Source organism: Macrosteles quadrilineatus, unplaced genomic scaffold, assembly GCF_028750875.1.
Source record: "Macrosteles quadrilineatus isolate MER2022 unplaced genomic scaffold, UCM_ALF_1.0 Scaffold_4__1_contigs__length_99947679, whole genome shotgun sequence".
NCBI classification, from domain to species: Eukaryota; Metazoa; Arthropoda; class Insecta; order Hemiptera; family Cicadellidae; genus Macrosteles; species Macrosteles quadrilineatus.
Genome location: NW_026542597.1, coordinates 43292389 through 43436567, shown reverse-complemented (window position 1 = coordinate 43436567; position 144179 = coordinate 43292389). Strand labels below are relative to the sequence as shown.

Sequence of the window (144179 nt, the reverse complement as noted above, 5' to 3'; positions counted from 1 at the left end):
TTGAATAGCATTAAAAAGTTACAAGGTTTACCAACAGGGTGCAGTACTATTATTTTTTTACATTTATGACAACAGCTATCCTATTAAGGCCATAAAGGTAAAATTTTGTTTTTTAAAGGTTTATGTGTAACTATTTTATCATCAGATGTAAAGATCAAAATGTTTCTATTTCGTGTTCTCTTCCCGTTGCAAAGCACGGGTACAACAGCTAGTTGTTCTATATAACTATTAGGTTTTTGGCGAATTTCCCATATAGGGAATAAGCTATTACCGTAGTACTTATGGTAACACCTGGACCCGGGACCGATTTAATTTTTCGTTTTGAGGCCCCTAGAGGCCAAAAACACCATCCGTTCAAATTCATATATACAGGGTGATCAACTCAAGGAGGCCACCATTGTGAAATCGGAAACGGTAAGAATTAGAGAAAATTTTAAATGGGGAACATTCCTTTATTTTTTGTGGCAGTTAAAAATATGATTTTAGTTTTTTTATCATGTTTTCGGATAGAATATGCAATTTAAAAACTTTTTAGCCTTGACATTTTTTCGATAAACCCACTCGTTTAGGAGTACAGCCTATGGAAAAATGACTTCCGGTGTACATTTTACATAATGTAGCTCCTAAACGAGTAAGTTTAGAGCAAAATTGGAAAAAGTAAATTAGTCTTAGAATTGCATCTACATTCCTTAAAGACTATAAAATAAAATGTTTTCCACTTTTCAAGTTTGCCGCCATTTTTTAAATAATATAATTCATATTTTTAACGAATTTTATGGTCTTTTTGGAATGTGGATGCAATTGTAAGACTTTTTTACTCTTCGCATTTTTGCTATAAACTTACTTGTTTAGGAGCTACATGATGTAAAATGTACACCGGAAGTCATTTTTCCATAGGCTGTAACTCCTAAACGAGTGGGTTTATCGAATAAATGTCAAGGCTAAAAAAGTTTTTAAATTGCCTATTCTATCCGAAAACATGATAAAATATAGGGTGTTCTATAAGAAATTTCAAATTTGGCCGCCATTTTGGAAAATGGTGGCTGAATTTCAAAAAACTAAAATCATATTTTTAACTGCCACAAACAATAAAGGAATGTCCCCCTTTTAAGTTTTCTCTAATTCTTACCGTTTCCGATACCCCAATGGTGGCCTCCTTGAGTTGATCACCCTGTATAGCCTATATTTATTTATTTATATATTTTTCCCGGGGGGAACCCCAAGATCCCCCTCCTTTTCGGGGGGTATTCCATACCCCCCAGGCCCCCGGTGACCCCCCAACAAAATATATGTCTAGGACCGCCCTTGTCTTGGGATATAGCCTTTCTTCACTGATCACGTAATGCGTGATTTTCTATAAAGTCTTGGAAAAATAAAAGGTAAAATAGATAGAATACAGGTGTAATGTGTGTGGTTTACACACAAATATTCATCAAACTGTGTGATATTTTGTTATTGCAATGAACAATTTGAGAGTATCGTATTGTTTAAGTCGATGGAAAATCCCTGTTGATCCTGTTTTACAAGCAAACCAAAAAGATACAGTAGTCACCACTCTATGCGACATATTCTAACCAGAAAATTGTAATCGTATGATTCTATAAGCATTGGTAGGATTGCAAAGTACTACACAAGCATTATTTCAAGGGTAATAACAGTCACAATTTCCGCTGACTTTAACAGAGTCAACTAAAATATTCTACTAATGGACACACAACTAAATGGAACAACTAATGGAAATTCTCACGATGTACATTCGTTCGATATAGGCATTGAGTATACACGTCAGTACATACGTGTATACCCAATGATATAAGCAACGGTTCTTGCAATTTATTGCTTATTGTTTTTAGAGTTGTTTTCGGACTTACTCTGTTTTCGGACTTACTCACACTCGTATAAGGTTTTCCACGTTTGTCATTGATAATGTAGCCATGTTGCTTTGAAATGGCGACCATACAAATGTATGCATTTTAAGCCAAGTATGAATGGAGATGAGTGTGGGATGAGTGGAGCGATCTTGTTGTCCTGTTTGTGACTAAGGCCGACATAATCCTTAGACACAGCTGTTAATTAATAGTGCATACAGTCAATTAATAGCAGCAGAGGTCAAGTTTTGTATAAAATTAAAGGTTTTATTCATAAAAATACATTGCCGCAAACCCAAACTCAAACTATGATGATGATAATAACGTTAATGATGTCGCTAAAACGTATCGTTTGAAATTTAACAGCTGAAAATAAGTGAAATAGAAAAGGTTTTGGTTAAATCCATCAAATTGTAATTGGACACTAGTAAATACTAGTGCACTTGTTGCTACCTCCCCCCTTCGGTTTCATCCTCTCAATCAGTTCAAACCTAGGAGGATTAAACATTAATGTTACCTAATTAATGTTAAATCCTCCTAGATTCAAACCTGAAACACCCAGATCGAAACTCGCCTGTCGTTATTTTACCATCGCCTTTTTTTAAATATATCTTTCAAAAAAGAAAGATTATATTGATTTACTTTGGATTTTAAAAATGTTAACGTTTTATTTTGTTAAAGATTTATGATGATACGTAAATATTGTGATGTAGTAAAGTATATTATATTGTAGTTAAGTGTTAAATTTAAAATTTTAGGGTAAATCGAGATGAATCTTTTTTTATAACATGGGTCTCTCATACCTTAACATACATACCAAGTTCCATAAACATCGGTTGGAAAAGTGCAAAGATAAATATATGTATGTAAAAAATGCAAAATGGTGGATATCTGGTTAACGAAACGATTTCGGAAAAAATTTTATCCTTGATTTTCTGTTTATTTTGACCCAAGGAATTACTAGGTAAAGTATCTCCCCGCTTATTTTCAACACCCTGTTTATGATGTATTCTTATAAGTGAAAAATGTAAGCTGGTAATACAGAAAGATGTTTTATAAATAATATGAATGTACTGGTGATCTGTATATTCATCTTTTTCTTGTTCTTAGAACTGTAAATTGAAAGTCCAATCAGCAGTCGCATCGTACGATGTAGTTCTTTCCATGCGTTGCAAAATGCTAAATTTGCCGTCCTCTTCAACCCAAGTTATCTATTGAACCACTGATTGTAAAAAATTCAAAAAAATATATTTTACGCATCACACTTTTGGCTACAACTTTGCCACAGACAAAACCTCTCTAACCCAAAAACAAACAAAAATCTCGCATGCTAACTTTTTCATGTTAGAAATCACGATTTAAAACTATTTCACCATACATATCAATTTTTATTAATTAGATCGGTAAATAGTTTAAAGTTCCAACAAAATAGTCATCGAGAAGGACTAACCAAGAAGCTCTGTGCCAATTTTCAAAATTTTAGCACAACTTTAAGTACACCAAAACACGAAATTATTGAAGTCATGCGTCGAGAGGACTATCGTTGTTTTTAACAGATTATACTTTTGACCTTCCGGCACTGTTGACTCAGCGAAACTGAACTTATATTTTATCTTATTTCGTTATATTAAAACTGCTGTTGCATTAGATCAAATTCCCAATAAGTCAATTGCTTTAACATAGACCACGTTTTTAGCTCAGACTGTACTATTTGACTTACTGGGATTTTTGATCTACAGACACTGCAAACATTGTAGTTTTTGACCTAGCGGCACAGGTATAAATTATTTGACCTTCCGGGACTGTTGACTTTCTGCAACGCGTCCCCGGAGAAGAGAGCAAATCAATCATTGGAACATTAGACTAATCAATTCATCCCAGAGTGTTCACAAGACTTGGGTAAAGGCAGCTTTGAAACACATAGTAAAGGTAGGTTGATTGAATCTCCTTTCTGAATATAACACAGTAATTCAAAACCAAACGCAAGCAAGGGTCATTGAACAAGTAATAGGCTAGTGTGTATTTAGAGCAACACAAAAACTGATCTGGGATTTTTATTTTTTACATAGATTTTGAATTGTTAACTAGACAATGAAAAAAGGTAATGCACAAACTTACTCAAACCTCATTTAACTTATTAACTTATTAACTCAATTAACTTATTAAAGTGAAGCAGACCAATCATATATGTCTACAACTTAACAAAGACCTATTCACTTCAAGTGTATGCAAACATGCCGTACCTACAGATATTCAACCCAGTTAGCAAACCTCCATACTAAATCTTTTGACCCCAAAGCACTTAGCAAAACATCAAAATACACTCCCATATTCAAGGAAAATATGAATAATTGCAAGTCAAGAGCAGGTAACAAACAATTCAGTTATTCCTCCATATCAAGCAGTCAAACTTATACTGTCAATAAAATATTAAAACTTATATTTACTTACCGGACGAAGTCCAAAATCATCATGAAGGATGAAATCTAGAAAGTGTAGACGTTAGAAAAATGTAAAAGTTTGGACAAAATGCAATACGATGTGACTTTAAGGACCACAGAAATAGCACTGAAAATATCGTTGCTATGGATTTGATAAAATCGATAAAATGTACTTTTATTGTTAAAATCTTATACAATGGCATTACGACTACCTTTGTTCGTTATAGATATAAAAATCTATTAATGTATTAAAATGTGTACTACAGTTAGATATGTATTTCATTTAAATAACATTTTGTTTGTTTTATTTTCTTTACAAATGCAGGTGCTATTTACCAATCAGAAATAATTAATTTAGTAAATATAGTTAATTCTTTTTAAGAATTGATAATACTGTACCATTCCCAATACATCCTAACAGGAATATTAAAGCTTTTTATATTGAACATCTAAAAAATCATGCCGCCCATTTAAAAATAAGTATATGTTTAATTTATATAATCTATTAATAACAAAGGCAGATTATAACAAATTTTTCTTAGTATATTTTTATGTGTTTGATAAGGATTTGTTAAAGACGTTTATATTTTGTACGTTCAAAGGGAAAACTCTGGTAAATCATTGAAGTTTGATAAAATTATGCTTAAAAACGACCATAGTTTATAAACCATATTTGGAAAACCTAATCAGCTATGGTATCTATATAGTTGACGAATGCAGTTTAAATTGCAGTTTTTTGTATTGCTTGGTAGTAAGTTTTCTGTTTGGTATGGCAGTCCCTCGATAATTCAGCTAAAATGGGTACCGGTAGCTAATCGGCAAGACCACCGAGAGACCATTGAAATAATTAAATTAATTAGATTGACCAAATGTGATACAGCTAAAGACACTGGTATTAATTTAGTGTGAGTGGGTGGCAGCAAATATCTTGAAGTTATTATCATAAAAATCTAGAAGGTTGGCAAGCCTTTTAATTCATAGATATTTTTGTGATGATAGGCCTAATATTTTAAATATTTTTTTTATTTTACCAAAGTACAAATTAGGAACGTGCATATTATGACTAACCAACAATAAGGGAGAATGTTTTATCTATGATATTACCTGTATATATATATATATATGAAAGGAGAGTGTATGTGGGTGGTTACAACCTTTTCTCCGTGAAAACTCACTTCCAGCCACTCATAGCTGCAGTGCTAGAAGGCTCTTGGGGTGCAGACAACTTGATTTTCTTTTTCGATGTTTGCCTAGGGCTCTGTTCCATTGATATGATAACATATGCTGCTCTCAAGTTTGCAAAGCTAATTTTACAGTTAAGTTAGTGTTCTTGGAGGTTAGCGGCCGTCTGGATTTATTTTCAAATGGCTGTTTACGAGTTATTTACCATCTCAAAATATCTTTTAAAATACCAAAATGATTGTAATTTAAATATCTGCACCATGAGATTAGAAATTTTCTACGTAGTTGTCTAATTGTTTTATAAGTTAGCAAAGCTATGCTCTAAGGGCACAAAGATATGTGACCCATGTGCAGATAATCATTGATTCCTTGTTTGATGACGCAATATGTATATGAAACACACACAACGCTGCAGGCTGTATACACAAGTATAGCCTCTAGGTGAGATAGATCAACAAACATGTGTTATGTAAAGAATACGTCATTTTTTATGTAAGGGTTCAAGTTTGAGTGTGGCCAAATTCGAATGCTAATTCATCGGGGAAAGCTGATCAAGCGGAAGATTAATGAATTTACTCAGTTGTTCATTCAATTACGAAATAACTTGAGATAAACAAATTCCATGCAGAAAACAAGCCGTCGAACACGGTTAGTTGGGCCTAGAGTTGATAAGGTTAACTACAGATAGGAGCGCATTTTCTTTGGCCCTCACAATCTACAGCTCCACAACTGGGTTCGCCATACACAGTGCATGTTCATGTTGAAATAGAAGTCTTAATTATCATTAATATGTTTTTGAAGTATAGTACCTTAAATCTGCTACAACCTTTTTTATTGCATTACAAAGTATGGTGTAATGCATGAATATGTAACCTTTGATGACGTGTTACTCATCTTAGGGACGAGGGATGGAAGATTAAATAATTGAATCGACGGGAAGTTTAATATATAAAACGTGATCGTAGAAACTATGAATATCTTTACAACAAAGCATATAAAGGGGTTGATCTCGCGTAGTAAATTCAAATTCAAAACAACCGTTACTATTTCAGTTTGATATAACATGAAACGATAATTTAGTACTTTAAGTGAAACTGTCTCTCATTTCTACGACTGATAACTGATAAGTGATGTAACCTCTTATCAAACTGTTGTTATAAAGTAATTTCGTAATAGCTAGTAAGGCTATAATTGAAAAGATATTGTATTGTATAACAATATTAATAATATAGTATAACATTGCTATACCAAAGCAATAATTGGTAACAGCTTAACCTCAACCTAAGTGTAGACTATAGTTCTATACTTATATTTTATTGTTTTTTAATGGAACTTTGCTTGTTGTGAATTTTTTGTTTAACACTTGGACGCCTCATCTACGTTTCTTATATTTAAAAAAATGTTTTTTCATATACAAATAACCTGGATCTTTTATAAAAGATATTTATTTTTTCGTAGTGTAAAACTGAAGTGTGAGTCTTGCACTTTAATGAGGTTCAAATAAAACAGGCCAGCATACGTAAAACTATTATTTAATCATATATACATCATATATATAGTATATATCATATATACAGTAAATAGCAACCATGCACAGTAGGTATTTTAAGCAAGTACGAATGGTGATGAGTGTAGGGTGAGTGGCGTGATCTTGTAGTCTTGTTAGTGACCAAGGCCGACATTCCTTAGACACAGCTGATAATTAATAGCCCATACAGCTGATGGCGGGTTTTTCGAAATATCCTTTTTTTATTTGTTCGTGTGTTTTTATGGGAAAATAACATAAGTTACAATAACTTTTGAACTACAGTAATTTTTACAGGAATAGGAGTTCTATCATTTTGTTCAGAGCTTACAAATATACTACTTGTTCAGGAGGGCTACAATATACTAAATCTTGATCAAAATCTTTGGGGTCATTTAAAAAAAAAGATTTTTTCCCATATTTTATGGGTTTTATGAAAAATCACCATCAAAAATAAGAATTAAAATTAAAAAAAAAAAAAAACCTGGAGATTCCTAGGAACTTGGAAAGTTTTGACGAAAACAATACTTTCTCTCATGATTACTTGTCTATATACTATGTATAGGCGGAGAAAATAACATTTATAAAAATATTATTTGTAAATATTTAAATGAGTTGTCACTATGGTGAACTCTATCTCTCTCTTTACAAAGGAACTAATTAAAACTTTCCAAAGCAGTTAAATAATGAGATAATAGAAGTTTAATTTGTTTCTCGTTCTCAAAGGGTATATCCTGTTTTGCTAGGACAAATTTATTCTTGGTAGTCTTGGTACTAATTTTATGTTTTAGTAATATAAATTACTCTAGGTAGTATTCAAGTTATATTTCAAATATTTTAATACGATATACAAGATACACGGATTAGTTTTACTGTATATTTAACTCGTTTACCGTTTTCGAGATCACAATTAACTAATTGTGGAAGTGTTAAGTGCATTTTTTTATTATTTCAAACTAATATATGAATGGCTTTCATGTTTTATGATTGAATCTTTATCAATCATTTACATTTAATTTTTTACCATAAAAAGAAATAAACAGCCATGTGACCCTAAATTGACTTAGAATAAAAAAGTGTAAACAACAAACTATTTTAATTAAATCAAAGTGAAGTATTCCTTGGATACTAGAGGAACATACTAGAGGTAGTCCAATGGTCAAATACCCTCGCTGCAGCAAACCTGCCGACTTAGGGAATTTCCATTTGGCTGGATTGATTTTTAATTATGAATCTATTAAATTAACATTCATGTTTAACGAGTACCTAGGTTAGCTGATACAGGGAAACTAATGAAATGTGTTTTTTTTTTATTAAAATATCAATAGCTTAGTATGAAATAAATGAAAACGCCAAGTTTGATCAAAATTTACCCATAAACAAGCCAACTACAACATATTATAATATTCTCCATGAGAATAACATGAAAATTGTAAATTAACATTTTTTTGAATTTTCTCCGTAACCCTACTATCATACAAAACACTTTGATATACTAAATTATTTGCTTTTTTAAGTTCGTTAAAAAGGTCTAGAGAAAATTTTAAAAATTGTGTGTTTTAAGGGTAACAAAAAACCCATTTTTACATCATAAAACCCCCCGTTAAACCCCGTTCCCATGGTCCGATCATGCTAATTCGCGAACTCATTCAAGTTCTCCCCGGCTTACACCTTCAAACCAAATTTTATCAAAATCGGACGAAAATTACTCAAGTTATCGTGTGGATAAAATTAAATTGAATATACAAATTTGGACGAATAGTATTTTTGGCCTCTGGGGACATCAAAATGAAAAAGTAAATCGGTCCCAGGTCTAGGTCTTACCATGAGACCTACGGTAATAGTTACTTCCCTACAGGGAAATTCGCTATAACTTAACTAAACTAAAACCAAAAATGTACATAATTAATCTATTTCCACCCCTCACTGTAAATAAAACATGTGATTGGAATTTCTTCCATTTGTTTAGATTTTCTGTTTATATTTCGTTATCATTTCGTCACCAGCATGGCAAACCAAGGCCGCACTAGAAGAGCTGGCCATGCTGCAGCGCGGGCAGCGCAACACTACGTCACAGTGGTGGATACTTGTACTAAAATCTTACCATTAAAATCTGAAAAAACAGCCAGCTTATTTACATAAAAACATATGGGATATGGCAGTGAATCTATCAATGAATCTATCCACTAATGTGACGTCATGGATCCTGGCCTGTTTTTCTAGTGGGCCTTGGTGGCAAACAATAAGATCCATGTAAATTTTGTTTTATTTTAAATCCATTTTTGTGATTTTTTGTCTTTTTTCATTTATAAAGGGATTCTGCACATTTACAGAAATATATTTTCTTCATTACTCATTGAATTTTATAGGTTATGCCATCAATTTAAAGTTAATTGTTGAAAATTAAAACAGTTGATAAAACAAAAACAAATATTTGAAGTTGTTGATCCATCTCATGGGAATACATCTTGTCCATCTCATGGGAACATCTTATATCCATCTCATGGGAATATCTAATTTCCATCTCATGGGAATATCTCACAACCATCTCATAGGAATACCTCACATACATCTCATGAGAATACCTCAAATCCATCTCATAGGAATACCTCACATCCATCTCATAGGAATACCTCACATACATCTCATGAGAATACCTCAAATCCATCTCATGGGAATACCTCACATCCATCTCATGCGAATATCTCATATCCATCTTATGAAAATATCTCATGGGAATATCTCACATCCATCTCATGAAAATATCTCATGGGAATATCTCACATCCATCTCATGGGAATATCTCACATTCGTCTCATGGGAATGCCTCACATCCATCTCAGGGGAATATCTCATATAACACATTATGGGAATATCTAATTTCCATCTCATGGGAATATCTAATTTTCATCTCATGGGAATATCTAATTTCCATCTCATGGGAATATCTCATATCCATTTCATAGGAATATATCTTATCCATCTCATGGGAATACCTCACATCCATTTCATAGGAATATATCATATTCATCTCATAGAAATACCTAATATCCATCTCAGAGGAATACATCATATACATCTCATTGGAATATTTTACTTTCATCTCATGCAAATATCTCACATGCATCTGATTTGAATAAATTATATTCATCTCATGGGAATACCTCACATCCATCTCATGGGAAAATATCCATCTTATGGGAATTTCTCATATCCATCTCATGGGAATACCTCACATTCATCTCATGGGATTATTTCACATTCATCTCATGAGAATATTTCACATTCATCTCATGGGAATATCTCACGCCATCTCATGGGAATATCTCAAATCCATCTCATGGTATATCTCATATCCATCTCATGGGAATATCTCACATCCATCTCATGGGAATATCTCATGAACCACTCATGATATGGAATATCTCACATCCATCTCATGGGAATATATAATATTCATCTCATGGGAATACCTCACATTCATCTCATGGGATTATTTCACATGTATCTCATGAGAATATTTCACATTCATCTCATGGGAATATTTCACATTTATCTCATGGGAATTTTTTACATTTATCTCATGCAAATAGTTTACATTCATCTCATGCGAATATCTCATATGCATCTCTTGGGAATATCTCATATTCATCTCATGGGAATATATCATATTCATCTCATGGGAATATCTCACATCCATCTCATGGGAATACCTTACATTCATTTCATGGGAATACATCACATCCATTTCATGGGAATATCTAATTTTCCTGTTAGGATCTAACCTTATTTTACAGGTGTTACACATATTATAATCACTTTCCAATCATCTTTCAAAGTGTAAAGTTACCTCGACTTGTCACTTAAAACTAACTTCTAACAAGTTCTCTCAACTCTGATAAAAGGCTACCCGAAAATCATTTCTTTAACTTAGAAACAAGTTCGTCGGCTTATCAAAACTACTTCTCTCTTTTGATTTGTCCGTTTTACCTTTGAATTGTGTGACTCGCCCTTGGTCAATGACACCCTCTTACAATTTGTTGTCATTACCTTTTAAATTTGCGAGACTGATCGATGATTGGTGTTACTCACCTTTCATTTGTTTAATTTGTGTTCTATATGAATGTGGAATTCTATATTAATTTCTAGTATTAACGCTGGATTGTATGAAGTCTACCTCATTTAACAATGCAGTACCAGGGAACCGAGCCATGGCTCGGTATAGTTTATTTTGATTGTAAAAGCAATATATAGGAAACTTAGTATTATTTACAACTAACTTTGCTTTTAGTATTCAAGTTTTAGTGAAATTTATATTAATTATTATGGAAATTTTAACCTGGCAATCCACAACGCAATAACTTATTTTACAGTGGATGGTAAAAATCACTAATTTAATAGCCTATACTTGCATAAAACATTGTTTTGGCAGTTTGTTTAAATTAAAACAGCTGATTAAAGTTTTTGTTTCAATTCTAATACATAAAATAAATACATTGTTCAATATTTATTTCACTGTTAAACCAAAGTTTGCTAAACATTGCCTTAGTACTTCGGGATTAAGTTATGGTAGCAGGGAGCCAAGTGAAATAATGAAATTTCAGTATTAAATAATCAGTATTTGATCGGAAATACCAAATTTTCCTTATATTGAGTAGTATTACTTTATTATTATTTATTATTTATTATTTAGTAGTATCCCTTTGTACTGTATATTGTAATTTGCTAGTATAAGGGAGCAAGGTTTGCTTGCCATAAACACATGTTACAAGTGTTTTGTTTACTTTATCCTTTTCATTTTGTTGTTTGTTTTTCATTTTGTTCAACAACTTGGCAACCTATAATGTCAATGTTAAATTTTGAAATTTTCACGAGTTGTTTAGCGAAATACGAATTTTCTTGTCGTCCATCACATTTTTAGGCCAGTAATAGATTATTTATTTACAATTTAAAGGAAATAGTGGAAGCCGTTTATGAGACCTTTGTAGAAGCATGCAAGCATACATATAAGCAAACATTGCTCATATAAGAGTATAGGATTTATTAACATTTTACTAGGACTCATTCTATAAATGAACAGTTTAAAAACAAAAATTGTCAGTATGGCCTATAACTGTTGGTCTATTTTTGCAGTAAGGTCAACCTTTAGGTACTAAAGGATTTAACTGTGGCACATTGAGCAGACTTATATGACTGTTTGACTGCCCCTTAACAGCATGAATCCACCCTTTATCTATAATAGTTTCTATTTTGAGTACCATCCTGTATCGGCTGTTGTGAATAATTAGAAAAGCTATTAAGTTTTATTTTGAGTTGTTGATGTTTGTGATCGAAAAAACTTAGAATCTCCCGTGCGTTAAATTTTGTTTAGGAGTTTAATTAAAACGTGATGACAACCTGCACCAATATTAACACCTAGCGGTAACTGCAACACACAACCGTAAATTATTTCAAACACCCTCTGACCTCTTATTACATAGAAATAAACTTAATTAAATTAAAACCATTTTAAAATGTCCGGAACATTTTCATTATAAAACTGTAGTAACAGTTTTTAGATAATGCTAACAAAAATATTCTTAAATTTTAGCACTGAGGTTGTAGAGGAAGGGATTATTATTCAAGAACTCTACAGCTTAGTGGCCCAAGAATTTCTTCTTCTGGTCACTTTAGTAATTAATTAAATATTATAATGTTCCAAGGGCATATATTATGACAATTAACCATCGGAGTAAATAATATTATTTACTTCGATGGAATTAACCAGTGGTAGTTAATATGTTTGTCTTTTCGTTCATATTCCTTATGGCTCATACTCCATCTACACCAGTCTGTGTAAATGGAAATACAATTATTTTGATTAATCGAAAGTGTATTGTTGGTTATAAAACATTGCTCAGAAAAGCATAGCATCTGCATTAGAAATTTTTTAAACAGGAATCATGAGATTAAGACTAAAACTATCGCGAAACTTGAAAACCATATACCTAACACTAAAATTGCTTGTAAAATATTTTAAGAGTAGCTAAAGAAACTTGTCACGGATATTTGTAACACATATGGGAGTCTGTCGCCTGATGTAACACATTCGTGAGACATGTAATAAAACTGTCACACCGATCAAATACAGTAGAGGAACAGTCACTGTGGTGTAATTGTGTGAATGCCTTTGAACCCGGAGAAAAAAAAATGTGTAAAAATCCAAGCCTATCACAGCTACTTCGGATTATGTGTGCTGGGACCTTACATAATGTTGTTAACACAGCACATGCCAACAAGGTTTAAACGTACGTACGGGTTGTTTCCTTCTGGATTCATAAGTTAAGAAAGTTTAAAAACTGTCAGATAATGACATATTATTAAGTTTGATGGAAAATGTTGGAACAATTTTATGCCTATGTGTGTGTGTGTAGCTCGTGAGCAAAAAATTTTAAAAGTTTATGTGGAATACACTTTGCGCACAAGCTACGCAAAAACAGGAAATCAAGTTGCTTGTGGCTTGTCCCATTTAATGGCTAATTATTATCATAAAATTGTTTCTAATATATTTTTAAGATTGTAATTGATTGTTAATAGAACACGATAAACGCATGCTGGTCCCCTAGTGTTTTAAGGTATTGTTTAAAAGGTCACTAAACATTATTAAGGAAAAACACTATGCTAAATGTTACTATACATCAAGTAATAACACATTGTACAACATGTTGTATACAACATTGTAGTTTGAAATCTCTAAATATAGATATAATGCAATGGAGCTGGAACTTTCAATTAACTAAACAAATCTAGTTTACTACTAATATACAGGTGAGTAAGCTGGTCTAGTGATACGTTTGTTCCATGGACTATATACACTTAATATTCAATGCTTTTATTTATTTTATATATTAAATAATACTAGGTGAAACCCGTCGAAATCGACGGTTACTTTCAAGGCTTACGTTAATTCATCTAACTGCGATAAATTGGGTGAAATATACATATTTTGAACTTTTAGCATTGTTTAAAGAGTAATAAGTATAAAAACAATAATGACATTAATTGCGTTAGTTGCCAAATTTGGTTGATCATTCAATGAATAAAATATTCCCCATATCGTACACAACCCTTTTGAGTATAGTATGAAGTTATGTGTGTAAACCATATATCTCTATGTAATACAATTCTGGTTGTATTATACGAAGGTTGTATTATATAGAGATCTATGGTGCAAACTGTTCCAGGATAAGAAACCTAGCAAAAAATAAGAAACTAAGATACTATAAATAATTAAAAAATATCACCTTATCTTTTACATCATCATAAAACAGGAGTGTTCAAATAATACATGGTAAATTATCGAAGGTGTAATCCTTGTACAAACAGTTTTTGATAATGGAAAAAGATATGCGATATGTAGGTAGGATAATATGAATGGTAATGGTTGGATGGTAAACCAGCTGAGCTTGTACAATAATGTTACTAGAGTGGTAGAGGTAGAAATGTGTTTGACTACCATTTACATATTCAATATGTTGTAAGTTTCAAAACTTCTTAAATGAAACTTTGTACTTTGGTTTCCTATTTGGCAACGCAGTTAAGTGGTACACTCCAAAGGTGCACACTTTAAATGTTTGTGTTCTGTAAAGCGATTTGTACCTTACAAATATTGAAGGCATTTCATTGTAATCTATCACATTGATATTGCAATGGCTTGTTAGTGCAACAAACAACCAGCCAATTAAGGAAAAGTCTACAAATGATACAACGGAAGCGTATTACAGTTTACAGTACCGATTTTGAATGTAATTTTTCCATAACGATACCGTTGTATGACTCAATCCATTACAATATCGCAACAGTTGCATACAATTTTATGATAACTTAACATTTCATGTCTTTTTTTTCTCAAAAGATTAATGTAGACATAATATTGTGTGTGGCAAAATAATATTTGTTATAGTTGTTCATTTCCAAAATTATTATTTAGCTAACTTTATTTTAAGTTAAATAAAGTATGTTTTAGTTTTTAAAATATAAAAAATATACATACCTAAGGTTTAATCAATTGTTATTTAAATTATCCCACTTTTTAGCGAATTTCCCATATAGGGAATAAGCTATTACCGTAGTACTCATGGTAAGACCTGGACGTGGGACCGATTTTTTTTTCGTTTTGAGGTCCCTAGAGGCCAAAAAACCATCCGTTCAAATTCATATATATATATATATATATATATATATATATATATGTGTGTGTGTGTGTCCGTCAGTACGATAACTCGAGCAAAAATGATCCGATTTTGATGAAATTTGGTACAAACGTGTAAACCTACGTTTATTCAAACGAGTTCGCGATCCAGCATGATCGGACCATGGGAACAGGTGTTTACGGGGGGTTTTATGGGGTAAAAATAGGTTATTCCCATTTTTTACCCAAAAAACGTAAAATTTAGCAATTTATTTCCAAACCATTTTGTAGAGCTCAAAAAACAAATAATTTAGTATATTGAAGCGTTATTATGCGCCTAATGGTTACGGAGAAAATTCAAAAAAATTGTAAATTTAAAATTCCCATGTTATTCTTATGGAGAATAAGTAAACTGTTGTAGTTTGCTTGTTTATGAACATATTTTGATCAAATTTGGAAAATGTTTTAATTTCTTACTAACTATTACCATTTTACAAAAAAAAACAGCTTTACCCTCCCTGATGCAGCAAACCTAAGTACTTGTTAAACTAATTCTATTTAATCAGGAATAAATGTTATATTTTTAAGTAGACATTTCAGTGTAAATCCAATCAGTCAAATGGAAATTCGCTTAGTCTGCAGGTTTGCTGTGGCGGGGGTATTTTATTTATACTTCATGTTTTTGAGTTTTATTTGTTAGATTAAAGCAGTGTACCTACACTAAATTTTTCTAACAATTTATGTCGTATTTTAAACTACGATAACTAGGATTTTTTACCATGGTTAATGCCTAGATTCTAGGCTTTACACTCAAGTCTAAAATATTAACTATTTAAATAGCATTCCAGTGACATAAGTATGATGATTGCTATATCAATGTTATTGAAAACAATATTAATAATGACACTAAATTACAAATATCTGCTGGGTTTAGGCACAATATTTTTCAGGAACGAACTACCAGCCTTAGGATGTGAAGGCGAGCGCCACTAACACTCCAGTACGTTTTATATATTTTTACCATATTTTTTCTGCAACTTTTTCCATATAAATTAATTAGTTTCATAGCATTATTTAGAACACAGCTGAGATATCTCATATTATGCATTAATTTTGTCCGCCGAATAATCCTGGAGTTAAAATTATGTAGCAATTAATATTTCTGGACCAAGTTGAATTAAGTAGAAAACATACCAAGTTTGATAGGATTTTTTATTGTCTCGAATATAAAGTAATATTTAAAACTCGTGTTTAGGCCTACTTTCTAAACGTTAAGTTTCATATCATATCTAATTAGTTGTGACTTTGTCAACATTCCCACCACGATTAACTCCAGTAACCAGGTTCTCAAGTGACCTTAAGATAACAATCTTTACGACTACTTGGTAACATGAATCCGTGTAGAGAGGATAAACTTAGCTTAAGAGAGTACACTCATTCTATCACCATCTCATACTTACTTCGCTTACTTATCAGTAACACGTAAATTAAAAAACAATTAATTCACCCTGACAGTAAAATATAAAATTTAACCCCAACTAAAACCACGGTAATTTAAGAACCAATTACGAAGCAATTACTCAATCAATAGCCATAAACAGTAAATTTAATGGTTTCCATCTAGAAGTTAGATTATTTATTTATTTAATTACACGGTATATAAATATAGTGTATATATATATATATATATATATATACCATTTTTACAACTAGTACATAATTACATGATCATGACATATGAATTATGAAGGATGAATTGAATATATGAATTCATTAAAACTAATTTATATTAACTATTTTAACTATAATCTCTACGATCCTTGAAAATAATTCAAGCTATTCCAGCCTATAAGGTACAGCAGTAGAAGTTTGTATGTTTAATGTCAATAAACTACAACATTAAATAACTAAAACGCCAAGTTCATGATATAAAACAAAAATAAGGAATCGCGTCAGTTACAACAAAAGAAAACAACTAGTTTATGCAAACATGTTGATTAAGTGTGCTTCACCAAATTGTAAATTTAATGTATTTGTTTATTGTATAGGATCATACAAACTGTATGGCAGTAAAAGCAGGAACTGTAGTGATATTACAGGGTTAAAGTTGAGATTGGTGCCAACTGCTATGTAGATCTGTTACATACATTGCAATCTAAACATTCTAAACATGATGTAAGTAAATTTCATTGAATTCAAAATGTGTAACTGTCCAACTAGAAAAAAATCGAGATACCTATGTGTACCGTTACTTAATAGGAAGATTAGTTTTCTTTGGTTGATGTTCATTTTTGGTAATCGTGAGTTAACTTCATTTTTATAGATAATTACACTATTGAAAATGTCTGCAATTATCTCTTATCCTAGGTTTACTGCAGTTTAATAACAAAAATTTTCATTTTGAAAGTACTGTTTTTTTACAAAATGTTTGTACAATATCCCAGAGTACAATAATAAAATATAACATAACCCTAAGAGTGTTTTTATCAATTATCCATCATTGGGATGGATTAAGAACTATTTATTGAGTATATCTCTAGATTACTTATGTTTTTTTTGTTCAGTAATTATAGCGATGCACACCATATTACCGTCTTAAAACTCACACAAACACCAAATCCTTTCACCTGTGGTGATGACGTACTTGTTTACAAAATAAATAGCTGATTTTATTGTTGCCTGAGAATGTTATTGTTTATTCGATGTATTCACTCATAGTAAAAGTTAGAGGAACTGACTACATTAAATTTATAACATTTTCAGGCAATAATAAAATCCGCAAGTGAGTCTGCAAACTTTACAAATTTAAGAAGTTGTAAATTATAATTAAAAATATTCATGTAACCCCATGAAATAATTGGTAGAATAGAAGAATTTGTTTTTTTGTTGTTGTACTTTCCAACAACAAAACAAGTATGTGAGCTCTAAGTCAAGATTCTAGACACGAACAAGTCAACTAACCAAGTCTCAAGTGACGAAACTTACAACAAAGTACAGGGAACATGGAACATAGGTAATACAAGATGCTAAAATACATTGAACTAAGTATTTTTTTTTTCAATTCTATTCTATCGGATCTTTTAGCATTAAAAACTTACATTTCACGATACAAATTTGTAGCATAACAATATTATTGCACAGTTATATGTTAAGGTCCTTGGATTTTTCACAAAAAGGACTTAAAAACCTAATACTCCAATATCATAGTTAGATTTAATTACATGAATCTTGTTTTTAGCTACCCAAAAGCAACTGCAGTACTTCATTTTATTGATATTGTTCTAATGATCAGTTAAAGATTAGTTCAGTCTGGCCAGTTGTAAAGCTACTTGTATTACGTCTGATAACAATAGAAATCAAATCAAACATCTGCAACAGTTTAAAATCTTCTTATTTAGAGCTTTGGCACCCAAGGATACTTTTAATTTCTTGTTATGAAATGGCGACCATACCATTGTCATAGATAGATTGACACAGTTAGATTGTCACAGATAGATTGTCACAGTTGATGTCGTTCCGATCAGTTTCACAACTGCTTCTTTGCTGATCCAGTAGATTTCCTTCTGACTTGAGTAGATTGAATACAAACTTCGGAACTTATAGGATACGCTTGGTCTCTCTCCGTTCAGTAAGTAAGGGCATTTTTATTCATATGAATGGTCATAGCTAAATATCTGTTATATAAACTCTAGTTAGGCAATCACATCAATACAGTATGGTTTTGAGACTAAAAAATTGTCAATACAACCCTATTGTTGTTATATGCACAGGATCCACGGTGTATTTTTATTTTGGAAGAAACTGTCAAAATAACATAATCTAAATTGGTTTGTATCCCATTCCTAGGGTACAGCTATTGACATTGTGAATTCTCATAGTATTAAAAAATCGTGTCATTTATGTATCAACGCATAATTGGACCTTGAATGTGCCAACAAAATAAAATTATTGAGTTAGCAAACTGAACATATGAAATGTGCTTAAAGAAACATGAAGTAAATAACAGTCAACATAGTATTAATATGCTATTTATTGAGACTATAAATAGTTGCAACCTTTATTGTTTCCTTAACATGTGAAAGCAAAATTATATTTTTAATTTATAACAGTAAACATTGTACAACAGAGAGTGTAAAATAACTTGAAATAATTGAAAGGGGTGTCAAACACAATGTGTTATGAAATCACATTAGATGTTGATGCCTGAAAGATGAATATTTTAGGCCACCAGCGTCAACATCGTATTTAGGGGTGGGAAAGGGATCACTCCGGAATACATTGTCATCTGTTGTTACACCTCTATTGTGTTCATACATGAGAGGACAACGATTCTCTGACATTCGACTGTGTAATTTATACACCTCACTGTAACACATGTGAGCAGACAAAAATGTGCTCCCACATTTTACCTTACAATTAATTGTATTTATCGTTTCTAACTGTCATAATGGGAAAGTTTTTTTTATAAAATAATATTTATAGAAAGCCTTAGTCTACGTGACGGGTATTTGTATTTTATTACTACATTAAATTTTTTCGTACCAATAAGAAACAAATAGCCATGTAGCTATTTGATGTTAGTGTGAGCAAACATTACACAGGTGAAAGCGGCTGTGACGCACAGGTTACAGCGGCTGTGTACACACAGAAGAGTGTTTAGCTAAGCATGAATAGGCGCTCGTTAATGAATGCGAACCTTAATTACTGCACATAATTTGTGAACTCTGAACAGTAGTTATCTAAAGTTCATCTAACTGTAACCGTGAAGGAATAATGAGAACATGTGCTCAGTCCGTGTGTCTGTGTGATTGGCACAAGTTGTTTGCTAATTAACGGATAGGCGGATGGTATATAACCTCCAAATCTTTGTCTTTTGTCAGTCATGGCATCAACAACAGCCCTAACCACCCCGAGCACCTGGCACGTTAGTCTAGTTGAAGACGGCGGGTTGGAGACAATTGATCTTCACATCGTTTTGAAGAGTGTCTTCCCCCAAAGAAATATTGAGGTAAAACAATTTGCTTAATATTTGCGAAAGTATTTGTGTTTAATAATGTTGTAATAAATTTCTTAATATGTTAATTTATTTTCCATATGTTTGGCTTAAAAGAACTTTTATTTGATATTATAATTGTGAAAACTGTTTATTATAATAAGCTCAAAAATTTGTACTCTTGTTACCTAAAAGTTTATAAGGATTTTTAAATTGGTATCTTAATATTTTAATATGAATAATCTCATTTTTATATAGTCTCTTAATTCTAATAAATTCATAAATCCAAGTTTTGCTTTTACAATGACTTACTATAACTACAATAACTACTTTGCAAATAACCTAAAAAAGTTATAATTATAATTGAAGATTGGTAGTAAATGATTTTTTTTAGAAAGTGCTTTTAAAACTAGTGACTGTTTTTATTAATATACATACATGTTTTAATTCTTGTTTTGATATGTATCCTTTGGAAGATGACACAAAGATTTATTTAATAGTTTCCACTGTATGAACAAAGATACTAAACGGATTGCATATGATAAAATAAATGTCATATAACATAACACAATAAAAATCACATAACAAAACACTCCTCAACATAAAGATAGTTCATCTAATTGAATTAACACTATACAAATTGTTTTACAAATATTTTTGTTGTCCTTATTTATTTATTTTTACAGATAAAGAAGAAAGATGACATCACTTTTCGAGTACGGCTGCCATACTGCTCAAAGCTCGCAACCATCAAGAGCAAGTTCGGCGACTAAGAGTCGGCGATTAATATCGTGAGCGCTGAGGCGGACCTGAGCATCGACGAGACGAAGCGGCTTGCCGAATTGAAACGAAAAATAACTCAGAAGAACAATGATCTGTGAATTATAGTTATACCAATGTTAGTCAGGTAGTTAGGAATTTATTTAATATATTTTTATCCACCTATCAACATGGAAAAATTCCTATCTACAATAAAGTTAAAAAAGTGTAAAGTATGCAACATATGGTATAGAGAAAGTGACAATCATTTAAAAGATTTTGAACATTTAAAAAACATTTACGGTTATGAACCTATAGTTCTGATTGAGTCTGCTGCAAAATGTCGTCTTCAAACATATTATATGAAAAATGGGTTAAGGTTTTTTGGACTATCAGGATTTTTTTGACTTTTTCAAACCTTTCATGATTGAAAATTTTCAAGACAAAGTAGCTGGATGCAAGTCGATTAAATCTAACATTTTGTTCAAGCAATTTATGTTAAGAAAAACTTAGAAGAAAATGAGTACAAAGAATTGGTGTTTAAGACCATGGTTATACATTTAAAAACTGAGTTTTAAGACAAACATATGTACAATAAATTACATATAAAGAAATGTATTACAACATTATTGAACACAAATACTTTAGCCAATACTAAATGAATTGTTTTACCTCAATATTTCCTTGGGGGAAGACACTCTTCAAAACGATGTGAAGATCTTCAATCGTCTCCAACCCGCCGCCTTCAACTAGACTAACGTCCCAGGTGCTCGGGGTGGTTGGGGCTGATGTTGATGCCATGACTGACAAGATACAAAGATTTGGAGGTTATATACCATCCGCCTATCCGTTAATTAGCAAACAACTCGTGCCAATCACACAGTCACACGGACTGAGCACATGTTCTCATTATTCCTTCAAGGTTACAGTTAATGTGAACTTTAGATAGCTTCTGTTCAGAGTTCACAAATTATGTGCAGTAATTAAGGTTCGCATTCATTAACGAGCGCCTATTCATGCTTAGCTAAACACTCTTCTGTGTGTACACAGCCGCTGTAACCTGTGCGTCACAGCCGCTTTCACCTGTATTAAATATATATAAAACCAACACAATATAAGCATACAACTATAGACTAAGCAACGTATGATTTATCTATGATACAACCTTTACACTCGATTTATTGAACAGGTAAAACTAGATCAAATAAAGTAAGATCCCATCAAGTAAGGCTGGATCAGCAAGTTTGCGAAATATCCAACCATACCAGCCACACAACAAACAACCCAAACACACCACCGATCGATGGGAAAATTCAACTGGACGTTCTGAAACACCATTCGATGGGAAAATTCGACTGGACGTTCTGACAAACTTTATTTTCAAGCTGTGCTAGCTTGAACAAAATATACCTACTGACTCTATTGATCATAGGCGATTACTAGATAAATTCATGTCCTATGGTAGCTGTAGAAGATATCAATTGGTTACAGGGTCCAGTCTTAAATTGGCAGATGATCCTACATAATTCAAAATATTTTAAGGATTTTCTTGCAAATCCGTTATAATTTCTCTTTATGCACCAAATTTCCCATCCACCGTTATCATCTCTGTCGACAAAGGAACTAATTAAAACTTTTCTCTCAAGTCAAATCTGTAAGATACTGCAACTTCAATTTGTTTTAGTTACTTCAAAGGAAATAATCCCTTTAACAAACTGCCAACTGGAAAAGCAAAGCGATCTCTTAAAACATAATGAGATTTAAATTCCCCCATCAATCTTTTAAGTCATTTGAATTCTTGAAAAGTCGGTACAATTCTCAAAGTATTAGTTTGTGTATAGAATGCAATTTTAATTTTAAAAAGTTCGCGGATGTATTCTACGTTGTTATAAAATAAAACTATGCGTACATTATTATTTGATCAAAAGACTGTGAATTATCAACTTTGAAAATTTGATGCAACATTAAAATGATGAGCTCAATATTCTTTGTTTGGAAATGCACACTGAACAGCAATTAAATATTTTAGGTATTTTACGTTGTCATCAAATAAAATTGTTGTTGATTCATGTTGTTTGCTTAAGAGGGTTCCACCAAGGTACCACTAAAAAACTAGAAAGGTTTTTCTAGAGTTCCACCCGCAGGCTGGTTACTACTGTACTTACTACATTAACATGGTCCTACAAAAAAGAACCTCGTGGCATTTAAGTGGCTATAGAGTTGAAATAGACTGTAAAATATTCACAAAGATCCAAACTATGCCCTGGATGAACTGAATCTTCGTAATTTACAAAATCATTTTGAAAATCTATAAATTAGACTTTTTCACATGTGATTTTAGCTTCCAAATAGTATTTAAACATTAATTTATCCTCATCCATTGCAAGCTCTGTACGTTAAGGGCGCAAAAAGCACATAATCATTGGAAACAAATTAGTTTTAGAGTGTTCAGAGCTTGTACTGTAGAGGCATGTATAGCCGCCATCTTGAATGGACCTGGTAGAACCATTGACTATATAGCAATTGGATGGATCAGGAAGTTCACGAAATATCCAACCATACCAGCCACACAACTAACTTAAACAACCCAAAAACACAACCGATCGATGGGAAAATTCAACTGGGCGTTCTCAATATAGTTAATTATATAGTCAATGGTAGAACCCTCTTAAGAGTTGCAAATTATTTACATAACTGAAAATACTGTTAAGAAAATTATTGGAAGAAGAGGAAGTTTGACACTTTAAACAGTTTACCGCTGTTAATTTTGGGTGGCTAAGTTGTTGGAGAGAAAGTAAACTTTGCTTTTATCTCTTCAACACAAGCTACATCATTGGTTAAAACAAACATTTAAACGTGTTCCCTAGTTTTGTAAGTTAAAGAGTTTAAAAGTTCAAGTTAGTCAAAATTCAGTTAATAACTCTGGTTATAGCTTATTACCCGGATATTTAGTGATATAAGTTACAATCGATTACGGATTATGGATTCATCCAAATCACGATGTGTTTGTTTTGATCATGAACAAATGTATAATTACTTATAATTACTAAATGTATAATTACTAAATGTATAATTAATTGACTATGGATATAGCTAGTAGACTTATCCTGTAAATCTATAATTTATGTCCAGTAACGTTTGAATGTTTTAATGTCGATAAAAAAACTCTAAAAATAATTATCTGATTATTTACTTCACAATATGCGAATTCATTATACTATTCGTGTATAATGAAAGAGGGTGAGCATTAATTACTGTAACTAATACATTAGCCATAGTAATTACAAATATAATAACCGATGAATGGTGTAGAATAGATTAACGTTAAGTGTTACCGAAAATTAACCTTCTTTAAAAGTGTCTTCCACTGCTTTGAAGGACAATAAGATCACAAGGGAGTGTGTTTATCCATGATAAAACTTTCTACGGTAATCTATAACTAAGATCAGAAGAACGACAGAAATAGTTTTAGTAAAAGTGTTAATTTGACTAAATCTTTATTGTCCCTTTCGCTTCAATTAACTGTAGATCACGTGATTAGTTTCCTCATTATCATTCATTTAGCGTATTCCATCTTATTATCATATTTATTAGGCCCACCGTCAAATATACATAGTATAAATAAAACTTATCTCATCGGTATAAAGATAATAAACAAAAAAGTATTTAAGTAAAGTATAAAGTAGGTATATAACACAATCCATCGTAGATTAACCTTATCCGACCTTTTACATTACTCAGGATATGTGAGTACTACGAAAATCCGCAGTACTATTCTGATAATTAGACCAATTCATTAATTACAAGGTATTATAAGTTAATTATAATTATTTATTAATTACTAGCAGAGTACCCGTCCTTCGTACGGGGTTGGAATATAAGTATAAAATGCTTGTTGCAGTTATACTCAATATCACATCATATATATCATTATCATATATGTCACAAATTATTCATGAAATGAAAAACATAAACATAACTGTAAACAATCCTACTTTGACAGTTCTCATTGCAAATCACAGTTTTTTGTTGCTGCTTACTTCAAATAAGCAGCAAATAAGACAAATTTTATTGAAATGTTGTTTGCAGGTTTGCTTCTATGGGGATATTATTCTTATTTGTCTATCAGTAATTTTTTTGTGGGTTATTTCGATTGTATTTCAGCACAATATGCCCACATTTAACCGATCGTTCAATGGCGTTGTTTACAAAAAAGTTGTATATTTTATAAAAATACTAGCAGAGTACCCGTCCTTCGTACGGGGTTGGCATATAAGTTTAAATTGCTTATTGCAGTTATACTCAAGCTTTGCGTTTGCAAAGGGGGAGGACAAAGTTTGATAAAATTTGCTTCTTTAAATTGACGGTATACTATGGTATTACACATCTAACATAGCTATAATGTTCTACCTCTTCACCTAAACAATAAAGAAAAATAAAGTATTACAAATTTAAACAATCACAAACTATTCATGACATTAAAAACATAAACATAACTGTAAACAATCCTACTTTGACAGTTCTCATTGCAAATCACAGTTTTTTGTTGCTGCTTACTTCAAATTAGCTGTTTTTCGTAAATGCAAAAAAAAATAGTGCTGCACCCTGTTGGTAAATCTTATAACTTTTTAATGCTTTTCCATATCATAGAATCAACTTTTTTCGTTGAAACAGCTGACTAAATTCTTTAATTCCCTTTAAATATGAATACTCATAAGGTTAACATGGGGAATTACAGAGCCAATGGGGCGGAGCCCGAAAGGACTTTTGAGATAAGAATATGCCTATATGTTAATCGGGAATGTAAGCTATCATCATGCCAAATTTCAGCCCAATCCGTCCAGTGGTTTATGCGTGATTGAACTTCAAACTCATAAACAAACAAACAAACAAACAAACACACAAACTTTCACATTTATAATATTAGTAAGAAGTAAGATTATTAGGTATTGTTAAGGTAATTATAAAGTAGTCGGCCCTAAGTCACTAACAAGATCGCACCACTCATCCTACAATCATCCCTCACTCATATTTGGGTTAAAATACGCACATAGTGGCGTCCCCATCATAAAAATAATTGATTGATTTGATTGTTATACTTATTTTTAATAACCGTGTTACCTAAATAGGCGAACATACAATTTAAAACTGTCCTCACAGCGTACAATAATGAACAGACAAATGTAGAGTAGAGATGAGTGTTTTGTTAAGTGAAGAGTTTTCCAGGGACACCACTAATCACAAGCCCAAAGGGTTTCTTTAGTGTTTGCGTTTGAGGATCTCTGTTGGAATGGGGGGGGTTGGTTCTTAGATAGAGGAAGGCGTGAGATTTTATCTTACTTTCACAGTATAAATAATCGCATATGGTTTATAAGGTTTGTAAGAGGTTTTGTACAGATGTTAATATAAATATTAATGTAAACCCTTTCCCTTGTGGATTGATTGTCCTCGATAATTTGCTGAGGACAACTTTAAGGTTTTCCTGTGCAGTATTAAAGAGTGCATTTTGACGTTTACTATCTTAACCAAATAAAGTGATATTTTTTACTGTTGTGGTTGTATATCTTCAGGATGCTTCGTCAAATAGTAAAGTGCCCACTGCAAAATAAGGTCAAAACATTTAAGTCATCACCACATTCGAACGTATATGGCACGAAATGAAAAATATTTTCAGTATTTTGATTTATTTTTATACCAAAAGAATGTTTGTAAGTTATAATAACTCTCTACAAACTGTTAAATTATGCAAGTATTTTCCCAATGTACATTATTCTTATTTGACTAAATCTAACCTTCATTAATGGCAACAAAGTGTATCGCAATAATAAAATCTCTGATTACTATGCCAACATAATGTCGTGGCACTCGACTACCCCAGTGGAGTTGTTGGGGCAGTCCTATAATTTGAGTTTACGATCCCATAAAGTGCCTGGCTTATCTGATTGTTTGCTGGCAATAAACCGTTTATTGAGGCGTGCTTGTTTGCGTCATTCTCGGCGACATTCTTCTTTTAACAGCACTTTAACGTTTTAAATTATCAATGTAGTCCCAAGACTTGTTATTTTTATCAGAATAAGGAAAAAATACGCTATCGTTTATAGACTTACCATTGGTAGAAGCACGTAGAAATCGCAGCTTTAATACAAAATCTCAAAATTTCCTTTTCACTTGCATAACAAAATGAGGAAAATCGTTATGTCCAAGATTGTTGAACAAAGTTTTGTTTAGAATATAACAAGGTATGATAGGATACGACTGAAGTAAATAGCATAATCTTCACCTATTCGTCTCCATACAAAACTTAGTTTGAGCATGTGCCATTTTCTTTAAAAATTCATATACAACTAATGAACGATAATGAGCGTTCGACTATACGACTGAATAAAGAATTATAGAGGGATTTGAAATTTGTAAGTTATGATTGATTTCCAGATTTAAAAAATTATGAAATGTTACATTTGTAAAGGTGAGTAGATGAATTTTTTAGGTGTGTAGGTACAATATCGGCGTTAGCCATGCTAAAGTAGCCTGTTTCAGTAAACACCAATTATAGGCACATATATCTTGTTTTGATTTTAAATTTGGCTCGGAAAAGGTAATTAAACTATTAAGATCCGAAAATTCAATAAATTGATAATGTATTGTTAGTGTTTAAAGTCCTTTTCATTTCACATGGAACATAGGAAATTTGTGTTAGTTTTTGTAAACAAATTTAAAATACAAATGTATTTATAAAAAAAAACGAACTTAAACATCCTTTCTCCTAAAAGATCCTGTGACAAACGTGTTTTAAAAAGAACAGTCTTGTAAATGTAATATTAACGCAAGCGTTGCAAACAAAGCTACAAGATTGACACGGCAAACTTAAATTTACAAACTATCTACAAACTCTGGTCCAAGTTTGGATTACTCGTGCATGACTATGTCTACTTAAGTTGAACTTGGAGCAAATCCAAGCAACTTCGACAGTCTTCCTAATTAACACCTTGAGCTATAATTATGAGCTACAGCAAGCAAATCATTTATATCACCCGCTAGTAACTAATGGTAGCAGTTTAGTAGGTAAAATGTATACAATAGAGAATAAGCTAACTTTTTAGCTATATTTAAATTAATTACTTACATTACCCTTCTTCATGTGGAGATTAAAAGTTCAAAAATATTAATTATATATTTTTTTTATTAACACTAGTAAAAATGTATTACCTACTAAATAACGTGCTTTCTTCTAAAATGCCACACGATTGTTATTTAGAGTAATCTATCGAAGTGTATTGCCTATCATCTTCCATTTGTGTACTGTATACGCGATGTGAAATATTCAATGTTATAAAACTGATGCGTGTGTATGTCTTCCATTCCGAAAATTCTGTTCAGCCAAAGTTGCTGGAGTGCTGCTGCACGAGGATAAAGTTACTCATTTACGGGTTCAGCATAACTAAAACCTATTTTCAGGATCTCGAAGTTCTGAGGTGGGATTGATCTCCTTAGGGGCAAAATAAAAATTTTAACTGTACTTTCTATCTTTGTGTTTTGAAAATGCTATTCTGTACATTTTGCACTGATTCGTAATAGAACAATTATTAGGTTTTTTTTTAATCTAAGAGCGCTTATTGGTTCTCCGGATATGTCATTGTGCATGAAACTACGTTGTATTCTACTAGATTTAATTCACTCGCATACGTTTACGGTCCTTATGGATTAGATGGAGGAAATTGATAAGGATATTCAGGTTAACAGTAATCCATCTATCTATACTATTATAAAATTGAGGTGGTGTCTGTCTGGGCAGATGTCACGACTAAAATACTAAACCGATACAGCCAAAATTAAGGACAAAGATGGTCCACATATCTAGGAATGACATAGGCTTATTCACTTACCTGAGTTCCTCTCGGGTTTTACCCTCGGATGTTTAAAGTTTTGAGGAGAGGATTTCAAAAGTAAATATTAATCGGTCTCCATGTAAGCATGAGAAAATGTACAATGTTTACCTTTGCTTTGACGTTTAAATGTAAACAATCAGAACTGTCAAATAAATGCTCATTTCACAATTTCAGATAGCTGATCCAAAGAAATTAAATATATTTACACAACTATGTGGTAGGATTATTTAATCTAAAACTTTATGATGAATTATTTATTCTAAATCTACTTTAATGATTATGAAACTGATTTTTCTTCCCGCTGTGAAGCACGGTTACAGCAGTTAGTCAACTATAAAAGTATTACATTTAATAATACAATATATTTTGAAACTATTGCTTGTTTTCTGGTATTACTAAAGATGTGAATATGCACTAATCGTAAATTTTATTCTAAAGTAAAGTAATGGGCTTGTTTTTATTAGCTCACTTTCCTACAAATTTTGATATCAATTTTAAACGAAGTTCCCGATGAGCTAGAGACTTTAAAATTGAAACATAGCTCACAAGTGGGTGACAATGCAATATTGTAGCATTTAATTTTCACATTTCCCTTGGGCTACGCCCCACTGGCTTCCAATTTTTTTATGTTTACATTTTGAAAGAATGTAAATATATCAATTAATTAAAATCAGCTGTAAATACTTAAATTTGACAGTTCAAAAAGCAGAGGTTAAGAGGTACAGGTTCTGCTCCCAAGAGATTCTTTATAAAAACAAACATTTCAAAATAAAGATAAACAATCTGATTGCATATATAAAGGTGTTTGTTAATAATTTCATTTGTTATTTGTTAAGTATTCTATAAAGTTAACAATAAATTAAATAGGTTGATATATTTATAGTTAGTAGGTAGGCCATACATTCAATCTAATACATCCTACTAATATTATAAATGAGAAAGTTTGGATGTATGGATGTATGGATGGATGTATGGATTTATGGATGTATGTTTGTGACAAGTGAACGCGAAAAATACTGGTCGGATTGGGCTGAAATTGGGCATGATGATAGCTCACATTCCCGATTAACATATAGGCATATTCTTATTTCAAAAATCCTTTCGGGCTCCGCCCCAGTGGCTCTGGAGTTTCCCATGTTAACCTTATGAGAAATGAAATTATTGAATCTTAACAGCTGTTTCAATTAAACAAGTTGGTTCTGTTCTGTGATGTTCAATAGCATTAAAGTTACAAAAATTACCAACAGGGTGCAGCACTATTATTTCTTTTACATTTATGACAACAGCTAATTTGCAACCAAAAGGTGAGTGAGCGTAGCGAACGAACTTCAACCTGGAGGCGAGTTAGCGTAGCGAACGAGCTAACCTGAAGGCAAGTGAGCGCAGCGAACGAGCTCCAACCTAAAGGTGAGTGAGCGTAGCGAACAAACTTCAACCAGGACGTGATTGAGCCATGCGAACGAGATAATCTTGAAAATTAAGAAGTTAAACGGGGCAAAGCCCGCGGGTTACAGCTAGTAATTATATAAAAAAAGAAACTCAAATAAACCTTAGATTTCCAACATGCCTCTGTCCTAATCTGATATAGATGCATGAAATAGATTTAACATCCACACACATTAAATACTAAAAAGTAGAAAATAATTTATAAATAAAAAACTTTTTTAAAACAAAACGTTTTTAAATGCACTAAAAAGTAGAAAATAATTTATAAAAAATATGTGGAGAGGATAAATACTTATAAGATTTAAAACGAAAAACGTGGGGTGCATGCAATTGATAATAATACATTAGTTCAATAGGTGAAGGTAATTGTAAATCATCTATTGCATGCACCCCACGTTTTTTGTTTTAAATCTTACAACTATTTATCCTTTCCACATATTTATAAATTATTTTCTACTTTTTAGTGCATTTAAAAACGTTTTGTTTTAAAAAAGTTTTTTATTTATAAATTATTTTTTTCATTGTACGAGCGAAAACATGCGTGTTATTAAATATACTGGTAATACAGAAATAAAATCTGTATGATAATTCCGAGAGGGTGCAAAGTTGCATACAAGTCCTCCCGTTTCGTAAACATAAATCATCAGATGATGAATAATGCATCAGAGTTGCTTCATCAGACTGCTTGGACCCTCTCGTGTTTACCGTTTGGAAGTTTACACTAAATAAAGTTTACTGTTGAAACATATTGTACTTAGTTTCAAATCACACGACTATCTCTGAGTCCAAAAAAGTAAATACGGTCCGTGAGATCATATTGAAGTTAGTCAGATTTGTTTAGGTTTATTGTTAAATATTTTTATAAAATATACTACTTTTTGTAAGCAATGCCCTAGAACCATCGTTTAAATGTGGCCAAATTGTGTTGAAATACAATCGAAATAACCTACAAAAAACTGACAGTAATAGATAAATAAAAATATCCCCACCGTAGCAAACCTGGAAACAACATTTCAATAAAATTTGTCTGACAAATAATATCCTTAAGATGATCCTTAAGCGGGTGGGATTTATTCCCTATAATAACATTAGGTTTGACGAGTACTTTAGGTTTGCTGCTACAGGGAGAGTAGTAAATTGTATTTTTGTAAACTGTTCATAGCTTAGTGTATAGTAAAAAAAATTACATCTTCTTTTTTTTAATAAATCGATAAACAAGCAAACTATAACAGTATCCTTATTCTCCATAAGAGTAACATTAATTTTGAACCCACAATACACTTTAATTTCTCCGTCCAATAACCGTAAGCCCCACAAACATTTCAGGGTACTAATTATTTCATAGTTTAATACAGTATCTTTAAAATGGTTTAGAGAGAAATTGGGAAATTCTATGTTTTGAGGGTCAAAAGTAGGTTTGTACCGAATTTCATCGAAATCAGATCAATTTTGCTCGAGTTATCGTGCTAACGGACACATACACACACAAAATAACTTATACTGTACATGAATTTGAACGGATTGGGTTTTTGGCCTCTATGGGACACACAACAAAAAAGTAAATCGGTCCCGGATCCAGGCTTACCATGAGACCTACGGTACTGTATTCCCTATAAGGAAAATTCCCTAAAACCAATCAATTATATTTTTCTGTCACATGGTACTGTAGAACCTCTATAACAAGATTTATTTTGTAAAATGCTTTAGAGTTGTTTATAGTATGGACTAAAGGTCTAAGAACTCTACTCTCAAGGGCAATATTCTGTATAGGTCTATTTCAATAGTCGGCATTAATTGACACTGGGAACACCACTTAGTTAAATATTAGAAAATATTACTTAAAATATGTCACCACCCTCTGGGAGTAACTATAGTAAAATAGCCTAAATAGGTTATTTTAAACAACTGTTAAAACTGTGTTTGCAAATATTAAAAACACTTCAACATGACAAAAGCTATTACTCTAAGTATGATGTTTCTTTATTAATTATTCATTTCCATTCTTCATTTTGATTGTGAATGCACTGATTGTATACAGTGGCGTAGCCAGGATTCGTTTTTTGGGGGGGCCGATCCGGGGGGTCTGGGGGGTATACCCCCCAGTAGTACCTTTAGTGTATATATCAATTCATCAATTAATTGTTCGTAAACATTGACTTAAACTGACAGACATACGTCCGTGTGTTTTATAGAATATATTTCAAACTCAGTTTATGATTGAACTGCCAATACTGATCCTTCTGTAAACAAAAGTGACAGTTTTTATGTAAATGTATGTGTGCAGTCTGTATCAGACACTGGCCATATTTTCTCGCCCAGGTTCAAAAGGAATATACTGTATTTATTTCTTAACTGAACACTTACACATTGACAGAAATAACTCTAAACCCATCTTTCGATAAAGAGGCACAATATTGCCTCAAGGTCAAATTAGTCAACAAAACCAGACTTTGTTAGTCTACATGTAGAAGAAATGGTAAAATGGTGTATGCCATACCTAGAACTGAAAATTATAAAGAGGAGAACAGTTTTTAAAACTAAAATTATAAGATTATCTTATTACAATTCAACATTAGGAGCACCATTGTATGGATAAGGTGTCTTTTTCCATTTTTTTACATCTATAAAAAATGAACCCAACACGTTTTTTTCTGTATTTTGTTACAACAAACAGGACAGAACCGTTTGATTACTTTTGAAGTTTTCATCGATTTCCTATTGAAAAAGGTATTACATTTGGAACTACTAGTGTAAGGTAAGCAAGCCCAAGTGCTCAGTATAGGCCTAATAACAGCACCTGAAGTAGTTCCACAATAATGATCTCTTCCTATTTATTACCCTCCGTATTGCTGTTTCAAGAGGTAAAAGAGTGGTGAGCTAACTGCACCATTTAAATAGTCTTGATTTACTTCAAATTCGCTAAATTTATAATATTGTAGATACAGGATTGTTACATTATTGTGTAGTTAATTACCGTAAATTCGAGAAAGATTGTTATTTTATGGTTTTCATCATAATGAGTGAAAAAAATAACCCCTTAAGTACAGTGTAAATATATCAGCGTCAAAAATATCATTATATATTAATTTTTTGATGTAAACAGTGTTATTAGAGCAAAATCCAAGATAAGGCTCTATTAGAAAATACCCCCGCCGCAGCAAACCTGCAGACTAAGCGAATTTCCATTTGCCTGAGCAGGTTTAAGCATTAGGTTTAACAAGTAAAGTACCTAATAGGTTGCTGCCACAGGGAGGGTTATAAAGTGTGTTTTTAGCGAATTTCCCATATAGGGAATAAGCTACAGTATTACCGTAGTACTCATGGTAAGACCTGTACCCGGGACCGATTTAATTTTTCATTCATTCGCATGGCTCAATCACGTCTTGGTTGAAGTTCGTTCGCTACGCTCACTCACCTTTAGGTTGGAGCTCGTTCGGTGCGCTCACTTGCCTTGAGGTTAGCTCGTTCGCTACGCTCACTCACCTTTTGGTTGCAAATTAGCTGTTGTCATAAATTAAAAAAATAATAGTGCTGCACCCTGTTGGTAAACCTATTAAATTTTTAATGCTATTGAACATCACAGAATCAAATTCTTTAGTTGAACCAGTTGTTAAGATTCTTTAATTCCATTTAAATATGAATACTCATACGGTTAACATGGGAAACTCCATAGCCACTGGGGCGGAGCCCTTTTGACGGATCTGCACCAAACTTCGCACAAACCATCCTTGAATAATGCTTAATAATACCTGAAAGTTTCATTACAATCTGTAGAGCGGTTTCGGAGTCCATAAAGGACAAACAAACATATATTGGATTTTATATGTATACTAGCTGACCCGACAGACGTCGTCCTGTCCTATGCTTTTATGTCAAATGCTTGTTCATTTTCAAGATCCTGATTGAAGTTCGTTCGCTACGCTCACTCACCTTTAGGTTGGAGCTCGTTCGCTGTGCTCACTTGCCTTCAGGTTGAAGTTCGTTTGCTACGCTCGCTCACCTTTTGGTTGCAAATTAACTGTTGTCATAAATTTAAAAAATATAATTGTGCTGCACCCTGTTGGTAAACTTATTAACTTTTAATGCTATTGAACATTACAGAATCAAATTGCTTAGTTAAACCAGCTGTTAATTTTCTTTAATTCCATTTAAATATGAGTACTCATAAGGTTAACATGGGAAACTCCAGAGCCACTGGGGCGGAGCCCTTTTGACGGATCTGCACCAAACTTTACACAAACCATCATTGAATAATTATAATTGCTTAATAATGCCTGAAAGTTTCATTACAATCTGTCGAGCGGTTTCGGAGTCCATAAAGGACAAACATACAAACAAACATACATTGGATTTTATGTATATAGATAGATATGTAGATTGTTTGAAGCTTTTTACAATATTCTATAGAGATAAATTGAAAAATGTTGTATTTTGAGGGTCAAAAATTATAAAAATTAATTTTTACGTACGTATTAAAACACATATTAAACGTATCAAAACGGCTGTTTTTCTGCAGTGTGACATTAACACCATTTGTGATTGGTGGCACCACAGAAAATAAACCATGGTTTAAACTCTGTAGTGGGATTGAACCTGAACCTGGAACCTCGAGGAATGAACTGAACGAAGGTCGTTTAATACGTGCCTTCCTACTTCACCATTACGATACCACTGTAAGTCAAACTCTATTTTGTTTGGGTCACCTAGTTCAGAGAGTATTTAGTTAAGTTAGTTATTGGTCGTTTAAAATATAATTACAGCACTATAGAAAATTTTCATTTAAAGCACGTTGAATATTTTTTACTGTACATAGAAATCATTCAATTCAGAATGAAATAATGCCAGAAGAGACATAAAAAATAGTATAAAAATCACTGAGCTAAAATTATAACTGGAGGTAGCACTGCCATGGCAGAAGTCTGTCAAAAGCGAGTCGCTGATTTTGTTAGGTTGGTATAGCAGTAAGTTTTCTTACCATAGCAATAACATGGCTTCTTATAACTAGGTTGTATAGCAGTGAGTTTTTTTGTCATAGCAATAACATGGCTTCTTATGGACACCCACCTCACGCAAACATGGCGGCTGGCGACACGCATCTTTGACATTCAGTGCTACCTCCAGTTAGACTTATAGCTCAGTGATAAAAATTCAGTTTCAGTTTCAGTTTTCAGTTTTTAAAATACTGCAATCTACTTTACTCTAGCGTCAATTGTACCATTCATACGTGATAGGATGGAAAATCCTACGTGAATCAGAAGATGTTATACTATAATGGTAGTTAGAAAGAGGGAGCGTGTCAAGGTGCCATCACCACGACAACCTGCCATCAAGAAGAGGTTTTAGGTGGTGGGTTGACGTGATGGATCCTTGGGGTGGAACCTAGACGCGACCGAGCACCCGCCACCCTCGAATAAATGTGTGGCTAGACACTGTCTAGGTGGCACCCAGACGGGCACGGACACGTCCATGGGACAAGTAAACCCGCCACCTCGGTATTTTTCTGGTGGTGGGTTTTCGCCACTGACCGAAATACTTATATCAATATATATCAATATTAACTGAGATGGGGACGCCACCTACGTGCGTATTTTAACCCAAATATGAGTGAAGGATGAGTGTAGAATGGTGTGAGATGATCTTTGTAGCTTTGTTACGGTACTGGCTAAGATCAGTTGTTTCATTAGCCAGGATCATTTATTTAAAGGCCAATGATCAGGTAGTGGGCACGGCCACCTTTAACTCCAGGCCACGGCCTGGTAGAATTGGCAACGTCGCAAGTAGTGTTGATCAGTGCCAGATGTCCCATAAGATAACATGGCAGACAGGTGAAACCAGCTCATTAATTCACGTATTATTGATTTAAATTTAAATTTATGAACATAAATTTATTAAAAGATTAAAAATGAAACATATTAGAAATTGAAAACCGAAACAAAATAAATTGAAAATCTAAATATGTACATTTAAAATTAAGTCAATATTTTCATAGCCCAGAAACAAAGTTGTCTTATTCTTAAAAACTACATAAATACCATTAGCTGTCTCCAAAAAACAGCTATAACAACACTACTTGCAACGTTGCCACTTCGAAGGCCGCGGCCTGGAGTTAAAGGTGGCAGTGTAGTGGGTTGTCGCCACGGCCGCCTTTAACTCCAGGCCGCGGCCTTTGAAGTGCCAACGTCACAAGTGGTGTTGCAACAGCTGTTTTGTTTTGAAGCAGCGAATGGTATTTACGAAAGATTGGTTACTGGACTATGACAATATTGACTCCGCTTAAAAATGTACAGATGTAGATTTTTAATTCATATTGTTTCAGTTTTCAATGCTGTATGTGTTTTTTCTCAATATTTTAATAAATTGATGTTCAAAAATTAAAATTTAAATCAATAAAGTGCGAATTAATGAGCTGTTGTCACCTGTCTGCCATGTTATCTTATGCGACGTCTGTCACTAAACAACACCCCTTGCGGCTGTGCCAATTCTACCAGGCCGCGGCCTTAGTTAAAGGTGGCTGTGGTTGTCGCACGACACACGGACACCTCATTACCAGGGGCCCATTTCATAATAAACTACAAGTTACAAGTTACAACTTGTAACTTGTAATTTCCATTAGATTTGCATTGGGCGATCAGCTGATTTACTAATAATATTAGTTTGTATTATGAAATGGGCCCCAGGCCGGGGTTGTTGTGGTGGGTGGTGGCACCTTGATGGTGACTCGTTGCACGGCCGGAGTTAAAGGCGGCCGTGCTTGCTGGTAGCATAAACTACTAAGGAGTTTATTTAATCTATGGGTAGCATTGACATCTGTAGACGTCGTAAAATTGTATGTGTCAATAATTAATTGTTGTATAAATCTAAGGTTTCGCCATCGTGTCACACTATAATATTCATCTCGTATTCAAGATCTTCCTTTTAAAATACTGTACATGTTTTATTAGATAGTACTAAGAAATTCCTCCTTGCACTCAAACTCAAATTTGAAATATTATTTCATCCTCTCTGTACTTCTAAGCAGGAAGAATTTTGGTTTTGGTAGTCTTTGACATCAGCCAAGGAATTATGGTTTTCCTATGTTTGTGTGTAATACAATTCGCGAAGATGGACTAAATTTTAAAAAGAATGAATCATATTTACATTGGCTTCACGTTAAGTTTTATTTGTTTGTTCCTAGCGTATTTTATTTTACCCAAGCTTGTTATTGTAGCAGTGCTGTGCGTAATTTTGGCGGGTTTGTACTTCAAGGATGACTTCACTCTTTTCCGTTATATAGCAACTCATGTGGCCTCGTTTTATTCGTGGATTAGTGACATTTCTTTGAGTATTCAAACTATGTATCATCAAAGTAACAACACTAATTTTCCCATTCGAAAACCTACTGAAAACAATGGTGCTGTGTCAAAGAAGTTGGACAGAATACATCATGGCTCTTCGTATAACCTTAGCACATCATATGTCGTAGATAATAAGTCATTAAACGCTAGCTCTGGTATCTGGAATTCTGGTGCAACATTTCCATCGCCAATAACTAGTTTCAGTAGTAGGACACAACAATCATTACAAGAAATGTCGAAGCTGAGTATTGGTCATCATGTTAGAGGGGAAACTTCTACTCCAATCCACTATTCAAAATCCAACAACTCGTCTAAATCACCCATAACAATAACTCATCCGGGATATTTGAGGACTACTGCAGATTTATTGCGAAGTGGAAGCTCACCTCTACCTGCCTTCAGAGATCACTCTCCAAACGTTGAAAATAAGCCACCTTTAAATGAAAAATACCGGTAAGTTTAAGTCAATAGGCTAACTTAAAAGCTACTGTAGGCTACGGTACCTATCATACGGGTAAATGAGGTAGGCTATTTTCCAAAGTAACTAACCTATGCCTTTAAGCTTGTTTGAGTCAGTTTATATAGCATAAAATGTCACGGTAAACTTTTAGAACCCAGACCTCAGCTTAACTTAAGTTAGCCTAAGCTTAACTTAACTTATACGTTCTAAAATTACTTTTAAACTAGGCTAACTTATCATACTAGCCTACAACATCAATACTACAACTTTCTTGAATAGGCTTACCATAACTTTTTTGGTGCCAAGGCCTGCTTTTAATACTTAAACTTAACTTACGAGGCCTTCTTTTATTACTAAATTAAATAGGCCTTCCGTAGGCCTAGGCCATAACCCAACTCACTACCGTACAGGACCAGTGGTAATTCGGGGGACATCAAACGTGTTATCATCGGAAGAAATGGGTTTTAGACGGGTAAAAGGGTTCATTTATGGGTAATTATCCAGGAAGAATGGTTAATTAGCTGGTTGAAAATGGTAGCCTACTTTCGTTTCCCTACGAAGAGCAAAGATTTAAAATCAAAACTTAAAATGCTCAAGACTATAAGTTATGGCAAATCCAATGTAAATCATGACAAATAACTTAATGTTTGAATAGATTTATGGTGGTTTTAACTAACTTAAACCTATTCTTCTATGATCATTTATCTTACTGAATGTACACCAGGTTGTATGCTGATGTAAGCAGCCCAGGTTTCTGTGGAAGAATTGCTGATCGTCTAAATGAAGAAAATACAATCCACCAAACAAAATATGATACCGTTGGTGCATTCCCTGTTGTAAATCTCAAGAGCCAATCTCCAAGAATAAAAATAAAAACACCTGTGCGTGTTCGTCTAGCACCACCATCCAATGAGCTGTAAGTAAGCTTACTTAAATCCACTACGGTACTCTGTAGGCCTACTTCTGAGTCCATAGTTTTAAGTTGCCCAAAAGAGTTTAAAGAGTTAAACAAGCCTATAATAGGGCTTACCTACCTACTTAGAACAAAATTGAATTAAGTAGGTAGGGCCTACGCAACTACACTGCCTAGCAGTGGCGGCTAGTCCATAAGGACTCTAGGGCGAAGTCATCCCATTTTCAACACAAAAGTAAAAAAATAACCTACAGTAGACTACTTTAAAAGAATCTGTAATCCTACATTCAATGTACATAGCCTAAATGTCAGTGGGGTCAATGTTCTTAGGACGGACAATGGACGCTAGATGTTTTTGCCCCAGTTAGTACGCCGGGACTCAGTAGGTAGAGTTCAAACTCGCATATAAACTGCATAGAAATATTCGACCAATCACATCGGTGCATCAGGCTCTAATGCAACAGATATAGGGCGTTTAGGCCTCCCAAACAGTATTTTAAGCTACCGGTATTGCTACAACAAGCACTGGGTGCAGCAAATGATCTCGATCTGTCAACCCAATTATTTATAGATCAGTCAAATAGTGAATACTGTGGTTTTTTGTGAGGTTATGTTTATTGTGCCGCACCGCCGGTATTCAAGTTGATAATTAATTAATATACCTCTGTTTCAGTGTAGTTCAGTGCTAATAATGAACTATGAATTCGGTGAAAAACATTTCTACGAAGTATGCGAGTGGTAAGGTGGTAAGTTTTGAAAAGAGAGTTGAGTTAAAGCTGCTACTGCTAGGCCCGCCAAACCCCGATTTTGTTATCTCAAACTAAAATCACGAGAGAGCCAGTTTCTCTTGTTTATACATGCCAATTGATTTAACTCTTCACCATTGAATGCATATACGACAGTTATAAATAAAACAGTTTGTATCCTAAACCAACATTTAACTTTTAAAATAACTTGTTTTTTAACTTTTAACTAAACTCCCCGGTGTCAGTAGGGCCTAACCACCCATAAAAAATAGTACGCGCCCTCCCACTACCTTAACCCACCAGTCGCCACTGCTGTACAGTTTTTAATTTATTTCTGGTGAGTTTAGTAGGCTAGTAGCTACCCAGCCACAAATGTTTGGTGTTTTTTTTTTCTTTTTTTCAATAGCCTACTGTACAAAATCTTGTTTTAATCTGATTAGGCCTGAAATCATTATCATACCGTAATCTAGTAGTGAGCCTACAATATTATTCATTCATAATAGTGTTTTCAAACCCTTAATTATTTCAGAGTGCAATACAACTATGGGGCCAATTCACAGCCAAAACCTTCTGCTATGGGACCAGATGATTCAATGAAATCTGTGCTACAAGTGCTCAAGGAGATCTCTCGCAAAAGGATTCATTCTCATGTAAGTTAACTGATCAATATAGATTAATAGATCAGTCTTCTATGGACTATGACTACTACACACCAGCATAGTTTATATTATTACAAAGATGTGTCTCAAATATATTGAGTGGTATCTTTATGGTAGACTGAATTACCTGGTACATTAGTCAGCATCTGTATATTTAATATGTGAATGCGATATCTACAAAACACTACTCCTACGTTAAAACTAAACTGATTTGTTTGCCTAGGTACCTATTTACTGTAACCAATCGATTAGGTACTTATTTTACTAAAAGACTTAGTACACTCAATAGGTTCCCCTCTGTAATAGAAATCACTAATTTGTACTATATCTAGGCCTAGGCTATAGGCCAAATTCTAAGTAATAGAGTAATTCCCATATTTTGTTTGGAATCAATTTAAAACACTATATTTTTACAATAAAATTAACATTAAATACAAGAACATATTTTTTTTAAATATATTCTTCACGTGTTTATCCAAGCGATCAACGATTAAAATGATTGATAATCATGTGAGTTTTGTTCTACAGTAGACTCCCTCTTATCCGAATGCCTTTTAATCGAACATCAGTTTAACCAGACTACACTCGGCGGTAATGACAACTCTTTAACTGGACAATTGTTATCAGCACATCGGTTTAAAACCGGACTAGATCGGCAGGAAGTAGGCAGTAATGAAACAACTGTTCTCGTGGGAAAGATTTGAGACCAGTGATCACGTGTCTAAATACACTACTGTATATACAGTACAACTACTGTAATATACAGTATGTATTTAAAACGGTCTGTTTTAACGAGTCTTTGGGGACGTCGGTTTAACCGGAGAACCCGTTGTCCGTTGGACTGGCCTCGGTCCCGAGGAGTCCGGATAAGAGGGAGTCTACTGTACATTTATTCATCATTAACCTTATAGCACAGCCTACTGAATCTATATGTTTCAATATTGATACACCATTTTAGTAAAACAAATGTCATTGGCCTTATTTAATATTATTTTTTAATGCTGCCAAACCTGCTTTTGAAACTAGTTGATTTGATTTTTAGGTTGTGTTTATTGGAAAGGACATACAGTAGAGAGTCAAAAATCCGAACTAATTGGGACCGTAGGTAGTTCAGATTAGGTAGTCTACCGATTTGTTCAGATTTTCAAACATAGCCTAGAAATGCCTAATATAGACACGTAATTAGGCCTACAGTATTAAAAATACAGTTCTAGGATACAGTGAATGAAATAAAAACAATGATTTTTGTACTTAGGTATTTTCGTTACATTAGCCTACCGTAGTTCGTTTCTTGAAAAATTAGTAGGCCTAGAGTACAGAGGGGCTTGGCCCGTTCACTCATTTCCCTGCCGGGCGCCGACTGTTTGGCCCGCGGAATTGTATAACATCTGTTGTCTCTATACTAATTCAATATTTTAAAACTCTCAGGAGGGGTTTGGATTTTTGACGTGCTGGATTTTTGACTCTCTACTGTTAACTATGAAGCAGAGGTCACAAATCTTCATTATTTGTATTTATTGTTCATAAATTGAACTTATGATCTGTGCAGGTTGATGAGGATGATGAGGAGATCTCAAAGCGTTCTCGAGTCGCAGATTCCCAATTTGGAAATGACGGACTACTTCACACGTCTCTGTTACAGCAGACTATACAGTAAGTTTTTGGTGTCAGCCACTGAAGTTCAAAAATCAAGTTTTCAGTTTGAAATCAAAAAATTAAAATTTAGACACTAAAGAAGTTTTCTTTTGTACTTTCATAGTTATCTTACATAGTAGAGTCCTGATTGCCTGTTTCCATCTTTGTGAGAAGGGAGATAATAATTTAATACAATGTAGAATAAAGAATACTGAAGTTAAAGTTGTTTTTGTAAGTCAAACCAAAATAAATAGGAAATCCTATGTGTAGGCCTTATGAGGTGGTAGAGCAATTTCTGTAGCCAATAGGTTAAAATGAAGACTAGGCCTACCAAGTATTGTTAGGGCCTATATCTGATAACTTACAGAATATGCTGTAGTTAACAAGATCTTGAATTTGTTTCAATAATTATTTTTCTTCACAAGTCTTCAGCACATGCAATATTTATACTTAACCCTCCGAGTGTCATGCGTCGCTGCAGCGACTCACGAACACTGTTTACGGCGAAGGCTCTATGACTGACAAAATCGGATTGAACTGGATCGAGTTTGGTATCGTTCTTTTCATTATATTCTAAGCTTTCTCCAGAGGTCTGTCTCTAAGCGCTTTATGTTCTCCGAGCCGATCGTAATTGTAGCAGACAGCTGACGTGCGTATTTGTAAACGTGTTAGTTAACCTCGGACCGATGACTGATGTGTTTTATTATGTTTATCATTGTTTTAGTGTTAAAAATCAAAAGTAGTGATATACGTGGTGCATTATAAGAAGATTTAAGTGATTTTGAAGGGCTGGTTGATGATCCTGAAGAAGTAGGTAGTGATATTGATGTAAATTATCAGCCAGATTCCTAGCTATGGTTAGGCTATGCATTCTTAGCTAAACGCTATGTACTGAAATCTGTTTTTTGCCCTTAACTTATTTATTTGCAAATCTACTTCCTTATATTATTATATATTTGTAATCCTCATAATATTAGAACAAAGTGGCTATTTTCAAATATTTATAGGCCTATAATTTATACAATTTCATTGAGCGCGAACTTATTTTTTTTTTTCAATTTTTCCAAAATAATTTTTATTTTTACCTAAAAAAATTTTTTTGAAACAAATATTCCTTAGGTTTTATGTATGATATTGAAGCCCATAATTTTCCAAACAAAATGGTATATAGAACAGTAGAATTAACATTGTTTTAAGCTTTTCAGATCCGTTTTAATAAAACCTTGCAAATGCGCCAAAAATAGGCGGTCATTAAGGCCCAAACTATGGACACTCGGAGGGTTAATAATTTTGTTTTATCCAGGCTTTTTATTTTTACTGATAAGGGACCCAGCATTTTCGTCATGAGCATCACCCATACCTCTCCATGAAGCAGTGTGTTTTTGCTAAAATTATGTTACTTATTTTAGGGGGAAACGTGTGAGAGAGGAATCGTCCCCAAATGAGGATGATAAGAAGAGACACAAAGCCTCCCTGAAAAACAATGAAATATTATCATCATTGAGTTCCAGTGTTTCAGTACGGCCACCACATTTAAAAACTGCAAAGCGCAAAGCTCAGTGTAAGTTTTTTCTTATGTTAACTGTTTATATATTTTGCTGTGTGAAAAATATGTTATAACGGTCATTGTTAACAATTTTGTTCAAATGCTTTGCTCCTCTCAGAGTTTTGCTCTTCTATAATGTCAAAACTGTAACAATAAAATCTTTCTCTTCAAATATAACCCAACCTATTAAATTGGAAGTGAAACTCAGTATTCTTATTTTCACTTTAAAACAGGATTTACTTGAACAATCCGTAAATTATTTGTGTTATTTTAACTTACTTGTTTTCCCCAGTTTTTTAATGGTTATTTTAACAAATTTGTTGTTTTTAGCCATAGACGATTCTCTCACTTCTACCCCTGTTCTTGGCAAACTTCTGAAGGTCCAAACCGAAGTTACACCTCCTACACTGACCAATCGTATAACTGCTCCTGATTCTGGTGGAGCTACTACTGCTGCTGCCAAAATTGTAAAGGTGGGTCTTGTACAGTTAATCAGAGTGTATAACATTATGTTCAATTAGATGAATGAGATTTCCATGTAGCACAGCAATTTGTAGGAAGTTACTTTGTAAAATTTGAATGCTATATTATATTTTGGAAAAGGAAAACACAAAACAAGGAAATGGGCCAAAATGTGAGGGAAATAGATGTTGGATTATTTTTTTTACAAAACAATTTTTCAATGAAAGTATGGTTCCCTGGTTAAATTTGTATGAACCGCATAAACATAATTTGTTTGAAAAAATATTTAATACTAATTTTGTGCAATACAATTTACAATTTTTACTATATTATTGTTTCATTTTAGGAGACTAAGAGGTCGTCACCTGTCATCTCATCACCCGTTCCACCTCCTGCCGTTGTAGAGACCGTTGCTACACATAAAGAGCCACCTAGAGGGGAGGAGAAAGAAGAAGAAGGAGCTGTGTCCCGTCTACTGGGCCGTATGTCCAACCAGCCGAGCCACTCTGTGCCAATCAATATACCTGTCAAGAAGAACGTGTTCATGTCCACCAACGATCTCAGCCTGTCTCCGCCTAAGGAGAACCGACTGGCGGCAATGATAGCAGTTCTGGGAGGACCAAGTGAGTTAATGGTTCAAACATATTCTTTGTTATGACATCATGCTCTGTCAGTGCAGTTTACTGATTAGTGCTAAGCGTTGGAGAAACAACTGATCAGCTGTGGTATTTGAAATGTTAATAGTTTGTGCCATTTTGAATAGGCCTAGTACAGTTGATATTTGAAGCTGGTACAAAGCTAGCATGATCGGACTTTGGGAATGGAGTACCAATAGGTTTTTCCCTATTTTTGAACCCCGAGCCATAACATTTTACAATTTATTCCCAAACTATTTTGTAGAGCTTATAACAGATAAATTGCTTTTTGAAGCATTGTTAAACAATTAGAAGTTATCAAGAAAGAATTTTAAATTTTTGAATGAAAGAGACGCAAGGGATACCCGCTCTGGCTCGTCCACGCTTCGCATTCCTCATCACAGAACAACTCTGTTTATAACAAATCATTTTTAGTAACAGCATGCCGCCTATGGAACTCCATACCTTTTCACATTAAATCCATGAAAACCGATCCCGACTGATGGTGACGCTGAAAGGATATTACCTTGACCGGATGGCCGTGGCTTGGCGGGGTGGCGTGCGTTAGGCCTAGATGCAACAGAGGGTGTACGTGTGTGTGTGTGTGAATGTATGTTAGGGAATATTAAATAAATTATGATATTTTATAACTTGTTTTGTTACAAACTGTGTTGTAATTTTTGTTAATATTTTGTTGTTATCATTAGTTTTTTAGAGGTTAACTGTAAGAAAGGGCCATGAGGTCCTAAGTTCGCCTCAATAAAGAAGGATTATCTTTTCATCATTCATTTTCCTAGTTATTGAGAAAACAGCCTCTTTTTTGTGAAACTACACATCGATGGTTTTGTCAATATTTGAGACATCTTGATTAGCCTATAATTAATCAGATGAATGGCAAATGCAGAATTGGGTTTGTGGATGGATGGTTTTGGTAAGTGTTCCTTATATCTCGTTTTAAATGAGCGGGTGGTTTGTCCAATATAAAAACCAGGGCAGCTGTAACAATTAAATTTATAAACACCAGATCCTCACGCCTTTAGCACTTAAAAATCTAATTACATCGCACACTTCACAGTCGGCAGCAGTCTACTACTTGGTACAGTCCAGCCTCAGTATAACGAATCTGAAGGGACCGAACTGAATATTCGTTATATCAAGGATTTTGTTAAAATGAGGTTCGTTATATAGAGGTTAGGTTTGCAGGAATTTTGCTAAGTCGAGGTTCAGAACCAGCGTTGGTCAATATAGGCCGGGATTTGACCTCATTAAAACACAATTAAAGTAGCATAGGCTACAATACTTTACAGTACAGTGTTCATTGTACAGTAGAACCTTCTGTATCCAATAGTCAATGGTAGAATCTAAATTATCCGGCATAATAAAGGTGAGGGATCTTGAATATTGCACAATCATGACAATGGCATTGATCTTGGTACAGGTTAAAAACTGTAAGTTTAAAATCACAGCTTGTTCTAACCCTCCTAAAACCTAGCCAAACACTACATTGTGTAGTAATAAACCATGTAAAAAACTAAACAAACCAGTAGAAAGTTTTGTAAGCTACTGACTGCTCCGTGATAGGCCGGTAGGCTACTTACAGTACAGTACTGATTTATCACAACAGAGGAATGTCAATAATAATCATTAACTATGGCATTGGTGTTGCTAGTTGAAACAAATCGTATTGAAAACAATAAATTATTAGCCTTAAATAAGTCATTATAAAAGTGCATATTCATAGCCAAGTTAAAGATAATAAAAACACTCGTAAATTAAGGAATGTTAAAATAACTGAACAGTTTTAAATATAAAATGAAACTAACATTATGTTACATAGATTTTACTTCCATTTCAAAATCATGAACAACACAAAAACAAAAACAAACAAACAATTAAGTCAGCTGAAAACTATTTAAATTAATATATCTGTTTTAAGACAGTACAAACTCTTCCCCCATGAAATAATTCAAAGGATACTGTCGATTCTATATCTTCCGAAGTTGATTTATGTGCCGTCTCCATAGCATGTCATCAACAGCAACGGAGTACATAACTCTTCCAATTCTTTTCTTTATTTCGCCTTTTCTCCAAACAATTTTGCCATTTTTCACCATTTCTCTTACCAAAACATGTTCACCTTCTTTGAATTCTCTTATGGTTCCTTTGAAAGATGTACATCCTTGTTGGGCTCTGCGAAAGGTAGGTTTCAACGTTGACTCTAATGAAGGTCTCAACACATCTAACGAATTCCGCAGTTTTCTTCCAAACATCAACTCTGCCGGACTTTTTGTTGTTGTTGATGTCGGTGTTCGTCTGTGAGATGAAAGAACTTTAAGAAGTTTTTCTTTTAGGTTTCCATTTGTGTCCACTTCTTTTCTTAAGTACCTTTTCACTTCTTGAACATAGCGTTCTGCTTGACCATTGCTCTGCGGATTATATGGTGCAATGGTTCTGTGAATAATACCATTATGTTTTAAGTAATTACTAAACTCTTCTGATTTAAATATTGAAGCATTGTCACTCACCAATGTATAAGGTAGGCCGAATCTTGCAAAAATATCTTCCAAAAACTCTATGGTTTTCTTTGATGTTGCTTGTGTCATGGGACAGGCTTCTAACCATTTAGAGAATGAATCTACAACCAGTAAAACGTATTGATTTGATACAGGTCCTAAGAAATCAACATGTATTCTTTTCCACGGTGCATTTTCTGGTTCCCATGGATGCCACGCTTTAGCAGGATTCTTCTGATTTCTTTGGCAGGGTGTACACTGTTTCACAAATTGTTCTATATCGAGATCCATGTCTGGCCACCAGACATAACTTCTTGCAAGGGCCTTCATCCTAACAATTCCTGTATGAGACGAATGTAGATCATTCAAAACACGTTTTCTCAGAGTGCGTGGTATAATAACTCGATCGCCTCTCATTATACAACCGTCCACTATACTCAATTCATCCAAGTGTTTTTTATACTCCTTATGACCCAATGGTTTACCTCGTAGTAAGCAATCGTAAATATCTTTCATTACAATTTCCTTCTGAGTTTCCTCTTGAATTTCGTCCAGCTTCACAGGCAATACATCATTGAATTGCCTAATTTGGTATAAACACGCTCTGTTTATGTCATCCATGAAATTTTCATCCTCTTTTCCTATTATCGGTGCTCTCGAAAGGGCATCAGACGAGACATTCTCCTCAGAAGTTATATGTTGAACGTCGTAGTCAAAACCTTGCAGGAATATGGCATACCTTAGAAGTCTTTGCGCAGTCATTCGTGGTAATTCCTTTGCGGGGTTGAAGATAGAAACAAGTGGTTTATTATCTGTTCTTAAAATAAACCTTTTGGAAAACACATATTGAAAAACTTATTTACACCCCAAAAGATTGCTGTAGCTTCTTTATCGATTTGAGAATACGACCGTTCCGTGAGCGTAAGAGTGCGAGAAGCGAAACATATTGGTCTTTCCGATCCATCCGGGAGAGCGTGTGAAAGAGTAGCTCCAAGCCCTACTGGACTGGCATCAACTGACAGAATAATTGGTAATTTAGGGTCATATGGAACTAAAACTCTATCTGAAGCAATTTCCTTTTTTGTTTGAAGCCAAGATTTCTCACATTCTGAGGTCCAGGTAAACTTTCTACCACCTCTGGTCAGTTCATACAAAGGGTGTAACAAGCTTGAGAGATGATTGACAAACCTTCCATAATAGTTAATGAGACCCAACCAGCTTTTAAGCTCATCTTTATTGGTCGGTCGGGGAGCATTTACTACCGCCTCCACTTTGTCTTTACATTTGTGAATACCCTTTTCTGATATTTCATGTCCTAAATACACAATCTTAGCTTTAAATAAATTACATTTCTTACTATTGACTCGCAAGTTATTATTGGATAACCTTCTGAAAACTTCTTTTAGCTGATCTTTGTGCTCCTCTAACGTTTTACTCACTACTCTAATGTCATCGTAAAACACCGTAACACCTGGAATGTTGTCTAGAGCTTGAGATATGAATCTTTGCCACTCAGCTGGAGCATTTTTGATTCCGAACATGAGTCTATTGACAGCATATACACCCTTATATGTGCTAATGGCCTGTACTCTGGCACTCTCGTTGTCCATGGGAATGTTTAAATACGCTTGAGAAATATCAATAGTCGAAAAATACTTACAGCCACTCATGCTCGCAAATATGTCATCCAATGTTGGAATTGGATAATGATCAGGTTCCAAGGTCTTATTAACTGATACTTTGTAATCAGCACAAAGCCGAATATCCCCGTTTGGTTTAACTATCGGTACTATAGGTGTACCCCATTGACTGTAGGTCAACTTTGAGAGAATTCCCTCCTTTTCTAACCTGTCAATTTCATCATTGACTTTATCCCTTAAAGCAAAAGGAACAGGGCGGGGTGGCAGGTAAACCGGCTTAGAGTTTGGTTTCAAACTCAAATGAGCTTCATAGTTCGGTACTTTACCCACTCCTGGTAAGAAAACATTAGGAAATTCGCTCTTAAGATTCTCTATAAACTGGTCTTTTTTATGATCTGTTTGATCTTCTGATACCTGGTTTAATGAAGGAAGCTCAATTTTGAACAACTTTAACCACTCCCTTCCAAAAATACTGTCTACGTTCCCCCGAATAACATACAGGTTGCCCACAGATATTTGAGTTTCATAGAAAAGTTAGACAGTCGCAAACCCTACCGGGCGAATTATTTCTCCTGTATAGGTTCTTAACGGCATTCTTGTTCTATTTAGAATCTTACCTGGAAATAATTTCTTAAACAGATGCAGCGGTATAGTACTGACCGCAGCACCAGTATCTAACTCAAAAGAGTTACGCTTATCGTCAATGGTGCAGTCTAACATAATCTTTCCCGGCCTGTTTACCATTTCGGGTTGATATGCATCATCCGAGAGCTTAGACAATTTAGTACATTTCTTCTTTCTATCCACAACGGATAAAATTGACATAAAAGGTGGATTTTGACACTCACCTTCCTCTTCATACTCATTTCCTGTCGAAGCGTCATCAGCTTGTCGCATGTTTTGTTTCTTTCTCCGACAAACTTTGCTGAGATGTCCTTTCCTCTCACAATTCCAACATTTAATGTCTGCTGGAATTTCGCACGCACTTATGTGATGGTGTCCCCCACACCTGAAACATGATATTTTACTACCCTTTCCTTGCAAATATCCAGCGCTTTTCTTCCCTCGAATCTGAAATTGTTCTCCAACTTTTGATTGCAAATTTGATTCTTGGATTTTCGTTGTTTCACTTTTGATTTGCTCAAAGTTACTTGCTATTTCAAGACATTGGTTAAACGTTTTATCTTCGTGAATTTCAATTAATCTAGACAGCAATTTTCCATCATGAATGCCCGAAATAAACTGTTGCCGCAGATGAACGTCAGATGTTGATGCATTACATTTTGGACATTTAAAATCACATTTACTGGCTAAGGTTTTCAGATCTTTGGCGAAGCTGCCTACAGATTCACTCGGATTCTGGATTCGTTTAGTGAACTTATGTTGTTCTGCAATAATACTTCCCTTAGGTTCCAGTAATAATTGTAAAGCTTCACATATTTCGTCATAACTTTTATCCTCAATGTCACATGGGCTTAGATTAATTCTCAGGTCGTGAAATACTTTAGGTGTCAATAAATTGATCAAATATTGCTTTTTCTTTAATTCTGACGTAATTCCATTTAGGTCAAAAAAGTTGTCTAGCCTTACCATGTATGAACTCCATGTCTCATTGTCTTCATCAAATTTATCAAAATTAGAACAGAAAAAAACAAACAAACAATTAAGTCAGCTGAAAACTATTTAAATTAATATATCTGTTTTAAGACAGTACAATAACGATGTTGCTATTGTTGTTTGTTTGTTGGTTGTTTGTGTTGCTATTGTATTGTTGCTCTTTGCTTTTGTTTTTATATTCTTTCTTAGATTTCTCTTTATCCAAAAATTGTACAATTCACCATATTTACTTATCACCCAATCACAGCTTACTACAGATTACGTCGTCATCAGTCCTCAGTGAATGAAATCAGTTCTCAGTTGCAACATTGCGTGCGCAGCGACAGCAGACAGAGAGATGTGTAAAACGGAGCAGACGAATGTCAGTGCAAGCGATGACGTCACCTTTCCATTTCATTTGATAAAGAAACAGATTTTCCAAAAACAATACTGGGGTGGGGGATTTGTTATATCAAGGGAAACACGTAGACAATTCGTTATGCAGAAGTTAAATTCGCAATGTAGAGGTTCTGACAATGATAAATTCGTTATATTGAGGTGTTTTATTGAGTCGGAATCACCAAAAATTTGTTAAATCAAGGTCGTTGTTATGGTTTGTTCGTTATGTAGAGGTAAAATATACATAGTCTCTTATGGAGAGTCATAGGGGATTAAAAAAATTTGTTATATCAAGGAATTCGTTATATTGAGGTTCGTTATATCAAGGTTAGACTGTACTTTGGTTTAGTAGAGTTTGGTTAACCTTCCAAATGTAAGGACTACCTCTTTGTATTCAACTTTTCCTCAACTCAAAACATGAAATTTAAAAAAAAATATATTTTTAATTACTTCTTAAAACTTACCCAACTAACAATAGATTCATTATTTCAGGTGAACAATCAGAACTAGAGGGCCCTCAATCAGAACCACAAAAACAACCAGAAAGATTAATAAAAGGGAAAGCTTTATTCACAACTCCTGAATCACCTGCTACACCAGAATCTGCCAAACTGAAGAAGAGTGTTACTTTCAGTGAAGCTCTGACTTCTACAAAGATTTTTGAAAAGGATGAACCTGATGGTGGAAGTTTGAACAAAGTCAACTCTGTTGCGGTTCCATCAACTCCCCTCTCTTCATTCAACGCTTCTGGCAGTCTGAAAATGGGATCGGAAAGTCCTAATGCTGCCAAACCATTGACTTTAAATTTCAGTTCCCCTTCATCAGCTCCCCGCAAAGAAGCATCAAAACCCAATGAAAGTACAAATTTAACAACAAACAGCCTCACAAGTATTGTTTCATTTAACCTTTCATCTCCAGGGAAGGTTCAAACTCTACCCTATAAGTCACCATCTTCATTTCCAATTCTACCTCGAGTGTCGAGTAACGGTTCCACAAATGTATCATCACCTGGAGGATTTAAATTTCCAGCAAACAGTTCTCTGTCCGACACAAGCAAAGGAGATTCACCCAAACCAAACTCACCTGCAGTTAAGCCGTTTGCCTCATTTGGTGGTGAAACAAAGACTTCTCAACCGGATTCAGGGTTTCCTTCGTTGTTTTCGCCAGCAACATCCACAACAGCACAGTCAGTTAGTACAGCTGAACAAAATAAATCCATGTTCAACATGTTTGGAAACAAAGACAATTCAACTCCGCCTGCCACGGTTGAAAATGGTAATAAACCTCTAGTGAATGGTTTTGCACCAACTTCAAGCAGTTCTTCGCCCTTTGCTCTGCAAGCAAGTGCAAACAAACCTCCAAGTAACACACCAAATTCTTCTGTTTCACAAGTAGCTTCCCCTTATAGTTTTGGGTCAACAAGTGGATTTTCTGCAAGTTCCGCTTCTTCTTTATCAACAAAACCATTAGCCAGTTCAGCTCAACAATCTACTGCAGCAAATGTTTCAGCGCCTCAACCAAATGCTTTAACCAGTAATGCTGCCTCTCCATCTGTAAATATGTTCAGTTCTGTTATCAGTAAATCGAGTCCCTTCGCTGCTGGAGGTATACAGGCCCCGGCTGCCTTTGGAAATGGGTCTCTAAGACCGCTTTCATCAAACAGCCAGACTTCTCAAGCAAACACAATATTTGGAAGTGCTCCATCACAAGGAGGATTTGGAAGTTCAACATCATTGCAAAATGGCACGGTTTCATCAAGTGGAACAACTGCAAACAATAACATGTTTGGAAATGCATCAACAACTATCAAGCCCATTGCATTTGGCAATGAATCTAATTCTGTAACCCAACAATCAACTGTGTTTGGATTTTCAGGTACAGCGGCTACAACTCAAGCAAGCAGTCCTTTTGGAATCTCATTAAACAGTTCTACAACGACTGCTTCCACTATGTTTGCCAATAATACCCCTACATCAAAAACTCCAACCATGTTTGGCAGCACTACTACATCGAATACTCCAGCCATGTTTGGAAGTACTACGTCATCAAATAATCCAACCATGTTTGGCAGTACTACGACATCCAATACTTCGACAATGTTTGGCAATGCAACAACCACCAATACCCCTACCATGTTTGGAAGTACTACGACATCTAATACTCCAACTATGTTTGGCAGTACTACAACAGCCAATACTCCAACCATGTTTGGCAACACAACAACATCTAATACACCAACCATGTTTGGCAATGCTACCACAGCAAAATCTGCATCTGTATTTGGTAATCCAACAAGTATTGGGTCGCAGAGCAGTCCTTTCTCAGCACCTTCAACCACTGCTCAGCCTTCGCTATTTGGCACTGCAACAAGCAGTGATGCTTCAAAGAATGTATTCGCAGGTGCCAATAACCCTACACCCAACTTTGGAGGTTTGGGCACCACGCCGAGTTCCTCTTTTGGTAATCAAAATAATCCTACTTCAACCTTTGGAAGCCAGAAGACTACTGCAGCTTCTACCTTTGGAAACCAAAGCAATCCTACTTTTGCTTTTGGAAGTCAAAACAGCACAAACACGGCTGGTGGATTTGGTTCATCTGGAACATTCGGTGCCAATTCCACTAGTTCAAACACGGGTGAAGCAAAACCGCCAGCTTTCGGTGCAAGCTCTCCATTTATGTTTGGCAACTCCACAGCGGGCAAGCCAACAGAATCTGTGAAACCGCTCGGGACGGCAACACAATTTGCATTTAGTGCAACCGCTCAGACAAGTTCTCCAGCGCAACCTTCAGTGCCAAGCTTTGGCGCTGCGCCTCCTTCATTTGGACAAAGTGCCCCTCCACCGACATTTGGAGCTGCCACAACGCAACCTGCAGCCTCTTCTACCTTCCAGTTTGGACAGGCATCTTCATCTGCTGCCCCGGCATTTCAGTTTAATGCTGCACCTCCAACTGGTAAGATTTGAACAATTTTATATCAGCATTAGCCTAGGTATTTTCCTAAGTGGTTTTCATCTCAAGGAACATGGGACTTGTTTTGCTGTGATATAAGATTTACTATTTGGTAATCTTAGCTAATTTTGCAGTTTTTTCTGCAGTTTCAGTTTAAACACAGTTTCATAAAGATATTATAGATTAAGCCTAAAGAAAAAAATATTTTATACAAATCCAAAAAAATGGCACATATATGCTCAACTCATGGTTTTTAAATGTGTTCATACATTTTATTCTTCTTGAAATATATATTATAGGGTTCTTTGAATGCTTTTTTATGTGTAGGTAGGTACAAATAAGTAATTTTCTTTTCTTTTTTTTGGAGCAACAACTTTTGACCTTGAACATTTTAATGGAAACCCTCTAATTATAATTTAGCTTTGTTTAAGTTACAAAATTCTAAAAAAATTATCGTGTTCAAATATTGTTACAGTCGGTGGAGGAATGTTCAGTATTGGTTCTGGTGGGTCCACGACCTCTCGTCCCAAAACTACAGCACTCCGGAGGAGCCACAAGCGGACATAAGTCTACGGTTAGTTTGTTGTTTTTCAATATATGTTATTTATAAAACTAAAAAAAACCTAGCTGCAAAACAAGACATTTCTCCAATGAACAAGGCTTTGTAACTAAAAATATTTTATAAACATGCAAGCATTGTTACGAACGCAATTAAAAACTGAAAAACTAGTTGCAAAGCAAGACATTTCTCCAACAGACAACTGTTTGTAACTATAGTTATTTGTGCAACTAGTGAGCAATTGCCTCACTCGAGAGAAATCCGTACTCACGAGCTGGGCCCTGTTTCATAAAAATACTAGTGTAGTAAATACTAGTCCCGTATTTACCTGTCCTACTAATTTGTGTTTCATAAACGTTTTTATACCGCTAGTAAATACTAGTGTATTTTACGAGTTACGTGACCAAAACTACTAGTCACGTGACCAACTTTACAAGGTAAACTTTCAAAACAAATTTCTAACCTCAATCACGAGATTACAAATCCTTTATAAAGGGTTTTAATTTTGTTTTCATTTGATACAAAAAGTAAATAGTTGTAGAAACGCAGTGTTTTCTTTTAATTAACAACTATATAGACACATAGGTAAAACAATCACACATTATTTATCAAAACGCTCTTATTTATGTTCATCAATGAGCTCGCCGGCGCGGCGTCGCGTCGCTGCATGCTGCAATCAACACGGTGATTGTAGTAGCCGGTTGTAGGCCTATATCTATACCGATAGCCTATATCGGTTGTAGGGTCGTATATCTGCATATGATGGCAGAATATTTCAGTTCTGGCAGAGAGTCAGTTCAGCGTAAAAGTCTTGTTTGAAACGGTGGGTCACAACCCTACCTTTACATTTGAAAAAATAACTTTTTATCCAAAATGGCGGATCCAAGATGGCGGCCAAAAACTTAAACCCAGTCAAAATGAAGTACTTGCTACACTAGAATGATCTGACATGGTTTTAAGTTGATATCTTAAGAAATGTATAAAAAAGTAGGGGGGGGAACTCATTTAAAACTCACCCTGTATAAAACAATTCACAATTATTTTCCTCATAACTTTTTTTTAGTTTTGAACAGCCACCATTTTGAAATGACTTGATGAAAGTTGACCATTTTCAACCCAGGCCGAGATAATGTATTCAAGCACTTGTGTGCCAAATTTCATGAAAATCGGTTCAGGCATTCGGGTCGTTATAGCCAATTCATGGGGACCCAGCATCCTCTTACGGCCGCCATTTTGATGACGTTATTACGGACGACCGAGGTCCTTAAAAATTGGGGTCTGGGTGGTTTTAGGTTCAGAAACTTGTATACTATAACCACCTAAAATTGCAGCCTCTCTGCCAGAACTGAAATATTTTCCTGCTACCCAACTTGACTATAGTTGCGGCGCTCAACAGTTGGGTGGAATTTGATCTGTTGCTGCCGCATTCGCTGTGATTTGTATAGTTTTTGTTTTATTCTGACATATAAAATTAAGCTTGCTATGAGTAAAGAAAAGAAGGCTCAAATTTTGAATGTAATTAAATTGTCTAAGGACATTTTGTTTATTGGAACGGTTTCAAGTACACTTACCAATGTTTCCAAATATTCGAATGCATAATATAGGATATTTTGGTTGAAAACCATTTAGAGATATTCAAATTTTGAGTCTACAAACCATGAATAATAAGCCTAAACGTTTATTGATGTAACAAATAATTGCAACGCCGTTACAAGCAATGGAGAAGTAGGTTTTCAAGTATAGTAAAAAATGGCATTGTCGCTACGGCAGGGCGTAGCTCAGAGAGTTCTCGCTAGTCATGTGGTGGGTCCCTGGTTGAAATCCGCGCCACTCACTTTACTTTTTATTCTATTAATTAAACTGTTACATGTTTTACATTAAAATAACAGCTCTAATCAACATCTATTTTTTTATTACTTTGAATAACAAATTCAGAATACCAAAATGTTAAAAGTAATGTTTTTATGATAGCAGAAGTACCTATATTAACGGTACCTATTAAAATGTCTTTAAATAAAACCGAGAGCCTTGGGTGTAAAATAATCTGATTAATGTTGTAATGTTGGATACATTTGTTACATCTTTGTATGCAATACAGTATGCAGTTTTAATTTGGTTCTTAAAGCTTAAAAATCTTTTCTCTGTGATAGCTAAATAGTTTATATAACCATGAAATTTAACTCAAGTACAATTAGACTAAAATTTCACAGAAATTGATAACTTATAATAATAATTATTCTAATAGGTTGATTTTACACACATTATAAAATTCAATTTTACTCATTTTGTACTACGCCACATTTATTGATTGTAATTTACATCTAATAATTATCATTTTAGCACTCACAGATCTATTTTCATCTTAAATTGCAAACTTTTGAGCCAATTCACACTTGAAAAAGAATTTAATAATTTTTTTTTTTTATGATTTGAGTAATTAAATAACTCTCTTTCCAAAAATACTAGTCTACTTCAAATAATACAGGTGAAGAGAGGTTCTTAGAAAATGGCAAGTATTTACCAGTGTAATTTACAAGAGTAAAACTTTATGAAAGACATTGCTGTCTACACTAGTAAAAACCACTAGTAATACTAGTCCCTACACTAGTAACTAGTATTTATACTAGACTAGTAGTTTTATGAAACAGGGCCCTGTAGGCGAGTGAGGCAATTGCACTTTTTACTCTAGTTGCACATTATATTTTTCCTACAGTTACCATAAAACAAATAAATAAGAAATGTAACATATTTTTACACAGAAGTGAACTTTTAATATGACATTCAATGTGAAAGTAGCCTTAATAAATCAGAAACAAAATTATAAAACAAAAAATAATCTCCTTAAAAAATGAACACAAACACCCTTCTGGAGTACAAGACTCTTCTGGTGAACTATTATTACTAAAATCGTCATTAAGGTCCATTTTGCGACAGCAAAACCACCTTCAATGTTTACAAATGGCAAATCAATGAAATAGTGGCTTCTGTCGTGACCGGTCAACAGTACAACAGCTGACCAGCTGATTTACAGCCAGTTCTGACAACGTATTTCGCGCGCATACGACCTTGTCTGCATGTTACGCGCTCACTATTTTATGCCTTCACGTTGCAAATCTGGAGTGTGACAAAGTAATTAGAGTGAGACAATGTTAACATTGTCTCACTGATGAGCGAATTGGCCATTTTGCTTTCTCAAATCAGTAAAAGAACGTTGTACATTGTTAGGTAACTGTAGGAAAAAAATATTTGATACACATGCAAGCATTGTTACAAACACAACTAGAAACTGAAAACCTAGTTGCAAAGCAAGACATTTCTTCAACGAACAAGTGTTTGTAACAAAAAATAATTAATACACATCTGCAAGCATTATGACAAACACAATTAGTGACACATTATACAGTTCTCTATGAATCTGTTTATTTGGTCTATACTAAACCAAGTCAATTGTGATGGTCAAATCCAGGAATTTTGAATCTTGGATCCGAATTTTGAGTCCCAAAAATAATTCCTTATAGTCACAATAAAAACCAACTGCATGATTTGCTATTGCTACCCTTGTTGCCATTGAAAAATATGCAGCTGCCAAGTTATGTGATCAAAGAAAAAACTCCTATGGCGAGTGCTGGTAAAAAAGTTGCATCAATATCTATCTTTATCAAATCAACTTTAGACTGATGTGCTATAATCTCCAAAGCAATTAACTTAATTCCAACTTTAAGTCTCTTCCTTAATTATTAATCTTAACAAATAAAGCAAGTTTTTTATTTAGTCATGTTCACTAGAATCTTACCCAATCAAATTAAATTGCACATAGTAGAAGTTAATCGAAATGTATAGATTTGTTCATATTCTAAGTCAACGTTTCTCTTTCTTTTTCCAGGTCTTTAGTACCCCGTGGAACTTCTTCATCACTCTGTTCTGAACTCTTGAATTGATCTGTCAATCAAATTATAAATATAATGTTGCCCAGGTGGGAACAAATTCATTTGACACGATTTGCCTTTCATCCTGCAAATGTTAAAATACTGTAAGTCATGTTTATGTAGTGAATTAATGAGTATTGCTCGCGTTTGAGCAAATTACGACAATTAGCTGTATATTTATTTTCAATGTGTTTTCAAAAAACCAAATGAAAAGTTTTTGAAAAGTACTGTTGATTATTGGAAATACATTTTATAAATGTGAAATAGTGGGAATATTTCCCTTGTTACCAATTTTGTTTGATATGATGTGAGTTAGAAATTTGAACGAGAGAAATTATGAATCTTAAAATGTCTGAGTGTGATTAAATGACTAAGCTACCTCCTCATTGTACTGTATTTGTAAACATGTATTTCAGCAAAAGTTCTAACCCCTCACACATTTAATGTAGGCATATCAATTTAAATAAGCTATCGGTTAAGTTAATAGTTCTCTGTAATTTCCCTCATTTTTAAATTTCCTCCCGTTTATTAATTTTGTTAACTATGTATATATTACTGGTTGATCAATCTGAATTTTAATACGTTTTATTCCTCCATGTATTTAAATGTTTTGATTTATTTTGATTTAATTTTAATTGTTCCTTAATATTGTGTTCTTAAACACTTCTAATTTTCTGATTTTTTATGATTACAGAAAAATTAAGTCTTCAATCCAAAGACGCTAAATTTTAACAAGGATAATTTTAGGAATCAGATTTGTATTATTAACCACCTTACTCCTTTATGTCACTTGCTGTTTTAAGTCATAGGCACTTTTGCTGAACTACAATAGTACTTAAAATGTGATAAGAGATATTTTTATACGAGAAATTGTTACATACTCATCATTGTCAGCACATAAACATACTTAAATAAATTCTTTTGTTTATATGCCTGTATAAAAAATTATTGTTTCACTCTGTGTATTATGTTACGAATTTTATATCTTATTTAGTTCAGTTTGTTTAGTAATAAATGAACATTTATTGGTTCTGAGAAATTGGTTCTTCTTTCCACCCAATTGCTCTAGTTGTTATCCTGTGTAAACCAGCAATCTCACCAGTCATCTAGACTGACTTTTGTTTTTTTTTTTTTTTTTTTTTTTTTGTAGGAATTGATGAATTTAACGTATTTTGAGTTTTGAGTCAAACTATAAACATAGAAGGTAGCCTTGGCCTATATTTTTTTTTAATAGGTGCTGCATAGTCTTGTCAAATAAAGCCAATATTTTTCATGATTTTCTGTAGAATGGTCCAAAATGTTAGAACTTTAGCCACAGGTAGCAAGTTACATGCTATTGAAATGGCAAAGTTTTGATGAGATCCTCAATTTGACAGTTCAAAGGCTGCACTCCACTGGCCGTAGTTAGTCGTGCGACAAAACTGTGGTTGGTTTTGGCACTGAAATGGGAAGGTAGCGATCAAACAAAGGTGGCTCCACTAGCGACAGCAGTGTAATTCATTTTATGGCGAACCGCAGAATGTAGCATCTTGCGGAAATGGAACCTTTCCTATTTTTGCACTACATTATAGACACCGCTGCGGATTTGTATTTCATGTGTAATTGTACCCAACTGTAATTGCAATGCGATAAACTACGGCCAGTGGAGCCGCAGCTTTATGGCTTGCAGTCAGATACATTTTTATATTGAAAAGTTTTCAATAACTATACTGATATGTTCTTCAACCTCATTGGCTTCCTTTATATCAGTAATCCTAATGTAGTGGATAAATAAATAGATAACTAATCGAGAGCGAGGGAAAAATCAGCTGATCATTTTTTTTCTCGCTCTAATCAAAAATAGTTCCTTTCGGTAGAAAAATGTTAACTTTGAAAAAATATTGCACAAAGTAAAATGTTACCCTCAGAATATGACATATTTTTGTGCGCTAAATTATCCGCTGTATTCCAAAGTGAAATTTTAATTACATTTTGATGCAGTAGAGTCCCGCAAACTCGGCGTAATGTGGACTGGAAGGGTGCCGAGTTTGTGAAATGCCAGATTATCAGGAACTAGGGTTAAAAGTAAGGACAATAAAATTTTTAAGCTTTTTAACCACTTTTTTTTATGTTACAAGTCAGTACTAACTCATCAGATATAGTACAAAAAATCCTTGGTACAAGTTGTGAATGATTTTACTTGAGCTGGCTTGAGTCCATGTTTAACTCGGACTCAAAATATCACTAATTTTCTGAGCCAGGTGATAGCCGAGTTATCCAGACTGCCGGGTTATCGAGTGCCGAGTTTGCGGGACTCAACTGTAATAACTGTATTGTCTAATCCACCTAACAACCATTCATAAAAATTTCTAAATTTATACCTAAAATTTGGAAAATTAATTTTTTATGAAACACACAAATGTTTTCTGTTATATGTTTCAAAATAGTATATTCTGTTATGTTACTCGATGCAGAATGAGATCACTGCAGATTGCCAAGGAGCGGGACTTATTTTTTAAATCTTAAAATAGCTTTTGGTAGCGTATGCTACGCTAATAGGAAACATCCTCCTTCATACTCAATGACAGACTGAAATCAATAGGTGGTTGGTTATGGAAATAAATTTGTATTGTAAATACTTAATAATGATTCATGAGACATTTGGCGTATGAAATTTCAACACTGATATTTGACGAGTGAAAATTTAAAAACGTACGTTTTCAGGAAAAGCACTTTGCAAAATTTTTTCCCCTTTTTTCAAAACTTTTATTAGTTTTTTTATTTCATTAACATTTGAAGTTTCATAAAATGTCCATGGTAACGCAAATTTTTTGGTAGTTTTTTTTTTTTAAGAGCATCTTTAGTGGAAAAACACAAAATCCTGTCACGACCATAACGGACGTTTAAATGAATATTAAAAATAGTTAATATTATTTTTATAACTATGTTTTGCTATAAACTAATTTACTTTTATGACCATTATACAATAAAAAGGTCACTGAGCTTTTGGTATATTTGGTCTTTCTAGAAAAAAATAAAAAAAACTCAAAAAATTGAAACAAAGCCAATAAAATCTTTTTAAGTTTGTATAACTCTGGAAAAACTTACCTGAGACCCGAAAAATCGTTATGTTTGTATATAGGTGTGCTTCTTTTGTGTATAAAACATTGAAATATGACAATATTTTAATTTTTGAAATTTTTATGATAGAAATCATAAACGTGATGGTCAGGGACAAGCGGTACGGTCGTGAATTGTCTGAAATAATCTAAATCTTTCTAAACAATCCTTCAATTATACTGTTAGTTATAATAAAAATATGTGTTTCAATTGAACTAAACTGTTCAATTTACAATTATATTAAAGTTATTGTCACGACCAAACACACTATAATCCATAAGGCTGGATTGGTCGTGAAAAAACCTGCGATGGTCGTGAAATTACCTGTTATTTGGCTCTGTTCTGGCGGTAGCCCTGCACCTCATGTTCGAGGATACAAAGTGGACTTCTAGGTTAATCTAGCAATTGAAATATCTTATAAACAAAAATTAACACCATGTCTACTTCATCGGATGACTACGTACGGTCATGGACACTCCAAAATTACAAAAAACACAATCTTTCCTTTATTAATCTTGTAATTCCTCCTTTCAACTCGAAACGACCGGCACTACAATCCTGACGTACACCCCGAACTAGTCTCTAAAACCAACTGACTCCATCGACGCCAGGCTTGCCACTGTCGTGCTCCAAAGTTGAAAATTTTTCCCAAATGGTCGTGACGCCAAATCGAGGGACAGACTTATTTTGTCATGGTAGTCAGTTTACAATGACAATAAAATTATAATATGCTCCTTTTTTGTAAGTTTAATAACCATTGATGACATAAAAATATGGCTTTATATATTTCGGCATGAATAATTAGTCTAAAAACAGCGTGAAAGTTGGAAAATGTACCCTAGGGACACGTCATGGTCGTGAATTTAGAGACTTTAAAAATACGAAAAAAATACCTAGAACCTATTTAAAACTAAATAAATGTGTGTAACATGTTGCCCCCATCCCAAAAAATATAAAAACACATAATAATTATCAATTATCAATTATCAATCATTAAGATGGGGACGCCACCTAGGTGCGTATTTTAACCCAAGTATGAGTGAAGGATGAGTGTAGAATGGTGTGTGATGATCTGTGTAATAATAATAAACTACAAATCCAGTATCTACGAAGTAAAAGGCCAGGGACATGAAAACGTACGTTTTTAAATTTTCACTCAGCGTATGCTACGCTAATAGGAAACATCCTCCTTCATACTCAATGACAGACTGAAATCAATAGGTGGTTGGTTATGGAAATAAATTTGTATTGTAAATACTTAATAATGATTCATGAGACATTTGGCGTATGAAATTTCAACACTGATATTTGAGATAAAATTGTAAAATACAGGGTTACACACGGGAGACGTACGGTTTTCATCTGCCTAATACTGAGAGTGCTGTAGTCATGGTGGGCATAGTTCTGCTCTACACAAAAGACAACTGACAACTAAGTCCCACTGTTCCATAGTGACTGAGTTAATGAAATGGCATCTTGTGTAGAGCAGAACTATGCCCACCACGACCACCTCCCACCACCGCACTTTTAGTACTACGCAGATGAAAACCGTGTGTCACCCTGTACATCTAAAACAATGCTGGATGGATGCATGGCTCAAGGTATATAAACAGAAAAACAACACCATTAAAAAATCACACTCTGTACATTTATTGTTTCTTAACATATCAAAATAAATAGTAAAATAAATGTCATGAACACCTATCATACAATACAATTTCTTGAATATGACAATACCGTGTACTGATTCACATGTTTCATCATAAACAAATGATCAAAAACTAGCATTAATGCAATAAAATACTAATCTAATGTATACAAACTAATTTAAAACATCTACAGCATCAAACTCGTATACGGGAGTAAACATGAAAATGGAAAGGCTCAATTGATAAAACAGTTGTAATACTATAACTTAACATGAATCTTATCTTGCATTTGTTACTAAAAACAATATGATTGGTTTTCGAACAATGATTACAACCAGTCCATTTTCTTGTAAACTTCTGTACAGCTTAGATTATACTTAAACATTTGAAAGTCAGCCTTTATTTCTACCTAAACAGCAGATTAAACATCATTACTACAAAATATTTCATGACAAACCTCTATACAAAAATATCTTCAAACCACAAAAATCTATATTGTACATTGGAACTATAAGAATAAATATTTGAGTAGCATTAACATTTTCTAAAACAATAACCTTTAATTACATTTGACAGTCTATGCTCTAGCGCAGTTCAGTTATTAAATTTAGCAAACGTTTTTGTTTTTAGACCAATACTTTTTATTTCTTAAAACTTAAACAAAAATAATTGTAAACTTAAATAATAATATTGAAAACACCCTTTACGTTGGACAATCAATCATTAAGGTAAAAAAAAATTATAGGGTACAATTTTACGAGTTTAATATAAGTGTGTAGGTTTGTTTTTAATATTTGAGTATTTTATTGTCAATCAATGAGTTTCATTTGCTTCTAATAAAATCACCTTCCAATAACTATGTGTTTGGGTACATACAATCTTCCTAAGCTTAATATCATTTGTTTAACATTTATTATATTAAAATTGTAACATTAATTAATATTCAGTAGACAAATCTAACATTTAAGGCTAGCCATTTATTCACAAATTAATCAAGGAGAAAATTAGTTGAAAATTGTTAGTCTTAACATCATTTTGATAGTTGTGATAAAAACCAAAATAGGTAAATGTACAATAAAATATCAAATGATGAAATATTGGACTTATATAAACATAGTATGGATTGTGATTCATGAATGGTAAAGTAAACACAAAAAGGCAATGGTAACTATTAAATAATACAAGTTTAGTCTATAGACAAATGCACACATTATAATGAGTATAAAGTTCATTGTACACAACAAATATGCATAGGAAATCGGGGTTTATAACACTAAATGGATATGTCTAGACAGCAAATTGTGTTGGTATTCATCAAGTTGTTAAAAATATTAAGTGTAAGAAAGGCAAAATTTTACATTTCAAAAACAAAAACATTTTCCTGAAAACTACCTAATGTGATGCATGAACAAATTGAGGCTTATTGAACTGAAAATAAATACCAAAGACATTAATAGGTACTATTGTCTGAGTTCTAACTCATATTCTAAGAATAGAGCCTAAATAATTTCATACGAGTTTAAAACTATACATATTAAGTTGTATAGTATACCTGAGATAAGTATAAAGAATCAGTGTATTCATTTTTAATTAATTAAAAAAACAAACCCTACTTTCAAATTATCCTTTTAAACAGTTTCTTACATTTTGCAAATTTTTAATTATTCATTATCTTAATCTCAATTCAAGCCCGTAGGTAATATTCTATACTTTCATGATACAAATTTATTATAATTTTATTACTTACAAATATCTATTTAAATTGCCACTAATTACAAACTGAACCAAAATCTGGTAACAATGTTGGTAAAATGACACCCTACATTCTGATCTGAAACATTGCCTCGAAATGGCTATAAATAACTTATAAAACACTACATACAAACTTAATTTCTAGGAATGTTTATTAACTTTTTGTATTTCAAAGAAAACTACATTAGTTAATCTGAACCTGCATTTAAATAAAATATTTACACCATCGCACTGCTCAAAACTTAAGTTCTTTGAGATTCCACTTCTTGTAGTTACTCTTTTACTGATAAGATATCTGTCTGAACATAGAAGATATTTCTTCTATCGTCTTGTTCTTGGTTTCTGGAACCTTCTTCCAAACAAAGAATGTGAAAAGACCTTGCAGAACTACGAAGATGAGAAATACATAACCACCCATCAATACCTGAAACAGTAAAAATGTATTGTGTTACGTAACATGATTATAATTACCAAGTTCTGGTCAAATTCATTGTAGACCACTAGCCTTCAACCCTTACCAGTAGAGGAATATACTCGCCAGAATTCCCTTTACTAAAAACGCTATGGACGACTATACTCGCCTTTTAATACAGAGTATTGGCTGGTCTTGATACTTCCCAGTTTTGCCGATAGAGTGCAGCAGCTATTGGGGAATATCTCTCGAGATGGAAAATCACAATAACAACGTTTCCCGCCCTCCGATTGTTCAATATGGCAGCACACTACACTTGCCAGTCTCTGCTATGAAAGACGCCAGCGGTGTGGACGGACTAACTCACAAGAGTGTTTAGTTCATTTGCAGACTCCGCGGGAAACTTGGTTCTCCGTTGCGTTCATCATTATATTGATATTATCAGTCAAGTTGGATACTGAATGCAAACTACTCGAACATCAAGTTGAGAATTAAATTCATTTTCCTTTAGTCAATCAAGTTTATGTAGAAAATAATTATGGCGAAATCTTGCTACATTTTATGCTATTACACAATATAGGCCTACTTGTAAAATAAACTGACCTGTAAAGGTAGGAATCCGAGACCAACAAAGAAGTTGGCCGTCCAGTTGGTAGTGACAGCGATACTTGCGGCGGTCGGACGAGCGGATTGGTTAAACAACTCCGTGACGAGGAACCAAGGGATTGAACCAGGTCCAACGGCAAACATGATCACAAAGATCAGGACGAAGAGAATGCAGAAATAGGACACCCAAGTGTATTGGTCCTGAAAAAAATCCGAGATATATTGGAGAAAATGTGGACAAACATAACTTGAGTTTTGTTCAATGGAAGACACTGGGCCAAGATTTTGAAAATTTGTACATTATTAGTGTTCACTAAACATTTAAGTTCTGTGTTAGAAAGATATACAGTTGAACATCGATAGTTTGACACTTTGTGGACTTAAGGGATGTCAAACTATCGAAATGTTGAACTATAGGGAGTAAACGGAGTTTAATATGCAGGAAAGTAAAAACACAACTCTTTTATAGAAATCACCCAAATTTATTAAATAGTAAAAAGCTTAACGATTTCACTGTTCATTAGTTGTCTCAAGTCAAAATTAATGTTCAAGTATCACAATAGTAACCATTAAATATCACTTGACAAATTAGCTCAGCCCGTGTCGAACTATCGAGTGTCAAACTATGAAAGGTTTACTGTAAACAATAAACATGTTTGAAATTTTTTACATACAGCCTTTGAAAACTAGAACACACCCTGAGAGACAAAAAAGCCTGAGCCCAAAACAATTCAAGTTGAAATTTTGTTTCATGCAGATCTTATTTACCTAAATTTATAAAATTTATTACAACTTTTACACATACCACTGTGACAAGCCCAATTGTGAGCAAAATAGTGTCAATGAACATTCCTCCAAAACCGATGAGCAGTAGAGTTTTGCGTCCAGCCTTCTCCACTAGGACTAGTGATACCAATGTCATCAGAACATTGACTGTTCCCATCAACAGTGTCGCCAACTGAGCATTAGTGTCACTGAGCTTGGCCTCCTTGAATATGCTTGTCGAGAAGAACATTGCCTGTTGAGAAAAAAAATGCTGATATATAATTTTATATTATAGAATTTGGATTGGCAGCTATGAACACCTAAAAGGTTTTTTGGAGATTATTGAAGTTTTCAGGCATCAATATCTTGAATCCATAGTTTAACCCATATAGCTGTAGGGTTCTGGAACAGGGTGTAGAAAAGTAATTATTTTTTGCAAACACACACAGCATGAATTGTAAAAATACAATTGAAAAATAAAATGAGGGTATTATTAGTTTAGCCAAGTTGGAACTCAAATGAAGATTAAATAGCGACTTTGTCAAGAATTCTGTGACCAATGTATGTTTGGATAAGGGCGCAGGCTGGATATATTTCAGGGGACAAACTGGTATCTTTTGTTCCAATGATGGGGAAAAGGCCCTCCTCTTCAAATCATTTTAATTTAAACTCTGTTAAACGTAGCCTACCATTTTTGAACTGCTGAAAGTTAGGGTTCTCTTAAAAAAAAGCTACCAGCATAGATTAGTTGAATGAGCCAAATAACGTTTTAACACGTTCACGCACCTTTACACCACTGAGTTTAGATTTTCTAAAAAAGTTCCCGTAATAATTCGGCAGAACTTTGTAATTTAAAACAGCACACAAGTACTGGTAACAATTTAAACATAGAACGATGGAATGCCTAGTTCTATCAATAGTCAAATCTTATATACCTATCAGCCTTTGGTTAACGTTAATACATAACTTAACGATCTACAGTTGTCCTTCCATAATATGTGGATCAAATTATTATTATTAATATGTGTCTTAGTGGTGAGAATATCAAAAATTTTGGATGATCAAGAATGGTTTTATCCTAATGCACTGATCAAGAAAAAATGACTGACCATTATTTTCCAATGCATTATAAATAAATATTAAGCATTTGGTACAGTTTGTAAACACAATCAATAAAAGGACCAAAACTAGTAATGACTGTCATTGTATACTGCGAAGGTAGAAGGATTCATGTTGTACCAAGCTGGTTTTTCCTGATGATAAGACCATCGGCAAGTCAGATTATTGAGTCATCGGACTGCATAATGTCAGATTATTTAGTGACCACTATTTTTTACTTCTATTTAAATACAATGTGAGATGAGCCTTACAGCGTTGATGCCCGAGAACTGCTGAGCTATCATGATCACCATGGCGATGGTGAGAGGAATGCGCAGCGTAGGGTTCACTATCATCTCCCGCATTGTCACCTTCGGAACCAGCTTCATCTGTTCATTCTCGGCTCTCATCTCGTCCATCTCATCTTGTACCTCGATGGTTCCTCTCAGCCAAGCCAGTGCTACCAACATCACAACAACTGTATAATAGTTTGTCATCAACATGCAATTGTCTAGACCAGATTATAAAGCCATTGCAACAACCATGATAATTTATCTTTGACTTACACAAAACTTACATTACACACACTATTCTCATCCAGCTATACAGACGAGAAATAGTAAGTCCAAATAGTAGTAGTTTTTGTCTTCTGCAGCAAAAACAGCTGTTTTTAATACATTTGTTGCGGTTCAAAACCTCAAAAGTAGCTCTTTTACTTTCTAGGGAGGAAAAATCAACTGTTGCAATTAAACATTTGTAAACTTAGATTATAGGCAATCGCATGTATCAAAATTATTTATCGATGATTCAATCGGTTGTAGGTTGTTGTTGCACTATTGTCAATAGTTCGACAAATCGATAGTAGTACATTAGACAATTGTAATACACAAAATGATTTAATCACTGAACAGCTGCTTATTTGCATTAGCAAAATTTAAAACAAACTGGAAGTCGTTATCTTCACAAGCTGGATGTTATCTTCACATGAAAAGTATTTTTGTTTTCTAACTTTTTTTGTTGAATAATGCTGCAATATGATGAAAAATATAGCTCATCACACAGGCAAAAAGTGTATTTTACATAAAGAGTGTCTTTATACAAAAATAGTCACTTTACGCCCTCGTGATAAAATATACTATTAGATTATAGGCCTCAGTAAAACTGTTGTCTGTTGTGTTAAATTTTAATTGACATGATTTTTATTACTTAGTGTACTATTTTTCAGACAACTAAGGTTACAGATAAATTTTAAACATGTTGATCCCTATTTTGAAATCTACATAAAATGGCTCTTCAACAACTTATTTCTATAGATTTTCAAGGCCTAAATAAATAACCTTCTTATACATACCTCTCTGGGCCTCCAACTCTTGACCCTTGCCCGTGAGGATGTATTTGGGAGACTCAGGGCAGACGGGCAGAGTGGCCACCATGAAGATGGCCGGCAGCACAATGACAGCCAGGAGATACGGCCAAAGGTCCTCCGTGCCCAGCATGGAGCTGAGGCCAAGGATCTGGGAGATTAGGATGCTGATGGTCAGGACCAATTGGTAGGTAGTTCCAACCTGGAGATTATACAAGAATGGTTAGCACTAGAACAACAATCCTGACATCACAAAATCTCCTCTATCAGGAGTTTAAATAAAAATTAAATGTTAGGTATGTAACGGACACTCTATGGTATCTTTAGTATCTTATAATCAAAGATAACAAAACGAAACATACTGTATGTCCACAAGTCAGAAGTAAACTGAATTTCTAAGGTAGTATTTATACTCCATTCACCATACTCATTTGATAGTAGCATTTCCTGAAGATATGATCAGCAAATCTTACCAATACTCCTAAAGAATCCTAATAGTGATGGAATATGGTGTTTTGAAGTCAAACTAGTGGCTCTGAAGCTTATTGCTGTCAAGTGGAATTGTAATTGAAATTGTCATGAAGATAGAAGAGGGTACTTCTAAGCTACTACAATGCAAAACATCCTTTTCATCCACAGTCACAATTTGTAGAAAAGTGTAGAAAAGATTGGTTGTTACTTACTGCTCCTCTAAGATGAACTGGGGCGATTTCAGACAAGTACATCGGAGCCAGTCCTGCGTTGAGGCCAGAGTTGATTCCAATCAGAAATCTACCAGCTATGATCATCTCGTAAGAATTGGCATATTTTGAAAATCCTGAAAATCAAAAAACATGTTAGGAAATAAGTTGAACTGCAATGAGTTAAAATAAGTATTTCTGAAATTATTAGAAGTATTTCTATCATTACTACAAGAATTTCTAGCAGGAGTGGTTGGAGAATACATTTTCTTTCAAGGAAGAAATATTAACAAGAAAACAAAGCCGCTAATTCTTTTTTAAATTATAGGGTGAATAAAATAACAGAGCTTTTTAGAGGAAAGAGAAGCATAGTTAATTCTTAAATCATGTTAAAACTAGGCTTTCTCTTGATGATGAAAATAGGGCCTGAAATTCAGTGTCTTATTTTATTGAAAAACCTCGACTGTATAAAAAAACTTGAGCATCAAAAGTAAAGGAAATCATAGTACAGTAGAGTCTGCAAACTCGGCGTAATGTGGACTGGAAGGGTGCCAAGTTTGTGAAATTCTGGGTTATCGGGAACTAGAGTTAAAAATAAAAACAATACAATTTTTAAGCCAAATCCTTGGTACGAGTTGTGAATGAATTGACTTGAGCCAGCTTGAGTCCATGTTGAACTCGGACTCAAAAAATCACTAATTTTCTGACCCAGGTGATAGCCGAGTTATCCAGACTGCCAGGTTATCGAGTGCCGAGTTTGCGGGACTCTACTGTACTGCAATTTAGCAGTCTGTAGAAGCAAACTGTAATAAACAATGAGCAGAAAAAGGAGGCTTCAAAATTATTAATAAGAAGTAAAAGCACCGTATCAAAAGAATTATTTAAGGTAGTGAAAATCTTCAACTATAAAATAACGCAATGACTCCTTTATTCCATTTTGTTCTATTGATTTGTTTTTTTCTATGCCGTTAGCATTGTTTAAGTTTTTGGTAAGGGAACAATCTAAACCGTGGCTGGGTAGCCATGTGGTTTAAGTACTCGCCTAATAACCAAAAGGTTGCCGGTTTGATGCAAAGAAAATTCAGTAGCTTTTTAAAGGTTCGAAACTGGACCCAGCTGCTTCTGATTGTTGGACTTTAAATAAATTATCCTGGCTGATCTTAGTCAGTAACAATACAGATCATCACACACCATTCTACACTAATCCTTCACTCATATTTGGGTTAAAATAGGCACCTGGGAGGCATCCTCTTTTTGATGATTGGTGATTGATGATTGATATTACAGTAGTATATAGTCAACAATTTTAGATAGCACCATCAATCGGTACCCTAAAGACAAATTACTTCTGGGTCCAAAATTGATGTCACTTAGGATCGAGCCAGCGTCCTGTTCCAGATTTTGAAGTGAGCAGGACTCGGCTACCCAAACTTATCACTCATCAGACATTTGTCACAACACACTTTATCTACCTTGTAGGAGGGCAGAGGCGAACACCAAGATGTTATTGAGCAGAAGACCACCCTTGCGTCCGAAGGTGTTGGCGACAAAACCAACCATGGATCCTCCAATCATTCCTCCCACACAGAATATCGACACAGCCGACGCCCATATCAGTGTCACCGTGGACTGGTTGATGTTGGATACAGGCTCACTCGTTCGGTTTGCCAAGACGTTCCTGATGAAATCTTCGATGAGCTGGGTAACAGAACAGTCTGTCAAATTGAGAGTACTTAGTTTACATTTAATTTAGCCAATGTTAGTTTGACGACTTTTGAAACCTCGAACACAAAACTTGTGTGCCAAGGTCTTGATTTACGTTATATGATAACTCCATAGACTCTTTGTGGAGCACAAGAGATGCTCATTTTGTATGTATTAGCAGGTGTTTAAACAAACTAATACTAAGATAATTTCCAAATTTCGTCTCATGAAGATATTTTATTTAATCTTTGAGATGTTTTATACTGTATACTGTGAAGTGGGTAGAAGACTGGCTTAGTAACCCTGTATTTTCATTGTTTCCCAGACTTGAAAGGTGAGCATTTAAAACGTTTTTCTAGTAGCCTTCAGTGGGGAGCGAGCTGGTCTAGTGGTTAGAGTGGGACTTCAGTCACTGAGGTCCAGGGTTCAATTCCCCCCAATCACCAATGGATTTTATCCAACTGATAATGCCGCAACCCCTAGGTCTAGCCTGAAGTAATGCGATAAACAATCCCAGGCTCGTGCTTAGCATAGGACCAAAAAAAAACCTGCCAAGTCTATTTTGTTGTGTTTTGATAGGACTTAGCAGCCTGATGGAGCATCAGTTATAGATGGGTGGGCAATTGTTTTATGCTTGATTAAGTGGAATAATAGAAGTCAATGACATCTAGAGTAACTCGATAAATTTTATTACACCATCATGTCTGATAATACCACTTTTTTTTTTGAAATTGTGTTTCTAATAAACTTGGGTTTTTTATAATCAATTTTATACTGTAATAAAAATGTGGGAGGTTGGATCCGCCAAATAGTTATCCAACAACAATAAGATGTGTGTTGTATTAGAACATGTTGGAATGAAACTATAAAAATTATTTCCTCTGTCTTTATAATATCTTGTTTATAACTTTTAACAAGACCAAGCACTTGTTTAGTACAAATTTATGTTTTAGCAAAGTTTTGAAAATAAAAATGAACAGTTAAAAGAGTTATAACAAGACACATTAATGTTTATAATCTTTTTGCGACTAAAATTGTAGTCTGCAAATTACACTTTTTTGCAATGTTTTTTTTTATTTTCAAGACAAGTAAGATACCACACCTATTATGATTTGTGATATTTTGTTTTTCTAGTTTATAAAAAGGGAAAGAATATCTGAAAATTTTCTAATCTAGCCTGTAAAATACTTTTCAAACTTGTAGGTAAATATCTTCCTTGTGCTATAGTAATGAATTCTGTATTCTTTGTACATTTTCAATGTAAGCTAGGATACCAACTTGGACACCATTTGATACAGTCGTCAAATAAAGTAAAAAATCTCAAAGATTAAATTAAATATCTTAAGACATAAGACGAAATTTGGAAATTATCACTGTTACTTAGACGCCAGATACAAGCTGTACTATCTTATGCGCCTCCATATAGCAAATATTAATATTTACATAAATACTGTATATTTAATAAATTTACATCATAAACAGTCATAATACATTCTAATTAGAGTTCTTCCAATAAACGTTTACCTTTTGAGGAGCATTGACAACTCCAGTGCCGTAACCGTGTTGGAAGGATGACCCCAGAGCTGCTGCTGCCACGGCAAACACCAAACGCCCATTTAACCCCTGCAACAAAAACAACAAAATTAGTTTCCTCTGAGAAATCCGTGGTTTGTTCACAAATGAAAAAAATGTAGGCATGTTGGCCTGGCCTATAGTCCAGGAATTTCCTGAAAATTTTAATTAGGTACCAGTAAGTCATTTGACAGTTACAAAACACAAATAAATTATTTACCTAGGCTAAGACATTTTGTTTATTTTGTTAGAGGGGTAGCATCTACTTTTAAAAATATACCAATAACCTTCCTTCCATAGTTCTATTCTGATGTAAGATTTTTCTTCATCAGTGTTCCAGTGCTGTATGTGTGCATAAAGAGGTAATTCTGTACTGAAAACAGGTCTTTTCCCTATTTGTAAGTTTTGACAATATGGTATAATTTCCACCCCAATTACTGCTTTACAATTTTCCATTCGATACAAAACTATTGAAAACTTAATAATTATGATAACTAACACTTATACAATACAGTATTTTGTTTATTCTTCTCAAAGCGGTGAGAATGAAGAAGAGCAAAATGGTCCTTTAAGCTCCTGAAGAGAACCAGTTTAACCATCTTGATCCCATATAAAATCTCAATTGTATCCCTTGATTCTACATAACGTTTTTGTTCCATTCTATTGGTTTCGGTGTCAAATAAATTAGTAGCTCTTGCAGCTAGTAACTGTAATGTAAACAAATCAAAGTTTTAAACATATTCATAGAGTGTAAACTAATCAAATGTTATTTGCTAAAGAGTCTCGAATCCAAACTATCAAAAGCCTCTCACTATAGGATGCTTTATAATTACAGGTGTTTTTGTGTGGTAAAAAACATAGACGAACAGACATATTTTTCTAATAACATTGCACAGAAATACAATACTAAAATGTTTGTTGGCAACACTAGTTGTAATGAGATTCAAAACAACTACATATATCTCAATGAATTACACTTGTGGTTGGTCATTTACAATTTGCTGGTTCTGTTATCAAATGATTATACATGATGGGGTCAACCTATTGGACCCACATCAAAAATTAGTATACAGTTGAATGGGTGAGATAAGTTTCAAATCAATGCGCAGTGTTGACTTTTGCAAGTACTGTGTGTCTTGAATACAGTATTTTCTCATTTTTCAGAGATCCATAACGTGTTATTTCCCATAGCAATTTATACTGTACCAAAAAGGCTGGAAGATTTTAGTATGGTTATGGCAGCAATATAGCATGGTGTTTTTTAATAAAAATGTATTCCTATACCAGTCGCAGTTTTACTCCTGAATTGATCAATTAATTTAAATAATTCTCTTCTAGTTGAGAAACGTTTTTTCTTTTCATTGAGCCATGGTAGCAACAAAACGTTAATTGATGTTTAAAAGGTCTGACATTAAATTTTGCTTGATTTTAATTTTTTTAACCTTTTTTTTCAAAAGCTTATGTTTAATGTCATACGTAGACACCACTGTTACAATAGGTAGAAATATAAGTCATCATAAATCACTTTTAAAAGGACTCTAAATTTAAAGTTACTCATATATTTTAGTGACGTACAGTATTCATTCGCTGCGCCACAGATGACTATTTTCGTACATCACCTGTGCCAACACGTGTTTTAGGTTTGAGCAGTAAACATTCACAAATCTTTGGTGACAACAACGCTATCTCAAACATTGTTAGCTCTACCAACTATACAGAGCAGAATGTCTGGCCTTCAAATGGGTTGTTGCTTCGTTGACATAGTCTTGTACATGTTTGCTATTTCAAACTAACTTCATTGTCATAAACCATTTGGTAGTTCTGATCGTTATTGTTTAATCTTTGACTATTCATGAGTAAACACATTTTTATTTTATTTATTGTTCAAAAACTTGAGTAATGAGATTTTTGTTGGACATTATGCTTTTCAAATCCATTTTGTTATGCAATATAATTCAACCAATACATAAACACGCTTCCTAGTATCCTTTTTCACCAAGATGGGTAGATTGGTAAATTGGGGGATTCAATAGGTCCTGATCCTCTAATGGAGGATGAAATTGGAGTGATAGACCAATTGATAGACCACGGATCAAGTAGCTGTACTGCAGAGCTTCAGACTGTGAACTAGAGTCAATAATTGTCCTTTGATCACTTTCCCTGGTAGATTTCCCACTCTCCATACATAATATGAGTAAAGCTGGATTTCGATAGCTTAACTGCCTTGTATTTTTAGCTTTGTGAAGGGGAAAAATTGTTTTTACCGAATTTCCCACATATTTTCCCATATGGACCTGGGACCAATTTAATTTTTTCGTTTTAAGGTCCCCAGAGGCAAAAACACCATTTTGACCCTCTAAACATAAAATTTGGGATTTTCTTTCGAAACCACGTTGTAGAGCTTTAAAAAACAAATAATTTATTTTGTCCCTGAAACCAAAGGTATATGTGTACCCCACCTAACTATTTCCTACAATAGATTTAAAAATCAATTTCTTTCTTCAGTGTCTTCTCCATATTGCTAAGCACAGGTACAGCAGCTAGTAGGGAATAAATATGACATTTTTAAGGAGGTAACTTATGTTAGTGAAAATCCAATCAGGCAAATGGAATTTGCTTAGTCTACAGGTTTGCTGCGGTGGGGGTATTGTTTTATTTTAAGATAAGTTAATGAAAGTGACGTGTAGGGGTGTAGGCTACTGAAGATTATTTTATAATTTGAATCATCTCTGACAGCTTGCTAGCGCAGCCATCCGTAAGGCTATGTAAATGTATTTTCAAAAAATATCCAACTTTTGGAAAGGTTTTCTAAGCATGAGAATCAAAACTACTAAAATTGTTGTTCAAAAAGTTCTTTAAAACTGGCAATCAATAAATTTGTGTTAATAAATGACGGAACAAAATATAAAAGAGTAAATTGTATAGTATAGGCTAAATGTATTAGCAAACATGCAAGGGGAAAATATGTATAACAGCCTGCAAATACGCAGGAAAGTAGTTATTGTCATATTCAGTGCCAACAGTTAATTACTTTTAGTTCAAGGAGTTACCTTTAAGGTATGAATTATTTTGTAGCCGACTCAAAAATATACAGGTTAGAATAAATTGTATCTTATAACAACGTTTTTAAAGTATTTATAACTAAACATCATTCTGATCGAATATAGTTTCAGCAATAGTATCTCTAAAATAAAATGTTTTAAACAAGTAGAGATTTTGTACTTGATCAAACAATATTCTACCCTGTCAGCAAATTATTCACTTCATTTAGCCCTAAAAAGTATAAGATAGTACAAAACATTATTATATTAGTCTGGAAACTAATTGTTTTAGGGCTTAAGAACAGAAAAAAGTTAAGATTTATGTTTATAAATAAAAAGTAGAATAAAATCTCTGTAGTTTTTCTCAGCAAAATTGTTAAATACAATAAAATTTATTTTAAAATGGCTTTTGTTCTAATTTATAGAGGACCATTAAATTTGTAACCAGACTAACTTGATTTTAACTTGTTACAATGTGACTGTATTCTTCTATTTTGATTTATATTATTCTTTATATTATATAATAAAGAGATTAAATATAACCTGGTGATTTGGTGATTATACAATCATAGATTAAACATACTCCCTTAAACACACTAAGAAAATAACCACTAAGGGAGTATGTTTAATCTATGATACAATATACATAAAACTCTTCCTCAAAACCTCAAACAACTAGCTAATATTATCATTGACTACTATTATCATTGATAAGGGTTTAAAATATGCCCAATCCTTTGATACCTACTCAAAACTATAACAGAAAATTGAGTATTCAATTTTTATCTTTGAATATTACATTTATTTTACCTGACAGAATATTATATACTCCAGAAAAACTGTACGAATTGTTATCAAGGGTTCGGTACCAATTATAGTTAGAGCATCGATTTATTTGCACAGTAAAACATGCAAAGTCAAATTTACATGACAAAAAACGCAAACTCACCGCTCTTGGAATGTAAGGCATTGCAGAGGAAAAAGCTGCGTCTAGTCTGGTTTGATAACAGCAACCTACTGGCTTATCAGCCGACAGTCGTATAAAGGGGGGAGGGGCACAGCTGATAACAATTACTACAGTCGTAAACGTTTGCAAAATTACTGAGATAACATTGTGAACAAATTACCTGGAGCTGACAGATAATTTCATCTTGTTATCAAGACTAAATGGCATTCATAAAACAATTATGGAGTATTTTCGGGTTTCTCATTTTAACTTTCATTCTTTATTGTAAACGATTTTTGCATGGGATGTACAAAAATATGTTTGGTTCTCAGGGCTAGGCTATACTAACTACTTGCTGTTTCTGGAATTTCTTCTTTGTATTACAGTAGTTGCAGTCAGTTTATTTATATTGTGATTAGGTATTCAAATTAAGTCTATTGATTTGTAAAATTGTTGTTATGTTGCCTAACCTCAACCTCACCAATTACAGAAAATCGATCACATCATTAAAAATTATCCATTTATTGTTCAGTATACTGTCCTAACTACACATAAAAAAGGCACTGGTGGCTTTTCTAGACTATGAGGCTTCGTTCTACATGAAGCCTTTAATGTGCTTGTGAAAACATGACAGAAAAAACAATGCGTTCAGACAAGGATAAGTTTATTCTCCAGCTTAAACCACTTTTACTGGCCATTATCTTGTCACCATTTACGAAGATGTATCAGTATAGAATTATTATTTTAGACATGTTGGAATGTAGAAGGAAATATAAATACATGATAAACACTGTTATCTCGTTGCGAGATACGTGCAGATGTTTTGGCAATGTTGGCCAACCTGCGCTGCAATCAGCTGTTAGCTGGCACGCGGCAGAGCTGCGATCTGATTGGCCGACACACCTCGCGGCGGAGCAACGCTATTGGACGACGGCGACGAGCCTCTTTCGCTTGACACAGTCACAGTCTACCCGTCTACCGTTATCACAGACACTGCTGTATTGATTATTTTACGCTAATTTGTAAACATCATTATTAGTACATCGTATTTAATTATTTGCGTTAAACTTATTATCGATTTGAAGCATTCTAGTCCCCCATTGTGATGGAAACCATTGCTGGTTTTAAAGCCTACACTCAACAATTGTTGTTACTGCAGTACTCTGTAAACAAATTTCACCTACTGTACAACCATTTTTTAAACTAGCATTTTCAGTTCAGTTCTTAGAAATGGAAAGATCCACTTTACAGCATTGTTTACTTACTTTACAGCATTGTTCATTTTTTTATTTACAACACTAAACACTAGTAATGGGCCAATGAGGTTCAAGGATTGAGAGAAAAGAAGTAAAGTTGTAATGCTTCCAACAGCAACTTAGCAGGTGTTAAGGCCAATTTAATTGTTTTTTTAATTGTTGGCCAGTTTAAGGCTGGGTTTTCCTAGGCGCGGACGCGGAGAGCGGAGAGAGGAACGCGGAGAGCATTCCGCTTCGCTTCTAGGAAAACAGTAACATTAAATTGCCTAAGACAAGTGGAGTCCGCTCTCCGCGTTCCTCTCTCCGCTCGCCGATTCCGCGCCTAGGAAAACCCAGCTTAACCCTTTGACCCCCAGAGTGCTTGGTACAATGATTCGTTGCATCATTACAGTGGGAATGAGAGGTTATAGGCCCTAAACGAAAACATAACCCATAACCTATCTTAGAAGCTGTGAGTAGTGATTGTTAGTAAATTACTTATAAAAACGTTCGTAGGTAAAGTAGTGTACTGTACCACAACAAACATACTAATAGTAGTATGTTTTCTGTAACCGTACACAACTTGCGTAAATAGTCTTTATGCGATCGCCGCGTTCGCGTAAGTAAACTACTGTACACTAACGCTTGAAATGAAATAGTCCTAGGTTTGACAACGCCTGCTACTACAACTCTGTTTTGTGTTTACAAGTACTGTACAGCACTTGGTATTGCGTCTATAAATTTGGAAGGCGCTTATAAAAGGCACACAAGCCAAGCCTCGTCAGGGCCTGCCTTAAGTACTTCTCTGTGATCAGGGGCTGGATGATCTCCATAAACATTTTACAGCATAATTATACATTTGTTTCACATTAAATAAATGTATGTATAATATTTGTAAATAATAAGATAAATTCAAACATTTCAAAAGGTCTAGTTTACTCCAATCGTGCTTTCATAATTTCTTTGTAAAGCCAAAAAACTCATTTTAAAATAAATTATGATATCAAAAAAGGGATAGGTCGGACTGCCTAAGTTTAGTTTACAAAACACACACGCAACAAAAAACAATTAATTAGTTAATTATTAAGTATTTCTCAATACGAGGAAAATTCTAAATTAATTAAAATGTGTTATGTTAATTTATTTATTTTTTGTATTAATTGTTGTTTATGTTAATTAAAATTCTAAATGAATGCGATTTGCTGTTACTGGATTTCCTATAAAACGCTGATAGAGGTTTTAACGTTGAGTGGAATAAAAAGGTTGAAAAACTGGAATGGAATTAACATAAAAGCCTCTCACTTGCGTCAGAATATTACGTAAGCAGTTCGATTGTAAATCATGACCAACGCTACTGATATCTCAGTCGCGGAAACGGCAATGCGAAGTTAGATAAGTTATTTTCTGGGTCGGATTTCCCCTAACAAATCTTAATAAACAAAAAGTAGTCGAGCATTAATTGCGCAAAAAATTTCCTAAAAATATTCCTTAGTTGCGCCAATCCCTAACCTACGTGCCAACCCTAGTTACGTGTCATCCTAACCTAACCTAACCTAATCGAACCTACTCGATTATACAGTCAAAGGGGGCTGTCAATTGCTGCCCAGTTAATGAACTTATCGGGTGGCCCCCTGGAGTTCCTAGTTGGTGCAATTCAGGAATGCAATGAATACCTGACTCAGGTTAGTTGGCGCAATTGATGCCCGCCCACCAAAGTAATGTGTTCGAAAAGAGAGGGAAGTATGTACAAAAGTACTAGGTCATTTGCCTCAAAAAGGTTTTTGAATTGTATCCTGATAATTCTTATCCTATAAATCTTAACTAGTGTTATTATTACAATGGACAAATTTTGATTCCAGATATTTTTGTTTACATGTCACCATGGTTACAACGAGACAATGCTCTACTTCCGCTTCCGCTGTATGTCAAGTGTATCGATTTAAGCAGCGGCTACACTTACCCGATTCGGTCCGGTTCGGTTCGGTCCTCCAAAATGCGGAACAATGCTTCCCATGTTATTAAATGGAGGCGGCTACACTTACCCGATTCGGTCCGGTACGGTCCGGTTCGGCGCGGAACAATCGTCCAGGGAGCATTCATCCGCATTTTGGCGGAAGCATTCGGGGCGGACCGGACCGAATCGGCTAAGTGTAGCCACCTACTCCCGAAATTCGGATGAGGATCGGGAGGTTCCGTGAGCACTCGGCTACGAAAGTGATGAATTAAATTAGGAAAAATAGTTATTTGTAGGACATAGGCCTAAGAATTTAGACAATTATGTTCATATATTGCCTCGATCATGAAAGACGATAATTATGTCTACACGACCGCGGAAATAGTCAGAATTTTGTCGCAACATCGGGAGACGATTACAATGTCTACACGGCCGCGATGGATTATAGGAAGTTTACCGCGATTGCATGCAAATACAACCACCATTTTTTTTATTTTTCATTTTTTTGGCACCCCCAAAAAAGCCAATTGCCTCATGCTCTAGGCACGTGCCTATTCGGTAAATCGGCCCTAGCTAAACACCTTCTGTATTGCTGTACTTGTGCCCCGTGCTCGTGTGTGTCCTCCAAAATATTATACAAGTGTAGCTACCTCTTCCGGCCGGACCGAAACGATTCGTACAAGTGTAGCCACCCCTCACAAATTCGTGCCGGACCGAACCGAACCGGACCGAACCGAACCGGACCGGACCGAATCGGGCAAGTGTAGCCGCTGCTTTAACTTCCGAATCGTGACGTAGCCCGTTTTTGGAGGAAACTATAGAGCTATTACCTACATACCAAATTTGATCAAAATCGGATTACAGGTGTGGTTCTGCTTTTGACTTTTCTCTGATCAGATAGTTTGAAATGTATATGTAATTTTCATATGAATTTTCATATTTGAATTTTCATATGTAAAAGTGTTCAATTCACTCTCTCTTGAGATAAAACAATATCGTAGAGTTTCTACATGTGCATACGAGAAAAAGTAGTAAAACTTAAATATTTTAAGTAAAAGTAGTCTATATACTAAAGCAGGGTTTACTCTACCCGATTTCGGGACCCTGACTCTCCGGCGGTTGACGTACTTTTATAATGTTTTAATCGTTGTAATACATAAAAAAGTACCAACTACGATAGTCATTATTTTTAGTGATAAAAAGATGCGTACAGTAATTGACTTGTGACTATAATAGCCCTATCCACACTACTTATAAATACCTCATGCTCATAAAGGGAATTACAACAATTTCTACCCCTCTTAAACTAAATTAATAATATTTCCTCTTCAAATTCTGAAAACATCATTGACGCAGTGTCGTCCAAACCAATTAATTTTCGCTATTTCATCTCGAAATTTACAATCAACTTATCTTAAAATAACAATTGAAAAAGTAGTTTCATTGAGAGAAAACGAGTTTTAAATGTTGCAGAAAGACCAGTCCGCCAAGTATTTCGCAATACAACCTTGTAGGCGACGAAGTGCTAACAACACGTGCCAACAACTATTTGGTTGCTTGTTGGTGTTTGTATTTGTAAACGACAGCAAACTCAAACCTAATCTTTCAGCGACAATCTATTCTGTCTCTGACCACAGAAAACGTACTACTATAACCCAGAATGCCAACCGCATGGTAAAAAGCATTAAGCGGTTTGAGAGAGCATTGCCTGTCAATCCGTAGGCAGCGCCACCAGCGTTGCCATGCAATAGCATAGCAACGCTGGTGGCGCTGCCTACGGATTGACAGGCAAAGCTCTCTCAAACCGCTTAATGCTTTTTACCATGCGGTTGGCATTCTGGGTTATAGTAGTACGTTTTCTGTGTCATTAGGCTCTTGAGGCCAAGTCACACCGAGCTCGCTCCCGCGGCGGGAGCGAATTTTGAAAAATCGCTCACCATGTTATCAAATGTGCCAAGTCACTACCGCGCCCGCGGGCGTGCGGTAGTGTTCGCCACGTCCGCCTGCTGAGCGATTTTTTGAGACTACCGCGGCGGGAGTTTTGTCTAGCGCATGCGCAAAGGGGCATTTCGAATGCCCAAGCTATTTAAAGTTTAAAAGTAATACAGTTTAATACAGATTTAAATTAAATTTAACATGTTTCTTTTGTTTGATGGTGTAGTCTATGTTTTTTTGTATTATCTTCGTAATTATGTTTATCACCAGAAAAAATCATTTTTGTTTACCATGCAAAAATAATGTTTACGGTGGAAAATTTATGTTCCCCACAAACATTTTTATATTGCAAACGTAAACATTTTTTTTATTGTTTCATCAACTTTTTCGATTTGCAACAACCAAAACTTTACAATCAATGTAAACTTGAACTTTCAATAGAAGGCTTAGCAAAAAAATACATTAGTGTTAAAATGGTCATATGTTTTTATTTAAAAAGTAAATAGTCTTTGTAAGTATAGCGAAAAATAACGTTCAAACGCTGAAAGTGGATAATTTATACACAACCATATTTAAAATGCTTCGAACACAAGGTCTAAATTAAATTTAAAAAAAAATTGTTATTCACTTTTTAAAGTAGCCCTATACTAACAAATTAATAAACATTCAATTGCTTCTTAAGCACTTTACTTAAAACCTACAAATTTACATGGCATACTAAACAGGTAAGATGAGTTTCTTATGAAAAACGAATTGTAATGAACTCATCTCAAAACTCCCGCCGCGGTTGCGAACTTTTGGTGTGACATGGCTCGAGGAAAAACGTCCGCGCGCGGTACTCCCGCGGCGGGAGCGGCGGATGTCGGTGTGACATGGCCTTTAGACAGCGTTATGGGATTTGGGACGGAAATTGTACCCAGTGTCCTTAGTTTTTGCAATTCATAATTTTCTTCGGAAACAATTTTACGTCTTCAGCACACCAAAAATCTCAGAAAATCGATGTGTATATTATGGTCGTGTTAATAAAAACCCTACAATGTAAATCTTACATTAAGTGGTAAATCTGTTAATGATGTTGAAATGATGAATGATGAAAATTAATAAACTACTTTTTAACATTCTGTTTCAAAGAGAAAACTGCAGGTATAGCAAGAAATAAATTAATTTCCCAGTTATTCTTTACCCAAATTAAGCTTATAAGATATCGTTGTAATCTGCATAAAATCTACTAGAAAACACCCTGCTAATATTTTGTAAAATTAACGGGTTTCATGGAATTTGGCATCAAATATTTTTTAAATCCACCACTTAAAACGGTTTAGTTTTCATTCATATAGGGAGACAATCATGGTCAATAAGAAAAACATTTTTACAGAATTTCAACGCTGTCGTTCAAACATTTAAGGAGTTAAACGAGAAAACGTTTTTTCATATGGTTGTAAGACACCCTGTACATTGGTAATTGGTAAACGACCTGTATTTTTCCGTGGCGTTCTAACGCTTATAAATTTCTAACACCAGAAGATTTGCGACACCGCCATATCATTGACTTTATATCTCTACATGTAGAGATATATAGTGTAGAGATATAAAGTCAATGGTCATATACTGTATAACCTAAGCGCAAACCTACAACATCGATTTTAGCATCGCAACCTTTTTTAAATGCAACCCAAAACCGATTTACTCTAGTCTATGACTATAGTGTCCTCCAACTGGTAGGATACTTTAGATATGTCCAGTGTCCAGTCAAACTGCAGAGCTGGGTTGGTTTTATTGACAGTAAAAGACCCATTTGTTCAGAGCCACTCCCAGTTTGAAAGCCTTGCCTCGCCCACTCACACAACCATTTTGGCTCGCCTTACATTTTTTAACTTTGCTTTTCTTACAGCTTGAGCTATAACCACAAATTTGCACTCAAATAGCCCAATCGGCCAACACAATTTTTAATATTTTACAATTCAAATGACGGTTTAAGCAATGTATATACATTACTGCTTACATACACCACTAAACATTGTTTACTAACTACATAAATTTTAAATGAGTAGAACTTGCTCTTTACTTAAGACTCAAATTCCAACAGATTGTAAGTATGATTATAGCAAACCAATTTAAGAAATCCCACATTTCTTGGGATTCTTTCAGTGCAAAATATGAATAGAGACCAAAATGAGTGGTCGCTGCCAATATTTGACGCAATGTAAATTTGAAAAAAAAATACAAATATTGATGAAGTTAAGCCCTTGTGCATTTCGATTACTGTTGATAAAATCTGGTCTATGTTGGACCAACTTAGACAATTTATTGTTGTTTTTTACGGCGATGAACATCATTCAATTGTCTGATAACCTATCTATCTATGAGTCTTTAAGATAAATTATCAAAACAGAATCAGTTGTAGCTATATAACTTCCCACTGTTAATGTGCAGCTTGTTCATTTTTGTAAATATGGTTTTAATTCTTTGGCATGATTATACGCGTTTGTTAATAGCTTAGTTTTTAGGTATTAGTTGGTCACAGCATTTAGCACGTAACAATAATTGTCATAATCAGTATTATTATTATCATTACTTCAAGACAGCAACATACACCCGCGTAATCTGAATATGAAATACAAGCCAAGGCACGTGGGTATAGAATGGATATACCACTGTATTTGAGGTGGCTGTGGTTATACGTTATAGGCCTACGTAGCTTCTCTTCTGGCTATAATATGAGTGAAGTGTAGAATTTTGTGAGATGATCTTTAAACCTTTGTTACTGACTAAGATCAGCTGTTTCTTCAGTCAGGACCATGAAAGTCTAATGATCAAGGAAAGCTGGGCCCAGTTTTGAAACCATCAAAAAGAACTGACTTTAAGGATAGAACCATTGACAATAGAACAGATAGCCTTTTGATTGCTATAAAGGCGAGGACTACCCAGCCAATTGTCATATCTGGCTGGTGGGATTTCAACTATAGTACTTGGCGAGGACGCTCTTAGTTACAGTATTATAATTGGATACAAGTCCATGAATATGAATACTGTATAAAATATGAATAAGGATAAAATATGCTGTTTCCAAAGGTCCATCAAGTCGACAAGGAACAGCGACACAAACTTCATTCTTCTATTGACTATTGTTGCTGTTTGTGTCGAGATAGACAAGATGACGCAATCATTCACTCTCCTCTACTACACCGACAGAAGCGACTCACTTGCACAACACAATCACGTAAAGAAAACTGACGAGTAGCTGAAGCTCTGTCATGCTTCCGACGATTCTCAACTGAAAACCACTACTTCAAAGCGTAATTCATTCTTGACTTTAGCAGTCATTTTTTTTGGAGTTAAAAAATCTTGGCAAAAGATTTGAGAGAGGTTAGAGATTTTTAAGACGCTGACACGGCAGGGTGAAATTTTAAGACAAAGTAATAACTTAACTATGAGTGTTGAAGCTTTGAAATGAGATCAGCTAGTTCTTTGAACAGTGCTTGCAAAATGTATCTTTTGCGATCGTGAGAAGGGATGATGATAAGCTATGTTGTGATAGAAAAGGTACATAACGTATCTCCCTTCTCAATTAATTTGGAAACATTCGACTCAATCAGCACACGCATTTACTCAAAGAACCCCGTAGGTACACAACGTCATTGTGTTTCGAAATTGAGAATGGTTTTGAAAGGGCCATGAGATACTAGGTTTGCCTCAATAAAGATGTATTTTAATTGCACTAAGTAATCATATGATCCACACTCTCTATGTATATATCCTGCAACATCGCCGCTGCAAGCTGCAAGGTGATATTCGGGCCAAGGTGACTATGAAGGTCACGGTGTATGGAGTGAGTGTGACCTGCGTACTAGTCGTGTTGTGGTACTAGCACTGCGCATCAGCATGAAGCCTTCACAAGAAATATCTCTTGATGACGTTTCTCCGTGTCGAAATGAAAGACATTTCACTTTGCCGTAAGATCGATGTCTTGTCAGTGTGACATTTTAACAAATTTTGACTTCGTACAGTTTAACTTGAACTTGAACCAACGAATAAATGCAGCAGGATCACTGTTTCTGAATAATGTATTAAACTTCTCTTAGAATTGAAATAATTAAGATGGACACTTATCCAAAAAATTAGTTTTAGTTGTATGGTGAACAATAGTAACACAGGCTGAATAGTAGGAATTATGTACGTACGTTGTTTAGTTGTAGGTACTCTTTTTAACAATTTAAATTTAATAATCTGCATTAGACCAACAATACAGCTCAGCTTGATTTGGCATTGGATTGGCTATCACTACGTGATAGGGTAAATTAATTTCTCTTGGAACAGACTTGATTAGGGTAGTACTATTTAGACACATATGCCTATCTATGGTTCAAGGCAAACACATTATTATCACTCAAGTTTGTTCCACTCAGGTCTATATACATGTACAGTAGTAATCAGTGTCAATTGTCACCTTCTACAGTAGCCCGTCCTATGACCATGGTCCACGACCTTGGATTACGTTTCATCCGCGCAGTTCCGGGTCCATCTATTTCACTTCCTATTGAATGTCATTTGATTCCTTTTGATTGCAGATTACGAACTCGAGCGTTCAGAAATGAGTACTCGGTGTCCTTTATACCGTTATTTTGATTGTAACACATTCATAACCCCCTCATTGTTTGAAAAAGATTTTTTCTGGCACAATATTCTGCAGCCTTGCATAATTATAACCCTACAAACCATGTTAAATAAATACGAGGTTCAGGTAAATACACAAACCATTTAAACGAGGCACAATTAATTTACCCATGGGAGATTCGAAGAAAACTATGCCATTGTCAGTTATTTTCACTAAACCGCATTCTAAAATCATCCACAATCGTGTGAACTGCATTTTGTCACGCTCCACCACCAGGTTGTCTGTTGTCTATAACACGTTCGCCCACACATTCTACTGTTGAGAACATAACTCGTAGTCAAACGTGGGTGTATTCGGGTTCCGAAGAAAGATTTAGTTTTTTGTCCACGGCCTTCTTCAATAGAACGCCCACCGTCCAATTCTCCGGCTCAGCTCCCTATGTCCTAGAGACGAAATCCTCTAAGCAAGTTGTAAATGATTCTCTCTAGTTATACAATCTGCAGAAGGAATGGCGTTAAACGATTTAGAATTTCACAACTTCGACATGTTATGGTTAAAGGGAGTCGTCGATCATTTACAATTAATTTATTGGTCCAAAAACCGAAGGAAGTACCTATTTAGACAACCACAAAATTCACATTAATCATAAAAATATGTATATTCACAACATCATATAAAACAGATTTTTGAGGTGCTCATTATAACAGTTTACGTAAAATTTACTCACATTTTAAATAATTAAATCACGTCTTTATTTGGAGCGTTTTTAGCTGGATACTATTCTAAGAAACAAATAATACAGCAGACACAACGCAGAAATTCTCGGAACGGTGTTTTCTGAGATAGCAACTCAGCAAGGCGTTTTCATTACCGTATAGCCTACTTACCTAAAGTGAGATAGCTACAATTTTGTGGAAAAGAAAAAAAACTATACCTAGACAGCAATCCTAAACTCTTAACTTCCTCTAATGCATTCATTGTTTACTATACACCATCGATGTATATACTCGTACTAATCACCAATGCCAAAACCACAATGGTCACGAAAAGCGAGTTTCCAGCGTCTTGCTGCTCGCGTGTCCCAATTGACAAATATTCCAAGTTCAGTCCTGAGTCGATGACAGTGAAAGGTCAACAAAGGTCACTCATTTGAACTCTTAACACCACTTACGCCACTAATTGTGACAATGGCCGTCGAAATACAACGGACGAGGCAAGTTTAGTCCCTGTGTTGGTTGGCCCAGGGAAACAAATCTCTGAGAACGTACTCATAACATTAGACAAAGCCACAAAGTAATGTACACTTCATCTATTGAACCATGGATGAAGACACGATCTATACAAAATGTATTGCAATCAGATCGTATTGGAAGTTATTAAAGTTAAAGTAATTAATTCAACTAAGAGAAAACGCTCTCGCTAAAACTACACCATGCCGCAAATTAAAATTAGGCTACATTTGAAAAGTCACCGATTCTAAATCGCAAATCCATACTGGCAAAGGACACAGGTGCAAGTAGCAAAACAATTGAAAAACGTGTCAGTAACAACAAACCAAATCCAATAATGCTTTAACAATGAATGGCAATAATAAAATTTGAATTGAGTAACGATAGCCTATAAAGAATAGCAGTTTATAAATTAACAATGAAATAACAATTAACAAAGAATAACAGGGTGATGAATTGCAACTGCGTAGGCTTACTATTTAAACAAATCGTCAAACAAAGAGACAGACAAATCAATGTAGGGCAATCTATTTTAAACAATGACACAGAAAAAAGTCAGCAACATTTGGTTTATCAGTGTCGGATTTATCTCAAATATTCTTATCTACTTCCCTATCTAACTTTTCTCTACATGGACTCTCAGCGCTTTCGATCATGTTCGAAATTGTTCAACAACCAACAATCAATATCACTAATGTGTGAAGAGGCATTTATAAATAGATTCACTTGAATGTAAGTAAATCCACCACTTGAGTCAAGTGGCTGGTGTTAAAGATAATTCGATACAGCAATCATGGGAAAGCATCAAACGATCTGCGAAATTTGAAACGCTTATTTTCTGACTAAAGAAACGGTCAATCTAAAAAAAAAACATTGGATTAATACTATAGCAAAGCTAGATTATTGTAAAATCAATTAATGTGTACGGTTTTTGGAAGAACTTCATATTCCCGTAGGTGCATCTCAATACCCCACTGCAATAGGATTGAGGGTTGTTAAAATGCATCCACAAACTGATAAAGTGATAAATTCCTGTATGCCATGTTGTTTTGGCTGATGGACTGAATTAAATATCTTAAGGAAGAAAAATTGCAAAGATTATGACTACCATGACTCAAATAACTCTTTTTAATCCAAACTGATTTTCTACCCGGAATTGACACAACGAAAAGTGAGTACAGTAGTGCAAGTTAAAAATATATCATGATTCCGATTCCTTGTTAAAGAAATATTTCAAATAAAGTTTGAGAATATTTTAGTCTACACATTTTACTGGTTGTTATTCATGAAATAGTTTGTACCCTATTGTATTTAAGAAACTGCATTTGCAAATTACCATATGGTCCATTACCGATTAGGGAGTGTCCATGCTTCTGTTGGTAGAAGAGGGTGTTCTGTAAATTAAAGATAACAAAACAAAACAATCTTTCTATAGAGTGACAGAGTAACGTTACTAACGTAAAAATAAAGTTAACAAAAACCATGTAGTAATTTCACAAATAAATTAGATTAGATAATATGCTAATATTAACTTTATGACACTAACTGCATGTTTTACGATTTAACCTTAGTATAAATTAAATTTCTAACTTGCTATTTTCGAGATGGTCGATTTGACATGCAGCCTACATTTATCAACAGATATAGATTAACATAGATAATAGACAAGAGCAGAGAGGATTGCAATGCCAAAAGTAGCCTCTTACCTGTTTTTGTGGGGTTCTCGAAGAACTTTCATCCATTTTGGTTAGGGTTAGTCACAACAAAAACACACGGTTATATCACCTGCGAAACACACAAAACTTGTACTAAGCTAATCCAAACACATGACCAACATAAAACAGTATCAAACCGGGTATGTGAAAGAATTGAAGAAGAAAAGTTACAGGTGCGTATAGAATAATAACAACTATTGCCAGAAAGAAATGAAAATAATTATAAAATATAAAATGTAATGTTTAGCTTTTTGAAAGTTATATTACGAGGTAGTAAAAACAATACTGTTTTAAATTGGTTTTCATAAAAGAAGCTGTTAATACAATGGATTCACAAAATAGCAACTATTGATTTTCAAACCGCTGCGGAATTCCATTCATGCACATAATACTAACCGATAATCGATAATAATACGTCTCACTACAAGCGGAGAATGGAACTAACTGGATTTTCTGGAGCAGTGTTGCCAGATTCGCCGGCGAAAATTATCGTACAAGCAGGCCAAAATTATCGTTTTTGGGGCAAAATTATCGTACACACAATTTTATTTTATAATAATATTATTATAATGCAAAACAAGCAAGTCGATGATGGAATGGCCGAAATTTTACTCTATTTGTCTCTGCCACCCACCGTTTTTGCTCTACTAGCCTACCACTGAGCTAGAAAAATGAAAAATATAAATTCTACCGGAGGCAGCACACTATCACACGCACACACGGAATCTGCATCTCTGCTAGAAAAAAAAATTGAAACGCTGTAAAATTATGGTATTTTCGTTCTCAACTGGAAAAATCATCCAGCTCATTGCTTTATTTCATTCCCCTACTGCCAATGTACTGAGTACAATAATTAATTGAAGGTACAACGTAATCTACCTCTAGTACAAATGGCGGCCAACTTCTCTCAAAATTCTCCTATAAACACTTAAGTTGGTAGCCAATGGGCCCTCTTTAACACAGCTGATGGCTTTGCAAGGTTGCCAAATCGAACAGCAACGAAGTGATGTTACCGTTTTTCCATATATTAAAAGTGGGAAACGTGTTTAAATGTATAGTAATCAATATGAAATAGTTTATTTTCCAGCCCCCAAAAAACAATCGTACATTATGACAAAAAATCGTACACAACGTCAAAATTATCGTACAATTTTTCAAAATTATTTTTTATGGGGAAGGAGCAAAATAATCGTACAAATACGATAATTATCGTACACCTGGCAACACTGTTCTGGAGGGAGACGGAGAAAAGAGGGGAGGTAACATAGTGTCACGTGACTTACCCCCTCCACTCTCTCATATCTCTCTCTTTCTCCATGATTTTCGTTCTCCATCTCCATCTCTTTCTATGGGATGCAGCATCAGCATGATTGCAAACGCGATAAATATTGCAAAGCTCGGGTAAGAGATTTGCAATTCCATGCCTGTATTACTATCTTTGTCATCATAAACTGTTTAAAACAATCGTTTTTCAATAGTTAGATTTTTAGATGAACTGAGACCTGACCAAAAACATTTTCATCCAGACGTCAGATGTCAAGATGACTGATTTCATGCCGCGTTCGACGATGAAATACGTATTTGAGAATGACGCAATTAGAGTCCGTGACCTTGGAGAAGGTCGAAGAGAGGATCAATACGATCCTGCTCTGCTATTGGCTGACACGGTGGGTGTGGCCTGACGTCATAGTGACGTCATAACTATCGTGTATTACACACACCATGCGGTTAACGGTGAATTAATAACTCCCCAACGGTTTTGGTCATTAATTATAAAAAATTGTCAAACTAATTGTTTATCCTTTAACTTATATCAGCCATTTAAAGAGATTAGAATGTACGTAAATGCAAATATTTTTCAGTACACTTATGTATAATGGAGTGAATAAATCTGGTATGTTATTTTGATCCATATTATTCGTATTAAGTAATTAATTTATTTATTATTAGAGGTTAAAGTATTGGAATGGACTTGGGAGCTAAAACATTATCTCTTACTTAGAGATGATTAATTATTCTTTTTTTTTTTTTTTTTGTTTATTCTAACGGCATATATCACCAATTTACAATGAGGGTACAAGAAGCCTATGTGGTACAACATGCATTTTAACAGAAAACTTAACAACAAACTTAAATCTATGGCAGGATCAGAGCAACATTGGTAACAAGAAATATAATCATGACTAGGAAAGCAATAATTAACAATTGTTGTGATTTTTTAGTGTTTTTACGAAATTACTTCATCATGATTATAATTTATAATATAAATTAATCAACTGTAAATTGCTTAATATAAAAGTGCAATATATTTATATCTTTTTACACTGTGCATTTTAAAAGTTTCGTGTTTTGAATACACGTATGATGTAATATATGATGTAATAACGTATGGTTGTAAGGTAATTGCAATTGCAACAAAATTTACGTGTGAATACATTATCATTACTTATTTATTTATAACAAATTAAAGTCTAAAATAAATAGTTATAAAACAAATAACGACGTCATATTGGCACGGTCATCGCAAAACAATTAGCAGACTTGGCAGCACTTGGTAACATAAAAACAAAACATCAACACAAGCAACTTACCTGCTTCGACGGGGATTGGGTTTCGTAAACAAGTATAACAACGTTGATAACAATATTTATGTTGTAGTTGAAAAATAGCCCACATATACCGTACTTAATTTACAGTTTAATCTTTAGTCTCTGGAATAAAACTCGGATTTGCTCAGTACAGCTATGAATGTGAAAATGGAAATTTAAAATCATAAAAACATCATTACACCATTAGTTTGGTAACAAGCCATGAAATTATGGCGAATGAATTCCACATAGAGCTAACCCTGTCACAAGACATTTTGCATACAACTTTGATAGCCTAGGCCGGCCGCACACTGATCAGACAAAACGTCTTTTGACCAAACGTTTTGTCGGAAGCCGTCTTGTCAGAAAACAAAAATGTCGCATAGGTGTGCGATGGTCTCAGACAAAAGACAAAAACAGGAGGGAAAACTATAAAAAAAGTTGATAGCCCAACGACGAATAGAACCTGGGTCCAGAATCTCCTTTTCTCTTAGGATCGAACCAGCGACCTTCGGATTTGAGGTGAGCTCTATTCCCAGAACCCACCATCTAGACAGATGTCTACATACACCACACCCCACAGCCCCCACCCATCACTCACTGCTAATGTCTCCTAGATTGGAAGATTACTCTGGACATGAACTAGTAAACGGTCAATTGACTGTTCTTTATGATTGGACCCCTCTTCACGTCCATAGCCTAGTTTAAATTACTAGTTAACTTAGAGTTGTACTTAATTTAAATTTGTCAAACAATTAATAATTAATAATTTATAGTTATACAGTAGCGATAAAAAAACTTTCCAAAGATGAAAAATATTACCTTTTTCTTCGCTGAGGTGAACGATTGTGGGGGCGTGCTTATAGTTAAAATACCTACTTTGTATGGTCGCTATTTCAATAAAAAGTATAAAAGTAAAAGTATAGTTGTGTGGCTGAATATGGATTGTGCATCTATACCTATGCCTTTAATTTTTTAACCTATGCTGTCAAGCTGAAGTGACATGCCCAATTCAACGTGTGTAGTGGGCTTTAAAGTAAACTAAGTGTTGCAATTGCTTACATTTCTGTGATGTAAAAAACTCAATAACTTCAACTATCGCCCTATTTGACCAATCTCCACAATAAATGCAATATGTACGAACCCCTGAAAATAATAAATTTCCTTAGTCGTTAAAGAAGTGACTGAAGAAAGTAATTGCCTTAGGGTGTGTCTTGTTGGCGATGAAATTAGTCTTGTTATTCATAAGTGATGGGAAAGGACGACAATGTCACTTAAACTCATCAGTTAAGTTGACATGTTTGTTTTATCCATCAGACTAATGTTGTATGATCTGTTAACCAACGACGCAGTTACTGCAAGTTAAACTTAATCCCGAGAAAAATAGCCAATCAAGCTAATTGAAATTGCAATGGGAGGAAGGTTTCGTGGTATTATTTTCAAGTTTTTACATGTTATAGCCTTGATATCATGTCATTTGTAAGATTGCCTCTGTTTCCCTTTATAACAATTCAATATTACTTATTTCATTATTGCGTTAATACATTTACGAGTTAAATATTACAGAACTAACGGAAACTCACGCAAATCGAGGGTTCTAACACTTTTCAAAGATTTCCTACATTGCAAAAGGTTGTCAAAGAGATTACCAGAGAATATTGAGATCACAACGGTTGCTATGGTAACCCTCCTCCCTCCCCTCGCCACACATAACGACCGAGTAGGCCCTGCCGTTGTACTACTAGTATAGTAGTAGACAGGTCGTTATCGTTTACTGTTATCATCAATGTTATCATTGTTATCAGTTTAGAGCTGGGAGTCACAAACGAGTAAATATTGTGCACTGGTGACCTCATGCGGAGGCGTTGACTTCAGTCACAGTAGCCTACCGTTACATTTCCATCTACAGTGTATAGAGATTACAGTAGTTGTGTAGCTTGATTTGGAATGAATAGTTACATGGTTAAATTTTAGCCACCGAAAGAGTGTGCGGATAAAAAATAAAAGTTTTTACTTACCTATTCACCAAATAATGAGAAAAACAAAAAGGGAAACTTAATTGTTGTAAGGTGTAGCGTCTAGACTACTATGGTATGAAATAGAATGACAAGTAATTGAGAAACTGAACGATAGTGTCACATTTAAAGGGATGGCCATTCAATAATGATTTAATTGAGCAAATATGTTTATATCTTGACACTATGGATGGTATGTCTACTTCTGTAAAAGTCAGTTGTTCGATCGACGAATTCATTCGAGCAGAGAATGGAGAAATGTGCCCTAGTCCGTTGTAACACAAATTAATCATTCTAAGCTACAGTTTGTAAGAATTCGGTTGAGTAACAAAATTATTAGGTTACCAATTCATAATGATTTGGTTGTCAGATTCCTATATGAACTTACAACAAAGGTTAGATCGAGTAAGTGTATTTGTTGACAAAATGTATACTTTTAACATGTTCAGTTATTGGTGTTTAGACCTGCACAAGCACTTCAATAAAATGGATCTCCAACACATGCGCTATGAAGTCACGTTCCTTGGAGTCAGTTTTTTAACACGTACACAGATTGCCAAACTGTAGTGGTACGTGCGACGTGATGTATCTATACTTGCATGTCGAGTTTGCAATTTTTTATTGTCGTCAATTATTTATGAAAATCAGTTAAATTTAGCACCTGCGTCGTGGTGCATTTTGTGTCGTAATGTAATAGGAACACGTTTAAACAGATGATATATTTTTCCTACAGTACCTGACAATGTAGTCTTCGATCTCGATGCACTGATTATAGCACGCTAAATTACTAATTGTTTTATTTACTTACTTTTGCTGAACTCATTTTACTTTTTCCGCACTCCAATATTCCAAGCAAACAACACAAAACTGCGTGCTTTTATTAGGCACGTAAAACGTGTAAGCTTGAAATAGTATATTACGTTACTAGTCCTGAAAATAAGTGTTTACCGGACGAGTGTGGTCGTTCCCGTGCGAGACGAAGTCGAGTACGGGATTACCATACGAGTCCGGTACACACATTTGGACGAGACGTACGATAGTTTACGCCATACTACTAAATCTGTACAAATCCTTATACAGTATAATTTCCACCAACTAAAGGACTAAAAATATTTGTAAAAATATAAGTTTTAAATGTTAAATGTACTTTAAAGTAAACATTAAAGTATTATATTGTCTGTGACGATATCGTCCCAAAAAAGCCTAGGAAAATACTATTTCAGATACTACCACTACGATCAGCTGGTGCAGCGTTTCCAATTTCGTCCAATACGTTTGGATTTAACCTAACCTAAAACCGTGTTGTATAGTGTTTGAAAGACTAATTATTCTTTATGGATATCTAGGCTATAGTAACTGTAAGAAAATATAATGTGTAACACGTCTGTGTATTGTTTATGGGAATCTCTCTTAAATCATTTTAATGGGTACTTAGAAATTTCCGCGACGAGTTGAGTTTGATATGTGTGTGAGTGTGTGTAACAATATTGTACGTAAATTCTAATCTGGGTGTCGTTTGTGTATGATGAGCCTGCTGAGATATGATTGTTGAGTTAACGAGTTAACACAATGAATTGTTGATTTGTCAGCAAGTGACCGTCTACTCTACTGGAAAATGCAAACTAAGCGCTAAAGAGGGAGAGCTAAAACAAATGTACGTCATAGCAGCATGATGTTATGAGACAAATATTTCGTCTATCACGTTTCTTGGTATCCTTTTGTAATCACTTATCTGTTTCCAGGAAATGTGTTCAACTAACATTTGAAAAGCAATGTATTTCGACGATACGATGGACAAGTTATATCTTTATTTATATTGGTCTAACAAAAAACAATCGTATAACAAAAACAATCTGAGTAAAAACACCTATAAATAATTTTCAATTTAGAGGACATCTAGTATATACATTTAGCCAGTTTTATTTTTAGTACCTCGGGACCAAGCCATGGCTCGGTGTAGTTTATTATACCAACTCAATTAAACTAAGTCACCGAGAGCATGCTGCTTGTATGCACCACCACCACCTTTTGATCATAGGTACTAGAGGGGACAGGCAACAAATTGTACACGAAATTCTGCCCTCACCAACTCTCATAAGCACAAAATACACGGTTAATTAACCATCCAGAGACACTAATTCTATGAATGATAAATACAATCTATATTTGTTGCACTTGTGAAATGTCTTGCGGGTTTGCTTCAGCGAGAGAATGAAATGTCAGTCCAAATTTAGCCGGGTCATGCACCGAGCAATCAAACTCTGTTGAATATTCAACACCAAGCTCACTGTGCGTCAACGAGCCTTCTACGTAGGCTATTCAACAGGCGAACTGAATAAAAGTGACTGACACCAATGCACCAATGTACATCCATTGATTGACAGGTCGGCTAACTTACATAGTGATAATCAGTTTGGAGTTTAGGACACGTCCGAAGGCAAATAATACAATGGAAGTGTACAAATAGTTGTAGTCTTTTCAAGAATTAAGTCACAGTTAAAATGTGTTATAATAATTAAACCTGATGATGCTACAAAGTCATCTACCATTCTACTAGGCCTGCAAGCGGATAAACTAAATAAACAAAGTGTGTCAACTACAAAGGTTAGAAGACACCAGATTGTTGTGCAAACAGCTTTTCTCGATAAAACATCAAACGAAGATGTAATAAAACCCCAAAAAATGAGAAGTACCCAGTAGGCCCTCAATTTGGAAAATCATTTTAAAGCAAAATTAAGCTCCCCAATAAACTTTTGACATATTTACAGATGCGATTCAAAGGGGAGGGGTGATATAGACTTTCATTAGGACAGCTTTCTGTACTATAGGACAAGTTGTAGAGCATTTAAAACGTAAGCTACGAAAACACAAACTTTGCAACTTTGACTGTAAATGTTTGAAATGTAAAAGATTGGAAATCGTGTATGGACAGGTAGCCGTAAGGCTTTTGGTAACTAGTAATAAGATCACTGTGGCTATTCGGGCGGGCATTTGCGCCAAATGACCTGAGACAAGCTGTCGGATATTCCTGAATTGCGCCAACTATTGTCATTCCCAGGGAGCCACCCGATACGTTCCTTAACTAGCCCAGGTGGTAGCCCTCATTGACTCTATAATTTTGAGTGTGTTAGAATAAGCTGTTAGGATAAGAACTTCTGCCGGCAAACCACCCCTACCTGGCATGGACTTGGAGCAACTAAGGGGCATTTTTCGGACCCTTTTAGGGGTTAGCGCAATTAAGGAACTCTTTGCTGCAATTACAGTAATGCAGGACCGGCTGGTCTGAGTCTTTAGTCCGATTCAACAATGATTCAACGTGGTCAGGTTTCAAGCCAGTCAATACAAAACTATCTAAAACTACACACACATGCACATTTATGTAAGTGGTACAGGTTACGAACTCCTTACTCACCGTCTGACGGGTCGGCCTGTAGATGGTCTCCCGCGACAGGAGGTTCACGTCCTGGTCGGTGACACTGGAGGCGTTAGACACGTGCCTCGTCCTCTTGTCTGGGACCTGCAAAAGGGCGACACTCTGGGCAGCCAGCGAGGGCCGGAGAGGATGGTCCTCCTCTATGTATCCTACACCGTCGTCAGGACTGTCCTCGCGAGGCATTCTGGGTGTCTGTAGGACACTGTAAGTCGACAACTCGGCCACTGTGACTCTCAAAGGTGACCTTTCATAGTACCTGGGGACAGACGTGTAAGGTTATGTATATCAATCTCATACGGCTCAGGACTGTACATTAATACAACAACACGCAGTGTTCTGTGTATTCATGTCCTGTCTATGCCTGAGCATCCAGTGTCCTGTGTATGTTTGCAGGACCTTCGAATGACTATTAACATAGACAAATTTGTATATGCTAGTAACCAATTTTTTAAACCGAATTTTCAATAAATGGCTGTGAGCTGAGGACAGCTGAGGGTTACACACATTTTGATTTGTATTGCATATATTTTTGTCATTGTTTAAAAAGTTTTAACTATAGCTGTTCCTCTTAAATGATGGGTTGTTCTTGAACCATTCCTCCACGGGTTTTCTTGTTTTAGGTAAGGCTGCGTAAGCCGCCCTTCGCTTCTGCCCTTCCTTGAGAGCACGCTTCCATTTTTTTCGCTTGGGTGCAGGAGCGCTGGTGTGGTTAAGACACTAGAATAGTATTTCACACGTGTAAATTTGGACATGATGGCAATTGACTACGACAGTAAATTAATTCCTTGGCAGAAATAATACGTCCCACTTGCGTGTTCTACTTCGGCGTTGTAAACTATTTTCGCATATTTATAAACTATTAATAAACTAAACACGGTTCACACACAATATCCTCTAAATAAATCGTGTCGTTCATCTATCAGATAGTCAATATTCAAAGATACCATTAACATCCACAAACAAACATCAACCCTTCTTTTTAACAGTTTGTTGGTGGGTTTGTTTAATCTATTATTATTAGGTGACTAACAGCTGACTAGGGCCACGTGTCAATCATCTACCATTTTCATTGGCTACTGTCCAAGCCAATCAGAACATCAGTAAGCTATAACAATGTCAAATAACGTTCTAAACAACCACCCGCATTGGATCGTTATGTGCAATATATTGTAGCTAGTTTGTACTTATTGAGTACGGCTGGGGTTAAATTTATTGAACCTAATTATAGTGTGATGGCTTGATGTTATTATGTAGGAGTTCTTGGTGCAGCGTTTTCATAGAAGACATCTGGATTTCAATTAACAATTTACAGAGCCCTGGAATGGTAGTTAACGCAACGATAGCGTAAAGATAGTGTTAACGAGAGGAGTAAAAATTTTAGGTAGAGCCTTAGCGAGTGCCTTAAAAACTTCTACGAGGGAGATGTAGAAGTTTTTAGTAAACTCAACCACTAATTGGTCTAATTAGCTGATAAGTTTTTTTTTTGTAACATTTTATTTAATTTACAATCTGTTCAACAAAAAATAGAACAATAAGCAAATTTGATAAAATTTAAACACAGTAGTTAGTCTTTATCCAACAATAGAGCTAACACACAAACTTTGCATATTTTGTACAAAGTTTGAAGTCTAAAAACGACTACCTAAGTCCAAAACATGGCATCTTTAAGTTACAAAGTCGAAGCATTACAATTTTACTTCTCTCTCAATCCTTGAACCTCATTGGTCCGTTACCCGTGTTGTTATGAGTCATGCTGTTATGATAGTAAACAATGCTGTTATGTAAAACATTTCAATTCTACGGCTAGTTTGAAAAACGGCCGTAGGTAAAAACAAGAAAAACCCTACCAACAGCAAACCATACCTGTTTTAAGATAACCTTACAATAAAAACTGCTAATATGTAGTAAGGTTGCCTACCGAAATGTATTATGGTGTATACCCTAGAAATAAAATTACTTTAAATTAATCACAATAAATACACAACGAAAAATATCTGGGCTTTTAGAACATTTTACAGAGACGTTGAGAATTTCTAACCCCCATTTTGTCATGAAAAAGTGCTTTGGTCTATGTTGAAACGTTTATATTTGTTTGTATTGGCTACTTATGACGGTTAGTAATGATACTCATCTTACATAATAATAAATTTGCTAATTCGGTCATGAGAAATGTTATTGACAAAATGAGTAATACTAATGTTTGCAAGCGCCAAAATATCGAAGACTGCAGTGCCTATTATTTGGACAATGAACTGAAAGCCTTCAGACGCTGCCAATGTTGATTCTACGTCAATACCGATATAAAAAGGCGTGTTTGTATTGAATGTAGAATACAGATCTATTGGCTCAGATACAGATTTTACCAATGTATGTTCAAAACTAATTCCGAATCAAGACTGGTCTACCTCACAAAAACTGAAAAAATCTTTAATAGGTTTCGTAAATAATTTGGATAGCAATAGTTTAGTGAAAGTGTATTATTCAGTTTGGTATTTTTACTGGCAATAGCTTTACCTGCGATATTTATATTTGTGATGGTAACTGTCCAAACTGTAGGCCTTGGTACTAAATATAATACAGATTTGTTGTTAGAGCATCATTCATCATATCCAACCTCTTTGCTCATAGTATCCGATTTTTAATAATTGTTTTAAGGCTCAATTTTTAAATGGCCTTTTAAAACCATTGTTTTTATTTATAATTTGAATTTAAAAGTTGCGGAAATGTAATAAACCTGTATATATCATAACAATAATGTATAAACACAATTTAATGAAATAAAATGTCATATTTTAATTGATTTTACCTTGAATTAACAACTAATTAATTATTTTCTAAATACATTAAGAATATCTTCAACAGAAACATTTTTAATCACTAGAAATCTAAGGCAAACCGATCTTCAGAGTACTTTAGAATAAATTGTCTTAAGCTATAGAATAAAATAGTTATATCAAAGACAACGGAAACATTAAAGTATTATATTGTCTGTGGTTATATTCTATCAATAAAAGTCAACTGGATGTCTGTACACGTTTATGATCTCCAGGCAATTCTTGACTGGTGTAGGAATTTCAAGATACTTTAACAATTTTAGAATGAATTGAGGAAACTAATAAAATGTACACAGTTCATAGTATCATGTTAAGTTACAACGACTAACGACTTAACGCGTGCTAATAAAGGATCTATTCTCAAATCAGTAGACGTGTAGATCATGTAACTGAATTTGATATGATATTGGAATTAGAAAATAAAACACAAACGTAAATAGTTTTCTAGAGTACTTGGTAGAAATAATGCATAAATATTTTCTAATTAGCCTATTTACTTACAAAAGAACCAATATGATTGAACTGCTATCTGTCCAGAGAAGCGCAAGTCGCCACTGTTCACTTCACCGACAGACAAATAACTAAGGTCGACGAGTTAAAAATACGACAACTTTTGGACGGTCTTCGCACAGAGTGTAAACTCATACAGCTTCATGGGATGAGTCTCATTCACCCATTCAACGGTTAACTGTGAGTGGAAATGGGAAGATAATGTAGGAAAATGTGTTAAGGGTATTGTAAAAAGACAAGCGTTAATCGTGAAATTTGAATACAGTACTAGTTGAATTACCTGTACTTGGAAGTAAAAATAATTCATTTATACTACAAAAACATTTGACATGATTTCTATTATCGATGCCGTAATTATCAAAATCTGACCACATACATTGCATTCTAATCTAGCTTATTTGGGATCAACTGTGACTGTGAGAGGTAAAATGTATTTAAATTCCAAGTTAAGGGAGGGTAAAAATTGCAATTTTCGTGTTACTCCAATTGAAACCAATCATGAAAACAATTTTCATCAGCTTGACAAGGTAAATTTTTAAGCCCGGGGACAAAGCAATCCAACGGATATTTCGAATATCCGTGACCCATTCATAGTGACTTTAACAGAAATGAGATAAATACCTCCTCACGAGCATTTGATTCTGCCTATCCAGACTAAGACGTTAGTTTGAAAATATTTTCAACAGATCACTGTGTTTGTTATTGTGTAGAATATTCATTTATCGATTGTCGTTTTAGAATGTACAATGTTCTCCAATAATTCACCGGTATAACATTATAATAATTTGAAACGCTCGTCACTCTGACTCTATCGTAGATGATAGCAATAGAAAATACGATTAGGATTTGGTATCTTGGCTATATACCATAATTTGTTAGTCAATATGGTTTTGGTAAGGCTAAGTTTAGTTATCGATCCTTCTATTGTTCAATGATACAATTAATTGAGTCGGATCATAGACAAAAGAAATACCATGGTCTATTGTAATGGGCTATTGTCTGTGGTCGGATATCAAAATTTCGCCTATCATAATGAAATCTGTGTTTCACGAGTGTATTTTATATGTCCCATCATGCAATAGCAGTTCATTGTACAACTAAAATCTATCTCGTTTAGCCTATATATTCAAATACATTCAGGTCACAAAGAATTAATGATAGGTACAATTAATATACATTTCTTTAAGACTAGATGGTAAAAATGTTCTCTTGTACAGTGTAGTCGACATCTTAGCAAAACATTGCATGGAAAGCTAGTGAGTCTAAGTAGAGCCCCAATATGACTACGTTTTCAGTTCTTAAAAAATAAATCCGAGCACACAAAACTAAATAAATAAATAAATCTGGACGCCAAACTGAACAGGAGTTCCAAAATCCGTACAAGATCCGGACGTTAGTAACTCTAGTCTAGAGTCTATTCTTGTTCGACGAATATGAGAAGGATTGGTATAAATGAAGTGTAAGTTTCACGTATTTCTGATCACCTCAGCAATGACGAAACAAAGCAAGCAGTTATTTCCAGTGTTGCGTAAGATTCCACAGTTAAATTGTACCATGCACCCCACCGGCACCGGCAAGTGTTTACCCCTCACTACTGTGCACTACAGTAACATGAACCTTTATCTTTTAGCGATTTGTTAGGTTTTGTTCTCTATTTCTATTAAGGTGGCCCTATTGCATTAACCTTACCTAGCTCATCGTAAGCTCGACGAGGTAACGTTGTATTGCACAATCCAAAAAAATACCTTTTTATAGTCTTATATATAGGGATCCTTCCTATATCCTGAAGATTGTTTTCATGCTAGGGCTATGCACTAATTATATTAACCTACTTAGTGCTCATCTAAAAATCTGAAGGCAGCCAGTTCGATCCTGATTCCTGCCTGAGTAGTGGGAGTTTTTGATGGTTCAAAACTGTACACAGCAGTAGGCTTATTTATGAGCATTGTACTTGTAAAAATAAAACATAAAAACACTCACCCACTGTTGTGTGGATCGAAGTCTTACGAACATAATCTAAACTATTTAAGTTTATCTAACTGCTTGACAAATATAACCATAGATATAGAACGTCGGTGGTTCAATCCTGTGAAAAAACCCAGACGCATTTAAAAATTGGTTTGAAACTCGGATCAGCTGTCCTGGCCCTCCTAGAGTTTTTGATAAATGGTTAAGCTTAAGGAACAGCTGGTCTTGGTCAGTAACAAAGCTACACAAAGAACTCATCCCACACTCATATTTAATTCATATGGATTCGACCGGGCACAGAGACGTCCATTTAACTGGTGATTTAGTGAAACAAATGGTGTAGTCTAGCAGTGCAACTTTAGAGAGCTCATGGGGTGTAATCCATGAAAACAAGAAACTCATTTTCTTACAGCAATTACATACAGTAATATCTTATATCATTGATCATTCAAGTATATGAATGCAGGAGTTTCTGATTATATAGCTAAGTTATATCCAATTTCAATTCGTCAATGTTTACAAACTTTGAAAAATTTAGTACGTACTAACGTACTATTATTACTTGCACAATTTGGCTGGTCTATTCATTCTAACAACAGTAAGTATACTAAACCCAACTTGGCTGGCATCGTAACAATGCTATGAATAAAGTACCAGTGTTAAAAGTATCAAAATGGAAGTTTACGATTACAAAAATTATATCATTCACCCAGGCCTAAATTAGTGTATTGCAACCTAAAATGTAACGTGTTGCAAACATATTCTACCCACGGATATTAGAACAGAAACGGCATGGATCACAATCACAAACATAAAAAATGACGTCACTGGCCCCAATGCATAATGAACTGATAGCTACAATTTGGCAGTTTTTTGACAGCTCCATTTTAATTACAAACTTGTTACGTTAGGGCCAGTCAGCTAATTTGTTAAACGTTTATGATTCATACAGTTTCTGTTCTAACATTCGTGATGCTACCTCCGTCATTTTGAAATGTTTACAGTCTCTGATGGTAAACAACAGTCTTGCGGGAGCTAGTTAAAATTAAAAGCGAGCAAACAGACTCGTTATCGTGTTATTGAGCCGGTCACATGCTCTTCTAGTCGTGGGTAGAGTGTATTTTTGCCGCGTAGTTGGGGCTATTTTTGGCGGGGGCTCGTGCGACGCGGCCTCTCATTGGCTAGCTTGTATCGGCCTCCATGACGTCACAGTTGGCCCGTGGACGGTCAAGTATTTGGATCTTAAGTCTTTTCACACAACATTGTCACCGTTGACTTTGGATATAACTGATACAAGTATTCCTATCCATATGGACCTGGATGAGTTTATAGTTATTACTACAAGCTTTGACTATTAATAGTCAATGCTACAAGATTTCGAGATTTTTAACTTTTTACGAGAATAGAATGTCAATAGTTTCCACTATGATATTTGATGGGATTATTAAAGATGCTGCATGGATTAAAATAAGTTGTCGTCAGTTTATGGTAACATTAAGTTAATCCTAAAATGCTACGGGAAGGGAGGGTAACAGGTCCGCGACGTAGGAAGTGGTAAAGTAAGTAGTAAAGGCGAGCAGTCTGGAGCGTGGGAACTGTTTATGACGATAAGATTAAGGTATCCGCTATCCTCAAATGCTATGGGAAGGGAGGGTAACAGGTCCGCGACGTAGGAAGTGGTGAAGTAAGTAAGTAGTAAAGGCGAGCAGTCTGGGGTGTGGGAACTGTTTATGACGATAAGATTAAGGTATCTGCTATCCTACAATGCTACGGGAAGGGAGGGTAACAGGTCCGCGACGTAGGAAGTGGTAAAGTAAGTAGTAAAGGCGAGCAGTCTGGAGCGTGGGAACTGTTTATGACGATAAGATTAAGGTATCCGCTATCCTAAAATGCTATGGGAAGGGAGGAAAACAGGTCCGCGAGGTAGGAAGTAGTGAAGGAAATAGTCAAGGTGAGCAATCCGGAGTGAGGGAACTGTTAATGACGATTAGATTAAGGTGTTTGCAATCCTAAAATGTTATGGGAAGGGAGGAAAACAGGTCCGCGACGTAGGAAGTGGTGAAGGAAGTAGTCAAGGCGAGCTATCTGGAGTGTGGGAACTGTTAATAACGATTAGATTAAGGTATCTGCAATCCCAAGATGACGTGGGAAAGAAGGGAAACAGGTCCGCGTCGTAGGAAGTGGTGAAGGAGGAGGTAAAGGTGAGCAGTCCGGAGAGTGTGAACTGTTTATGATGATTAGATTAAGTTATCATGCAGCAATCCTAAAATGCTATGGGAAGGGAGGAAAATATGTCCGAAACGTAGGAAGTGGTGAAGGAAGTAGTCAAGGCGAGCTGTCCGGAGTGTGGGAACTGTTTATGACGATTAGATTAAGGTATCTGCAATCTTAAAATGCTATGGGAAGGGAGAGAAACAGGTCCGCGACGTAAGAAGAAGTAGTGATGGAAGTAGTAAAGGCGAGCAGTGTGGAGTGTGGGAACTGGAAACCGTTTGTAGCAGTTAGATTATTGTATCTGCAATCCTTAAATGCTATGGGAAGGGAGGGAAACAGGTCCACGACGTAGGGAGTGATGAAGGAAGTAATAAAGGCGAGCAGTGTGGAGTTTGGGAATGGATTAATGTTTCTGCAATGCTAAGGCTGCTTTCAGAGTAAACTAATGATTTTCCCCGAGCAAAGCTCGGTTTCCGGGTACTGAAAGGATAAAACGAGAAATTAAACGATTAGCTAATTAGCAGCCCTCCGAATTATAAATTCGGAATTCTATGACAAGGGAAATGGTCGCAAATAAGAGTTTTATTTTCATCAGTGTAAAGGAGTTGTTAGCATTGTCCAACAACTCTTTGAACTTTGAACTACTTTAGGTACTTCCTTTCCATGTCCGGAAATCAGACTTAGTTTTTCCAAAAATTAATTACCGATATGGCTTTGTCATTTGCTTGTAAAAGATCATCTAACGTGCAAGACTGGTCTGGCCTGGACAGATCAGCACCACACGCACAAGAGATGTTTTCTTGGTCTGGTAAGAGACCCAATTTCTGCATGTTTGTCTTGCATTTTGGTACCTCGACCCTGATTCGATTTAGGGTCTTCCACACCCTTCCTGGCTGGTATGGGAGGGTTGGTCAACGTGGCCTCCCACCTTGACCCTCTTTGAACTATCAGAATAAGATTTGACAAATTTTAGTCACTTTTCTTAGAGAATCCAACATATCCCCAGTTTTTCAAGGTCTCGCCGAGCAATCAGAAGTCTGCCAGTTCGATCCAGAGAAAAGTCAGAAGTGTGGATCGACCTTATAAACTCAGACATAATAAACCAAAAAGTAAACCTGTTGACAAAGCATGGTATACAACTTTTTTCATGGAGTTTGACAAAGTTTTGTTGACAACAGCTGTCAACAAAAGTCCTAAGCATTTGTTCTAACCTCCAATGTAGATGCCACTAAATAAATATCAGGACTACAAATGCTTTTGTTTCATTCGCTTAGATTAAAATACTGTATTTCTAAATGCAAATATATAATACGAAATCAGTTTTTTTCTTGCCAAAAATATTTCAAAAAAAGGATTGAGAATTTGAAGAATACCAACCTTACTTACCAGAATACGATGATGATCTGATGTATCACGGCTGGACCTGGAAGAGAAGTTAGTCAGTCTATCGCAGGGCTCAAAGTTATTGGATTTCAGGTAACTCATACTATTTTCTCCTTTAAGGTATGTAAGGTTTTTGTTTCAGCATAATGTAAGAAGGGGAAAATCAACCAATTGACATAAAACTATAGAAATAGATCACTATGTTAGACAAGTAGTTTCTTTTTTTGAATTTACAATTCTTAGTAGACAGTTTTTGTAGAACATGTTAACGTTCATAAATCTTTTGCACCACCGTATGTTAATTTTGTGTCAATTAAAAACAAAAAATAGAATAGCCCACAACAGTATTTTTAGAAAAATATGTGAAGCCAACATTATGTATGACAAGTTAATGTATTTGTATGTAAATAACTTCTTGATCAGCATTGTACGTGTTATAAATTTACGGAAAGTAAATAAAAGAAACGTCTTAAAAAATATATTTAGTATTTACGCTTATATTTACTCACAAGACGGTGAATAGACATCAAAGATAGTAAGTGGTGATCGATTTCTATTGGACACTCCAATGTTATAAGACGTTTCTTTTATTTACTTTCCCTATTTGTATGTGTAATGCATATGTATATAGTATGTGCAATCTAAGATAATTAAAATCTAAACAGACTTTTGTGTTTCTAGTAGAAATTTAAAAGAAGCTTACAATAGTCTGACCCTGGAGGTATTTTTTCTGTTAGCGAATTAATTAGTTACTTCTCTGACCCGTTTAAGCAGACACTTGTTTTTATCCTACAATTTCGACCCCACATCTAGAGTAGGAAGTTGATCCAATGCTTAGCTTTATGAAATTATTGTCAAACATTATCAGGTCAGGATCATTTGCTTCAACAGGACAACAGCGTTTAAGATCACAAACTATAGCCAATCCTTGTAACGTCATTATGGTACCACAGCGCAAGCATGCATAAGAATAACAGTTAAAGTCCTAGTCTCAATTATTGGCTAAAGTCAGGATTAGAATTTTGATGAATAATTCAACCTTTTACTATAAGGAACAAGTGGTGTAAAAATGGCTCTGTAAAAAGTCAATCATCCAAAAATTCCCCAAAATTTACTTGTTTTTGAAATCCTCCCGGTGCAAAGCATTCAGCATGCTAACGTAAGAATTTTGTTTTTATGATTTTAAATACAGTCGATGAAAAAAAATTAAAACCAAGTCATTCTCCAAGCTTCAACTGTATCCTACACATATCCTACATTGTGAGAGGATGCCAAAAGATACGTTTCTGTATGAACCAATCCCTAGAAACATGTTGTGGGATATGCAACAGAAAGTGCCCAATTTCCGTTGAAGCAAACCCAAGGCATAGATTCTCTTGGATTGTGTAAATGGAAACGTACCTTATGAAAAAATCAATTTGGTATTACTTGGACCAATAAAACCATCCTGATGTATGCTGAATTTGTAAGATAATTGACTTTCCACTATGTAGGTCTACATGTAATTTGTACAGATCAAAGTTGTTTAAAGGATTATTGTTGACATTTTATATGTAAAACTTAAGTTTCACATTAATTCTAGAATCCAATCCTTTATTCAGGTAGGGTAGAAAGAAACCTCGAACATAAAAAGATAAGCAGTGCTGAGAAGCAGAATAGATAAATACCATTGAGTTTATACCATACTATGGTATAAACAATAGCCTTCTCAGAGGTGGCTATGTATAAACTCAATGATTACACATATCTGCAATAATTCTTTAAGCAAACTTACAATCACAAAAAATGAACTTTAAACAAAAAGGGTAGACAATTCTTAAAAACTGACAGTCTACAATGAGCTCCCATAGTGATAGAGTAAGCCATACAGTTTATATCTAAGACTACCTATGTGTTCTTCGTTACCACCATGGTAGTGTAATAGGAGGTTCTAATCCATCAATGATGGCAGAGACATCGATGCTCCTTTCAGTTATTATTGCGTTATTAAGATTGAATTTTCACGGTTCATGGGGTCAATTCTGTTGGAACCAATCACAAAATGATAAGCCTATAAGTGAATGGAAGCTAAAACAATGACTGCTAAGGATTAATAGAATAACTGTTTGTATATAAATATCATTCTTTTCAAGAGGTAAAAGTTTTTAACTATGAAGGTTTTACAATGTTTTGGCTAGGTTTATAGTTCATTGTTGATGATAGTGTAAGTTAAAAGGAGTATTGATTAGAAAAAAATCAACAGTAGGAAATGTTCCCAATAATCCTTCAAACAACAATTTTCTACTTTGATCTGTTTTTGTTTCTAACTGCAAAGCCCCAATTAAACTATTTTGGCACCAATGATACGTCCTTTATATAGCTGAAGTAAGACATAGGTACATCCATGCAATGTTGAACATTTAGTATTCAAACCAACAAGTTCACTTTAAAAATAAATACAATTTCTTATTTAGTTTATAAAATGTTTAGAGGAAGATTGTGCTACTGTCTTACTTTTTTTATAAAAAAAACATCAAATTTGGGCATAACAATTCTTTTAAATAGGAGTAATTTATGATTTCCGCTAATAAAATAAAAACCAATTCTACGCAGATGAACAGGTGATTCTTTTTTCTTTGTGTTAATATAAAGAATTATAGCGACATATAATTCACATAAACACTAACAATCACTCACAAATCTTTCCCATGACTCATGACAATGATTGTAAAAGATTATTGTTCTGTTAAAGAAGACTCCTAAAGTTATTATAACATGGTAACAAGGTACCTTTGGTCCTAGATATTTCATGGTTGTAGTAAATACTTTTTAATTATAAATACTGTAACTAGTAGCTTTGACTATTAGTCAATGCTAGTAGCTAACTCGTGCTTACATTAGGGGTGTTAAAATAAAATTGAAGAAGAAATTATGCGTCTGATTTGAAACTAATGTAGGTAAAATATCATTGACAGTGGGATCCTAAGAAGATTTATAAACAAGACTAGTTTTAACAAAAATTTGCTTTTTTCATTCAGCTGAAGAGATGTGTATTATTTAAACCATTGGCAATGGTAAAATGCAGTGCCGGATTTAGCACTAGGGCCGCAAGCAAGAGGGGGCCGCAGAGGATAAGAAATAAATTTTTTTAACCATTAGTTTGCCGCGATCACAGGTGATCGTCTCCATGATTGGGGACCAAAGGAAATGTTCACGATTTTGCCGCGGCCATGGGTTACGGTGATGATGTCCCCGTGATTACGGCCCGCGGGAGACCTTCACCATTTAGCCGCGGGTGATGATGTCCTCATGATCACAATTCTCAGGAAATATCTTAACACGACTTTGCCGCAATTGCAAGTGTCGATGATGATGTCACCTTTGATTGCGGCCCGCGGGAGATTTTAACGATTTTGCCACAGTCGTGGAAGATATTCTCGATTTTGCCGCGGCTGGAGGTGTCAATGAGGATGTCCCCGTGATGGCTTCCCGAGAGGGATGTTTACGATTTCGGCACGGCCGCGGGTAACAATGATGATGTCCTTATGATCGGAGTCTACGGGAGATGTTATAAAATGACTTTTCCGCGACTCGATGATTTTGTGCCCGTGATTGCGGGTGACGGTTATGATGTCCTCAAGGTCACAGCTCACGGGATATGATCACAATTTCGCCGCAGTCGCAAGTGTTGAGGATGATGTCCCTTTGTTGCAGCCCACGGGGGATTTTCATGATTTTTCCGTGGTTACGGATACCTATGATGGCTTTGACTGGATTTAGGAGAGCTGTCCACAATTTCATCCACGATCACGGGATGATGTCATCTATGATAATGTCCCCTTGATGCATAGGAGATATTCACGATTACTTCCGCGATCCCAAGGAATTTCCACCAACAGGGGGAGGGCCGCTCAAGTAATTTGGCCTAGGGCCGCAAGTACCCTAAATCCGGCACTGGTAAAATTACAGCAAAACTAAAAACTTAGTCTATTCAAAACCTTCTTAAGGATACCAGTGAGAAAATACCTGTCAAAAGGTTAACATTGCAAATTTTAAGTCATTCTCTCATTTCAAGGGACAATTTAAAAAACTAGCATGATTTTTTTGTTGCCTCGAATGTTCTTATAAAAAGTACATTAGGTATATCGATTTCATACTTATAATTAAGGCTCCCCTCAACATTGTCGAAACGGCCGAATTGACCATGATTTACACTTTTACACTGTTTGCTTGTTAGTTCACTTAAGGCAAAACTGGAACCAAACTATTATATATTTAACTGTTTTTCAAATTTTTGCAGTAAAAACTACTAAGTAGCATAATAAAAAACTTCTTTGGATGGCAGACTACTTTATGTTAACTACAGTACAACAATCTAAAAGTGTAAACAAAAACTAAAGCAAAACTTAACATTCCACTCCATGCCCATATTTTCTTTTTAAATAATTCTAGCCCTTAGTATATAGAGCTTTTAAAACATCAAATCTAAAGAATAAACTAATTTCTTAAAAGATTAATCAAGATTTTTAATTAATGGATAAAAGATAGAAACATAAGCAATTTCTTATACCGTAAAACAAAAATTAAAATTGATTAGAGTTACTAAACCTAAAAGGAAACAGGAATGAAACATTAAAATGTTGAGTGACTAGCAGATAGAGCGGAGCCTTAGTATTGAGTAAACTTGATTGAGAACACTTGGCTTCTGTTTGCTTCGTTTTAGAACTGCCATGTCATAAACAGTTTTGTAAGTGCTTCCAAAATTACGATAAAAGGCCCAGGTCTTACTCCTTACTAATGGAGCCAACTGTAAACTAATGGTGTAAGATTTTAAGCACAGATTGATTGATTCATTATTAGATAAGACTGAAAACGCAAGTCACTTGTAAAATAACTGTGTAGAGGAGAACAACAAATAAAGAGGAAAAAGTTTGGAAGGACTATTTCTTCCAACTTGTTTCCGACTCACCCCATCTTTAAATTTACAGTTGGAATCCCGATAATCCGAACTTTGGTAATACAAAAGTCTGCTTAATCCAAAACCGAAAAAGATTAAAAAAAAAATTTTTGATCAGCCGTTCTCATAAGTTTTTGTCGTGTGACGACAGTTAGCTGTACCTCGTCAAAGTATTGTGTAGCGTCTGAGCGAGATAGACTTGTTGTAAGGCCAATGGGCCAACTTAAACGTTGTGTATTTCATAATTTTGTGTATTTTATTCTGTAATCCGAAATGGGTCCGGTCCCAACCATTTCGGACTATCAGGACTCTACTGGACTAACCAAAGTGTTTGACAATGTACAAGTTTACTCAACTTTCCCCCTTACTCGACTCATGCTAAGATTTAAATAATGTAGGCCTAAAGTAGAATCTGTTGCCATATATTTTTATTATAGAATAAATGTATTGACTTCCAATAATCTGCACCAAAGTGAATGTGGAACATAATTCAATAAAGGATTTGACCCTGCCACATCAGATTAATTGAGAAGGTTAACTAATTTTATAACTGATTTGTCTTTGGATTTTTTATCATAGACATTTTTATTGCATATTACAACAAACACATTAAAACACTACATATAACAAACAAAAATAGCCGATATTTTAAAATTGTATTTTAAAAATAGTCATAACTATAAAGTTAAAATGATATATATCAGAATTTGATTTTAATCTTAATACAAATTAACTGATTATCTGGTTTTAACCTATGATGAAATTTTATAACTGATTTGTCTTTGGATTTGTTATCATAGACATTTTTATTGCATATTACAACAAACACATTAAAACACTACATATAACAAACAAAAATTATTTTAAAATTGTATTTTAAAAATAGTCATAACTATAAAGTTAAAATGATATATATCAGAATTTGATTTTAATCTTAATACAAATTAACTGATTATCTGGTTTTAACCTATGATGATGATCGAAACTAATAATTAAAGAGAAATATAATATGAAATACAAATATAATCTTACCAAGTTTCATAACAGGTTTATAAATGTAAAAACAAAGTGTAACTGAATTAAAAGTTTACAGTGTAGTTAAAAGCCTAGCCTGATTACAATCACTTATACTTATGCAAAATCAAAATGCACATTGATTATAATGCAACAAACAATACTATATAAAGTGATCTAAACATTCATGTTCTTATTACATACAATTATTATAATTACCAAAATCAATTGGTATGAGTAATACAATTGAACACTATAATACATCTACATACACATTTTTGGACAAACAACAAGCAGTAACCTAAATAAAGCTGTATTTTAAACTTGAAACGATTCAGATGTGTTTTTACAATTAGAGATTAATATAAAAAAACTCACTGTCCAATTAAGTTCTGTCTAACTGATCATGGTGGGAAAGTTTATTCAAACTTACGAATACTTGCGACAATAAGATGCTTAAGGTAGTGAAGAGACAATTATGAGTTTTACAATACAAACTTAATACGTCCAATCGAAAGAGATGACACTCCAGTAAGGGGTTCTCTTGAATTTTAAGATTCTGGAACTCTCCTGAAGTTGGATGTTGTGACAATAATTCTTGTTGGTTCATGTCCTGACATGCACGACCATCCTGATGTGTTGTGGACAGAAATTGTTGGTTCATATCCTGACATGCACGACCATCCTGATGTGTTGTGGATAGAAATTGTTGGTTCATGTCCTGACATGCACGACCATCCTGATGTGTTGTGGACAGGAATCGTTGGTTCATGTCCTGGCATGCACGACCATCCTGATGTGTTGTGGACAGGAATCGTTGGTTCATATCCCGGCATGCACGACCATCCTGATGTGTTGTGAACAGAAATCGTTGGTTTATGTCCTGACATGCACGACCATCCTGATGTGTTGTGGACAGGAATCGTTGGTTCATGTCCTGGCATGCACGACCATCCTGATGTGTTGTGGACAGGAATCGTTGGTTCATGTCCTGACATGCACGACCATCCTGATGTGTTGTGGACCGGAATTGTTGGTTCATGTCATTAAATGCACGACCTTACTGATATTGGATGTTGTAGACAAGAATTCTCGTTAGTCCATTTTCTGACAGGTACGACCCCCTACTCAATTCAGAAGTTGTCCTGTCAGATCTCACAACAGAATGAAAAAGTGACATTTTCTTCTGTTTTCATTTATAATGGTTAAACTATCTCTTTTAGGCTTCATAATCTTTCTCATGTTGAGACATTGTAATCTTCAATTGTTACATTCATTATCTTGCAAGCAATTTGACTCCTTCAATTATAATCAGTCTACAAATATCTTGCCTTACTATTTTCCTTACCAGCTAATCTTATAAATATAATCAAACTATATCCTCTAGTAGGCCTACTATTAAAACACAACTATGCACACCCCCAACATTATAAAACTGCATAACAAACCCCACAATGAGCTTATTCGTGAAGAGTTATTTTTACTATTTTAGTACTTAGTTCCACATATATATTCAGTAACCTCTCGCTATTACTTTAAGCCTAGCCAGAGCCCCATTACTCTGGTACTACTGTGACCATAATTCTCGAGAGATCAACCATTTTACGGTTGAACTTGTTATGGAACTCTTTTGCCTCTTGGACTTTTTCGAACCTTAGAGTAGCTTTCTTCTTGTCAGGTTCATAAGAGAAGGACTGAAACAAAACAGTTATACTTAGTATCCAAAAATTCTATATTTAAAAAATTACAAAGATTGGAAAATTAAATGGTGTTTCAAAATATCTAGGTCCATTTCTAAAAACACAGCTGCATCATTGAATCTTATCAAACTATCATTCAAAACATACTGTTGATGGCTATTTCTTTACATAAAACAGTTCAAATTGTGGTCCTTATACTTTACAATGTTATTAATTTGTTATTAGAAAGCATCATGAATTTTTAACTTATAGCCCAAGGACAAATTACATCTGGGTACTTAATCGATCTTGCTCCGGACAAAACCAGCAATTATCAGATTTGAAATCGAACACTATAACCATTTAGCTGACCAGAAAATCAATGTTGGTTTAGTAATTGTTAATTAGTATATCAAATAAAATCATCCTTTATTCATATTGTACAAAACATAATGAATAGTGTTAATTATTAATAATACCAACATAAAAATAATATATAAGCCATACAAAAGTCAGCTACATTTCATCACTAGGGCCTAAAGTGACACTTTTCAACATGCGCACGTCGGAAAATGAAGGAGGGTTGAAAATACAACTGTTGCCTGTGAGAGAAAAACTTTACAAGTGTTATGTTTAACGCTCGATAATTGTTGAATATTTAAAATAAAAAAATTTATCCCAGAAAAAATTCCGCACATCACTGCCATAATTACAGAATTTTCGTAACATTCCCACATAGTTCATGGCGTCATAATAATATAGTATTCCCGTACAGTTCCCGCTTTTCCTGGTCGCGGGACACCCTGTAAACGAACACCAGAACTTATCCGTTTTTCATCCACAATATTCTACTCTTAGGCCTACGTGTTGGCCATAGCTTGGGTTATGGGCCAAAGAACGTAGGCCTAGTTTTAAACACAGTGAAGTATATACACACACTCAAACGACATATTTATTAATAATATCACTCCAATTGATCAAATAAAGTTAAACCGACCGATTATACAAATATTTAACGCCGACGACTATATAAAATAACCTCAACACTGGTGTTTGTTGTCAGATGACAGACGAAAACTAGACCGGCTCAAAAAGTGATTTTTCAATCAGCTGTTGTTTAGTAGTACCTAAGTTTGTCGCTAGAGTGTGTAAGCCTCCACTGGACTGGAATAAGAGATTTTACTTAAAGACAGATTATTTCTTTGTACGCCGTATTTGAAGGAACTTCGTCCCTTCGTCGTTTGTTACACTCGTCCGTTATCTACACTCGCACGATCATCATTAATTCGTTTACTGAAAGGTTAGCTATATATTAGTTAATCACATTACCACGACTTACGTTTAATTTTTGTTTAACATTCGGGTTCTCGTTTCCAAATTTGATTTTAAATATCTACATTTTAATAACTTGGACTTTAATAACTTGGACTGCTGGTTTAATAATAAGCCGACTTGCTTCATACCCACCAGTTCCTGCCTGCCAGTGACTAGCGGTGGCTGTAAACAGATGGTCAGGCTTACACGTGACCATGGGATTGCATCACAGCTGCAACAGGTTTTTGTGTAGGCCTACTAACAATGCGGTGGCCGTACGTTGGCTTGGTTTAATTTAATTGGCTCAAAATTACAACAGCCCTCGTTTGTTTATTAAATTTATCATTTTGTTTCACCATTTGGATCGATTCTGGTTTTTTCCTCGTCGTTTTAATACCCCGAGACTTGCCTGAACCCCGTCATTGGTGGGCGATGCTGTAGAATCAAGTCTTGGGATTTGTTCAGTCACGAATAAATTTATACTAACCGCATCACCCTGGATTCTTTGTTTCAAGGGCGGTCCCAGGGTGGGGAGGTCAGGGGGGTCATGACCCCCCAAAATATTTTTTATATATATAAACTATTATACCAGGGGAACTTTAATAATATTTATTGCAAATCGTTCTGTCAAATTGAAATTCATTGTAGTCTTTACACTTGTGGCGAATGAAAGGACTAATTACAAACTCTAACCTAAAACTCAACGTTCGAGTCTGACTGTTTTTTTTTTTTGTACGTTATGAAAAGTAGGGAAGATCGGCAGACGACGGACACTTTCAGCCATATACAGCAACGGCAGTGTCCGATGCTGACATTCGACGTTCAGCCGCATTCTTCTTCTTATTTAATTTTTCGGTATTTAATGTTATCATTCATTTTAACCTAGATGATTGAAAACTTGAATTAGGTTTGGGTATTCGATAAAGAAAAGAAGTTGTATCAATAGTCAAAGTTAGAAAGGTAGTTGAATATTAGTTTATCTGAGTTGAGCGTTAGGAATTTGTAATTACAGTAATGTAATTCAATGATTACCGTAGCAAATTTCAAAACTTTCAATATTAAATAGTATTCATATTTAGAGCACCTGATATCATTTTTAAGAATACCACGACCCAATTGACGTGTTGCTAGCCATAAAACAACAACAAAATGGTAGTGTCTCAGACTTACATGTGGAAGGGGCAGATTTAATTCCCAGCAACCACAAAATCGTTGCACAAAAACTTTATTCTCACGTTGACCCCTTGTAAAATGTCACTGGCACTGGCGTAGAAAAAATGAGAACACTGAGAACCAATTCTCCAGGCGGTACCAGTGACGGGACGCCGACGGCAACGTTAGTTGGGTAGTGTACTTTGTGTAGGTTAACTGTTGCTTACTGGGCAGGTATAATGCAGTCATTTTGGGTCCAAGTTCTTAAACACTTCTTAGATAATATGAGTTCTCTGGTTCGAAATCTTGGTCTGATTTTGGACATTTTCCGTTTAGCATGCACATTGGCACCAGTTGAAAGCATGGTGGAAGGAAAATACATCAACCATGAGTTGAAAGGGTGTTTTCGTAAATCAATAATGCTTGAATGTGTTGTAATGTTGCGGTATTCCTTTGATATTAAAACCCCAAGTCTCAATAATGCAAAAACATGACATTATACAAGTTTATTTTTAGACATTTCTTTGACCTTTAAATAAACTGGGAAGCTTAACACATTAAACTAGGCCCTCAAAATAGCTTCAAAACCACTCATTTTAGCACGTTATTTCCAAATTTTTCCCCGGGGGGGGAACCTCCGGACCCCCCTCCGTTGCTGGGGGGTATTCCATGCCCCCCAGGCCCCCACCCCAAAATATATGTCTAGGACCGCCCGTGCTTTGTTTACATATATTAATTAGACTCTGTAGGAATTTTTATATTATATTCTTTTTTAGATTATTTACAAACGTTCTTAGCCAAATAGTTTAATGTTTAGTACGAGTAGTTTTATCAAATTGACTGAGATAGAACACTCGTCTGCCCTAAATAGTCTGACCGGAAAGTTAGGCAAAATTTCCCATAACACTTAAACGAAGGTGGGGGATTATATAGCTCCAACTGAGCGTCTGCAGGGCTTCCTGAGCGCTTCTAGAGCTCTGAGCCTTGGATTAAATTCAATAAATCGATCAGTCAATGTCGTGAGCAACTTCGGATTGACCCCTGAATTTTTCTCGACTCCTGAGCACTCCAGGGAAGAAATTTGAGTGTGGCTGGTTCTAGGGTTAGGCCTAGCCTGACTTATGCTGAAGGAAAACCTATAAACTTAGTAATTAAGAGCAAACCCTTAAACAAAAGTTGGAAGAGCTAGTAATGAAATACTTACTGTAACTGTGCCTACTTGTTTGGCCATCTTCTGTATGTTGGCTTGTGTGGTACTGAGGGACAGGTTATCTATAGTGACTAGATGAGAGTCAGGCAGCTCAGGTTTGGCCACCTTCACAGGATTGGTTGTTCTGTTGTCTATTACCAGGCGCTGTGGTGTCGTCTGCAAAATTACAGCGGTTGACATCATGATACAGTAAGTTCTGTGTGGCTCCCAGCTAAAGATTTGACAAAATCTATTGTAACACGTGTTATTTATATTTAATGATTAATAAAGATTTTATTTGATGAAAAAAACTACAAAACCAACTTTACACAAAGGTAGAAAAAAAACCTGGTGCCAAATATGTCCTTCAAATCATCTTGATACTTCAAAATAATTACCAACAAATTATTTAAGCTGTTACACATCCATTCAACAACACTAATTAACTTAGTCTCTATACTTACTTTTGGCATAGTGGCAAACGGAGTTGTCTGAACAGTAAACAACGTTCGTCCTTGAGCATTCTTGGTAGCTACAAGCCTTGGAACAGTGGTACCTCGCAGAATCGACGTGGTGCCGGTCTTACCCTGGAATTGGAATATAAAATAAAATCTTTTCAAAATAACAAATAAATATTGTTGGTTAGTTACGAGAAAAAGTATTAAGTCACATTGTAGTAAATACTAAGCAAAGGTGTATGTCTTTATTTTAAAGAATCAAAACTCGTCAAACATGTTAACATCTTTAGAGTTTCTGACTTGCACGTGTTCCAATGTTTAAAATTAAACATTCACAGGTTAGAACAAAGGATTTAAAATTTAAGAACATAAAACCGATATGAACCCAAAATTAACCAAGTCAATTTACTTTTTTAAGTGTGCTTGAAATATCTTATTGTAAAAGATAGTTTAAATGTAGATGTAATTACGGTTGAATCTTATATCTGAAAGTACAAAAAAATAATACTACGTAAAATAATACTTGAAATGTAATAATATATTTACACTTACACTGTTTACTCTCAAGACGGTAAATACATATAAAAGATGATAAGGATTAGTGGTGATCGATTTCAGTAGAACACTCCATTCATCATCATACCCAAGACAAATCAAAGAAGTTTAGTTTTATCAAGTTTGGGAAAAATGATTAAGTACCAAAAAACACAACTATTTTTATCATACTGATAAAAAACGAACAGGCATTGTATTCTACTAATAAAGAGTTTTAATTTGATGTACCTATGCTTCTATTTAAATTTTTTCCCGACTCCTTGTGGGCATCCCCCTTAAGTGGCAGCGGCTCATTGAAGTTGTAGTAAAATAGTGTTTGATGCCCAGTAACAGTGTACCAACTTGTATACTGTAGCTCCATCTTTAACGGTTAAAAAAATATTAAGCCATCCCAGGACTTTTCACTACCCCTGTATAGCCTTAAGGTCCATTTCTTATCCTACGACTGTTACGACTCTAGTCTAGGCTGACAAAATTGACTGCTTTAATGCAAAGTAAATGCAACCGTTTCCTATCGAGCGTCTACAGCCGCGCGACTGAACTGCTCACGGAGCAGCCCAGTTGCGACGGCTCCAGTCGCTTCAGTCGCACGGCTGTAGACGCTCGATAGGAAACGGTTGCATTTACTTTGCATTAAAGCAGTCAATTTTTTCAGCCTAGACTAGAGTCGTAACAGTCGTAGGATTGAATCATCTATGAAGGTACACACCTCAAAATTCGTATGTATAAACTATAAATTCGTTACAGCTGCGCGACTGAAGCGACTTAACTGCTCACGGAGCAGCCCAGTTGCGACGGCTCCAGTCGCTTCAGTCGCGCAGCTGTAACGAATTTATAGTTTATACATACGAATTTTGAGGTGTGTACCTTCATAGATGATTCAAAGTTGATGGAACTGGTTCGTCACCACCCATACGTTCACCCCCAATACTTGAAGAAGATGTCTCTGAATAAGAATACTTTGAAACCCCCTATTTTAACCGTATCATGAACAATGGATTAGGTTGTTCATTGTTTTTCACCATGCACATTAATAATTCCTTTTCCTCCTTTTTTCCAATATCCCAACCCCAGCAAACCCAGTATCGCTGCCAACTGTGCTTATTCCATGACGGTCAGTAGTGCAATTTCAATAGTCACTAGTTGTGGGAGTTGTAGGAGTCGTGGCATAGGAATTGAGACAAGCGTCTCCGGCCGTACGGCTCTAGACTAAAGTCGTAACAGTCGCAGGATAGGAAATGGACCTTTAAGCTGGTTATAAGAAAATTACAATTAATTATGCACCTGGTTATTGACGTTCAGGAGAACTTTTCTATTAGAATTGACTGTGACGCCAGTTGATGATGGATTGGTGACAGTCTTCGTCAAAGATGTGGTGACTCCTCCTTGTGTTATAGCAATGGGTGTCTAGAAAAAATAAGTAAAATAGTGACAAACAGTAAAACCCATTGATGCCAGATTTTTTTATTTCTCCAACACATGTTTTTTGGTTGTGTTGTTTTATGACTTTTATTTCTTGTAAATGAATTTCCTTCGTTTGAGATTTGTTTCCTCCTCCTTGTGTTATATCAATGGGTGTCTAGAAAAAATACCCCCGCCGCAGCAAACCTGCCGTCTAAGCGAATTTCCATTTGGCCGAATTGATTTTCAATTGATCTATTTAAATAACATTAGGTTTAACGAGTACCTAGGTTTGCTGCTACAAGGAAACTAATAAAGTAGTGTGTTTTTAGTAAAATATTGATAGCTTACTATAAAATAAATAAATTTGCCAAGTTTGATCAAAATATATCCATAAACAAGCAAACTACAACATTTTACAATATTCTCCATAAGAATAACATGGGAATTTTAAATTTACCATTTTTTTAGTTTTCTCCGTAACCAATACTTTGATATACTGAATTGTTTGTTTTTTTAAGCTCTTTAAGAAGGTTTAGGGAAAATTGGGAAATTTTGTGTTTTGAGGGTAAGAAGTGAGAAAAACCAATTTTTACCCCATAAAACCCTGTTCCCATGGTCCGATCATGCTGGATCGCGAACTCATTCAAGTTTATCCCGCCTTACACCTTCAAACCAAATTTCATCAAAATCGGATAAAAATTACTCAAATTATCGTGTTCACGGACACATATATATATATAAATCTATATATATATATATAAATTTGAACAAATGGTGTTTTTGGCCTCTGGGGACATTAAAATGAAAAAGTAAATCAGTCCCGGGCCTAAGTCTTACCATGAGACCTACGGTAATAGCTACTTCCCTATAGGGAAATTCGCTAAAATGCATAAGTAAATTAGAATAACAGTAAAACCCGTTGAAGCCCGATTTTTTATATTTTTCCAACACATTTTTTTAGTGTCCTTTAATGTTTTATTTATTGTAAATGTATTTCAACACAGTTGGCCTAAGTCAATTTTTAACCAAAATAAAAGCAAAGCCGAAAAGAAAATCTGTGTTCCTCCTCTACCAATGTAAAAAGAAAAAATGAAAATATTTATGTTTTTTAATAAATTGTGAATGTTATGTGTCTACATGTGTTTATATATCAACAAAGACTTCTGTCAGATTTATTTACCAACCAATTTGATGTGGGTTTGAAAATGGGTTCTTGTACCCAAAACTAGACACCCCATACTAATAAAAAGACTGAGGACAAAAAGGTATGTAACTATCGTATTCTCCGTACATCAGTCTTGGTAGCAAAATTGTAAAAAAAAAATTATACAGGATAATTTATTTGTTATTGTTAAAATTGAATCAACTATTCTTTAATAACACTCACACAATAATAACTTTTATTTACTTTTTTTATCATAACAAAACTAGATATATAACATATGATTTTATAAAACAGGTAATAAGTAAATTGGATGATGTTGTAACTCCAACACACCCTCTCAACATCATGCCTAGTAAAGTCCTAGGTAAAAGAGTGATCTTTTAAACACTTGCCCTAGAAGTGGCTTTGTTAAAAGGTCCGCTTGATTATTTTCACTTGGACAGTATTCCAGAAATACTTCGTTCTTACTTATCATTTCTCGGACGTAATGTTTTCGAATATCTAAATGTTTTATTCTAGCACTTATCTTTTCATTTTCAATAAACTTGATACAGCTCTGATTGTCTTCAAATATTACTGTAGGATTTTCTTGGGGGAAGCCCATATCTTTCAACAATAGTCTTAACCACACTACTTCTTGAGTGGCTATGCTTGCGGCCATGAATTCAGCTTCTGTTGAAGAAAGAGTGACATTGGTCTGTTTTTTGCTAATCCAGTTTATAGTGCTGTTTCCTAACTTGTACATCATTCCGCTGATTGATTTTCTATCTGCTAAATCACCCCCCCAATCAGCATCTACATAGCATGACAATTTCAATTCTTTTTCCACCCCTAATTTTAATTTCTTGTCAATGGTACTTTTCAGATATCTTATTATTCGCTTTACAGCATTCCAATCACTTTGGGTGGGTTTTTCAACTCTTCTAGCTAGAATTCCAACAGCTGACAAAATATCCGGTCTTGATGTCACTGCAAGATAAAGAAGTGATCCTATTGCCTTCCTGTACATTTTGTTATCTGGCAGATCTGGTGACATAGCTGTTGAGTTGATAAATCCAACTTCCATTGGTGTTCTTGCTGGTTTACTGTTTTCCAGTCCATGTTCAATTATGACTTTATTTATTTTTCTTCTTTGGTGAATGTAAAAGTCTCCATCCATCTTATCAATTTCAACTCCTAAGTAGTTGTGAACAACTCCTAAGTCTTTCATTTCAAAGCATTGTGTCAGTTTTTGAAATGTTTTCTTGACATTTTCAATTGATCCAACACACAAAATGTCATCAACATGAACCACTACATATGTATAATTTCCATCAGTATTACTCGTATATAAACAAGGGTCAGAATTGCTTTTTTCAAATCCCATGCTCATCATTGTTGTATTCAGTGTTTCATTCCAGGCCCGAGCTGCTTGTTTTAGCCCATAAATTGATTTCTTCAATTTATAAACTTTATCTTCATTATCAGATTTCACAAAACCTTCGGCCTGTTGCATATATATTTCTTCTTCTAACTTTCCATTTAAAAAGGCTGTTTTTACATCAAAATGATGCACAGTCAGATCTTTTGTCGCTGCTATGGTTAGTAAAATTCTTACTGTTGTTGAGTTAACAACAGGAGCAAATATTTCATCATAGTCTTCTCCATATTTCTGTGAGTAACCTTTGGCTACTAAACGTGCCTTATAGCGCTCAACCATACCGTCATCTCCATACTTTGCTTTAAATATCCATTTACATCCAACTGCTGTTTTCTGTGGAGGTAAATCTACAAGTTCCCATGTATCATTTTTTAATAAGGCTTCCATTTCTTCTTGAGCTGCTACAACCCATTGTTTTTTCTCAGGTTCAGACAATTCCTCCAATTGTTTCCAAGATTTTGGTTCAATCACATTTCCTTGAGCTATTAATGATAGTCTGTTAGGAGGAACACCTTTTGTTTTTCTTTCAGATTTTCTTACTTTCAAGTTAATATCATTGTTCTGATGATCATCTCCATTATTATCCCCATCAATCATATATGGCTCATCATGTTCAATCTCTTCCATTTCATTTGACATATGTTCTTTAGTTTCATTTGTTGATGTTTGCCTATCATCAAGTACATTTTTCTCATCAGTACCTTTTGGTTGATCAACTTGAACACTTCTTTGATTTTCTTCGACCTTTTCATGTCTTTGGAGTAAACTGTCTACAGGCAATACCCTAAAGCTCGAATTAGTATGATTTGCATCGACATGTGGAAAGGAAGATGTGTCAAAAACTACATCTCGAGTTGTAATGATTTTCCTATCTTCGGGTAACCACATCCTCCAGCCCTTTGATACATCTGAGTAACCAACAAATATCCCTTCTTTTGCTCTTGATTGAAACTTGTCATTTGTCTTGTCTAGGATAAAACCTTTACAACCAAACTTTTTTAGATATGAAACATTTGGAATTTTCCTATACCATCTATGATATGGTAATACACCATCAATTGCATCTGATGGGCATCTATTCCTAACATGAGCTGCTGTTGCAACTGCCTCTGCCCAAAACGTTTGAGGAAGATTTGCTTCAATGAGCAAACATCTTGCCATGTCGTTTAATGTACGATTCATCCGTTCAGCCACTCCGTTTTGTTGAGGCGTTCCGCTACATGTTAATCTTCTCTGAATACCATTACAATTCAAAAATCCATCGAACTCTCTGTTAACATACTCTCCTCCATTGTCTGTTTGAAGATATTTAATTTTTCTTCCAGTAAAATTTTCTACTTTGTTCTTGTACTTTTTGAAAGAATCTAATGCATCACTTTTCTTCTTCAAAAAGTAAACTTCAACCCATCTTGAGCTATCATCAATAAAAGTAATGAAATATTGAGATTTTCCGTGTGACTCAGTTTTCATTGGTCCACAGATGTCAGAGTGAATAATGTCCAACACTTCAGATGTTCTTTCACTTTTAGGAAAGGGTCTTTTTGTAAATTTTCCTTGAATACACACCTCACATTGTGGAATAAGCTCTTTTGTGTTCACTTTAATACCTTTAACCATATTTAAATTGATTATTCTTTTCAAGTCTCTAAAGTTCAAGTGTCCAAAATGTTGGTGCCAAGACAATAGACTTGATTTTTCACAGCTTATATTCATTTCTTCACTACTCTCTTGTACGTAATAAAGTCCATTTAACCATTAACTTGGATCTTTGACTGTCCATTCTGATCTATTATCAAAGCAGCATCTTTTTTAAACAAAACTTGATACCCATGGTCAGTAATTTTAGCTACAGACATCAGGTTTGTTCGAAGTTCTGGTACATACAAAGTGTCATACAAATTAACGCTTAGATTTGTACTCCCATTTAAAATGGTCATATTAACTGTTCCAACCCCTCTTGCATCAGTTGATGAATTGTTGGCAAGAGATATACTTCTTCCATTTGCAGGCTTGTACTTGGTAAATTTACTGTTCACATGAGTCATATGTGAAGTGCATCCACTGTCCAAACACCACTGTATATCTTTCATTGACAAGTTTCCAAAATAACTGTCATCTTGTACAGAAGAATTAAGTCCTACTTCTTCTAGTTTAGCAATCGCTACGTTTTGTTGATCTTTATTTGCTTTGGGACAAAATTTTGCTTTATGCCCGATCGCTTTACAAATAAAGCATCGAAACGGAAAATCAACTGATTCCGTTCTATTTCTATAAGAGTCTTTTGAAAATCTTCCTGGTTGAAATCTAACTTTGTTTTGAAATTTTCCTAGCAGGGCTTCACTACTCTCTTTCTTACCATGTTCTTTTCTCGCTTCCCACTCTTCTACAATTTTTATTTTTAAAGTTTCAGGAGAAGGCAGTGCATCTCTAGTTTCAATAGCAATTCTAAAGTTTTCAAATTCATCTGACAGGGAATACAAAAGAATAATTGTCAAAAGATCCTCATTAATATCGATTTCCATTCCTTTTAATTTGTCCACTACATCAAAAAACATATTCATGTAATCTCTGACATCATAATCAGGTGTCAGTTTTGCCAAAATTAGCTTCTTCAACAAAAAGGCTTTCCTTGCTGGTCCACTGGAATCATAAATGCCTTTTAATTTTTCCCATATCTCTGCTGAAGTGTTACATCCTTTCACTTGCTTTAATTCGCTTGGGCTGATAGAGAGGATTATATCTGCCTTTGCCTTTGCATCAGTGATTAGCCAAGCAGTCATTCTTTCACCTTCTTCTAGAGGCCTTTTAATGGTTCCTAACACATACCCAAGCAAATCATTTTTAACTAAAATTGCTTCCATCTGCATTTTCCATGTGTCATAATTATTTCTGTTCAAAAGTTCAATGTGATTACTCATATTTCTTTCCATATTCCTCACTTAATTGAGTCTCATAATCTGTTAAAATTGAATCAACTATTCTTTAATAACACTCACACAATAATAACTTTTATTTACTTTTTTTATCATAACAAAACTAGATATATAACATATGATTTTATAAAACAGGTAATAAGTAAATTGGATGATGTTGTAACTCCAACAGTTATTTTAGTGTTTATGAACACCAGTGGTTTTGGAAAATGGCGAATTTCATCAGTGTAATTTTATTCAGGCTTACCTTACTTTTTGTCTGGAAATGGAAAGGAAATAACAGGGAGTGAGTGGTCATGGAACTCATGCAATACGTAAGTCTTGTAATCTATAAAGGAGCATACAGAAGATATTATAACACAGATAAGTTACAATTATAAGTTAATTTGATACATATCAAAACTGAGAACACTACGTGTGCAGAATCACGAGGATCGTTTGACAACTAAGGTCTTGCAATAGTATCAATGGCAGCCAACAAATCTGATGCAAGTGTTATGTTCTTTGAATTCCCTCTACTATCTAGCCTATTCTACCCCTCTAAGCAGCAATTGGTCTGGTCATCAGCTAATAACAATGTGATAGGAAGTCAACGCACACCTGCCAAGTATAATCTTGTTCTGTGATTAGGTTTCCGTGGATGGGAGGTCAACAACCACTACAACCACTACTGAAGTCTGTTAAAAGTTGACAGACGTCTAAAAAAATATAATAAAGCTACTGGAGCTCATTGCATACCTTAATTTGCAGACAATCCTTAGCTTAAGTATTGCATTTGTACTTAAGAAGAAAGTAACAGCTATACCATCCTAGTTCAATATAACATGCAAAGTTTTTATTTGTGGCTATGTACTAAACAGAGGGTATATGCGATACATAAGTGGCCTAAACTATCTAACTAGTGACTACACACATTCAAATGTTGATATTGGTTTGACTAAAACTCAGAATCAATAACATATTACATACCTTTCTGGTAACAATGGAACCCTCTTTGGTTCGTACTTTTACAATTTTATATACAGTTCCCTGTATATTTTGTATCTGGACCTGAGGCAAGTTAGGTTTGGCCTGGTTGACCGGGGCCTTCATTTGTTTGCCTCTGGAATTTTGTAGCACCTTGTTCACAGATCCCCTACCTCGGCCCACCCCCCGCATTTGGCCCGCTCCCCGCACTTGGCCCACCCCCCGCATTTGGCCCGCTCCCCGCACTTGGGACACAGCTCCGACCCGCTGTTGGGGTTGCACTCGCTGAACTGGCTGTTGTACAATAACCTTTTGTTGCACTTGAACCGGATTCACAACCATCTGTTGTACAGGAACTGTTGTAGGACCAGAATCTAAAAAATCACATTTCTATTATTACCTACTGCATTTTTTAATAAACGTTTTCAATTAACATCATAATTAACAAGATTGATTCTACACCCAGATGACATTTGTAATTTTGCTGTAAGAGATTTTCAACTTATTTATCATGTTAGTATGTAACAGATAGGAAGACAATAAAATTCAATGAAGTTAAATGAAGTATTATTATTCCAGGTGTTAGGCAGAATATATTAGTGACGTGCATGGTCCATCAATTTGATCTCTGCCTGCATCAATCAATGACGCTGTATAACAAGGTCGAGACAAGAGTAGGAACAGGGTTTGGACTGTTCCCTATCAAAAAATGTAAAAAATGCTGATGGTGTAGGTAAATTCAAAATTGAAAAAGTTGCAACAAAACCAGTTAATTATCAATGTTTAGCAATATTGAAACATTTTTTTTATATCCAAGAGTCGGATATATTGAAACTCATTTAAGCTATAACTTTAAAATAGTTAAATCCTAATGTTTTCTCTCTAAAAACTATTTTTTTATTAGAAAATTAAATCTTACTTGAATTATTATCAATATGACTTTGATTTTTTTGTTTCTCCAACGCAGCAGCTAACCTCCGAGCTTCCTTTTCCCTCAAAATTTTTTCCCTCAACGCTTTCTGTTCTGCAATTTTCATACGATACTGTTTCGTTTCTTCATCTTCTTCCACATCAGGCTCATTATCTTGTTTGGTCGTCGTGTCAGGTAGGGTGTCTATAGTCTTGATCTCTTGTAAATTACTCCTAGTGTTGACTGCAGGCTTATTATGATCAAACCTCATTTGTTTAGTCGGGGCCACATTGATGGGCGGTAGCCTCGGCGCCAGCCTTTTCATCACAGAAACTTTAGGATTATTTTGAAACGGTTTTTGGGGCGGAGGCCTGAAATTTGGCGGTTGGTTGGGGAATGAGGGTTGTGGATGTCGGAATTGAGGCTGGGGCGGATTAAAGGGCGGAGATGGACCTTGGGGTCCTGGGGGGTAAAACTCCCCAGGTTGTTGTGAGTTCCAATTGTCATACTCATTTTGGTACGGCGGGTTCTGCTGATATTCCGGTGGAGGATATCCACCATAATTTGGATTAGGGTTAGGATTTGGACCAGGATAAGGATTCGGGGGAAAGTTTGGCCTCAGGGGTGGGTTGTACTGAGGAGGATACATGTTGTTGTTGAACTGAGGAGGAGGGGGAGGTTGATACTGGTTAGGGGGAGGGCCGAAGTTCTGGTCGTATCCCGGTCGCTGGAAGTGCTGGTTCTCCACTGTAATGAGCTGGGAGTTCTCGTTGAACTGTACAATACGGTTAGGCGGACTCTGTTGGTGATGGTCCATCTGGCGGAATGGCTCCTCGAAGCCCTGCAGCAAAATTGTGAACATTAAATGGGTCAGAAACTTTTGTAAATGAAGCTTCAGTAGAACTCCAACTATCCAAATCAATACATTTTAATAATGAAAAATTTGGATAGTTAGATTTTCACAGAAATTCATGGTACTATACACATAAAGGCTGAGTTGAGCCGAGCGTTTACTATTACAATCGCAGAACACTTCTGTAAAGATTTTGTGAACAAAAAATTCACACTTTCACCGCAATTGTGGACAACTATTATGAAATTTCATGACCGCAAGGAGACAAAGATGATGTCTACAAGACCTCGGAAAATAAAGATCTTGCTGCAATCACAGATGTTCTAGATTTTGCTATGATCTTTGCCAAAATCACAGTTTCTGCCTTTTTAATAACAACTCTAATTACTTTGCTTTTATGGTTTTTAAATGTTCATTTTTTATGGTTTTTAAAGCAATGATAGAGTAATTTTAAAACTTCCAACAACTTGAGAATGAGATTTATTGCAGTACTGTTTGAAGTGGGAAAGCTAAAAATACTTTAAGGGTGTTTGGTCAAAAATTTGATGTCTTATTTTTTGTTATTGTTCAATTGTACTAAAAATTAGAGATACAAATATATAAGAAAAAATTATTTATTTTGAATATTAAGCGAGATATGGAGCTTGAAAGTAGTAAATTTTTAATCTTTGGTACCAGTTCACAGGGAGAATGGGTAATGCGATTCTCACCAAAATTTGCATTCAGGTGTGGAAAAATAAGATAATAATCACTAGCTATTTAAAATTAAAAATTGAAAAAAAGATTATTTTTTATTTTTTATAATTTTTTTAAAAAATTAAAAAAAAAATTTTAAAAATTTAAAAATAGCTCTTTGTTTTTGGGAAAAATGTATCTGTATGTTGGAATAAAAAAAAAAGTGATATGTTATCTCGTTTGGGCTGTGAATTCGTACCTTTGATGCCTTGCGCTGTCGGAGCACTACTCGTTGAGAGTGTGTACACTAACACCGGGGCTTTAGAATACAACGATAAACGTATTCTTTCAATGTTAAAGGATGTTAATAATTACGTGATGTTAAAGCATTCTAAAGCCCCGGTGTTAGTGTACAAACTCTCAACGAGTAGTGCTCCGACAGCGCAAGGCATCAAAGGTACGAATTCACAGCCCAAACGAGTTAACATATAACATTTTTTTTATTCCAACATACAGATACATTTTTCCCAAAAACAAAGAGCTATTTTTAAATTTTTAAAATTTTTTTTTTCAATTTTTTTAAAAATTTATAAAAAATGAAAAATAATTTTTTTTTTAATTTTTTAATTTTAAATCGCTAGTGATTATTATCTTATTTTTCCACACCTGAATGCAAATTTTGGTGAGAATCGCATTACCTATTCTCCCTGTGAACTGGTACCAAAGATTAAAAATTTACTACTTTCAAGCTCCATATCTCGCTTAATATTCAAAATAAAACATTTTTTCTTATATATTTGTATCTCTAATTTTTAGTACAATTAAACAATAACAAAAAATCAGACATGAAAATTTGCGACCAAACAGAGTTGCCTAACAAATATTGATATATTTCTAATTAATAATATCTGAAAAAACTGGAGGAATGAGGGTGAAACATAAAAATACCTATAATACTTTGTCAATTTCTTAGTCCATGATATCAGCAGTTACCTGAGGAGGGTGGTGAGGTGGAAATCCTTGAGGTCCAGGGAACGGCCCACGTGGCCCTTGGTGTGGGTGATGGTGGGGATGAGGGGGGTGTGGTGGCCTACCCATGTAGTGAGGTGGCACAGGTCCCCTCCATCCCATGTCCTGTATTGAGTATAGACAAATAAATATATCTTATTGTCACACAACATTTCATTAGCTCATAAGTTATATGATTATAGAAAAAATAAATAGAAAATTTGATTGGATGCAACTTTTTCAAGAATCATTAAAAAAGAATGCAGGGCATAAGCATCTGTAGTAGGCAAACATACAGTTCCGGCCATTTAAAGAGTGAAAATGTCTACGGGTAGACCGGGTCAGGCCTAATCCGCTGTTGTCAAAACATAGCTATTGTTGTGAAACCGAGGGGGCGCGCTACCCCATCCCAGCGGTCATTGCTACTGCCTCCCTTTAATTCTTAGAAATAACTCGGCCCAGTACAAATTCTATAAATCGAATGGGCGATTCCCTATAATTAAGTGACAGGTCATTTTATTCACAAAGTGAAGACGAATATCACGAAATTTTAATCACAATTCTACGTTGCTTCGTTGATTGGCTAGTCGATGTTGAGAAGCAGCAGGCTTGCCGCTCACATTATAAAGTTATCTGTTCTCCATGAGTATTTGAGTATTAAAGCTTTGAAAAATTAAAATGGTTGCCGTTTTGAATCTATACAAAGTAGAAAATTGATGCTTTGGAAAAGAATAGTTGCTATTAATTAAAATCGGGACCACATAAGTTTGCAGTTAGTGGCAGCTAATCACAAGACGAGGCTAGTGCGACGTTGCTACATCACCCATTGACAACACTAATTAAAATATACAAAGCTATATTTTCAAATCAGCTGGTATAATTAGATTTGGCAACACCACACTGTTCTCATTGGTTCATTGAAAACCATATAGGAGTAAATAGGCTCCTCCCTCAACTGCAAACTTATGTGGTCCCGACTGTAGTCATCATATACATACTAAGTTTGAAGTTAGTACCTCATGTGGTTCCAAAATTATGGGAAGGTTTGTAAAAAGAACATACACACTGACAGATGGAAAGCTGACAGGAACATGACCACGGGAGTTTCGGGAGAGAGTTTTGAAACACCCTCCATATTATGAATGATTTCTACTAAGCTAGGTCTACTTAGCAAACTGTTGCACCCTTACCTGAGGTGGAGGGAAGTTTTCACAGCCTGGAGGAGGAGGGAGTCTGTCATTGTCCCACACATTAGGACCTGAAATTCACAAATTTCCTGTTAAAAGTCACTAAACAATGGAGTACTACAAAATGTTATACATTTTTATAATACTGACACTTTGACTAAGATCTTGAAAACCCTTTACACCCGTAAATGGAACGGAGATATTTGACTAAAAACGCAAAAAGAACATTGAGCCAAAAGGTCACATGTATGCATAAGGGGGGTTTTATGATCATAAAATGGTGTAAAGTCATAGTACATTTTAAGCTATTATGACAAGGAGTATGCTGGTCGCCAAAATTTTAAAATCTTGCCAGGCCAACAGTTGGCAAGGGATCACCCTAGCAATTACAGAAAACAAGTCTGTAATGATTGCGCGAATGAAAATTGCCCCAATCATATGATACTTTTACGATTTTGCCACAAAAAAACTTTTAAGATTTAGCCACAATTTTGCAACAACCTCACTAGACGATGGTGATGTCACTGCTAACTTCATAACGTGATCGTGGCCGATAATTTTTGAAATAAGATTGTAGCTACAGCAAAACCGCACCAAGTGGACAATTTGCGAACCAAGAAGTTGTCAAGTTTGTTGGTTGAGTTGAAAACATTGAAATTTCAATAAGTTTTTATAAATGAATACATAACAGACTAATAAAAAAAATATTATTTACATAAGTATTTTTACATGAGTATTTTATTTTTTTATTTTTACATATTTTACACTTACTTAAAGGACAGTCTGTTTCATTACTTAACTTCACAATGTAAAACTGCAATTCTTCTAATGACTGTAGGGTACTTTTATATCTTCTGATATTTTGATTCTGTTAAATAATAGTTTTGGATCTTGTGATCTCAAATATAATCTTGGATCTTGTCAAGTTATAAAATAAGATCAGGAACTAAGCTTTATTCACCTTGGTGCATCCCTCCACGGAAGTGTGGGTTCAAGTGTATCTTGTGGCCTGGTGGGGGCATCTGAGGCTGATGCATCATGGGAGGACGATGTCTTGGTCCCCCGCGACCCATCATACCAACTCGGGGCCCCAACCTGCCCCTCATACCACCACGAGGACCTCGTCCTCGATACTGCATACCCCCACCATTGTTCATAGAAGTCTTTACCTGGTCTGGAATATATTGCATTATGAAACCGGGTTTTGGTCCTATTTAATTCATTGAAACTTGGTGAAATCAAGTTAGACTTGATTTTAAAATAACATCACAACACAAAATAACTTCCATCAGGTAGTAAATTTTCAATTACATTAAATTTAGTCAAAACCATCCGCCAAAACCATCCGTCCACAAACCCAATTCTGCATTTGCTGATCATCTGATAAGTAATAACCACGATGTCTCATCTATTGACAAATCCATCAATGTATTACATTTTTATAGAAAAAGAGGTCGTTTCCTGGATACAATCGAAGAATATGAGATATTCAAGGCCGGCAAGAAACATCCCCAACACATCCTCAATGAAAAAACATCGTTTGAGTCAAATATTATTTACGAAGCAGCCTCATTCATTCAAAACTTATCGGAAGACAATGGCACTGATAACAACAAAGGATAGGAGGGGAGGGGAAGGACACGGCGACGGTCAGTCTAGACCTACACCCTGAACCCGCAGCCGCGCCGTGAGTTGTATGGCCATACTGTATTCGTTAAAATGTGTGTTCGTGTTCTTTTTTGTTATTTGTTCGTCTCGTTATGTGTTTTTGAAGACTTTATGACGACCTCCTAGGAGCGAAAAACCACGTCTAGGCTTGACAATGACACCATAAGTGTGTCGAAACCGGTAGCCATTAAGTCTACCAAGGATTACGTTGGCAACAAGGTATTTAACCTCTAGATTAGTATTTGTTAAGTAATCCGGAAGGCAACACCTCAAAAATAAATTTAGTCATCCTAAAATGGCCCTGCGTAAGGAGTAAACAGAAAATACAGTTACAGCCTGATTCTTTGTTTGAATCTAGACTGATAGATGTCACACAAAGAAACTGAGATTGTCCTCAATACCACCAAAGTTTCAGGATAAATGGTATCTTTGGAATGGATTTGAATTATGGACTTGAATTTGATTCATGCACATGGACACTTGTCGCTTTGTCCATAACCACATAAACAAAACCTAAACCTGTTTTACCAGCTCTTTCATTTTCCAGGGTTTATTCTTATACAATATTGTTTAGAAGTAGGCCTACTGTGGTTTACCAATTTTCCACGAGGTTTCAAAACATATCCTTTCATATAATTTACGAAGCAGTGAAAGACTCTTAATATCTAATGTGACTCTCCATGTTGAGAAAGGGGCCAGTGGCCTCGAAATATCCAGTGTTTATTTTGTTTGTTTGTGTTTTCTTCTGTGTTCTGTAGTGAATGAAGTGGGATGCCTACATTTTTTAAGGTAAGCCTGCTTATCCTATCCTTTCTCACACCTATTCTCAGGCAATTAGCCCTTTCTCTCCAAACCTTTCATATAATTTATCAAGGATTGTTTGGGCCAGGATCCAGTCCCAAGGCGTTAAAACAAGACGACTGCTGAAAGCTATTTTGGAATCATGGAACTTAGACACTCTAGACAGATGTACCACACTCTCTATCTACTAGCCTTGTCACCCACCTAGACTGTCAGGAATGTCCTTGAGGTTTTTGCTGCCAATGGCTCCCTTGAGAGATATCACATTGGTTCTCTCAGAACGGAAGCGACTGCCTCTTCCCTCTGTGTCTTCCTCATCACTCTCCCCACCCCCTCTACCGACCAGGATATGTGTAGAGGAGGAGACACCCACAGTGTCACTGCTGTCTTTACCACTGTCTGAAACATCATGATTAGTGGTCTTGATTTAACAATCTAGCATCATTATTCTTATTTTAAAGTCAATACAGTCAAACCTCCTTAGTACGAACCTCGGTATAACGAATTCGTCGATATGACGAGTTATTTTTTTAATGATTTTATCCCCTTGAAACTTTTATAAAGATCCGTGCTAAATACACCTCTGTAGTAATCATGATTTTAACCTCCATAGCACATAGTTTTCAAAACAAACAGAAGCTTGTCACAACATGAAACCCCCACCCATCCCTCTTCCTTCCTCAGTCATTGTCTCAGAGCAAGGAGAAACCTCTATAACACGAACAACGGCAGTAGGACCTATTAAACCTTGATAAAAGAAACCTCTTTACTAAGAATACCTCGATAATATGTTTTTCCCCCTGCACCTTTGAAATTCGTCTTATATAGGTTTGACTGTATAAATTACAAGCTTATCTTGATCATCCAACACATATGGGACTTTGAGGAATCAACGGGAATTTCTGATTACAATAGGTAATTAAAATGCTAAATACTACCATGAACACAAGGAAAAATTAAAAAATACTCCTTCATGAATTACATAAGGTAAAATATTACAAATTGTTTCATATACAATATTTTAAAAAGAAAATCTATACGATAGTTTTAAGTAGGGATGTGTCGATTATTGATACTGATTCTCGATACCACCGATACATGGACATTGGTATCGGTATCGAGAATAGTATACCTATTCCCTAAATGGGTAATTTGCTAAATCTAATTAAATTGAATACATTTTAAAGGTTATGTGATTCCCCTCTCACATTTTAAAGGCTAAGCGCCTGCTCCAGGGTTTAATGGATTGTGTTTAATTTGAACAAAATGTGACTGACCTTCATTAGTTCTTGAAGAACTATCCGTCCATCCCTGTAAAAGAAATGCAACTAAAATCTTTTGCTTTTACAACAACTACACCACATACAGTAATACTAATTAAAGGAGAGTGACAAAAAAAATTATTTTTAGAATATTCTTAAGTAAAAACGGTACAACTCCAATTACTATCTGATTCAATTGAGACCGTACCACATTCAGATAGGCCTAGCCAAAATTTGGATGGTTGGGTTTTTACAAAAATTTAGGATCTTTAAATTTTTTTAAGCGTCTGCGGAAGAGGATGACGATTTCCATGACAATGGAAGATAATAAGGTTATTTACACAACTGGGGAGGTCAATGATAACGTTTATGTTACTGTGGGAGACGATGATGATTTCACAAGACAACAAAACATGTTCAAGATTGCGGGAGATATTCAAAATTTTGCAGCGATTGCAGAAGACAATGATTATGTTTACAAGATTGCAAGACATATTTAAAATTTTGACTTGATAATTTTTTTTTGACTGAGATCACAAATTCTGCCTACTTTTAAAAAGTTTTAAAAACGTTAGTTAAAATTCTAGGTCAAAATTAGGTTTTTAAAATTCTCTCTGAAATCAATTTGGATAGCCCAGTTGGAGCTGTTGTAACTCAAATATTGAAATGAAATGAAATGAAAATCCTTTATTTTTTCAGGCAAAGTTAGGGCCACATGGCCCTTTCTTACACTTAACCTGACAATATTGAGCAGTATAGAAGGAAATCAGTTATCAATGGCATTGGTTTATATATGGTTCAGTAACTGGGCCAGGCGTTTTCAAATTGTGGGGGTTTTTTTTTTACATCACGCTAAATAGGCCTACTACTCGTCAGTAGGCTTACCCCTTTTTGTTATAGTACCACAAATTACGCTTCTGCAAATAAATAAATGGTTGTAATCTTCATTAAAAAAAACCAACCTATATTGGCTTATCTTCTTATTTAGGCCTACCCCATATTTTTTAGAAATATTGTAAGCCTTTATAGATGATTAAAACCCGTTAGATTCTAGATAAGGAGTTAATCCTTTAATAAGGAACTCCTTTGCATTCTTGGTTACGTTTGCTAGGTATATATACCTCAACTTCTCGGATGCAATAATATTTGGCATAATTCAAAAAACAATCTAAAGAAAAGAAACTGTAAATCATCAAAAGTAGTCTATTCTACTTTTGATGAGTTACAGTTTCTATTCTTTAGATTAGGCTATAAGTTTCTTTGACAACAAAATAATTAATCAAATAAAAAATGTAGGCTACACATGTTAATGCCTTTTATGAAAGGCTGAAAGGCCAACATTCTTCATACAATTCACGGTCACAGCGTACACGTCAAAATAACAGGTTTAGAATTAATTCCAACCTAATTTGAGTTCAGCTGTTTATGTCTGATCTATTTACCTGGTCAGTTCCTTGGCTGTCCAACTCGGCTTCGTCCAGTTCATCAACAACAGCAATGTCAAGAACATCATCTTCCACTCCGTCTTCGAGGATTTCATCACCGTCATGAACTTGGTCAATAACTCTGTAAAATAATTGTTAAATGCTTGGTCAAATTGTTAACTTCTCAATATTAATCTAATATATAAAATTCTCGTGTCACAGTGTTTGTCTGCAAACTCCTCCGGAACGACTTCACCGATCGTTATGAAATTTGGTGTGTAAATTCTGTAGGTATGCGAATCGGACGTAAACTATTTCCCGTTTCGAAATTCTTAAAAGGGCTCCGCCCCAGTGGCTCTGGAGTTTCCCATGTTAACCTTATGAGAAATGGAATTAATGAATCTTAACAGCTGTTTCAATTATACAAGTTGGTTCTGTTCTATGATGTTCAATAGCATTAAAGTTACAAGGATTACCAACAGGGTGCAGCACTATTATTTCTTTTACATTTATGACAACAGCTAATTTGCAACCAAAAGGTGAGTGAGCGTAGCGAACGAACTTCAACCTGGAGGCGAGTGAGCGTAGCGAACGAGCTAACCTGAAGGCAAGTGAGCGCAGCGAACGAGCTCCAACCTAAAGGTGAGTGAGCGTAGCGAACGAGCTCCAACCCAAAGGTGAGTGAGCGTAGCGAACGAACTTCAACCAGGACGTGATTGAGCGATGCGAACGAGATCATCTTGAAAATTAAACGTAACGGTACTTTCTTTCCATCGGTCTGTCTTAGGGGAAACCTATAACTTAGGCGATACGAAGTTCGCCGGGTCAGCTAGTATTCTTATAGTATTTTATTTTTTATCAATGACATACATACAGGGTGGCAATTAAGTCTTATGATGACTTTATAACTTTAAAAAGAAATGACATATCACAACCAAATTTGGCACATTATTACTGGTAATAGTAAGCTACTTTTCTGTTTACATGGTGATCAGAAGTCACGTATAGGCGACGGCCCAAAGGGAGAAAGTTAGAAATCTTAGGTAAGCATATGTTGATATGTGCATCAAATTTAAGGTCTTGTTGAACTCAAAACAATGCCGCAAACCAGACCTCAAATAGTCAACGGAGTCAAAAGTGGCAGCCGTTCAAAGATTTATTGAATCTTCCATTTTGAATCTTGACTGCCATTGTTTACTCAGTTGTTCTTTTGAGCTCAAATTTGCGGCATTGTATCCTAAAAATAAAGACCATTAATTTAATATGCATATCCACATATGCTTACATTTCTGATTTTCTTCAGTCTTCTGGCTAAAGCTATTATCCAGCTTTAAGCCAGATTTACTGTCAGCGATACTGTACTGTAATCTCATCAATAATATTTTAATACACATCAGGGGTGCCCCCTGAGGAGGTAGGGTATAATACCATTGAAAATTCAATGAATCTTTGAACAGCTGTCATTTTTTGCTCGATTGTCCATTTGAGGTCCAGTTTGCGGCATTGTTTTTACATATCCTATGCTTACCTTTAAAATTTTCAACTCACTCCCTGTGGGCTGTCCCCCATAGGTGACATCCAATCACCATGTACACAAAAAAGTAGCTTACCATTACCAGGAATGATATGCCAAATTTGGTTGAGATATCTCTTTTTGTTTTAAAGTTATAAAGCCGTCCTAAGACTTAATTATCATGATGGGTTAGCCTCTGGATCAAGATAATGCAAATATAAAAGGTTTAATTTACCTGTTTGCGTCAATTGATCCCCTAAATTGGCCCTGTTAGAACTGTCACATCTAGACCTTGATGTGAACAAAGATGCCAGTAGGTAAGTTTACTCAAATAAATCACCAGTTATTTAACATTTTTGAAAAATCCGATTGGCAGTGAGGTAGGAAACCACAACTTCTTTTAGATATTAAGTCTGTACTGACGCCATTCTGTATTTATCTGTTATAAATCATAAATAAAGCATTCATGATTTTGATGTATAGAGATGTGTTGTGTGATCTAATAGTGGGGAAGGTGGTATGATGGACGGGTAGGTTATGGGGTTGGTTGATTCGATCAGGCCATAATGTCACATCATATGATCTAACGATAACATGGATCGAGTACGCATATTATATAAACAAGTAACCAGGAGAACGATTCGAGCAATATACAATGAATTTAAATCAATAAACTAATTCTTGTTCAAGAACTATGACTATAGTTCGGCCGCTTAGAAAGCGACCTCCTCCAGCATTGGTTTAGCATTAGCGCGCAGGTCGTTTTCTAAGCGGCCGAACTATAGCAGGAATAATTCCAAAAATATATTTGTAGCTTTAATCTTTTTACATGTACCCAAAGTTTTTTTTCAAGTTCAGTTTTGTTTGATATTAATTGCATTAGTAATGTAGTGTCGTTGTAAATTATGCCATCTTGTAATTGATTATGCTAACTACTTATTGTATAAATGGTGTTACCGTGAAAAAATAAATAAATAAATGTACCTATGAGGACAAAATGGTGAAAAAATGTTATATCATCTGACATACAATATTTCACATATCTGCAGTTGGATTGGAAGGCAGGTTACACACTGTCCCATACGTTGTGTCCTAAGACGCTGGTCGTTACTCATAAAATTGATAAAAACAAACTAAGTATAACTTTCTCTTATTAGGTTAACAAGTCAAATTTACTTACTGGTAAACCTGTCTGCGACTGTCACTCGAATGGGCAGATTCTCTATAAATTACTTGTGAATTCTGCAAAAATAAAACCAAATCAAAAACCATGTTTGTAAACGGTGCTGATTATAGGGTAGTTTTGCAGCACCTTTTTTTGTAACTTGTTATCTTTGCTATCTACTTGCATGCAAACCGTGCACTGGAATAGTACCTCGGTCGCCTCTATTAGGCATTGAGTACTCGGAAACAATGCAGTATATGAGCAACTAGTTTATGAACGGTATATTTAACTGTATTAACTTAACTATTAACCATCCATAGATATTTTTGCAGGAAGAGTGCCGGGGATAAGCAAGTTCTCTTCCCAGCAAAATTTCAGCAATGTTGAAAGTGGATGTACTATTTTATGCAATGAATAATCTGTAGTCAACAATTTACTACACAGTAGTATTTGTTTGGCTTATTCTAATACTGAAACATATATACAAAATACTGCATTCATAGTAAGTAAAACATAGCTGTTATGCTTACCTAAGGAGAATAGACTACCTATGTATTTGAAACCTTTATAAATTATAAATAAAAAATATATCTTGGTTTTCCCAATTTACTTGATTAAAAATCCCTCTGTATCAGCTTGAAATTTCCATTTACCAAGATTGTACTGTTTAACTGATATTTTGATATTTACCTCATAAGATTCAAAGTCATCGTCTGCTAGCAAAGCATCTTCTTGCTCCCCATCTAAATCGTCAAATGCACTTTCATCTAAATCCCCATCTAAAAGCTCATCTCTGAAATCATAAATATAAAAACATTATAAATTTAAATTCAAAATATACACTATGGGGTTTGTTGTGTACCTACTTGATATTTTTTTTACTGGTTTTGTTTTATCTAGGCCTAATTAATTAGTAATTTGTAGCGTAGAGAGATGACTGAGCTTTAAGTAGTCGGGGAAGCCGATTTTTGATTGTTTTAATTTATTTCAAAACTCTAAATGCTTGGGGAACGTTTCTTCAAAGGAGTATTTAGATAAGAACTTCAAAGAAGCAGCTGGTAATGAGTGAATTCTGCAAAGTGTTTATTGCAAAACCTCAGGATGCTGGAATGCCTGCAACATGATCTCTATCCTCTCTGCGTTGTCCAAAGTGTTTGAGGAACTCTTTTTGGACAGAATCAAGCACAAGGTAGCCAGCATCATCTCCCCTCGTCAGCATGGATTTGTATCACGACGTTCTACCGTCTCTAATTTAATAGTTTTCCAAACTAAAATACTTGAGGCTTTCATGTCAAATCACCAGTTGGATGCAGTTTATTTGGATTTCTCAAAGGTGTTTGACACAGTGGACCATACTCTTCTCCTAAAAAAACTTGTCAGCCTGGGATTTGATAACACCTCAGTTCGTTGGTTGGCTAGCTACCTCTCCAATAGGCGCCTGTAAAATTTGCAGGCGCACTGTCCTCAGAATTTGTCTCCTCCTCAGGTGTACCACAGGGATCTCGTCTTGGGCCTCCACTGTTTTTACTGTTTGTAAATGATCTACCGGAGACTATTATGACTGACTCTTTACTGTTTGCCGATGATGTGAAACTCTTTTCAGCTGTCTCAAAGGAGGAAGATTGCCTGATAATTCAGCGCAGTTTGGATTCCCTGGACCAATGGTGCTTTACTAACAACATGAAACTCAATATTGGGAAATGTCAAGTTATTACCTTCCATCGTTGCACCGCCCCTCTGTTCTTCAATTACAGTGTTCGAGGAGAAGAGCTTTCCAGAGTTACGGAGATAAGAGACTTGGGAGTTATTTGGACCTCGTCGTTGAATTCTGAGGCTCAGGTAGCTGCCATATGCAGGAAGGCGAACAAAATGCTTGGGTTTGTTCTTTGATTTTCCAGAAATCTTACCAACTTGACCGCTATGAAAACTTTGTACTGTGCATTGGTGAGGCAGCTGCTAGAGTATGGTTCATCAGTGAGGAGCCCTCATCAGCGGTATCTCTGCGACGAGCTGGAGGGGGTGCAGCGCAGGTTTGCCAGGATGGTTGGTGTGAGGAATGGCTATCTGTACCGCCAAGTCCCGATTGATGAAATCTATAGTGAGATGGGTCTTCAGCATCTGGAGACCAGGAGGAACATCGCTGATCTCGTTGTCTTGCACAAGCTCCTTAATGGCTCATTTGACTGCCCTGATATGCTCCAGCAGATTCAATTTCGGACTCCTCAACGCACTCGTTCGAGAGACCTGTTTGTTAGACAGCATCACCGCACAAACTACGGGATGAATGCCGCACTCGTCCGCATGCAAAGGGCGGGCAACAGCGTGCCAGAGACTGTAGACTTCTTCCTGGACAGTGTATCTTCGATGAAGAGGAAGCTTCAACGTAGTCCTTTATTTTGAAAATTCATTGTCAATATTATATATTTGAATCGTAAATTTTTATATCTAATTGCAGGGTCTTTCTCGGCAAGGCTGTGTTCTGTTAATAGTAGTCTATTTGTATTGTTATTCTTGTTATTTCAGTATATATTTATTATCTAGATGTTATTTGTATAAGTATTTATTGTAAATGTTATTTATTGTAAGTGTTATTTATTGTTAATGTTATTTATTGTAAATATTATTTATTCTTGTTGAATCATTAGGCAGAATTCTTTATTATCAAATGCATGTATTTTTATAAGGCCATAGCGAATGCTATATTATTGTTATGAATATTGTTTCCATCTTGTTGTGTTGTATTAATGTAAAAATGGAGTTGTCCGTTGGTATGTAAAATAAAATAAAATAAAAACAGCTTAAAAAACTTAACTCTTTAAAAATAAGATTATAAGTTAAGCAGTTAAGCATTTTTGAATAAAGTTCTTTCACACACATCTTCAAATATCCTTAAGTACTTGTTTATGAGGACCCACGGAGGACATGGCGACAAGAAATTAGCTTTTAAACAGAGGTAGTAGTGTGACCGGGCTACCAGCCGCTGCTTGGAGGTGTTGCTGCCTAGAGTGACCCGTGCTTTATGGACCCCTTCACACTATCGGGTCGCAGCTACCTTCCTCGGTTGCAGTAGCCTGGTCGCCAAAGAACTGTGACACAGATCAGTAGCTGCCACCGTTCTTTTTCAGTGACTCAAATCGTTTTGTTTGAGTTTGACTTGAACTATACTTCAGAATCAGAAAATATTTATTGTTTCATATTCATTTACAAGCTTATACACAGAGTAACGTAAGAATAACTTAGATTAACTAACTCACACACTTATTTAACTATGAAACAATTCATTACTTGACACGATCATGACATTATAAAAACATTGTAATGACGAACACTGACAAAAGACTGATACAAGGCCCGGAAGCAGAAATGCCGCTGCTTTGGTTAACGTTCTGAAGAAGACTTGTCCAGCTTACCAAAGTTAGCGGCCGACATAGTACTGTATGTGATTTTCATTTGCGGATTATTTGTAACTTGCGTTAAAAAAATCCTTAGGCCTACCGGTACCTAAGTTAATCATTACCTACCTATTAAAAATATTCATTCTAAGAACTCTCAAGTTTCTTGTTAGTTTTACTTTTCTTTCAACGGAGAAATTCCTATAACGTAGGCCTACATATAACTATTGTTTTACGACCGGAAATAAAAAATATATAGCCTAACTTATTTTGGGCCTAAAGTGACCTTAGATAACCTGAGGGCTTGGATAACCGGGGCTCGGATAATCAAGCGTGTACTGTGGGGCAAAACAATTATGAATAACAGTGAAAGTTTGTTATTAACTTGGTATTAGGTAACTTAGACTTACTGAATCTGTTGGTAAACCAAAAAGAAGGTAAAGTCTCTTGAGATAAAAGCAAGAAATTCGATTCCATCTTGACCAATCTACCATAGCATAACTTACAATACGAATAAGATTAATTTATCTTACTTTTTAGCGAGAATGTCTCAGCCACTGGGTTGCAGCCAATACATATCAAACATAAGCTAAGTGAACTTAAGTTACTAGTAGGTCTACAAGGACAACCCCAGTTAAGGTGTAGCTAGTCCTAAATTTGCAAATACAGTAGCTAGTGAAATTAAGATTTCACAGGTATTTTTTCCCTCATGTGCCTAACTTATCTTAAAAATGCTGTAAGTCAGAGGTAGGGCCTATTCAAATTGCTTTCGGTTGAATAAACTTAAAGTTTAAGCATGCGAAAAATTCGGGTACAATTTCTTAACTTGGCTACGCTGATAGATTTAAACTAGGCCTATCGATTTAAAATATTGTTTAATAATCAATATTTTTAACTATGCCTATCAATTATATGAAACTGTCATAGGCTAACCTAACCTAACAAACCAAACTTCCTGATAATGAGAAAATCGAATTGATAGTTTCAAACAATATTAAGTTAACGTAAATTAGCCCAGTTTAAGAAACTGTACCCGAAAATTCTTAAAAATATGTAGGGTCAGGGTCCGTTAAATATTATGGTTAATGGTTATTCAACATTTACAAGAAAACAAAAATATTTCATTTCAAAGGTAGCCTACTAGCCTATTATTGTCATAACCTCTCAAACTAAAAAAATATAATTTTATTTTATCCTCTATTCTTAATTTGCTTCCAAGATCAATGAAATATTAATATTATCCAACTAAACTAACTATCAAATACATTTTAAATGATCAAAATATAGTATAAATGATCAATAATAAAAGTAAAAATAAAATAGATTTCTGCTTACCCAACGTCAGCCATGTTTATTTGTAATCTCTCCGAACCGAACTATGACGTTACATTATTTACAAAAAAAACGAAGCATTTTGATTGAACGGACTCGGAAAAAGTGAATCCTAAATCTAAATGTCAATATTGCCAAACAAATTCCATACTATATCCAATCAAATTCTTAACAATATGACTGCTTAGATTAAATATTCAAAGTAAATAATGTTGAAAGTAAACTGCAAAAGACCATAAGTTTAGAC

At 34.9% G+C, this 144179-nt stretch overlaps 4 protein-coding genes across 7 annotated transcripts in view; 1 reads left to right on the top strand and 3 right to left on the bottom strand.

Annotated features, from left to right (window-relative positions):
• LOC128992544 (axoneme-associated protein mst101(2)-like) overlaps window positions 1-4414 on the bottom strand; it is a 9230-nt gene extending 4816 nt beyond the window's left edge. For both annotated transcript variants that reach the window (XM_054416170.1, XM_054416171.1), the window contains exon 1: window positions 4320-4414. Coding sequence is in view for 1 of the 2 variants with exons in the window: in XM_054416171.1 (XP_054272146.1) it covers window positions 4320-4342 (23 nt within the window). In the remaining variant the exon portion in view is untranslated. The remainder of the gene's footprint in view (window positions 1-4319) is intronic.
• A 32911-nt stretch (window positions 4415-37325) lies between these two features.
• On the top strand, window positions 37326-59271 carry LOC128991717 (nuclear pore complex protein DDB_G0274915-like). Its single transcript, XM_054414838.1, has 10 exons — window positions 37326-38057; window positions 38789-38980; window positions 40253-40373; window positions 41932-42035; window positions 43427-43578; window positions 43894-44036; window positions 44372-44648; window positions 51301-53760; window positions 54233-54331; window positions 58200-59271. Exons 1-9 carry the CDS (start codon window positions 37393-37395, stop codon window positions 54322-54324), a joined length of 4206 nt encoding a protein of 1401 aa, XP_054270813.1. The 5' UTR covers window positions 37326-37392; the 3' UTR covers window positions 54325-54331; window positions 58200-59271.
• A 3696-nt stretch (window positions 59272-62967) lies between these two features.
• On the bottom strand, window positions 62968-101088 carry LOC128992026 (solute carrier family 2, facilitated glucose transporter member 1-like). Of its 3 annotated transcripts, none has more exons than XM_054415370.1 (10): window positions 100984-101088; window positions 97628-97904; window positions 72895-72993; window positions 71139-71364; window positions 69670-69803; window positions 68975-69188; window positions 67896-68083; window positions 66566-66778; window positions 65758-65961; window positions 62968-65166 (listed from the first exon to the last, which is right to left on the bottom strand). In XM_054415370.1, the coding sequence occupies exons 2-10, from the start codon at window positions 97829-97831 to the stop codon at window positions 65023-65025; spliced, it is 1626 nt and encodes a 541-aa protein (XP_054271345.1). In that variant the 5' UTR covers window positions 97832-97904; window positions 100984-101088; the 3' UTR covers window positions 62968-65022. The 3 variants fall into 3 exon arrangements, with proteins under 3 accessions (XP_054271345.1, XP_054271347.1, XP_054271346.1); XM_054415372.1 differs by lacking the exons at window positions 97628-97904; window positions 100984-101088 and adding exons at window positions 89604-89683; window positions 90017-90031; XM_054415371.1 differs by lacking the exons at window positions 97628-97904; window positions 100984-101088 and adding exons at window positions 89604-89682; window positions 90009-90024.
• Window positions 101089-114046: 12958 nt separating this feature from the next.
• LOC128992888 (histone-lysine N-methyltransferase SETD1B-like) lies at window positions 114047-143962 on the bottom strand. The gene is made up of 15 exons (XM_054416633.1): window positions 143936-143962; window positions 139899-140001; window positions 139224-139285; window positions 136549-136672; window positions 135122-135155; window positions 134049-134243; window positions 132337-132549; window positions 131379-131446; window positions 130174-130314; window positions 127662-128493; window positions 126746-127116; window positions 120139-120261; window positions 118306-118428; window positions 117857-118018; window positions 114047-114201 (listed from the first exon to the last, which is right to left on the bottom strand). Exons 1-15 carry the CDS (start codon window positions 143947-143949, stop codon window positions 114064-114066), a joined length of 2703 nt encoding a protein of 900 aa, XP_054272608.1. The 5' UTR covers window positions 143950-143962; the 3' UTR covers window positions 114047-114063.
• Between the last annotated feature and the right edge of the window lie 217 nt (window positions 143963-144179).

Excerpts from the sequence above, each read along its gene's own strand:
- LOC128992026 (XM_054415370.1), bottom strand. The coding sequence starts at position 97,831 with ATGCCTCGCGAGGACAGTCCTGACGACGGTGTAGGATACATAGAGGAG. Across the intron at positions 69,189-69,669 it reads CAGTTCATCTTAGAGGAGCA|GTTGGAACTACCTACCAATT; the intron begins GTAAGTAACAAC and ends TATAATCTCCAG. Across the intron at positions 68,084-68,974 it reads AGAGTTGGAGGCCCAGAGAG|CACTGGCTTGGCTGAGAGGA; the intron begins GTATGTATAAGA and ends TGATGTTGGTAG.
- LOC128991717 (XM_054414838.1), top strand. The coding sequence starts at position 37,393 with ATGAATCATATTTACATTGGCTTCACGTTAAGTTTTATTTGTTTGTTC. Across the intron at positions 38,981-40,252 it reads GCACCACCATCCAATGAGCT|AGTGCAATACAACTATGGGG; the intron begins GTAAGTAAGCTT and ends TAATTATTTCAG. Across the intron at positions 43,579-43,893 it reads TGCAAAGCGCAAAGCTCAGT|CCATAGACGATTCTCTCACT; the intron begins GTAAGTTTTTTC and ends TGTTGTTTTTAG.
- LOC128992888 (XM_054416633.1), bottom strand. Across the intron at positions 128,494-130,173 it reads CACCTCACCACCCTCCTCAG|GGCTTCGAGGAGCCATTCCG; the intron begins GTAACTGCTGAT and ends ATTTTGCTGCAG. Across the intron at positions 120,262-126,745 it reads GTTCCATTGTTACCAGAAAG|ACACCCATTGCTATAACACA; the intron begins GTATGTAATATG and ends TATTTTTTCTAG.